At 43.3% G+C, this 133,939-nt stretch overlaps 1 protein-coding gene across 2 annotated transcripts; it reads left to right on the top strand.

The window, feature by feature from the left end:
* Positions 1-31,326: 31,326 nt before the first annotated feature.
* On the top strand, positions 31,327-120,373 carry LOC311240986 (uncharacterized protein). 2 transcript variants are annotated; one of them, XM_084329625.1, is made up of 20 exons: positions 31,327-31,876; positions 33,400-33,532; positions 44,132-44,189; positions 49,151-49,195; positions 49,887-49,975; positions 50,990-51,083; positions 53,921-54,060; positions 55,452-55,624; positions 58,372-58,475; positions 59,328-59,483; positions 59,942-60,093; positions 61,995-62,127; positions 72,745-72,811; positions 73,124-73,166; positions 74,700-75,041; positions 87,623-87,748; positions 89,267-89,383; positions 98,309-101,392; positions 112,580-112,724; positions 114,763-120,373. In XM_084329625.1, the coding sequence occupies exons 1-20, from the start codon at positions 31,711-31,713 to the stop codon at positions 118,543-118,545; spliced, it is 9,150 nt and encodes a 3,049-aa protein (XP_084185751.1). In that variant the 5' UTR covers positions 31,327-31,710; the 3' UTR covers positions 118,546-120,373. The 2 variants fall into 2 exon arrangements, with proteins under 2 accessions (XP_084185751.1, XP_084185752.1); XM_084329626.1 differs by lacking the exons at positions 112,580-112,724; positions 114,763-120,373 and adding exons at positions 103,048-103,104; positions 105,720-105,747.
* The last annotated feature ends 13,566 nt before the right edge of the window (positions 120,374-133,939 follow it).

Raw genomic sequence — 133,939 nt, forward strand, 5'->3', positions numbered from 1 at the left:
GCGTGTAGGACAGACTCCATACTACATGTTGACAGGAAAGAAGCCTATAACCTTTCAAAAATGAGAACATTTGGGTCACCATGCTATGCTTACAAGCAAAACAAGAAAAAGTTGGATTCAAGGTGTGAAAAGAATATTTTTGTAGGCTATGATAAGAACAGCCCTGCTTATTTGGTGTTTTATCCTGACACAGGAAAAGTACTTAAAAATAGGTTGGTCAAATTCATCACCAAGAGTGTCATTGAGAATCAGACTCAAACAGAGCAGGAAACGGGTGATGAAGATTTCAGTATGAGGAGAGCTGTAAACCACCTACCAAAAACTGAAAAGGCAAATGTAATCACAAAAGAGTCACAGGAAAATGAGACTGAGATTTGTGATAACATTGAGACAGGTGAAGGCCAAAGTAGCCAGAGTACATCTTATCCACAAAGGGAAAGAAAACCTCCTCAATATTTCCAGAGTACATCTTATCCACAAAGGGAAAGAAAACCTCCTCAATATTTAAAGGATTATGAGTGTAAAGTCGAATCTGATGACCAAGAAGAACTAACCCTTGATTACTGTTATAGAGTTATTTGTGATGTGCCCCAAACATTGGAGGAGGCTATGTCATCACCAAATTCTCAATTAAGGGCTAAAGCTATGGAAGAGGAAATTGATTCACTGAGGGAAAATGACACATTTACCCTGACCACACTGCCAGAAGGTAAACATGCAGTGGGGGGCAGATGGGTTTACACAGTGAAAGAGAACCCAGTTGAAACATGCAAAGCCAGGTATGTAGCAAAAGGCTATAGTCAAGTGTCTGGTATTGATTATAAGGAAACCTTTTCTCCAACTGCAAATATGACCTCTATACGTAGTCTAATGCAAATTGCAGTAAAACATAATTTAGAGTTGCATCAAATGGATGTTAAAATGGCATATTTACATGCTCCTATAGACTGTGAGTTGTTTATGGAACAACCTGAAGGATTTTAGGTTAAGTCAGAGAAGGGGGAGAAACTGGTCTGTAAACTTAACAAATCACTGTATGGTCTGAAACAATCAGGACGGAATTGGAATAAAATGCTCCATGATTATCTAAGTGAAAATGGTTTTATTCAAAACCTGGCTGACCATTGTGTTTACAATAAACTAACATCTAAAGGTGAAAGGATTATTTTGATAATCTGGGTTAACGATCTTATCATTGCAGGAAGCAACAGTCAAAGGAGCCAAATTTAAGATGAAAGATCTTGGCAAACTTAAGAACTTTCTAGGCATTGATTTCACACAGACAGATGGTGAAATAAAGATGAACCAGAAAAGGTACATCATGAAAATATTGCAAAGGTTTGACATGTCTGACTGCAAGGCAAGATCGACTCCATGTGAGTATAAACAACAATTTGACAATGAAGGTGAATCTGTTGATCAAAAGAGGTATCGTGAAGTGGTAGGCAGCTTGATTTATGTAATGACATGTACTAGACCTGATCTAAGTTTTATTGTCAGTAAGTTGTCTCAACACTTATCCGAACCAAAAGAACAGCATATGGTAACAGCAAAACATGTGTTAAGATACTTGAAGGGAACTGTAGACCAGGAGTTGTGTTACAAGAGCAGTGATTCAAAACTAAAACTTGTTGCATATTGTGATGCTGATTGGGCAGCAGATCAAAATGACAGACGGAGCACAACTGGGTACTGTTTTAGTCTATGTCAGACAGGACCTGTTATTTCCTGGAAATCTAAGAAACAGCCTACAGTTGCTTTATCCACATGTGAAGCAGACTATATGGCTTTGGCAGCTGCTACACAGGAACGTTTTTATCTTGTGCAGTTATTAAAAGGAATGGATAGTGAAGATGATTATGCACCAGTGACAATCTTTGAGGACAACCAAGGGGCAATTGCACTTTCAAAGAATCCTGTGTGTCGCCAAAGGTGTAAACATGTTGACATTAAATATCATTTTGTTCAATCTGCAGTTAGTGATGGAAACATTATTATTGAATACTGTCCAACAACAGAAATGGTAGCTGATATATTAACCAAACCTGCAACAAAGGTCATGATTGAAAAGTTTGTGTACTTTATTTTTGGTGTTGAAGGTTAAAATGAAAAAAAGAAAATGTAAATGTTTGTCAAAGGTTTTGTCAGAATAAGAACAAGTGGGGGTGTTAAACAGTCGTGAACGATGCATCTATTGAATGCTCTTATGCTGACGTCATACCTGTCAGTCTGACAATTACACAGCTGGTTCTAATAAAGGGATCATTGCTGGCTCACTTGTGAGATTCAGTCAGTGGTATGTGAAACTACAATGAAGTGTGTGGCGTCGTTTATTCCTCCGTAGTATCCCAAGGCTGTCTAGACATTTGCTGAAAATGGCTGCTGCGCCAACAAATAGCATAAGAGACAGTGGAGAAGAATGAATTAAGACTGTTCAAGGACATTACAGAATTGGTTACATCTGGTACGGAGCTATGTTTATGAAAATAAACATGAGGATCTAAGGAAAGAGATCACGTTGCAGTGTCGTTTCTTATGTGACTACGTATGTACTAACAGGGGTTGATACAGTGTGTGACAGCTAATGAGATATCCAAGTAAAAAGACACAATGCGGAGACCAGTCACGGAACAGCAGGTGACGAGTGAGAGAAATGATTAAAGGCTAGAAACACTGTTATCTTTCAGTCTACCTTCTTCCCTTCTTCCCTTGTCCTTTGTGCGTCCTTGTCCTTAGTCCTTTCTCCTCCTTTCTTATCTGATTGTGTAAAAACAACAAGAAACACCCTTTATTCAGTGTGTAAAACATTTAGATTCTATTATTATTTATTTAAATTTGAATTTGTATCCTTTATAAACCTGTTTTGAAGTTAATTATTTTGTTTGGGGCGGGGTTATGGGAGGGGGAGCAGGGTGAAAATGTTTGCTGAGTATTGCTCTGTTGATATACCTGTGATTTGCAAACCAAAACCCAACACCCCATTGTATGTTTAAAAAAAAGAAAATCACACATGTGTAGGATTCAAATACTAGAGGTTCAAAAAGGAAAGGAAAAAGCCTCATTTCCACCATACTACCTGCATGGCTATGTAGCGGAGACTGAACAAAATCTTGCTAGCTGTTTAGTCATTTTCCTCTGTCTGCAATACTAATTGTCACAGTCCCTACCTGGCTCTCTCTCTCTCTCTCTCTCTCTCTCTCTCTCTCTCTCTTTTCTCGTCAAGTCAGATGCAGAATGCAGGTGTGATGCTGTCAGCGGAGCAGCTGATTGACATCTGTGGGCCAATTACGTCAGTATTAGTAATATAACCCCGCCCCAGATGTCATGAGGCTGCCAGATCGTACCTGGCTCTTCACCCTGTTCTCTGGCTCCCGACAAAGACGTGCTCTGACCCCTGCCTGCCTGCCTGACAAACTCTCCTTGCCTTTCCCGGAACGTATGAGGACCTGCACCCCTGCCTGGCTAACTACCCTGTACCCACTTTGACCCCTGCCTGGCTGACTACTGCGTTCCCGTGTATCGACCCCTGCCTGTCTGACTCTCCTGTCCCGCGCACGCCCCTGGACTGTACGAGTGCTCCCTCCATGTATCGACCCCTGCCTGAATACCCGACCATTCTATATTTATTAAATATACACAAAACTGGGTTATCTGTCTGCCGAGTCTCATTATCTGCACATTGGGTTCAATACGTCAAACCTAATACTGTAGCCACCAATAGCAGTTTTATGAACATGTCCAAAGCTTAATATTAAGATAACATAGTCACAAATTGTCTGTGACTTTGTAAACGATGAAGACAAATGACTGGATTCACAGGCAAGAAAGTAGACGCTTGGATACGGTTTGAAAGTCAATGGCTTCAGGTTCCCAGTTGATTTATTTCAGCAGTGTAAAGATTGGGGGTGATGATGAAGGTGAGAACACAGTATGCAGACAAGGAAGAAGGAACGGAGGCAGAGACGAAGGGTGATGCTTAGAGAAGGGATATTTATTAACTCACAACCAAACTACAAAACAAAAGGAAGGCACAGCCGGGCTGGCTCTGGGACAAACATGGACTGATAACGAAAAACAGCACCAAACATTGCTAACATAACATACTGAGGAACAAACTCACTTGACAGGACAACAAACTCACTTGACAGGACATAGGCACACAGGCACGATACGGGGACAACGCAGGGACAATGACGCCACAACAATCCAAACAAACCACAAGCAATAAATACTGTCACTAATTAACACTGATTAATAATGGAAAACAGCTGGGGGAAGAAGGCACTAGAACTAATACAATAAGCAACAATACTGGAACAAGGACTAGGCTAATACAAAACACAGAATCAGAATGCCAACACAGAGAAAACCTAAACAGACAACACTTGTAACATAGACACTAATTTCCACAACAGAATGTTATTAATATGACCAAGCAGGATCAATGTTGATACAGATATACAGTAGTTTCATAAAAAATGTATATTTAAAAAATATTAAAAAAAAATATTTTGCCACAAATATCGGTATCGGTATCGGCCGATTGTGTTAGTTGAACAATCGGTATCGGTATCGGTGGCAAATTTTCATATCGGTGCATCCCTATTTATTAGTATCCCCCTCAATCTTTCTATATCTCTCTCTGTCTGCCAGTCAAAGCGCTTATGGGCGGAGCCAAGCCCAAAACAGCTTGAAATCTTGAAGTGGAAAAATGCTGCTTTAGAGTACTTGATTAAAAATACAAAACAATGAATTTTTTGGAAAAAAAACATAACCGGAAGTTAGGAACCGGTTCCTATTAGAACCGGTTTTCGGTGCCCAACCCTAATTTTAGCATGGTGTTATTCACAGTAAAAAAAAATCTTTTAAATAAAGAATTGAATTGATATTCTCATTTGGTTCATTACAATTTACTCAAGCCTAGTAACAGACACAGTATTTCTGACACTGGGAATACATTCCCTGAGATCGATAGATGTCTCTAGAATCAGATACCAAGAACATGCAAATGGACCATTTAAAAAAAAGTTTGTAAATGTTTATTCTATGTTCTTATGGAATGAATGAGATCTAAAAATATATATATATTTTTTTTAAATAAATTTTGAGTTAATTTTAACGCGATAATTTGCTGTGTAATTAATTAATCTAATTAACGCGATAAACTGACTAATTGTAACACTGAGTTATTGTATTATTTTTTTCCTCATTTTAAATTCATTGTTTCACCAATGGTCATCTCTTGCTCTCCAAAGGTCTTTAGTTCAATGTATTTGGCAGTGATGTTTACCTGAGAGAATATATATATTTTTTAAGTATTGATTCAATAAAATAAAATAAAAACCACAAGACTTTGTTTAAAGGAATCAATAAGTGAAATGGGAGCGGGGGTATGTAAGGTGGAAGAATATATGGGGGTTGGAGCACATAAATCTAGTATGCAGCAAAAGTGTGACTACAGTAACAATCTGGAATTACATTTGACCCAATGTGTATGCTCTATGCCTGTCTCTAAATCTGAGAGTCGTGATTTAGTGTCTTCGCTCAACAGTAGTCATATGCAATTACTCAAAACAAAACAGGGTAGGCCTACGCCATAGGGATGTAACGATGCATCGATTAATCGAAATGCATCGATTCTAATGTGGCGATTCAGCATCGATCTGAAAATGTTAGATTCGATTATAATCGAAATAAAAAAGAAATATATATATATTTTTTTTTGTATGTTGTTTTATGTAGAGGTGTTAGTTGGCACTTAGGCTAACCGGTAGGCTACTGTCTGCTTCCATTCATGGCTTGGTCTTCCCTGCCCAGTGTTCCCTACCGGTTGACTGGAATTTCATCCTAGTATCACACACTGACCAGTGTAAACGCAGCTACCTTTTCATCCTGGCATCGTAAATGCAGCTACCGGTTTCCTAAACAGAGTATATTCATCTCTTTTTTCTTCATCTTCCAATCCCAGTCTTATTATTATTGAAATATACTATATTGTTGTGTCACGGTCATTGATGCAGCGGTAAAATAAGAGGTTAAAGGGGACATTAAAAATGTAAATGTTATTTCCATGGCCTAGGGACGTTCAATCAATGTTGATTGATAATATTTAAATATTGATTGATTTTGTCAACATGAGCTACTCTCATTAAGCCAAAAAGAAGAGAGAAATAAGACTCAAACGTATGATGTCATCAAATATAAAAGTCTGGCGTTGCTCCGTTGACAATAAATGGGAGAGTGATTTTGTGCACCCACAGAATGTTTGTTTTTATACCCAAATGTATGACAGTGTTCTCGATTCTATATATGAGAAACACCTGAACCTGCTTTCATTCAAACTTACCTGACGAAGAGCTCATGAGGGCTGGAAACGTTGTAGACTTTTAATGTAATAAAATAAGAAAAACATTGGGAGCAGTGTGTTCCCGGTTCTGAAACAGAACATCTGTATATACACAGAACAGTCCCCTGGGTGCCCTCAGTGTCATCTTTAACATTTAGTACTGTCTTAGACCATAGGAATAACATGTATATACTGTATACTGTACATATATTTATTCTTACCTTATATATATATACACATCTGTCTGCACATACCTGTATAATACCTTTTACATATCTGTAGATTCTATATCTGTACATGTCCCTTACCTACTCTCAGGGGCGTCGCACTCGCCATACCTTGGCAAATGTATTTTTTATTTTTTATAATTGCAATTTTTTATGTTGATTTAGAATTTGAATGTCAACATTATGAACGAAGCTTCGAACTATTCGGTACAGCCCTAGCATGTTTTGATATTGTCAATTATCTCACTTTTACTAGGTGACTTTTACTGTGACTAACTGAAATATGCCACAAAAAAAAGGAAAATGGACATACAGTAGGGACGTTTTTTTATCAAAGGGCAGCAGAGACAAGTGATACAGGGACACAGGTAAGGTCTTACAATGGCTTAGTGATTATAACAGTGCAGTTCAGCATTCAGTAACCCATACTTTTTGTGAATGTGTTTTTGATACTACATTCTCTTGAACACACACCTCAAAACCATACCTAAGGAAAATTGGCTCAATTGCAAGAAAAATAATAGACAGTTATGATATTACATTCTGCATAATTCGTATGCAAAATATTGTGGTTCCCTGCTTTAGTCTGTTAACACATTTCTATACTAAAAATGCTTGTGTAGTCCTGTGTCATACCTAAATGTCATATAACTGAATTGTATAGAAACAACTCACCAAAAGTGACTATTGCACAACTGATTTGACAAAAAAATCCACTTCAGCACCCCCCCCCCCCCCCCCCCCCCCCTCCCTCCTCGCCATACCTTGCCTTTTACTGAAACGACGCCACTGCCTACTCTTATTAGTTATGCTGCTGGCCAGTATGACTTACTACCACAACCTCTGTACATACATCTGATTAGCACTATTACTCAGTAGTAGCACTCATTTGTATACCCAGTTTAATCACCTGTTACAATTGCACTATTTTCATTGTACTGTACGTGTGCTGTATAATGACAATACATTTTAATCAAATCGAATCAAATCTATGAATTCTTAAATTGGGCATGGTTTCCCTTTAAATATATACCTCCAGCCAATGAGCACAGTAATGCCATTAATAGAAAAAGAGAAAAAAGGTATCCTAATAAATAATGCATGTAGCCTATTGTTTATTTTACGAGGACAGATGCAGCCACAATGACATATTGCAAGCAACTGCATGTTGTGTTGGATTATTGTATTTAGCTTTGTTAGCTCATTTTCAATCCCCGTCCTTGGAGCAGGCAAGCATGGATTACCAACCCAACGTACTGGGAAAATGTCACAAGGGCCCCGGATAACCAAAGGCCCTGAGAGTTGTGTGTAGATTAATTGCATCATCTAATTCAATTGGAATATGCCCATGCGTTGTTTGAGTTGAAAGGGGATACTGTTTAAAGTACATGGCCCTCGTTTTGTTAGACTTGCTTCATCAAAAAGTGAAGGTGGGTTTACCCTCCTCTACATCCCTGGTCACAGTACACCCAGTACCACTGGCTCAGAGCAGCATTATAAATGGTATTTGGTTGCCATCTAGTGGTCACCTTCCCTTTAGAACTGACTTGCTGTGGGGCTTGTGGAGTCAATAATTGATATAGGCCTAAGTGAATAATAAATATTTCACAAGGCAGTACAACACTTCAGTGAATAGAGGATTTATTGATAAATTGGGGAATGGGGAGGCCATGGGGAGAGGGAGAAGGTTTAGGAAGGAACCGGGTAGCCTGTTGATTTAGCCTTGAAGTCTTGGCGTGGCTGGCCCTGGAAGAGTAGAGGATGTGTTGCCCTGGAAGAGTAGACGCAGTGGTTCCCAAAGTCGGGGTCGCGACCCAAAGGTGGGCCGCGAGCAGCCACGGATGGGCCGCGAGATGATTTAAAAAAAAAAAAAAAAAAAAAATTATTTTTTTATTTTCTATTTTTTTATTTTAATTTTTTTTGTCAGGCCACTGAACTTAGAAGCAGGCCAGGGCAGTGTTTCTAGTTGTATTCTAAAATTCTATTCTATTGTATTCTAAAATGTGACTATATGGTTTTATATTAACTTAATAAATAAACAAAAACGAAAAATCTACTTATTTCAACGAACATTTCAAACTAAATAACAGATTATGCACATAAAACACTGAAAACAACCGAAGCAACAATAGTATTTTAATGAGGCTGTTATTATTATCATTATTATTTTGCAACAAGTTAGCCCTCTCATAAATAGCACATATAAATGAATAACTAACTTGAACTAACTTAATGGGATTGAAGTGATATTTGGCTTAAAAAATCGATCGCCTGACAAAAAAAAAAAGAAAAAAAAGCCAGACGATGTGCATTGGGCCACGGCTCTCTGACGCCCTATTTTCTGGGCCCCGGCCTGAAAAGTTTGGGAACCCCTGGAGTAGAGGATATGTTGCCCTGGGAGACTGGAGGATGTGTTGCCCTGGGAGACTGGAGGATGTGTTGCCCTGGGAGACTGTAAGATGTGTTGCCCTGGGAGACTGGAGGATGTGTTGCCCTGGGAGACTGTAAGATGTGTTGCCGTGTGAGACTGGAGGATATGTTAACCTGGGACACTGGAGGATGTGTTGCCCTGGGAGAGGGATGTGTTTCCCTGGGTGACGGGCCCCTGGGATTCCTCCGGGGAGCTGGAGATAGTGGAAAATAAAGAAGGTGGGGTACCCAGTCCCAGAGTGTAGACTAGTCGCTAAGAACCCTTCCTGGGATCAAATCCCATCAGAAGAACCTTCTCTCCTGTGTCTCACCTACTCTGTCTTCCTCGCAGCCTACTGTCTCAATAAAGAACCGTCTTTCCTTAACCTCTTAACAATCGCCCCCAATTTAAGATGCAAAAAGTTTTACCTTGACAGATGCAGCTGTAATTAGAATAGAATAGAATAGAAATAGAATAGAAATACTTTAATCATCCCGAGGGAAATTTGGCACTACAAATCGCTCACAGTAAACATTTAGGTAGACAAACAAATAAGAATAACAAAAGATTGCCTATAAAAAATAAAGAATAAAATAAGCCTAAGAATAAAATAATAATAATAATAATAATAATAATAATAATAATAATAATAATAATAATAATAATAATAATAATAATAATAATAATAATAATAATAATAATAATAATAATAATAATAATAATAATAATAATAATAATAATAATAATAATAATAATAATAATAATAATAATAATAATAATAATAATAATAATAATAATAATAATAATAATAATAATAATAATAATAATAATAATAATAATAATAATAATAATAATAATAATAATAATAATAATAATAATAATAATAATAATAATAATAATAATAATAATAATAATAATAATAATTAATAATTAATAATTAATAATAATAATAATAATAATAATAATAATAATAATAATAATAATAATAATAATAATAATAATAATAAAATAATAATAATAATAATAATAATAATAATAATAATAATAATAATAATAATAATAATAATAATAATAATAATAATAATAATAATAATAATAATAATAATAATAATAATAATAATAATAATAATAATAATAATAATAATAATAATAATAATAATAATAATAATAATAATAATAATAATAATAATAATAATAATAATAATAATAAATAATAATAATAATAATAATAATAATATAAAATAAGGTCCGGGATTCACATTTCCTATGTAATGTATGTACATTCTACTATAAATATACAGTAAAAAATACAGAGATCTACATTAAGTGTACTGTAAGTGTAATATTGACAATGTTGTTTTGAATGTAAAAGTCCAGGAAGATGGTAACTGTCACTCTGTGCTCAGTGATGCAGTGAGGCACAGTGATGCATTGTAAAGTCTGATGGCTGTCGGAATGAAGGACTTCCTGTGCCGTTCAGTGCTACATTTTGGGAGTGTTAGTCTAGACTAGCACTGAACATGCTCCTCCTGTCCGCCAAGTCTGTGTATAGTGGGTTGGAGGGGTTGTCCCTGATGGCATGGAGCTTAGCAAGGCTCCTCCTCTCCGCCACTAATGCCTTCTTCAGAAGCAATGCTAGTGCAACAACGTCCATTGTTATCTGACAGTTTTCCAGGTGTTGGATAGTTCATAGGCCCCTATCCCCATTCCACACCATGCCGATCAAGAAAATCTAAAATCAGCATCAATGTCAGACCATTATGAGGAGGAAAACCACGTCATGGACTAGGAGAGGGAGGGGGGGGGGGTGAAATTATCACATCTGAAAGCAGCAATGGATTAACAATAGAGATGTGGAAGTGAGCCCACGTGAACCGGGATAAGGGGGCCTACTAAATATCCTACAAAAAGTTACCATAACAACGGACTCTTGCCACTTCCGGCAAGACAGTCATATTTCAAACCTTTATTTAAACTCGAAAGGCAACTGAGGTTTCCCTCATTTACAGTCACGTCGAGTGTACATACAGAGTTAAGCAAAAAAGACATAAAATCACACAGAATATAAAATCATAACAATAAGACAAGTAAGGATAACAATCAATTAAAACATGTACAACTTGATTGACTGTTGGAGTTCATTCCATGAGCTAGGGGCATCATAGCTAAATGCAGATTTACCCTGTTCCGAGCAAACTCAAGGGTTCTATAGGTTCCAAAATTCCATTTCAATAATGATGTAGTATAAGGAAGTAGCCGACCAATAAGGGCCTTAAAAATGGATAAATACCAGCTGAGGCGGAGAGCCCGCGCCGCAAGACACCACCCACCCAGAGAGACCCAGAGCCAGCCGACGGCCTCTCGTGGCAATAGTATCCAGCTGCACAGCTGGAGCGCAACGCTGGCGGGGGAACTGCCCAGCGACGCGCACTCTCCTCCGGGCACCGCTGAGGCTCACCTACCTGCCATAAACGTGGAGCAGGCATGCCCCACTACGCCCAGAGGAAGCCTGAATGTGAAGCGCCGGTGGAGGTCAGAATAATCCTCTAGACTCTCCGGTGGTGACGACATTATCCTTTCTTTCTCCCGTAAATTAGTGAGAGAGGGAAAAACAAAAGACAATGCCAACACAGCTCCTATAACTAACTAACTACTTTAAGCACTCGAACACGGACTTCACGTGGTGAAAGTAGGGAAGGAGCTGGTAGTATGGCCATGGCCCCGCTTATGTGTGAGCAAATGTGGGCGTGGCCAGGCAGGTGTACGGAGCGTGCATGTGGTTGAACGTTTTCATGATAGCATATGATTAAAGGGACAGTTCCAATAGAGCAGAGCGCAAAGCTATAACGAAATATAACATTTCAGAAGGTTTTATAAGAAACATATAGGCCTAGTTTCTGCCTTCAGAAAGAAACATATAGTTATATAGCATTACTGGCAATCGCGTCTCGCTCTGCCAATGAGATAACCTCTTATCTCCTTGCACATAATGTGCTCACGAAACAAACAAATGCACTCACATGCACGTGACCAAGCCACGGCCCTACGTCTCCCTATATCAAGTCAAGTCAAGAGTTTTATTTGTCACGGCATACAAGTATACAATGAAATGCGGGTGGTCTTGCCCGCAACAATGTGCAATACAGTAGTACAACATATAATGGAATCCAATAAACAACATTGTGCAATAAACAGGTAACATAGTGGGACATCACGGTATTTGTACATAGTTATTTACAGAGCATGAAGGACATGCTAGGTCCCTTGGTAGTGCAATACACTGTTACTATACTATTTTTAAAGTGACCTTTCCTTTGTGGCCATAAGTGTGGGCGTGTGCAGCATGAGTGAGTGCTTTCTCATGTTAAAGTGGCTGCTAGTGTGCGAGCGTGCACAGCGTGCGTGTCGTGTGTGTGCTAATGTGTGCTTGTGTGTGGAGAGTTCAGTGTTCTGTGACCCTCAGTGTTCATTGTTCAAGGCTCTGATGGCCTGGGGGAAGAAGCTGAGCCGAAGCCTCTCTGTCCTAGTAGCTGGTGTTCGCAGGCGTCTGCCTGACCTCAGCAGCTGGAACAGGCTGTTATTGGGGTGGTGAGGGTCTTTCATTATTCTGCAGGCTCTGGATTTGCACCTCTTGTTGTATAGAACCTGCAGGGGAGGTAGTGCAATACCCGTGGTACGCTCGGCAGAGCGCACCACTCTCTGTAGGGCCTTCTTGTCCTGTGCCGTGCTGTTTCCATACCAGGCAGTGATGTTTCCAGTCAAGATGCTCTCTACAGCTCCGGAGTAGAAGGACTGGAGTATCTTCCCCGATACTCTGAACTTCCTTAACTGTCTCAGGTGGTAGAGGCGCTGCTTCGCCTTTTTTACGACTGTGTCTATGTGTGTTGACCATGTCAGATCCTCTGAGATGTGGACCCCCAGGTACTTGAAGCTGCTCACCCTGTCCACGGTGGCCCCGTTTATCCTCAGTGGTGTGTGTATAATCCACGATCAGCTCCTTGGTTTTACCAATGTTCAGGAGCAGGCTGTTGTCCTGGCACCAGCGTTCCAGTACCTCAACCTCCTCCCGGTAGGCCTTCTCGTCGTTGTCCGAGATCAGCCCCACCACCACCGTGTCGTCTGCAAACTTCACTATGGAGTTGGAGCTGAACTTGGCCACACAGTCGTGTGTGTATAGTGAGTACAGCAGGGGGCTCAGAACACAGCCCTGGGGGGACCCGATGCTCAGGGTGATGGTGTTGGAGGTCTGACCCCCCACCCTGACTGCCTGGGGTCTTTCACTCAGAAAGTCCAGTATCCAGGCGCTCAGAGCGGAGCTCAGACCCAGCTCGATCAGCTTGTCCACCAGTCTGGTGGGGACTATGGTGTTGAACGCTGAGCTGTAGTCAATGAACAACAGTCTCACATAGCCCCCCTTCTGACGGTCCAGGTGAGAGAGGGTGCTGTGCAGTACTTGGGAGACCGCATCGTCAGTGGACCTGTTTGGCCTGTATGCAAATTGCCATATCACTGGGGAGGGAGGCACAAATGTGATCCTTGACCAGCCTCTCGAAACATTTCATGGCCACAGAGGTGAGTGCCACCGGTCTGTAGTCATTGAGACCTGCTGGGGAGGGTTTCTTTGGTACCGGAATAATGGTAGACATCTTGAAGCAGGCAGGGACCACTGACTCCTTCAGGGATCGATTAAATATGGTGGTGAACACAGGGGCTAGCTGGTTAGTACAGGACTTAAGTATGCATCCTGTTATTCCATCTGGGCCAGCCGCCTTCCTGGTGTTCACCTGCATAAATGCTCTTCTCACACTGTGTACCGTCAATGAGAGAGCGTCCCCGCCCCCCCGCGGATGCCCCCCCCCCCCCCCCCCCCTCCACAACAGCCGGCGCACCAGTGACGTCACTAGCCATTGAGCTAGCAGCGCCACTGTTTGCACCAAACCGCGCGTAGAAGGTGTTGAGCTGGTCCGCAAGGGAGGCGTCGTCGCTCCCCATTGAGGGGGCGCTGACTTTGTAGTCAGTTATAGTCCTCAGTCCCTGCCATAAGCCTCTTGTGTCATTCTGTGCCATTCTTTGCCATTCACCAGCTTCTCGGCACATCCTCACAGGCCTTTTCCTCGTCTCGTGACAGCGGACCTTTTTTGGGTGTTTTTCCAACTATCCTAGAGCGCGCGGCTAATGCTAATGCTACAATGCTGGGACACCGTTCCCTTGTTCCCCGCGGTGGGCTGTCGCCACTCTTCCCTCCTCTTAACCGTTTCATTGCTGAAGGTCAATCGGTGTCTAATGTGGGGGGTTTTGCTGAGGCTTATTTACCCTTTATACGGGTGGATGGGCTGACGACAGGGCGCAAGGCAGGTGTGCCGTGGCTAGAGGGCCAGGTAGCATCGGTCCTTTGCCCTGGCATGGTTGAACGGTATCCCACCCGGAAGCTGACGCCAGAGGGCGAGTCGGCCCGGCAGGTGGCTGAGTGGGCTGATGAAGCTTATACCGCCGCAGGACGGAATTTAGCAGCGACCAGTAACATTGCTCAGTTGGCTGCTTTTCTGTCCACAATGGTGTCGGGTAGTGGGGCTTTAGGGCCAACCGACGCATGTTTTTGAGGTTATACAGCTTTTGACCCAGCCGTAAGCTATAACCGCAGGGAGGGTTAGGATGCTGTCAACGCTTGTTCACAGACATCTTTGGTTGGAGCAGTCTCCCCTTGAGGACTTTTTGGTCTGTCCGCAGGAGCGCGGGCGGTATTTGACCTAGGCCCCACACCGCCTCACACCGCGCAGCCAGAGTTGAGGGCGCGGCCTTGCCAGCGGCTGCGGCGAGGCCCCCGACCAGCGGCCATGTTTCCCCCGCCTGAGGTACCCTGGGCACAAAGACAACAGGTGATCACAAGGCCGACAGCCTTGGCGGCTGAGGGATCGGGTACATTAGATGAGCACGCCCTAAAAAAACGTCGCCGTCTAGCTGTGTCTAGCACGCTCTCTGGTCACTTCCCCCCCAACACCAGCCGGATACAGGCTCTGATTTGTTCCCTTTGGCTGGGGGCCGCTTGCCTTCAGTGAAGCGCAAGCGGCCCCACGTTTCGCTTCTCATGGGGACAGGGGCTGACACCCGGTTGCTAGCTAGGCATGGGTCTGCCTGTGAGAATGCTGTGCTGTCAAGTGGCTCCCATGCCACACGTTCTGCGTCTGTGTTTGGTGTGCCTGGTGTTGTGTCTGTCGACGGAGAAGGTTGTCAGCGGGGGAACTCGAGGCCCAGGAGGTTGCAGCGTGAGTTCCCCCAGCCCCGCCCTCGCCAGGCCGGGTATCACGTTAGTGCCTCCCCCGACCGGAAGACCGGCGGTGGTCAGTCAGGCATGCATGGTTTGGGTGGTAGTAATATCACTACAGGGCTACGGTGTGTAGGAACCCACCCTATCGGGCAGTGTGGGGACCACACGCCTTGCATGTCCAGCTGCAGAGCAGGCTATCCTCAGCAGTACATGCCGGGAAGATGTTCAGTGGGGGAGCTTATGTCACCAAGTGTGATGGCCGCTCTCCCCGTATCAGACCGGCCCTTTCTGTCGGGGTCCCCCCTCGGGTGCGATTGCCTCGTTGGTAGTGTCAGGGTGCGATATCCCGGCTCCATGAGACGCCCTGCTCGCGAGGTTGGCGAGTCCAGGGTTGGCAACGCACAGCGAGTGGGACCGGGCCTCCTATCTACGGTTCCTGGCGGACCAGCGCCAGTTGGCGGCGAGTGCGCTTTGGGATTATCATCACGTATGGCTACAACAGTGCCATATGGCGAGGTGGATAGACAGAACGCTGAGGCGGGGACTTGTGTTGCAGTTTGCACAACCCCACCCTCCGTTTTTGGGTTTGGTACAGACCCTATTGTCAGGGTCCGCAGCAGTGACAGCTCTGGCCGACGAGATCCAATCTCTGTTGGCGAAGCAGGCCATCGTCGTGGTCCCAAAGGAGGACGCGATGCGTGGCGTTTACTCCCGGTATTTTCTAGTGCCCAAGAAATCGGGAGGTGTGAGACCTATTCTGGATCTGTCTGCGTTCAATCGGCTGATTGTGGCGAGACGGTTCAGGATGTTGACCGTCAAACACCTGGTAGGTGCTGTCAGAGTGGGAGACTGGTTCACCTCCATAGACCTGAAGGATGCGTACTTTCACATCCCGATCTTCCCTCCTCACAGGAAATTCCTTCGCTTCCTTTTTCAGGGTGTAGCGTACGAATACCAGAGGCTGCCGTTCGGCTACTCTCTGGCCCCTCGCACATTCACCAAGTGCGTGGAGACCGCGCTGGAGCCTCTCCGTCGTCAGGGGATACGAATTCTATTCTACCTCGACGACATTCTGCTCCTCAGCCGATCGGAGGAGATCGCCAGGTCTCATACCAGGCTTGTGGTGGAATTCCTCACCAGTCTAGGTTTTCCTGTAAACTGGGAGAAGAGTATGCCTCTTACCAATCAACAGGTGGAGTACTTGGGCTTGGTGCTAAGCTCAAGGCCCATGAGGGCAACCCTCTCAGAGCGATGGCGAGAGGATATTCTCAACGCGCTCAGGAGGTTCCGTCCTGGCAGGACGGTTACGCCACTGTCCGTGATGTGCCTGCTCGGTATGATGGCATCTGCTCACTCTCTGGTCACTCTTGGCCTCCTCTTCATGAGGAGGATACAGAGGTGGTTTTCCAGTATGAAAATAGACCCGTGAGAGACAAGTGGAAGCGACTGAAGGTTCCCGTGTCAGTACTGGGGGATCTCGACCACTGGGGAGGCCTGGTACCCTCACCAGCGGGATCTCCATGGGCAGCAGGCTATCACACGTCACAGTCTTCACCGATGCCTCCCTCACAGGATGGGGGGGACGTGTCGGACCAACGCAGTAGGGGGCAGCTGGACGGACCATGCTGCCCGGTCTGCACTGCATATCAATGTGTTGGAATTGAGGCCGGTCCTTCTGGTCCTCAAGCAGTTCGGCCACCTGGTGGTGGGCGAGCATGTGTTGGTCAGGACGGACAACACGACGACAGCGTCTATATCAACAGACAGGGAGGAGTACACTCCATCCGTCTGCACCGGGCGGCGGTTGAGCTCTGGCTATGGGCATCTCTCAATCTGCGCAGCCTGAGGGCGCTCCACATCCCTGGCAAGGAGAATGTGGGTGCAGATGTGATGTCGCGGGCGGTCCTCATCCCGACGAGTGGGGACTACGTCCAGACATAGTCAGACAGGTCTGGGACCGATTCGGGGAAGCCATGGTGGATCTGTTTGCGAGCAGACAGTCCCACCAGTGCCCCTTGTGGTTCTCGGTCAGTCGGAAAGACAATCCTCCGCTGGGGGTGGATGTGGCCTCTGCTGCCCTGTTAGGGGGGGCCTCGGTGGAAGACATCTGTGCTGCGGCCTCCTGGTCCTCCCCGGGTCCCTTTGTTAAGTTTTACCTCGTGGACATGACTGGGGGTTCTGTCTCCCAGGCGGTTCTGAGGTCTGGGACCTCTCTTGCGTCCCACCATTTGGTGGGCTAGCAGGGGTGTGTGGGTGTGGGCCACGGGGTGCTGTGTCACACGTGATCCCGCCTGTGCTGTGCGTTTTCAGGGGTGCCTGGTTCTCCCTTTTTTCGCACTTTGGTGGAGTTGACTGCCTCCCCCCCTTCGTTAGGACGGGCGGGTGGACGGGACTCCCCTCCTCCATGGCTGGGGCTTACAGGCCCTCAGGGGGTACACTTGTCGGGCCACGCGTCCGCTCTGCCCCATATCTCATTGGCAGAGAGAGACGCGATTGCCAGTAATGCTTTATAACGAAAGGTTATTTTATAACCTAGTTATATGAATACTGGCTGAGCGTCTCGCTCCCTTGGATGGTTTTCCGTGTATGGAAATCGTTCTGAGGAAGGTGGAGCGTAACCATTTCCAGCATCATATAGGGAGACGCAGGGGCGTGGCTTGGTCACGTGCATGTGAGTGCATTTGTTTGTTTCGTGAGCACATTATGTGCAAGGAGATAAGAGGTTATCTCATTGGCAGAGCGAGACGCTCAGCCAGTATTCATATAACTAGGTTATAAAATAACCTTTAGTTTCTGCCTTCATAACATTACCATACTCATCTCATCTATGTGTTTGATACTGTTATGTGTATTACTGGTTGCCCAGACATAATGGCAGATTCTCTAAATTCCTTTTAAGAATCGTATAATATGGATTTACATTACATGTTACAAAAAAGATTGGTAGATCATGTAGAAAGATTTTCACATGTTGTTTTTTTGCTACTGCTGGCCACACCTCAGGCTCTGCCAAGGTCTGGAGAAATTTGCAGTATAACAATTTACTAAGCTCCAACCCACACAAAACAAAGAATGTAATGAAAATGCAGTACCAAGTGGGCCTCTTCTGGCTAGAGGGGGCTGTTTGACGACATTACAGATTCTACACCTCACAGATCACAGCCAAGGTTCTTCCAGGCGTTGGGATCTATAGGCTACTCCTGATTGGTGATCAGAGGGATCAGGTGTGCTGGTGAGAAGCAGATTGTTTTAGTGAGTACATTCTGCTGTCCTCCTCCTGAACCTCAGGAATCAATTCATTGAGCCCAATCATCATTGACATTCATGGAGATTAGCTTTAGGATATATGAATAGCCCTTTTGATTTTCATAATGATGCATTGTCAGGATTAGGAAGGTTCATTTTGAAATGTAGCCATAACAGGCTGCTTATTAAGACCTTGCCTGCTTAAAATTGTAACTGGAAGTGACCTACTGTAATCTACTGTAATGTAATAAGTGTCACTGTACCTTGTATAGTATATCTTAGCATAGGATTGTATAGCATAGATTATAGGAGTATATATAGTATAGGGATAGCAACATAACATAGTAAAGTTATATTGTATAGTATAGGATTATTTAAAGTCTATTTGTTGTATTGCACTGTATTGCACACGACTACGGTTGAGGAGCCAAGGAAAACAAGCATCTCACATTTTCGGAATGTATGTACATTTTAAAAGCTGTGACAATAAAGGAATCTGAATCTGAATCAGAATCTGAATCTGAATCTGAAGTGTGGTCAGATTAAATATATGTTCAAATTACATTGGAATGTAGCTATAGGCTAATCATCTCATATCATAGCTGTCAACATTGGGATTTGAAAAAACTGGAGATTTCGCCCCGCCCCGCCCCCCTCCCCCGCCCCCTCCCAATGTAGTCTCCTCCCCCTCGTATGTATATATTTTCTGTTAGGATGTTTGTTGACAGCTGCTCTCTGCTGAGCTGCCTCGTCGCTGCCATCTGCTGGTCAAAACCTGTATGTACCCAAGGACTGGGTGAACTACTAATTGCTACATTAAATTAATCAGATACCTGGTTGAAAGTGAAATGCTGTGTACATCCCTGCATTAAATGAATGGAAGTGTCAGTGTTTTTGTAGAGGAGATGGAACGCCTGCTCTTGTCGGCACTGCACAGCCGTGGAATCGCAAGGCCATAGATTTAGAATAGATAGAAAGGGCACATTGTGGTGTATCATAATTAATTTGTTGAATACAATAGGATTTTTATAACGTTGACACAAATTAAGGAATATTTACACTAAGTTCTCTTTACCTCTTATTTAATTCATTCATTAATTTAATTGTAGTTACTGTTTATATTGTACATATCCTGTGTGTTGTATATTGTGTCCTATGTTACTTTTGTGTTTATTGTCTCTTTCTATATACACCGTGGGAAGGGGGGCACGTAATTGAATTTTTCTGTATGTCTTGCACAAATTGGAAAATTACAAAGTTGACTTTGACTTTTAACATAGTGTCAGACACTAATTGTAATGTTAAAAACGGATACTGCAAAGAAATACAAGCTAGAAAAAGAATCTAAGATACTGAGATGGATAGCACACGACAACTGTTAGGGTTTGTAACCGACCCCAAGCGCAACGGCACAGAGAGAGTTGTTTCAGAGTTAGCCAAAAACAAGGGCGTGTTTATTCACAGAGTCACAAGATTGAATTAGGTGGAGAACAGAACAAACGGGGAATCTGGCATGTGAAGAATGTTTGCGGCTCTGCAGATTCTCTCAGAAGGTGATGGTGAGGAATTTGCCTGTGACGTCTGAGCCGCTCTGCAGATCCCCCCAGCATACACTCCAGGTGGAAGCGGAGAGAGAGAGAGAAATCCCAGTTAGCTCAGCGCACAATAGAAACAGAGAGGTGACTGATCCAAACAATATATCCAAGTGACTTGATCTTCGGTGTGATACACACAGTTAGCAGTGTCCAGAGAAAAAACAATAAGGTAATCCAACGTGTAAATCCAACAACAAAAAATAGGTGAGAACAGTATAACAAAAACGGGATCTCTTCGGTGTTTCACAAACACACAAAAACGATTGATCCAAAAAAGACTGTTTCCAAAAACTCACCAGAGCGCAACGCGTAAAGCGGGCAGATAAACGAGGCGTAGCTTCGTACGGGGAATCAGGTTCTCCAACAGGGATACTTCACGAGAGTCCTGGGGAGCAACAGACAGCGACGGGAAAGAAAGGCAGATGCAGGGAATATTCAAAACGATCCAACATCGATATTAGGGAGATCAGGGTATTTAAAGCCACGGGGCGCTAAATGACAAGCTGTGACAGCTGCGGGATGAAATTGATCATTGCTCCAGAAGCGTGTGGTGGGGAGAGCACCAATCACACGGCATCTTACAGGAAAGAAGCGTGAGGCGCGGAATGCAATTAATTAACAAAATACCTTAAAGGAACGGAGCGAGTGGGTGGGGAGCGGACAAAACCTCACAGTACCCCCCCCTCCACGGGAGCCACCCGGCGACCAGGCCGACCCGGCTCGCCCGGATGGGCACGATGGAAGTCGGTGATCAGGTCGGGATCCACGATGAGCTGGCGGGAGACCCAGCTCCGTTCCTCCGGGCCGTACCCCTCCCAATCCACCAGGTACTGGAACCCCCGACCCCACCGTCGAACGCCCATCAACCGGCGGACCTGCCACTGGGGGTGACCGTCCACCATCTTGGGAGGAGGTGGATCCGGAGCAGGAGGCATCAGGGGACTGAGAGAGACAGGCTTAACCCGGGACACATGGAAAACGGGGTGAATGTGCATGGACGCAGGAAGCTTAAGACGCACCTCCGCCGGACTGAGTACCTTCAGAACCTCGAAAGGTCCGACGAACCGGGGGTTAAGTTTCTTGGCCGAGGACCGAAGTGGGAGGTCCCTCGCGGAAAGCCACACCCTCTGCCCAGGGTGGTACGTCGGCGCAGGAACCCGGCGTGCCGGTCAGCCCCACGACAGGCGCGCTCTGATGACCGGAGCAGCGCGGTCCTGGCGATCTCCCGACGGCACCGGTCGAGGTGGTCCTGCACGGAGGGAACTGCCACCTCTGTCTCCTGTGCAGGGAAAAGAGGGGGTTGGTAGCCCAGGGATACCTCAAAGGGTGAGAGGCCGGTGGCGGAACTGACCATGGAGTTGATGGAGTACTCGACCCAGGGAAGGAAACGGCTCCAAGAAGCTGGTCTCTCGGCAGCCACACACCGAAGAGCAGACTCCACACTCTGGTTCATCCTCTCCGTTTGTCCGTTAGTCTGGGGATGATAACCAGAGGAAAGACTGACCGTTGCCCCCAATCCCTTGCAAAAAGCCCGCCATACCTGGGAAGTGAACTGGGGCCCCCGGTCCGAGACGACATCCTGGGGAAAACCATGGAGGCGAAACACGTGGTGTGTCAGGAGGTCCGCCGTCTCGGCCGCCGAGGGAAGTTTGGGAAGGGCCACGAGGTGAACCCCCTTGCTGAACCGATCCACCACGGTCAGAAGGCACGTGTTCCCCTGGGAGGAGGGAAGACCTGTGACGAAGTCCAGCGCCACATGTGACCAAGGACGGCTCGGAATGGGAAGCGGCTGTAATAGCCCGGAGGGTGCCTGGTGGGAGGCCTTGCTGCGGGCGCAGACTGCGCAGGCCAGTACGAAATCCTTGACGTCGTTCCTCATGGTGGGCCACCAGAATCGACGAGCCAGGAAGGAGAACGTGCGATGAACGCCCGGGTGGCAGGCGAACCGGCTGGTATGGCCCCACTGGAGGACCCGGGACCGGACCGAGTCGGGGACGAAGAGACGATGAACCGGTACATTGCCTGGAGCGCGATGGAAACGTAGGGCACGCCTTACCACCCCCTCGATGCCCAAGGTGACGACTCCTACCACCCTGGCCTCTGGGAGGATGGGAGTCGGGTCCTCAGTGGTTGGAGCCCCCTTGGAGTGTAACCGGGACAGGGAGTCGGCCTTCGTGTTGCGGGAACCAGGGCGAAACGTCAGCGAGAAGTCGAACCGACTGAGGAAGCTGGCCCATCTTGCCTGCCGGCCATTGAGGCGCTTGGAAGCACGGATGTACGTCAGGTTCTTGTGGTCCGTCCAAATGGTAAACGGCTCCTCGGCCCCCTCTAGCCAATGACGCCACTCCTCCAAGGCAGCCACAACCGCCAGCAGCTCCCGATTGCCGATGTCATAGTTCCTCTCGGCAGGGAGGAACCGACGCGAGTAGAAGGCGCATGGATGTACCTTCCTGTACGTTGCCGACCGCTGGGATAAGATAGCTCCCAGTCCAGTATCCGAGGCGTCCACCTCAACGATGAACTGTCTCTTGGGGTCTGGATGGAGCAAGGTCGGGGCGGAAGTGAACCTCTTCTTGAGGGAGCGGAACGCAGCACACGCCGCTGGGGACCAGTCGAATGGCAGGGCGGGAGAGGTCAGTCTGGTAAGCGGTTCCGCCACTTGACTGTAGTTCCGGATGAACCTTCGGTAGAAGTTGGCGAACCCGAGGAAGCTCTGTAACTCCTTCCGAGAGGTGGGTTCCGGCCATTCCTCCACGGCCTGGATCTTGCGAGGATCAGCTCGGGTCAAGCCTTTCTCCACGATGAAGCCCAGGTAATCGACGGAGTCGGAGTGGAATCGGCACTTCTCCGCTTTGACGAAGAGCCGATTGTGGAGGAGGCGCTCCAGCACACGGCGGACATGCTGGATGTGTTCCTCGAGGGTCTTGGAGAAGATGAGGATGTCGTCTAGGTATACTACCACAAACTCCTCCAGCATGTCACGAAGGACGTCGTTCATGAGCGCCTGGAATACCGCCGGAGCGTTGGTGAGGCCGAACGGCATCACCAGGTACTCGTAGTGGCCCCTGGGAGTCTTGAAGGCGGTCTTCCATTCATCGCCCTCACGGATACGGACTAGATGGTAGGCACTCCGGAGGTCCAGCTTGGTAAAGACGGTAGCCTGGGTGAGAGGCTCGAAGGTGGAGTTCATGAGAGGTAGAGGATACTTGTTCTTAATGGTGATCTCGTTGAGCTGGCGATAGTCGATGCAGGGTCGAAGGTCCTTTGAGTCCTTCTTCCCAACAAAGAAGAAACCGGCCGCCACAGGAGAGGAGGAAGGCCGAATGAGTCCTGCTTCCAAGGACTCAGAGATGTATTGATCCATCGCCGCCTTCTCCGGGACGGTCAGACTGTAGAGGCGGCTGCCGGGAAGGGGAGCCCCTGAGCGGAGGTCGATGGCACAGTCGTAAGGCCGGTGAGGCGGAAGGGCCTGAGCCCTGGACTTACTGAAAACCTCCATGAGGTTGTGGTACTCGGGGGGTATGGTCGAGAGGTCCGGAGGCGGCTCACCAACGGATCTCCGGGGCGGGGGACAGGACGCCGCCTGAAGACACTGGGCATGACAGGAGGAGCTCCAACCCTTGATGGTACCGGAGGACCAGGCGATGTGGGGCTCGTGCAGCGCGAGCCAGGGCCGGCCCAGGACTACTGGGACAAGAGGGGATCTGGTGATAAGGAACTGGAGTCTCTCAACGTGGTTACCAGCAATGGTGAGCAGGACAGGGCAGGTGCGTTGAGTGATGTCAGCCAGGCGGTGTTGGTCCAATGCGAATACCTCCAATGGCCTCACTAGGTCCTCAAGTGGAATGTTGGCCCGGGTAGCAAACTCGAAGTCTAGGAAACTCTCGTCTGCCCCCGAGTCAATGAGTGCCTCCACCGTGGCTTGTTGGTCCGCCCAGGCCAGGGTGACGCTCATCAGATGGCCAGGTGGTGCACGGCTCTGGGAACGAGAAAAACGGCTCACCAGGATCTCCCGGGCTCCCGGCGAGCCTGGTCTTTTGGCCGGGTGGGGCAGTTGGCGATACGGTGTCCCTCCCGACCGCAGTAGAGGCAAAGGCCAGACCTGAACCTCGCCTCCTGTTCAGCTTGGCTCAGATGAGAACGTCCCAGCTGCATGGGTTCCTCCTCGGGTACCGAACGGGAGGGAAAAAAACCACCAGTCGTGTTGGGAGCAGGGCGACCAGCAGTACCGTCACGAGTACGGGGGGTCCGGAGTACCTCTGGAGGCCCCTGTCGGGTTCTCTCACGTCTTCTCTCCTGGAGGCGTCCGTCGATGCGAATGGCGAGGCTGAACAGGTCCTCGAGGGACTCAGGTTCCTCACGGGTCGCGAGCTGGTCCCTGACTGCGTCGTTGAGCCCCCTCATGAAGGTAAGACGAAGTGCTTGCTCGTTCCAACCGCTCTCCGTAGCCGCCAGTCTGAACTCCAGCACGTAGTCGGTAACCCCGCCGCTGCCCTGCCGGAAGGTACCCAACCGGGCTCCAGGGACCTGACCACGGGCTGGATGGTGGAAAACCCTGCGGAGCTCAGCCACGAAGTCTGGGTAGGAGAAACAGAAGTCTGCCTCCATTGCCCAGGAGGCAGTGACCCACTGGGCTGCCCGGCCTGAGAGCAAGTTAGTCATGTAGGCCACTCGGGCTCCCTTTGAAGTGAAACGACTGGGTTGATGACGAAAAACCAACTCACATTGCATGATGAATGTGGCACAATCCTCGAAGTTACCGTCGAACAGCCGTGGTTCGGAGAGACGGGGCTCCCGAGGTGCGGGATCGGGAGGCGCGGGGCCTGTCAGGGCTGCGGGTGATGCTCCGGCCAAGGCTCCTGAAGGAAGTGGGGTTACAAGCAAGGTGTTAACGGTGTCACTCAGCGTGTGTAAGTGGAGGAGAATACTAGACTGCTGGCTAGCCAGAGCGCCCAGGGACCCCTGAATAGGCAGGACCTGCTCTCGGAGTTCCTGTACAGCAGCCGCAGCCCTGTCTAGCTGTTGGCTGTGTTCCTTGGTTAACTCTATCTGGACTGCTAATGCTGTTCTGACTCTCTCTGTGTCGGCTGGGGTCGTCATGGTTGGATCGTAATGTTAGGGTTTGTAACCGACCCCAAGCGCAACGGCACAGAGAGAGTTGTTTCAGAGTTAGCCAAAAACAAGGGCGTGTTTATTCACAGAGTCACAAGATTGAATTAGGTGGAGAACAGAACAAACGGGGAATCTGGCATGTGAAGAATGTTTGCGGCTCTGCAGATTCTCCCAGAAGGTGATGGTGAGGAATTTGCCTGTGACGTCTGAGCCGCTCTGCAGATCCCCCCAGCATACACTCCAGGTGGAAGCGGAGAGAGAGAGAGAAATCCCAGTTAGCTCAGCGCACAATAGAAACAGAGAGGTGACTGATCCAAACAATATATCCAAGTGACTTGATCTTCGGTGTGATACACACAGTTAGCAGTGTCCAGAGAAAAAACAATAAGGTAATCCAACGTGTAAATCCAACAACAAAAAATTGGTGAGAACAGTATAACAAAAACGGGATCTCTTCTGTGTTTCACAAACACACAAAAACGATTGATCCAAAAAAGACTGTTTCCAAAAACTCACCAGAGCGCAACGCGTAAAGCGGGCAGATAAACGAGGCGTAGCTTCGTACGGGGAATCAGGTTCTCCAACAGGGATACTTCACGAGAGTCCTGGGGAGCAACAGACAGCGACGGGAAAGAAAGGCAGATGCAGGGAATATTCAAAACGATCCAACATCGATATTAGGGAGATCAGGGTATTTAAAGCCACGGGGCGCTAAATGACAAGCTGTGACAGCTGCGGGATGAAATTGATCATTGCTACAGAAGCGTGTGGTGGGGAGAGCACCAATCACACAGCATCTTACAGGAAAGAAGCGTGAGGCGCGGAATGCAATTAATTAACAAAAAACCTTAAAGGAACGGAGCGAGTGGGTGGGGAGCGGACAAAACCTCACAACAACAAATTCAGACCAGGGATAGAAGACCATGGGTTCAAGAGGTGGGAACGGGGGGGTATAACAGCAATGTGCACGATGACAGAAGGAGGGGAGATGCAGACTCTACAAAAATTGAAAGAAAGATACGGACTAGAGAATAGGGACCACTTTAGATATTTACAGATTAGGGACTACTATAACAAGGAAATAAAGCAAGATAGAGACAAAGAACAGAATGGGGTAATTAAGATAATGGTAAAGTCATACGAAGGACGGAAGGGGAGGGTGATATCAGCACTATATCAGGCAATAATGGACAGTAAGGGAAATACAACATTGTATGTGAAAGAAAAGTGGGAAAGAGAGTTGGAAATAGAGATAACAGAGGAGGAATGGTATGACACATGTAAGACACAACAAACAACCACAGGATCAAGGATATGGAGGGAGTTTGGGTGGAAAAATATAATTAGATACTTTATAACACCAGAAATACAGGGCAATTACACACCAGCAAAGAAAACATGTTGGAGGGAGTGTGGACAGGAAGGGGCGAACCATACACACATATTCTGGGGATGTCAGAAGATAAGGCACTACTGGGAAGAGATAGGAGGGATAATAAATGAAATAATAGGATACGAAATACCCCAGGGAGGCCAAGTGTTGTATTTGGGGAATCTGTCACAGGAAGGAATCCAAGGGGAAGACAAATATTTGATTAAGATATTGATAGTGGCAGCCAAGAAAGCTTTAACTAAACTGTGGTACAAGGTAGAAGTGCCGACAAAGGATCAATGGATAGAGTTGGTAGAGGGGATACAGGAAATGGAGAGAATCACACATCTGCTGAGGCTGCAAGAAGAAAAATTTGAATGGAAATGGGGAAAATGGGAAGAATACAGGAGGGGAAGTAACGACATCACAGAGGTTTGAAAAGGATACAAGGAAATGAATAAAAATGTAAATAAATAATGCAAATGTAGAATGGACCGAAGGACCCATGTCACACTTTTTCTTTACTCATTTTTTGTCTATTTGTTTTAATTTATGTACTGTGTATTGTCTATGAATGTTGTCTATGTATGTTGTTGAAAAAATGAAAATAAAAATGTAAGTTTAAAAGAAAAAACGGATACTGCTGTAATATAAAGTGAAATTCTACTATGCCTCAATGTATCAACTTTAAACATACACTAAATGTTAATGTTAGAAATGTTAATTTCCATTATTTCCACCATGTGCAACATTTCCTAAGAACAGCAATGTCCATTCTATCAACTCCAAATCTGTGCTATGAGCTCAATTCTCCCGGTGCATGCAGAAGTAGAATTGCTGTCTTGTTTTGGATGAATGAGTAGAAATGAAAAACGGAAATCTTGTTTTATTAAAGTAGTTTTGACATGTGATATAGATAAAGATATTGTTTCATTGTGTATTGATTAACTTTACATTTGCGCTTCATTACTTTACAAAAGTTATACTGGCACATGGGTCTAATACAGCAATGGATTATGGGTAAATGCAACGTTAAAGCAGTTAAACCCTCAGCTCGGAACTAGGCAAAATCTGCATATGGCTCGCTGATAACAAACTATCATTACACATGGGCAAAACAGAGTCCATTCTCTTCGGTTCAAATAACAAACTCAGCAAGACCGACGGCTTCTCAGTTACAGTGGGTGACAATATTGTCACAAGGAAAGATGAAATTACCTACCTGGGTTCCATCCTAGAGGCAAATCTTTCCTGTGACAAAATGGCATCCAATGTAATAAAAAAAAGTCAACCAACTAACTAGATTCTTGTACCGGATCTCCTCTCTGGTAAACAAGAATACCCTGAAGACTCTGGCAGGAGCACTCATTCAAGGGTACTACGACTATGCTTGCACCTCATGGTACCAAAGCACCTCAAAGGCGCTAAAAACAAGATTACAAACATCACAAAACAAACTGGTCAGACTACTACTTGACCTTACCCCTAGAACCCACCTCACCCCTGCCCACTTTGACAACCTAGGATGGCTTAGAGTAGACGACAGAGTACAGCAACTTGCAATGGGCCTGGTCTACAAGATACGCTATATGACTAAGGTACCCATGTACATGTCAAAATACTTCCCAAAGGTCAGTGAATACCACGACCACAATTGATTGATTGATTGAAAAGTTTATTAACAGATTGCAGAATGGGTACAGTACAGTACAGCTCAATACATACAATTGTTAAAGGGGAACTCCAACATTTTGGGAAATTAGCTTATTTAACATCTTCCCTGGAGTTAGACAAGAAGATACATACCTTTTTTGTCTCTGTGCGTGCATTTTAGCTTTGGGAATAGACGCTCCGTTAGCATAGCTTAGCTTCATCACTGGAAGTGAGGCAGGACAGTAGCCTTACAGTGCCTTACAGTGTATTGCAAGGTCTGACATTGACCAAACTTGATATGCATGACCTTGGTGGGCTCTAGGTCAACTCCTGAAAAGGGGGTCAATGTCAGACTTTGCAATCAAAAGTTAGGGGGCTAATAACCCTTGCCATAATTTCAGTGCGCCCCCTAACTTTTGATTGCAAGGTCTGACATTGACCCCCTTTTCAGGAGTTGACCTAGAGCCCACCAAGGTCATGTATATCAAATTTGGTCAATGTCAGACCTTGCAATGTACATTGGAGGTGGAGGGGGGGGTAGGGTGGGGGGGACAGACACTGTACAATGGAATACTGACAAAGCCATACTTGGTAATTTACTGTACAACTGGGTTATGACATTTGTAGGGGCCAGTTTCGAAATGCAGTCTCCCGTAGGTGTTCTTTGAGAGTGATTTTGAAAGTGGGTAGTGATTCACATTCCTTTACAGCTTTGGGTAGGGCGTTCCACATTGATGTGGCATAATTGCGAAACGTGTTTAATCCCTTGTTTGAGCCGAATCTGGGTTTAACATGATTTGTGGAACTCCCTCTGGTGTTGTGATCGTGGTATTCACTGACCTTTGGGAAGTATTTTGACAACATGGGTACCTTGGTCGTGTAGTGTATCTTGTAGACCAGGCCCATTGCAAGTTGCTGTACTCTGTCGTCTACTCTAAGCCATCCTAGGTTGTCAAAGTGGGCAGGGGTGAGGTGGGTTCTAGGAGTCAGGTCAAGCAGTAGTCTGACTAGTTTGTTTTGAGATGTTTGTAATTTGGTTTTTAGTGCCTTTGAGGTGCTTTGGTACCATGAGGCACAAGCATAGTCGTAGTACCCTTGAATGAGTGCTCCTGCCAGAGTCTTCAGGGTATTCTTGTTTACCAGAGAGGAGATCCGGTACAAGAATCGAGTTCATTGGTTGACTTTTTTTTATTACATTGGATGCCATTTTGTCACAGGAAAGATTAGCCTCTAGGATGGAACCCAGGTAGGTAATTTCATCTTTCCTTGTGACAATATTGTCACCCACTGTAACTGAGAAGCCGTCGGTCTTGCTGAGTTTGTTATTTGAACCGAAGAGAATGGACTCTGTTTTGCCCATGTGTAATGATAGTTTGTTGTCGGCGAGCCATATGCAGATTTTGCCTAGTTCCGAGCTGAGGGTTTTTTCAACCTGTAACTTGTTCTTGTCAGAGACCAGCAGGGCTGAGTCGTCCGCAAACAGGAACAAGTTGCAGTCACAAGCTGATGACATGTCATTTGCATAAATTAGGAACAGTAGCGGTCCTAGTATTGGACCGCTCCTCTGTAGTACAACACCAGAGGAAGCTCAACAAATCATGTTAAACCCAGATTCGGCTCAAACAAGGGACTAAACACGTTTAGCAATTATGCCACATCAATGTGGAACGTCCTACCCAAAGCTGTAAAGGAATGTGAATCCCTACCCACATTCAAAACCGCTCTTAAAGAGCACCTACGGGAGGCTGCAATTCTAAACTGGCCACCTTAAATGTCCAAACCCCCCACTCCCTCCTAATAGACAGTCTCCTCCCCACCGCATGTATATATTCTCTCCCCGCCTTATGTATATTTCTCTCCCACCCACCCACCCCCTCCAAATGTACAGTCTCCTCCCCACCGTATGTATATTTCTCTCCCACCCACCCACCCCCTCCTAATGTACAGTCCCCTCCCCATCATATGTATATACTCTGTCAGGATCTATGGGTAACAGTACTGTATATTTGAATACCGTTTATGTCACAAATGTATCAGTACTAAATACCTGTATGTCCCTATGCCATAAATGTCATGTATGTTCTGTATGTCATAAATGTCAATATGAATTGAAAATGGGGGACCCTGATGTAAACAAGACAAACGTCTTTCTCTGGTCTGCATCCCCTTAACAATTGTGTGTATTGAGCCGTACTGTATTGTACCCATTCTGCAATCTGTTAAATAAAGTTTTCATTCATTCATTGCCAATGTAAGACTGACTTTACATTAAACGAATGACAATAATTATAGTATAAAGTAGGGTATTATTTGGACTATACATTATACACTGAGAAACCATGGCTGAGAGTGAGCTCTCCAGGAACAACCCCACTTTGCCCAACAGTTTTTTCTGCAACTCTCTTCTGGTCTGACTTCCTGTGCTAACATTCTAATCTACACTCCTGCCACCTGTCGTCACGGAGGGGAATTGCAGCCATTTTGTATAAATAAATAAAAAACGTGGAAAATACGGGAAAATATTTTAACAGGAGGACGGCGGGAGAGAAGGTTGAAACGGAGGGTTGACATGTATGTCTCATGGCATGTCTGTAAATGTATTTGTTCCCCCTTCAGAGAATTCGTGGCAATTAATCACACATTTTCTCAAGTTTTCTTACTAATATGAGGTCCGACGTTCCACTCTACTGATTAAAGTTGCTTACTCTTGAGTAGTACGTTCATTGATAAAGAAACATAAATTACGTGCGTACATAACATACCGTAGCGGCGTAGCCTACTCTATCGACCGTATACATAAACCGTTATTCCCATACCCTGTGAATTAAAGGGGTAAGAAATCAACGACACACAATGCTGGTGGTATGTCAGCATTTCTACAGCCCCTTGACAATTTGTCATTTGACGATGAATGAATGTATTTATTGATTTATGTATTGAAATAATAATTGTAGTTGGCGCTACCGGTAAGTAAAGTAAGTAAGTAAGTGATGAGTAGGCTGACAGACACGAGGGGGCAAACAGGCGCACCTGCTGCTGCGCACAAGCTGTGACGTCACACAGCGTGGAGTCATATGATGACGAGCGGTGGAAACAGCTGGTGGCTTCTGTCAACGATGTCAGGCTGCGAGCAAAATGGAGAGGAATAAAAGTTAAAACTGGAATTGGAATTGACTGAACTTACATTTGATTTGAAATTCTGCTGCTGGTTTGTTGGAGTATACAAGGCGCTGGCGAATGTCATCTTGTGCCAGCTACTTTGTTTGATAGCGTTAGCTAGATAGCTAGTTAGCTTGTTAAACCTATAGGGTTTTTACTGTAGCCAGTTGCTAACTCAATAGCCATCCGCTACTGTAGTTTAGCTGGTTTGCCTGCTGTCTCAGTTAAGTTAGCGCACGATAACTTGCTACGATTTTAATGTCATCGATTGCAAATTAGCTATTTATTTTCTGGCAGTGTAACGTTGTGAGTAGCTTTCGCCAACATGGGGTGTGTGCATTATAAATTCTCCTCTAAACTCAATTACGACACGGTGACTTTTGATGGCCTAAACATCACCCTGAGTGATCTGAAGAGACAGATCATGGGGAAGGAGAAACTCCGAGCCGGGGACTGTGACCTGCAGATCACCAACGCACAGACCAAAGAAGGTAATTCGATGTGTTATTTTGGGTATATTTTCAATCGGGTATCATCAATGAATGTCGGGATGACTTTTACATTTTGACAACACGTGGACTAGCCCTGACAGCTGTCTGGTCCAGTGCTTGCGTCACCTCTTTTCGGCGATGATGACAGCAGCTCGTCTAGAAAAGTCATGGCCTGACAATGTGGACCTACTGACGGGACATAAATCCCTTTACGTTATAGCCTACAGTACGACCACAATGATTTGAAGGAGTAACATTAGTATTATGCCTGGCAGAGTTTTCCCGAAGATACAATCTAGCCCCGTCATTGCAGGGTGGAAGTGTGGAGAGAGATGTGGTCTAAAAATAGTGGAGTAGAATGATGGTAGAATCATGTCCATAAAGCTAAGTATATGCAGTATGTTTTTTTTTACACAAACACACTGTTATAGCCTACACTACAAAATGGATGGCATTATAGAATGTTATGATTAATAATACTGTAGAAAATAATACGTAATCACTACTAGGCATATATGAAATATAAGAATCGGGAGACGATATCTAACTAAACGCAAATGTTTTATTCGTAATTTGGGTTCCTTCTACAAGCTTATGAATATAAGAACAGAAGAAATAGTAAGATGAAGGAGCAAGTGAGTTGTTTTTGGCCTTTTTATCTTTCTCACAGACGACCTTTACTACATATCTGGTATCAGTCTTAATGGAATCATGTTTCCATACATGGCAATGTAGTACCTATATGTCATAATTCCTTGGTATGGGAACTTTGAGACGTTGGTCCTCGGAGGCTCCCTATCCTGTCTCAGTTTACATTATGTATATCTATCACATGTACTGTCCAGAAATGATGTATATTAGGGATATACCGATACTGGTATCTATCAGTCTGATATCAGGCTAAAATATAATATCGCCATCTGAAAATCTCACAGATATGAAAATCCCATACCAAGAAACACGTCTTAACATGTTAACATGCCAGAAATCAAAGCAAACTGACTTGATTTGCTGCATTTGACACGTTTACGCTCTATTGGAGAGAAATGTATTATATCTCAATAATTTGTCCAATGGCCCCAGAATGACAGTCCAAGTCTATACTATTCATTAAAAGTAATGTATCGTAATGGATCGGTACTCTGTATCGGCCTATACCTATACCCAAAGCCCAGGTATCGGGAATGAAAAAGTCGGCCAGATGTGTATTAATATGATATGTGGAATAATAAGACCAGGTAAAGTCAGCTGTTGGCATAAACCATTTGAAAAACAGCTTCCCCTTTACCACTGGGAGCCACATCGTCATATCTATTCTTTGTTTTGGTGACGAGACCCAGCAAACTTGTTCGTCATCGCAATGACATGGCATGGAGGAATCTTCCAGTGACGGCTGTGATGGAACTTTTCACCGCACAGGTTCAACATCCTTCAAATAAGCTCAGAGACCCACCCAGGCATGTGTAGTCTGTGTGTGGCGAGACATCACAGATCAGTGTACTAATCCATCTCATCTTCTCCAGAATACACAGAGGGCGACGCCCTGATTGCGAGGAACTCCTCTGTCATCATCAGGAGGATCCCCATGGCTGGGGGCAAATCCTCGGGCAGCAAGACCTATCGCATGAAGACCTCATCAGCAGCGCCTCAATTTAGGTATTTCATTCATCAGGCAGCAGATGCATCAGTAGAGCTGAATTCACCACAAGACAGAATTATTTATGATCTATTGGACATTTCATTCCAAATTTGTGTCTTTCCCAAAAGTAGAAACAAGTTATGATACCGTGCAACCATTTTGGGCCGTTATGACCGAGCCTGTCAAACAAAAGTAAGGGAAATTGTATACAATCAAGATTATACCATGTAGCCTCATCAATAAGAAAATGCTTGAGGCATCAGCTGTGCCCTACTTTGCTTCACTTTACAAAATCACTTGGTGGCCATTTTGTTCTCATGTCATGCTCAGTGGTGTTTCTTTCCACCCAGGAACCCAACCTGAGCATGACATAAGAAGAAAATGGCCGCCGTGTGCATATGGTCAATGGTTCTTTTTAAGACGAAAGATTAGAGCTTTGGTTCCGTCCATGAATTCTAGGAAAGAGCTTTTCTCTCTCGTAATTATATTCAACTGTATATCAGAACATGTAATTTTCACAAGTGAATTCTGCTATAATAATAATATCTTAGATTTATTTATACAGCGCCTGTCAGACCCAAGGCGCTTAAGAGGAGGGGGCAGCTAGTGGAAGGGGATCAGGGGGACAATGTAACAACAAAGTAAAAAAGAAAAGGAAAAGAAAAGAAGGAAATCAGTAATTTATAAATTTGGTGAAGAGGTGGGTTTTGAGTTGGGATTTGAAAGAGTGCAGCGATGTAGCACTACGGATGTTTGGAGGGAGGGCGTTCCAGAGGGTGGGTGCGGCAACAGAGAAGGCTCTGGGACCAACAGTCCGCAGGTTGGTGATGGAGAGGAGACCGGAGTCAGAGTACCGCAGCCTCCGGGGCGGGATGGAGGAGGTCAGCTAGGTACCGGGGGGCAAGGGAGTGAAGGATTTGTAGGTGGTGAGGAGGATCTTGAAATTGATGCAGGACTTGACTGGAAGCCAGTGGAGGTGGATGACTGGGTGGGGGTGGTGGTGCCAGGACTTGGTGCGGGTGAGAACCCTAGCTGCAGAATTCTGCACTTATTGTAGCCTGTTCAGGGCATTGCTGGGTAGCCCTACCTACAAGAACAGAGTTCAAGATTCAAGATTCAAGATTGTTTATTGTCATATGCACAGTTAAACAGACAGTTTGCCATACAATGAAAATCTTACTTTGCTAGTCCGCCCTTCACACAATACTTAACTTAAACATATTTAAATACAAGCGAGTGCTAGAAAATAAGGTAAATAGATAAATATATATATACATGGCACAGTGAGTTACATTGCACGTTCCGATCAGTATGAATGGAGGTGACAGTGGGTCACAGCAGCAGTTAAAAAGTGTCTTTAGTGATTCATAGTTCGGGGGGGAAGGGTGACAGTGTGTTCTTCATAGCAGTAATCAGGTCGCCTATTCTTTAATTGGAGCCGAAGAGTGCTGCAGAGTGCTTCCGCGTTTTCCCTGATTGGCTGCGACACGCCCCGCGGCAGCGCGGCAGAGCTTGCGGCATTATGTAGCCGTAATCCACAATGTTTTTCCATCGAGTCTTAGCTCAACTGGTACGCCGCCGTGCTGTGGAGCCTGCGGTGCGGTTTGTCACAAGTTCGAATCACTTCAATTTTTTTTTTTTTTTTTACGTTTATCATCTCTCGCTATAAACGTGCATTCTTCCGCTGGTTAAGTAGGCATTCTTTAGGAGTTGGTTAAGGTTAGGGTTAAGTTAAGGTTAGGCATTATTTCGGAGTTGGTTAAGGTTAGGGTTAAGTTAAGGTTAGGGAGGGTTAAGGTTAGGCATTCTTTTGGAGTTGGTTAGGGTTAAATTAAGGTTAGGCATTATTTCGGAGTTGGTTAGGGTTAAGTTAAGGTTAGGGAGGGTTAAGGTTAGGCATTCTTTTGGAGTTGGTTAAGGTTAGGGTTAAGTTAAGGTTAGGCATTATTTCGGAGTTGGTTAAGGTTAGGGTTTGTCACAGAGAATGCCTGTCTGTCTTTCTTGACGTGGAGGATGCAGCCTATTTCCGCACTGCCGCTCTCTCGCGCTGCCGCGGTCACATGGGCGTCATGGCCAATCAGAGAAGAATGCGGAAGCGCTCTTGCACTCTTCGGCTGGGATTAATATAGACTCAATCAGGTCAGTGCCGAGAAGGTGTGTGGGGGGGGGGGGGCTAGGCATTCAAGAGCCTGATGGCCTGTGGGTAGAAACTGTTTGTCAGGCCCAGTCCACACGATCACGGGTATTTTCTTTTGTCCACACGACTGGTTTAAACCCTGCACAGAGTGACGTCATATACATGTAGTACAATGCCAAAGCAGTAGGTGGCGATGTAGTTCAAACATGAAGGCCATTTCAACCAACCAGAAGGGTTTAAGGTTAATACCGGAAACTGACCTGAAGCCTGGAACACAAACATCCCTCCTTGCTCACAGCCATTTAGCCAACGTAGCATTTATTTTTCAGCAAGAAATCAAAGTGCAATAAACAAATGGATACATTCACTGTGTTCTGCCTCTCATTTGTTGATGAAACAAAACCAACATCAACACAATTTACCACCAAGAGCGGATAGTTTAGTCTCACAAAAAGATCTCCGGTGTTGTTAGCTACATGCTAATGTGAATGGCATTCTCCATGTATATAGTTACTCCTATTATTTACACTTTACCTAAAATCCATAAGGATATGATTAACCCTCCTGGTAGACCTATTGTTTCCGGTATTGGCTCTGCCACAGAAAAAATCTGTTCATTGAAGCGCATATTAAGGATTTGGCCTCTTCTCAGCGTAGTTACTTGAAGGATACTACTACTTTTTTGAACAGGCTCTCGTCCTGCAACATTAGTCCTACAGACTTACTAGTTACCATAGATGTAGTCAGCCTTTACCCCAGCATTCCACATGCAGATGCGCTGGACGCGCTGAGTTTTTATTTAAACTCGAGGGAAGTATTACTCCCCCCTACAGAAGCGCTGGTTAGTTTAACCGATCTAGTTCCAACTAGAAATTATTTTAGATTCCAAGATAAATACTATTTACAAAACAGAGGCCTCAGCATGGGCTCTCCAGCCGCTGTGAACCTAGCCAATCTTTATATGTCCAAATATGAAGTGGATCATATCTTTAATAATAACCCGTTTGAGAAAAGTGTCAAATCGTATATGCGCTATATTGACGATCTGTTTTTTATTAGGTCTGGTTCATCATCCAAACTTTTTGCCTTCCTTGAGTACCTGAACTCCTGTAGAAGAACGATAAAGTTTACATTAAAGTTTGATATGTATAATTTACCCTTCCTCGATGTTCTGATCAAGAAAGCCCCAGATATGGCATCTCATTACACAGAGGTTTTTAAAAAGGAGACAGATCGTAACTCGTTCTTGCATTATTCTAGTTATCACACCCCAGCCTTGAAGAACAGTCTTCCTTATAGCCAAATACTTCGCTATAAGAGAATATGTGATACTGACGATACATTTATTGCACAAGCAGAGGTACTCCGTGGCAGTTTCCACGAGAGAGGATATTGTGCTGATTTGACACTAAAAGCCTTTAATAAAACCAAGCATATCGACGGGGCCACGTTGTTTACCCCCAGAAAGAAAGAAGATAAACCTGACAAAGTATCTTTCGTGTCTACTTACAGCCCTATTACGAGAGACACGCGGAGTATTGTCAATAAACATTGGCATATTCTGCAGTCCGACCCTCTCATAGGGACAGCGTTTCAGCATTCGCCTAACTATTTTTACAAGAGACAAGCGAATTTATCTAATCTCCTAGTCAAAACTGATTTGCCCTTAAAGAAACCTTCTCATTTTATGTCTAACATCCCAGATGGAAATTTTCCCTGCCAATCCTGTGTTCAGTGCCAGGGTATGATTAAAGATAAATTTTTCGCACATCCAAAAACGGGGAAAAATATCCCAGTCAAAGGACGGATTACGTGTAATTCGTCCAATCTGGTGTATTTGCTAAAATGTCCTTGTAATTTTTCCTATGTGGGCAAAACAACGAGAGCCTTTAAATCAAGAATAAGTGAACACAAATGTGATGTGAGGAATTTAGATGTCAAGTCATCGGTAGCTCGACATTTCTCTAAGTGTAAGCATACCGTCAACGACCTCAAATATATGGGACTAGAGTTAGTACTCAGGCCAGCGCGAGGTGGAGACAGACACAAGCTGCTGCTGCAACGTGAATGTTATTATATCCACCTGTTCAATTGTATCGAACCTAAAGGAATGAATGAAGAAAACGTCTTAACCTGTTTCCTTTAACCTCCTTACACTCACATTGTTATTTCTGGTCTGATTAAAGATGTTTGTTGCCAAACTAGAGGCATGATTCACAAAGATGCCCAATGGATAATTTGAAATTAATTAATTCAATTAAGTAAAGTGGCTCAATTAGCCCTATAAATTAAAGGGCATGCTATATGTTATCAAGTTTCTGGTAATTTTGTTTTGTTTTGTTTTGTATTGTATTGTTTATAAATATTTATTGATGATAGATATAGATATATCTATACATGTGTATAAATTATGATTGGACTCTATTTGATAGGTCATTCATTTAGTCATATTGCATAGGCACACCTGCGTTGTGATGTCATTTACCTGCCAGGTGTATTTAACCATCACCTTGAATGCATTTCCAGTGCTAGCCATACCACTGATGAAGGACATTGTCCGAAACATGTCTGCTTTTGATTCAGGCTGCCAATAAAAAACATTGAACCTGTGAGTGCTGGTCCGGCTACCCTGCTTTGATATACTGAACTTTATGGGATTACAGCACCCAGTGTGAGAACTTGTGAGCGCGGTCTAACTTGACTACCATGTATATAGTTAGCATCGAGGCTATTAACGTTAACGCTAGTAGAAATGGATAAACTTTATTTAACAGATTGCAGAATGGGTACAATACGGCTCAATACAAACAATTGTTAAGGGGATGCAGTCTGGACTGGGTTCCTTATAACAATAACTTGACAACACGTGAGCTTTAGTTTAGCCGCAGCTACAGGTTTACTCTGGTCAGGTCAGGAATGCGACAACAGACATCAGTCGATCACAACACTTCAACACAGACGATACATTTCGAACAAAAGTTTGTTATAATCATTTTCATATAATGCTACTTGGGACAGCTCTGCTGTAAACACTGGAAATAACCTCGGTTTCTATGCCCACACGCAACCACTGCAACCGGGGATGCGTGCAAAACTTCACCCTGGACTCCGGTTTTCAAAGACCGCGGTTGCAGTGTAGCAAAACCCCGTTTGTCTGTAGCCAAACAGTGCAACTGCGCACATACAATCACGGTTACATTAAACCCAGCGTTCGTGTAGACAGACCCTCAGTCTCGTAGTTCTGGCTTTCAGAGTTTGCGTAGTCGAGACGGGAGGTGACGAAGGCGTGAATAAGAGTGCTACAGAGTCGGGGAGAGATGGTCGGAGTCTGGAAATGTTCCTGAGATGGAAAAAAGCTGATTTTAGTTATTGATTTTATATGGGAATGAAAGGAGAGGGTCCAGTATGACACCCAGGTTGCGGACTTCTGCGGAAGGGTGGATTGAGCAGCCATCCACTTCTAGGAGGAGAGCTCCAACCTTCCGGAGCAGTGACTGCTTGGCCACAACCATGAGCTCTGTCTTCTTGCTATTTAGCTTCAGGAAATTGGATGACATCCAGGCCTTGATGTCAAGGAGGCAGTTGACGAGGTGCTGTGGGGGGAGAGGAGTGGAGGGTGAGGTGCTGATGTAGAGCTGAGTGTCATCAGCGTAGGAGTGGAAATTGAGACCATGTTTCCGGATGATGTGACCAAGGGGGAGCATGTAGATAGTGAAGAGGAGTGGACCAAGAACGGAACCCTGAGGCACACCTTGGTTGACTGGGGCAGGGGTGGAGGTGGAGTTACAGATGGAGATGGACTGTTTTATGTCTGTGAGGTAGGACTCGAACCAGGTGAGAGCAATCCCAGTGACACCCAGTTGGTCAGAGAGGCGGTTGAGGAGAATGGAGTGGGAGACCGTGTCAAAAGCTGCAGACGGATGAGGCTGATGTGACTGGAATTGGTGGCAATAAGGAGGTCGTTGGTGACCTAAATTTGGCTAGTGTTCGTCTTTTAGCCAATGTACTTGTTGGTTGCTTTGACTATGCAATCTGTTCGTGGTTCAGTGGTCTGACGAAAGTTCTGAAGGATAAACACCAGGTCTCCCAGAACAAACTCATCAGACTCACATTAGGGCTTTCCTCATGTGGGCAGAGTACACTTTCAGCACTCCCCTGGAAGCTAGATTTGTGCAACTCCAGCTCAACATCGTATAGAGTAGTAGAATCAACCACACACATCTAGTGTTGTGCACATCCCTCTGTATTACAAAGCTCCTAATCAACATTTGTTAGAAACTGCTACCAAATATTTTCTACTTTAATATGCACAGTTTATTTACAGTACACACACACTTGGAAGAACCTTGAAAGTGGAACCATCACTAACAGGATAAACGAAGCATGTCTCTTGTTCTTATACAGTAGGCACATTTCAACTATTTCTAACTACTGTTTAGCACAGGTCTGCCCTCACCCTGCCCTGTATTTTGTGGATTTAAAGGTCCAATATTTTTGTCCTTTTGAACAAGTTAATAATATATTCATCTTTGAGGTCCCCTAAACATGTCTTAGGAGGAAAAGTATGCATTCTAGCAATGATGCACATACCATCAAACAAAATCCAGATCAAACTAAACGTTGCAGATCAAATGTAACTCGAGATCCAGCAATATCAAAGTTACCGTTAATGTTTTTCAATAACGTAAGTTCAACTTTAGGTAGAAAAGAGTGTTTATGAGCGAGCCGCCATCTTGTACACACACATATTCCCTCTTCACACGTACATACACACACATTATTAACTATGTTAACTATTTCAATAGGGAGGGTTCTTGTCACAGCTGAACTGCAGAAATGGCACTATGTACATATTTCAGTTTCACAGCTTTAACATCCCCTTGAGAATATAATTGAGTGCTGAGAAAATCATAGCCTAAATTGTAATTATTTATCCCTTTTCAAAAGCATTTATGATAGACAAAAGCACCAGGTGTTAATGAACCAGGAGGACAAAAAGCCTTTCTGTCATCAGGTTTGATGTTATAAAATACGTAATTATTCTGACTTAAATTTGGTTTTCATAATTAATTACACATTACCACACATTACAAGTAGTGCAGGGAACTAATGACCAAGGAGGAATTGTGGGTGTAACAAACCTCTGTTGACTTTCTCCATATTTTTCATGACAGAATAAGTAAGGGGAGTTGCACAACCTGAAATCATCCATTTTAGTCTGGTGTTGTGAAACTATGGGTGTACTGACCTAGTTTGAATCCTCTCAGTATACACTTCCAGTTATTCAAATGAACAGGTTAACAGATGCTCAGCCACCTGCACATGTAGTTCAATGCTCACCAGTGAAGAACGCATGCCTGATGCTCACCCTCGTTCCAGGTTAACTTTGCGTGCTTTTTGAATATAGCCTGCAGGGCTTATTAGATTTGTTTTTATGCTGAATGAGTTGCTTCCTGAAAAATACAAAATGGTCCTTCTGTATTATTGCATGTGTGGAAAACAAATTTTTTATAGATTTGTCAAATTTGAAAAACAATGACATTTTAATTTTCACATGCGTCTGTCCGTTTTCAATGCAGCCGTGATTACAAAAAAACAACGAGGCAATACATTATCTAACACTACAAAAATTGTAAAAACAATTCAATAGGTACAATACAACAAGACAAAGTAAACAAATAAATAAGTTCACAGAATACAGCATATAAATCCATTAAAAACAGTTTGGAGCTTATTTCAAGTGTTTGGGGCATTAAAGAGAAATGCTGACCTCCCCAAGTTCTGAGTGGGCCTGAGGGACCTTAAGCAGGTCATTGGAGCAGGTTACATAGGGACCAGAGTTCCATTCCAACATTGATGTAATATAAGGAGGGAGCATTCCAGCAATGCATGGCCTTAAAAACAAACGCACACAATGGTGGATCGCCAGTAATAAATCTAAGGGCAGAATGATAGACTGTGTCAAGGCGCTTGAGAGTAGATGGAGCAGCATTTCTATAAATATTAGCACCATATCATCATATCATATCACACAGAGGAAAATTGTTTCAACAAACCTTTTTCTGCTGCACACAGGGAACATGATTTATTTCTCCAAATAAAATTTGGAGACCAGATCATCTGTATGATATTTAAATGAGAATTTCTCATCAAGCCAGATGCTGAGGTATTTATAGTCAGAAACCCTCTAAATTTTAGAACCACTCACAGTGGATATAGACACTATCATAATCTATGATTCTGGCCCTAGAAAACTATATGAATTTAGTCTTGCTTGCATTTAGGACCAGCCTAAGATTAACAAGAGCATCCTGGAGAGAGTTAAAGGCAAGCTGCAGATTCTCATTGGCATGCTGAACAGAATTGGCTGTATAATATATAACCGTGTCGTCCGCATAAAGATGGACATGACAAATCATTGAGAAACATTATTAGTAGACACTAAAAAGCACAGGGCCTAAAACTGAACCCTGCAGGACCCCCAGTGAAACTGGAAGGAACTCAGACTGCGTGCTCCCAGACTTCACAGACTGACCTTGATCAAACAAATAATTAATCAAAACAAATGTCACAAGCCACATTATCAAAACGAATATTATGCAATCTTTGCTATTTAAAGTAAGGCATGATCAATGGCAAAGGCTTTACATAAATCAACAAAAAGGGAAGCACAGGAAACACTGATTTATATGGGTCCAGACCAGTGGTGGCTGGTGAACATTATTCTAGTTGGGGTGGTGCCATATTCAATCAGTTTCAATAACTACAGTATATAACCAGACCTGCAAACTGATAAGAGGTGAAAAGGTGTACAGGTTTACAAACCTGTAGGGGTTTGTGGGCATTGTCCCCCAGAAGAAAATATTTGTGATTTTAACATGTAAACGAAGCACTCAGAAAAAGAAAAAAATGGAAAAGACAACCCGTACAATTACATTTTCATAATATCATAACGCAGAGGCTGAGACTCACTTTTTTTGCTGCCGGTAGAACTGGAAGAGCCGTCGCGTGTCACGCTAACCCTTCGAGAAGCTTTTTAGTCTGGGCTTGAACTTTCCATACATGTGTCCATAAATCCATTTAGTTATATCCTGTCTGAATGTATCTTGTGATTATCAATTTCTGACGACAACAACTATTAACGTTAATTATTTCCTGGTTGACGTGATTCGGGACGTGATGTCTGCGCCAAGCTTTTTAATTTGTATTTTCTCCACCAAATTTCTCCTTTCAAATGGCTTTTGGAGAAGAGATATTAGGGCTGGGCGATATGGAAAAAAATCATATCGCGATCTATCGATAATTATCGAATTGTTATAAGTATTTTTTTTTTTTTTTTTTAAACAACAGATGTATGTTTATTTTGCAGCAATTCTTTGTCATTGCCGCCATCTTTAGTGTTACATCCCCTCACACTCCAGTTCTCAGGCTGCAGCTGGTTTAAAAGCTAAAGTAAACCAGCTTCTCTGCTGGCTGTGGCTCCAGGGGAGTTGAACAGTTTATTTTCTATCTTTTGCCGCTTTTTTGGTGGACAAACCACCGCACATGTGCACCGTGACTCGTGACTGGAGTCTAGTTCTGCTAGCACACAGCCTACTGTGTACAGACGGTTTCAAACTATTTTAAATTAGAAAGCAAACAAAATAAATGGACGAGAGAAATAAATCTCAATTTGGACAGTATTGTCATTTGGACAAGCAAAGCCATTACTTTAAGTTGCAGGCAAGAAAGACAAGCCTGTCCACTGTCTCTGGTTTTAAAAATAATAATAAAAAAAAAAAAAAAAAACGATTTTTCGATATTTTTTTTTTGATATTCGATATCGATTATTAAAATATATCGCGATATTTATCGTTATCGTTATATCGCCCAGCCCTAAGAGATATTATTGAATTTGGGGGCAGCTGTAATCCTGTCTTGAGTCCCTGCGTTCATCATTGTCATCATCACGTCAGTCTGCACCCCCTAACACACCAATGACTCTGCTTGGGGCGCTAAATGAATCGCCCTTTAGGCATCATATTTGAAGACGCTGATTGGCACAATTTTGTTGCTAGGTGCATTTATGTTGCCATGTGCATTTTTTATTTTTAAAATGTTTATTATATTTTTACCGGTCGAAATCTACTAATAGAAAAATCCTCTGATGGTAATTTAGCAGTGTGTGTGCTCTGATGTTAATTCAGCAGTGTGTGTGCTCCGATGTTAATTCAGCAGTGTGTGTGCTCCGATGTTAATTCAGCAGTGTGTGTGCTCAGATGTTAATTGACAGTGTTGTGCTCGGATGTTAATTGGCAGTGTTGTGCTCAGATGTTAATTCAGCAGTGTGTGTGCTCCGATGTTAATTGACAGTGTTGTGCTCATGTTAATTCAGCAGTGTGTGCTCGGATGTTAATTGGAAGTGTGTGTGTGTGTGTGACAGATGTTAATTGACAGTGTGTGTGCCCAGATGTTAACAATTATCTTCTCTTTATTTCAGTGACCGTTCAACTTCAGACCACCACCACCACCATCATGACTTCGGACCCTCCAAAGAAGTATGTAACTAAACCCAACCCCACATTACTTCCTCTCCTAGAGAGAGCACTATTGTCCACACACACACACACACACACACACACACACACACACTGCTCTTAAACGTCTGCTGCTCAGTTGCTTTTTTAATTGTTTTTGCTCAAAATGCCAAAAGTAGCAAGACAGCATCTCGTTATAGCCCAAATGTAACATGTAGCTTATAATGTGTTTATTATACATAAACGAAATAATTGCTGGAGTTTGCATTGTTGTATTCCACAGTGAAAGTCTTCCTCGAGCTAAGATGAACCATAACACAAATGCAACATTGTATAATATAATAATGTGTCACAAAACAATAATGAGGGATACTGACTGTCTGCTGTTGTTTTTTAAACTGTGTTTTTAAAGGTGTGTGGTTTGTATGGAGCTTATGCCAAATCTTGGACTATATTTCATCGAATCAAAGGAAAACGTGTATATTTACACTTGTCTATGATTCACTAGAATAAGAGTAAATAGCTTTGAACGTATTTCAATAGGCATATGACTAATTCACTTCCATATACTTAAAAAAACACAAGAACTGCAGGTCAGGTTGTTCTGCCTGTGCAGTTTAAATGAAACAAAAAAGGGGATGAGCTCACTGGTTATCTCACTGTTATCTTGACAAATGTACTTACTGCGCTTGCAGAAAAATTACCTCGTTTCAAGAATTGAACTTGTTTCAGGATGAATACTTTTTTTTAAGACATTTTCTCCAAACAAGAAAAAAAAGTATGCACTGATACCGATACCAGACTGATGCCAAGAAACATGTCTAACATGCCAGAAATCAAAGCAAATTGACTTGATCTACTGCATTTTTTACACATTAACTCTCCCTAATGGAGAAAAATCTATTCCATCTTTTTTGTCCAATGACAAAGTGTATCGATATGGGGACAGGAAAAGTCAGACCGGGGCAAAGACGGGGCATCCCTACTTGAAACAAGAAACTTGTTATAAGATCATCTTACTTGTGAATGAGGTGAATATGAACTCACTGTCCAGAACTAAGTTCACAACCTGCAGTGTATGGTGTTAAAAAATGTGATGTTACAAGTGTTTTTGTTAAAACAAAAATGTTATTGTTGTATTTTTGTTTTCATGTTCCTCCTAATAAAAGTTCAAAGTTTAATTCCCCCATATATTTAAATGTTCACATGTGTGTCTGCAGTGTTATGTAACCACTAAAGAGATAATGCCACTTTATAAGCTCATTCAAAGTGTGAGTGAGTGATTATTAGGTGGGGCAAATTTCACACCCAAACAACTCAATGGGTGAAGCATAAAAACAAAGGGATTTAAACCACTATCGTGCTGCAACATTTGATGCAGACAAGCCATTGAGAACAGATAACGCAACTGTCATCTTACCAAGAACAGACGGCACACGGTAGAGCTCCAAACAATCCCCTCCCTTTGACCACAAGGCATGACGGTGCTTTCTAATTGGCCTACTTGCCACATAAAATACCCTCAGACTGTATGCAACATCTGAAGTGTTTTGTTGCCTGTGGTTATACTGTAGATCTAGACTGTTTTTAATTTCCTCTTCACTGGCAATGCATCATATCGGCAGACATAATGGACTGCATGGTACTGGGATCTGTGCTACAGGATCAAACTAAAACCCTAATATTTAATTGACATTACTATTTTTTTTTTTTTTTTTTTTTTTTGGAATTCCTTTTAAAAGAAATCTAACTTAATATTAGCTTTTTATATTAAAATAACCAAATTCACTATTACATTACATATAATAAATAGTTATTATAGTTAACATACAGTATAGGTATATTGCCCAGACGTATTACCAGGTATAGGAACAGCATACACGCACACCATATGCAATTAAAACACCAAGTTGTATACAGTGTTATGTTTAAGAATAAATCAAATAGATGGACACACATTCATTTAGATAGGAATGTATACATTGGCCCCCTCCTTTTTTCAAACCATTTGCACGCCTCACCTCACTGAGTGTCTGCATTCACATTCATCTTCTGAATAATATCTAATATCCCAGTTAAGGTCACAGACTTATTTTTACATACAAAAAATATAGATTTTTGACAAACCATACCTCTCCATTTCCCTGCTGTCATCTGAGGATCTCATCCTGTTTAGCAATATGCCTGTACACATATTGCTAACTATATTGTATAAACATGTACAGACATAATTATGTTTATTAGGGGTGTAACGGTACACGTATTCATACCGAATCGTCTCAGTACAGGACCTTCAGTTCAGTATGCGCTGTGTACCGAACGAATACAACGAATACGTTACGTTAATTTAAAACTCATTCAGGATGGAACACCCATCTAGAACTCTAGTCCTGTCTTCATGGCATTCAAATGCTGAGGTCTGACTTCCATGTTGCTGTTCTGTGCTCTTATTTTGTAGGTACACTTCACTGATTGTGCCTCTGGCCTCTCTGTTGGAGCTTGTTCTATGTGCCAAATTAAATAAATGTGTGCCTCACTCATATGATGTCTTGACTTGTTATGTTGCCCACGCTTTTTGTCTTGTTTTTACCAATAAAATATTTTCTGTTATGTATGGAGCCATGTGTTTAACTTTTGAGAGAATTTATAACAATTTGCAAATGAATTGACCTCTCACGCGTTGTCGTCATTTTGACAAACCCCGGCTCCTTTTTTCTGTCCGCCTACGGCGAGAATGAGCTGTGTTTTTCTTTCCAGTTTACCATTAATTTTGTCCGGTAAAGTAACGTTTTACAGGAGGATTATATATTTAGCTAACTAGCCTACAGTTTTAAGAGCCACATTGCTAACACTAAATGACAAGATGCCATTGACTTGATCTGCGATGCTAACGTTGACCAGGCTTTTTTTGGCTAGCGAGAAAGCAACCGAAATACGTCACATGTGAGAAGTCTATTTGATTCCTACTCCCCTGATCCACTTGAAGACTGAAGAGTGGAACAGAGACGAGAAGAACTGAATTGACAGGATGTCCTGACAGACGTTGGTGAATGAAAATTTCACATAGGACTACTCTGCATTTTTATGGTCATCTTGTTGAAGAAAAGCATGTCATTATGTGTAAAAAATTACGTATTTTTGTACATGCCCTATTTTTCTTCTGTATAGAATCAGGACATGCTAAATCGATTTTCCTCTATAAAATAAATCGGTAATGGATAACTCGAGATTCCTCTCCAATAATCCAACATTTTGAAGATTACAATACTTTGAAACTGTTTTCGATACCAAAAATTATTGTACTACCTATAGAATTAAGTGTTTCTATTCAGCCCTAACAGTGCAGTGCAGGACGGGTGGATAAAAAACGATCGCAGGGTTCTCTTAATAACCTCTTAAATGGAGTGTAACCTTAGCTGGCGAGCATGGAGTTGTCCAATGCTCACAAAACTAACGACGTCTGCCAACGAGGCAAACGTCGTGCGACTCTCCCTAGTATCGGCTGCCAGGAAAGACAATCGCTTCTGCATTGTGATTCAGTGTAAGCCTGGACCATCGCTTCTGCATTGTGATTCAGTGTAAGCCTGGTTGACATTTATCAGTCTCCCCTTGTCGGCCATTATGGTTGTGCCCAACCTCACCAACCCAGTCCCAACCCAGTTGATATTTGAGTTTGTATGTCTAGTCCCTGCTGTATGTCTTAAAGGAGCAATAGGCGGCTGTTGATTTTGGGCAGAACTTAAAAACATTTTCAAACCTTTAAACCCGAATTTGACAATGCCCTTCCCAATCAGAATGCCTCCCTTGGTAACTAGCAGGCAGCTATGTGTTGGCAGCAAGCCTTTGTGTACATGAGCAACTGTTATGCGCATAACAAGCATACGTGTTTTGATAGACGGCCCCCTCATTCCAATCATCTGTTCGTTTGATTTGATGTTGTTGTTTTAGCTCCTGCCCCTTACTGGAATAATGTTCTTGAATTATTTCTTTGAATACTATTAATTACTGTTGAGATATAATAAGAAATGTTGTTAAAATGTTGCCAAAAATCATCAGCTGCCTATTGATCCTTTAAGGATCCACATAAGGAAGTATAATCCACACACTGGAAGCTCCTCATTAATAAAATGTATTTCCATTTCCTGATGTATTTCAATGACACTGAAGTGCTATTTTGAGCACACTTCCCGCCAGTACGCAGTGTGGTCGCCTTGTCCAGTGTGCAGACTCTGCTTCATCGTCTCTTATGCTCCTTTTTGTTCCAGCACAGGTTTTGAATTGTGCATCATTTGTTAACTTGTAAGGATCCACTTCTTTCAGATTAGCTCACTTACTAGTGGATGAAGTAGATATTCGTCTAGCATCTATTTTGAGACGAGGTGTCGTTAATTGACCCCAGGGGGAGGATTCCTCTTGTCACAACGGCAGCAACTAAGAACACATTAACCAGGCAGTTGGGCACACGTGACAAACCCTGTCGCAGACAAAGAATGCACAGCTGCAAGTCGACGAATCACCTCACATGGCACCTCCACTGTGGCCCAGCTGGTTTTGAATAGAGCCAGATCATGTAACACACGGTCTTACCATGGGCATAGGGATTTAGAATTGGCACCCTTTGACTCGAAGCACATTTTACTAAATCCTACCAGTATGCATGTGTTGTGGAGTAGCTCATCTAATGACTCGTATCACTCAAATGCACTTTTTCAACACCGAACTGGTGACTTTGGTCATTGTCTGTGCCACAAACGACATGGGGAAATCACCACACAAACATTTCCCAAATCACAATGTTTTAAATCAACTTATAATTTATATATAGAAAACCAACAGCAAAATGTCTAAATCTAAAGACGTGTGTGTGCTTGACGGTGCTTGTTCTGCTCTAACCTTAGGGGCGGTGTATTATGCATAGTGTAAATCACTGGTGCGGTCTTGTTGTTGCAGCAGTGAAGTGATGATGTCTTTAATTCAAACAGATGGATATTCAAGATGCCTCCAGATCCCTCACCAAGCTCTCTAAGGTATACTCCCTCCTCCGTGTTGTCTACGGGAATATCCACTCCTCTCTTGTGTGGCTCGTTATTTGTGTGTTGTGTTAACCCTCTTGAGGCCCGATGGTCTGTTTTTAACAACCTAGTCAACTCTGTCACTCATGCTGCGCTGTGTGTGGATTGCCTTTTGTTATTGCCATCTGAAAATATACCTGACGATTTTTTATTTGTACGAATGCTTTGTTCAAACTGGATTGTAGTTGGAGGGATTTGTCAGCCTTTCGTCCCCAATTTGTTGGTCGTACCCAAATAATATCGGCTGGTTACGTGAGTCTGTAAAGTTGAGAACCAGATAAATTGAGCTGTAAATATAAAAATCAATAAATAACAAATTGTCAACCAGATTGTAAGGGGTGTGAAAAGGCTTATCATAACGAATGAAGCTGGATCTAACCAGTGTACTTTAGCATAAAATAACCTCTGGTACATACCCGTGTGTGTCTCTCTGTCTCTCTCTCCGTCTCTGTCTGTGTTCAATCAAAGATCAGGGACGGTGGAATTTAAACCATTGTTCATGGTAAACTCAAGTCTAGAGAAGAAAGACTTCTGCGTCACTAAATTAACGGGAGCACATCACTCTGCAGACGTTCCTACTCATTGTAAACTCAAACCTATGACATTACCCACGACCCATCTAACGTGCGTGTGTGTGCGCGTGCAGACGGCTAACCTGGCAGAGGCAGACGCGTCTGAAGAGGATAAGATCCGAGCTATGATCCACCAGTCCAACCATGACTACAACCCGTTAAAGTGAGTTGAACTGCTGAACCACCACTAACTTACAACCTGCTGTACATTACTAACCTACAACCTGCTGTACACCACTAACCTACAACCTGCTGTACACCATTAACCTACAAACCGCTGTACACCACTAACTTACAACCTGCTGTACACCACTAACTTACAACCTGCTGTACACCACTAACCTACAACCTGCTGTACACCACTAACTTACAACCTGCTGTACACCACTAACCTACAACCTGCTGTACACCACTAACCTACAACCTGCTGTACACCACTAACTTACAACCTGCTGTACACCACTAACCTACAACCTGCTGTACACCACTAACCTACAACCTGCTGTACACCACTAACTTACAACCTGCTGTACACCACTAACTTACAACCTGCTGTACACCACTAACCTACAACCTGCTGTACACCACTAACCTACAACCTGCTGTACACCACTAACACTGCTTTTCATCTGTGATGTAACTAGGGATGTCCGATATTATCGGCCTACCGATATTGGCATTAAAATGTAATATCAGAAAATATCGGTATCGGTTTTCAAAAAAGAAATTTAATAAATTTTTTATTTTACATTTATTTAACCTTTATTTACCCAGGCAAGCAAGTAAGAACAAATTCTTATTTTATTTATTGTGAAAAGTATGCGATACCGCGTATATCGGTATCTGTTGATATCGGTATCGGAAATTAAGAGTTGGACAATATCGGTATATCGGTATCGGTAAAAAAGCCAATATCGAACATCCCTAGATGTAACCCAACTATCACCATGACCCTGATGGCTGGGCTGGAGTATAACATGTATTTTATCTCAACCATTTAAAAAAGTATATGCGTTTTCTCTCTGTCTGTCTCTGTCTTTATCTATCTCTCTCTCGTTATCTATCTGTCATTCTGTCTCTATCTCTCTCTGCCTCTATTGTTTCTCTCATCTCTCTCTGCCTCTGTCTCTCTCTCTTTCTCTCCTCTCTGCCTCTCTCGCTCTCGCTCGCTCTGTAGTTACCTGATGAAGCAGGGTCCTCCCCCTGCTAACTACACCTGTTTCCGCTGTGGGAAGAATGGCCATCACATCAGAAACTGTCCCACCAACAGGGTGAGTTCTACTCTGATCAAGGAAATTATGTAATTATCCCTTGTGCTACTGAACTACAGAGTGCATGCATAGGAACCAGACTAGGGCTCTCAAAACATATTTCAATATTCAAATTTCATTAGGATTTGAAAATATGAATTTGATGACCTGAAAACACATCACTGGTTATTGTTCCTTTTTTGTGATTTTGGAAAAGCACAGCCCAATGCCTAATAATGGTTTCCTATTGGTACTATGCGTAATTACAAATACATCAGACAATGAACTTGTTATTTGTAAGCATTTAACGCCTTGTTTGATGTGGTAATAACTGACAGTCACAGAAGGAGTGGGGTTGCGATTGTGAGAATCAAGTCAAGTGTTCCTTTATTAATCCCCTTGAGGAAATGCAGGTATCGTAGCAGCATGGGGGAGGGGAGGTACAGGCATAAGAGGTCATAATAGCAATAGTAATGAACATAGAACATAGTGATAGAACATAGTAGTAATAGTGATAATAGTAGTGGGATGGCAGGATTCATTCAGTCAGTAATAATAGTGATGATAACATAGTAGTACTGTCAATGTCATTGCATTCATCATGTGAGTACCTCCACTATAGTTCTGTTGAGTTAGGCCCATGACATATTTTTTGGTTAAATTCCTAGTGTTTGGCTGTTGAAGCAGTGAACGTGATTATGAATACACCAGTCACTGTTGCAAGTGGATATAAATGATTGTTTCCTGCCTTCTATAGTACTTCCTCCTCTAATATACAGTACAGCTGTTTGACTATTGAGAGACATGGTAATGTTTATTTATTTATTTATATATATATATATATATATATATATATATATATGTATATGTGCTGTATTCAGTGGAGGAGCTAATGAATTAGCTTACAACCTGCTGTACACCACTAACTTACAACCTGCTTTACACCACTAACTTACAACCTGCTGTACACCACTAACCTACAACCTGCTGTACACCACTAACTTACAACCTGCTGTACACCACTAACCTACAACCTGCTGTACACCACTAACTTACAACCTGCTTTACACCACTAACTTACAACCTGCTGTACACCACTAACTTACAACCTGCTATACACCACTAACCTACAACCTGCTGTACACCACTAACTTACAACCTGCTTTACACCACTAACTTACAACCTGCTGTACACCACTAACTTACAACCTGCTGTACACCACTAACTTACAACATGCTGTACACCACTAACCTACAACCTGCTGTACACCACTAACTTACAACCTGCTGTACACCACTAACCTACAACCTGCTGTACACCACTAACTTACAACCTGCTTTACACCACTAACTTACAACCTGCTGTACACCACTAACTTACAACCTGCTATACACCACTAACCTACAACCTGCTGTACACCACTAACTTACAACCTGCTTTACACCACTAACTTACAACCTGCTGTACACCACTAACTTACAACCTGCTGTACACCACTAACTTACAACATGCTGTACACCACTAACTTACAACCTGCTGTACACCACTAACTTACAACCTGCTTTACACCACTAACTTACAACCTGCTGTACACCACTAACTTACAACCTGCTGTACACCACTAACCTACAACCTGCTGTACACCACTAACCTACAACCTGCTGTACACCACTAACTTACAACCTGCTTTACACCACTAACTTACAACCTGCTGTACACCACTAACTTACAACCTGCTATACACCACTAACCTACAACCTGCTGTACACCACTAACTTACAACCTGCTTTACACCACTAACTTACAACCTGCTGTACACCACTAACTTACAACCTGCTGTACACCACTAACTTACAACCTGCTGTACACCACTAACTTACAACATGCTGTACACCACTAACTTACAACCTGCTGTACACCACTAACTTACAACCTGCTTTACACCACTAACTTACAACCTGCTGTACACCACTAACTTACAACCTGCTTTACACCACTAACTTACAACCTGCTTTACACCACTAACTTACAACCTGCTGTACACCACTAACTTACAACCTGCTTTACACCACTAACTTACAACCTGCTGTACACCACTAACTTACAACCTGCTGTACACCACTAACTTACAACCTGCTGTACACCACTAACTTACAACCTGCTGTACACCACTTGAGTAATGTGCCAGTGTGTGTTTATGTTATGCCAGTGAGTGTGTTTCTGTTATGCTAGTGAGTGTGTTTCTGTTATGCCAGTGAGTGTGTTTCTGTTATGCTAGTGAGTGTGTTTCAGTTGCGCTAGTGAGTGTGTTTCTATTGTGCTAGCGAGTGTTTCTGTTATGCCAGTGAGTGTGTTTCTGTTAGGCTAGTGAGCGTGTTTCAGTTGCGCTAGTGAGTGTGTTTCTATTGTGCTAGTGAGTGTTTCTGTTAGTGAGTGTTTGTGTTGCGCTAGCGAGTGTGTTTCTGTTGCGTTAGTGAGTGTTTATTTTGTGCTAGTGAGTGTTTCTGTTGCACTAGTGAGTGTTTCTGTTGCGCTAGTGAGTGTGTTTCAGTTGTGCTAGTGAGTGTGTTTCAGTTGTGCTAGTGAGTGTTTCTCTTGCGCTAGTGAGTGTGTTTCAGTTGCGCCAGTGAGTGTGTTTCTCTTGCGCTAGTGAGTGTTTCTTTTGCGCTAGTGAGTGTTTATTTTGTGCTAGTGAATGTTTCTTTTGTGCTAGTGAGTGTTTCTTTTGTGCTAGTGAATGTGTTTCTGTAGCTAGCACTAGTATGTGTGTATTGTGTGCCACTTTGTGTGTCTATGCTTATTGTCGGGTGGCGATGCGTTACGTTACCATGTCTGTGTCGTATGTTTGTGCCACCAGGATAGGGCCTACGAGGCTCTACCTCGGATAAAGAAGTGTTCTGGCATCCCTAAGACCTTCTTAGTGGAGGTGAATGACCCCAGCACCAAAGGAGCCATGCTCACTAACAGTGGGACCTATGCCATCCCTACCATAGACGCGTAAGTATGAGAGTGATGAGTAGAGGACGTTCAATCCCTCCTACGTGAGCTTGCAGCACTGCCTGGCCTGCATGCACTGTTGTTGCTATTCTTCCTTGGCTCGGGTAGCTGACCGCAATGTAGCCCCGTCGGAAAACTTCAAGAAAAGTGAATGAAAGTGTTGCATAGTGTGGGACATGTGGACCAGAGTTGTCCTGCCATGGCACCATGTCCACAAGGCTGACTCGTCCAACACATTTAATCATCTGTTTATGCAACAGGTGAGGACCTACCTGTAGCTAATCAAATTAGCCTTGCACAATCATAAGATATTCCTTTATTGATCCCCTTGGGGAAATTCAGGCGTCATAGCAGCTTGGAGGGGAGGTATGGGCAGAGTAATAGTAAAAAGACGTAAATATAGGCAGTAAAATTAGATCTGAATATAAAAATATGAGAGAAATAAACAGTGTAAACAAAGGTGCAGATGAGGGTCTGTATGCCCTATCGGTTATAATATACGTTACAATAAATAATAGGCAATAAAGAATTTGATTAAGAATATATATACTATGAGTAATAGTATATTACAGTATACACAAGGTGCAGTATACACAAGGTACCCTAACTGGCATGATATACGTCAAACGCTGTAGTCCGTGCAGATTTTGGTGGTTAAGAGTCGGACACACTTAGTAGTCAGACATTCCAAATAGGTCTAGAGTTCTGCAGCCGTTAGTTCTCCAGCTGCTGGCACAAAGGAGTTAGTGGAGGGTGTGTGTGTGGGGGGGGGGGGGGGGGGGGGGGCTGGTATGCGTCTGGCTGAATGTGCTCTTCATTGGTTCCATGGAGGTGTGCCTTATAGGGCTGTCACATTCTTTTTGAATTTCGAAATTAATTTCAATTTATATAAAAACACGATTCGAACTTGAAGGGAGAAATTCAAAAAGAAAAAAAGATTATAATAATATTATATATATTTAAAAAAAAAATAAAAAAAAATTCAGGTCATATAGGTGAGACTGTGCTGAAAAGAATGATGCCAAACATCCCATGGTAAAAAAGAAAAGTAGCCAACATTTTGAAAATATCTTGGACTTTATTTAGGTTTATGTTTTTTTCTTTTCTTTTTACACTGAAATTCGAATTCGAACTTGTCTACAATTCTGCAACGAATTTCGAATTTGATTAAAATATTTTTAAGTGACAGCCCTAGTGCCTTAAGTGAGTAATCTATTCTAGCCTTTGTTAATGTCGGTACACATCAATCATTCACTTATTTGTTCAGACCAGCTGTGAGAGAGTGAACTTGTGCACATCCCTCCCAGTGCTGAACGTCTCATCCTCCTCTTCTTATTATGACTTGAATGTGACGATGTGATGCTTCTGTGTTGTCCGCCGCGGCCCCGCAGTGAGGCCTATGCCGTGGTGAAGAAGGAGAAGCCTCCGTTCGTGGGTCAGGACCAGCCCGTGGTGGAGGTGATGGCCGAGTTCATTCCTCCTGAGCTGCGGTGTCCCATCTGCGAGGACCTGCTGAGCGACGCCGTGGTCATCCCCTGCTGCGGGAACAGCTACTGTGACGACTGTGAGCTTTTACACACCACGCGCACACATTCATTCATAAAGTAGAGCTGCCACAGTGTTTCTTTTCCTTACAGCACAAATTAGTGAGGCAATTCAAACCGTTGTGGTAACCACCATACAAACAAATCCTAGACCCACATACCTTTTTATCCTTGAAGAATAGCCCGGAATGATGTCTTTTCTACAGTGTGGAAATGCTATTTTTCACCCCTCCGTTTCCAACGCAAAAACACACGCATTAACTCACCTGATGGCAGGTTGCAGGGATCTCTGCATGGTCCTGATTGCAGAGAAAATACTCGTATCTTGCATCGTATAACGTTGGGTTTTGCTCATTCACTTCTAATCAGCTGGTGTGAATAAACATAACCATCCTCTGCACTGGTCATAAGTCAAAATAATAAGTCAAAATCCTCGCACTGGAGTTGCTGCAGTAGCTGCAGCCTTTTCTTCGCCGTTTCCACAGCTCTCCGTTTTTACTTTCTCTTTCTCTCGGTTGCACCTTCTCCGATCAGAGCGCTAACGGCGCAACTGTGAGTGGAGACTTTTGAAACACATGGCATGAAGAAAATAGGCCACACAATTATACTTATTATTTACAAAATGTTGCATTTATTTTTCAGATCACATAACGCAACGATTGGAGCATAAACGATAGGCCTATAATAAATGGGGGAAAAGCAGAGGTGATGCGGTGACCAGCTTGACTGACTCACGCGGTGGGCGTGATGTTATTGCCTCACCGTGGCAGTTCTGAAGCAGGGTGGCGTGATACAGAAGCAGGGTGGAGCACAGGGGTGGTCACCACCAGCCGCGTGAGAGCCATGTTGTCATGGTGCTGTAGCTACAGGGATAGCTCTATTGACGAGCTTTGTACGCATTATATTACAACTGCAGAAATACTGTATAAAGAAGTCTCGGTAATGGGAAATCGGTTCTTCTGTGGTTTTCTGGGAAAGCCTGACGAGCGCCCTCTGCTGCCACTACTGGTCGCCAATAAAACATGTTACTATCACTGTTAACTGGTGTGTTGGATCAAAGTGCTGATCTTATTGGCGACCAGTGGTGGCAGCATCAAGCGTTGGTTTGAAAAGAGTCTTCAGAGAGAAAAGGGGTAATTTTATACTGTGTTTCGGCACCAATTTTGGACTTGAAATGAAACAATCAAGATGTGCTTTAAGCATCATTTTTGTATTTCCATCCAACATTAACATCAGGTGAACAGTGTAGGAATTACAACAGTTTCTACATGTGCCCCGCCCCTTTTTTTTACGGGCCAAAAGTAATGGGACAATCATAAATCAAATTGTAATTTTTAATACTTGGTTGCAAATCTTTTGCCGTCAATGACAGCCTGAAGTCTGGAACCCACAGACATTGCCAGACCCTGGGTTTCGTCCCTAGTGATGCTCTGCCAGACCTCTACTGCAACAGTCTTTAGTTCCTGCTTGTTTTTGTGGCATTTTCCCTTCAGTTTTGCCTTCTGCAAGTGCAATGCCTGCTTGATTGGATTCAGGTCAGCTGATTGACTTGGCCATTGGACAGCATTCCACTTCTGTAGAGGCCAGAACCGTACAGGCTTTTTAAGATGTTTTATTTTTGCAAACTCTAATCTGGTCTTCCTGTTTTTGAGGCTCACCAATGATTTACATCTTGTGGTGAACCCTCTGTATTCACTCTGGTGAAGTCTTCTTTTGATTGTTGACTTTGACACAGATATGCCTACTTCCTGGAGAGTGATCTGACCTACTGTTGTGTTCTTCACCAGGGAAAGAATTGTTCCATCATCCACCACAGTTGTTTTCCTGGGTCTTCCGTGACTTTAGGTGTTGCTGTTGAACAGTTGATTTGGCCACACCTAATGTGTTTGCTATCTCGCTGATGGGTTTGTTTAGATTTTTCAGCATAATGATGGCTTGCATCACTGATAGTGACAGCTCTTTGGACCTCATATTGAAAGTTGACGGCAACAGATTCCAAATGTAAATACCACACTTGAAATTAACTCTAGAACCTTTATCCGTTTCTTGTAAATGAAATAATGAGGGAAGAACACAAACATGGCCATGGAACAGCTGAGCAGCCAATTGTCCAATTACTTTTGGTCCCTTAAAAAGGGGGAGGCACATATAAGAATTGTTGTAATTCCTACAGCATTCACCTGGTTTGGATGTGAATACTCTCAAATTAAAGCTGAAAGTCTGCACTTAAAGCACAGCATTGTTTCATTTCAAATCAATGGTGATTTAATATTTTGAGCTTATCAAATTCTAATGTTTCAGTATCCTAACTGTCTTGTTGTACAAGGTTGTATAGTTTTAATTGTAGATACAGAGGCTTGGCTCCATATTATGTGGGGGGAGAAAAACTATGGCATGCATAATGTGCTGCCTTGCATGGCCTCTGGTACTATGAAGCCGCAAGCTCCATTCATTTGAATACTCTCCTCAAAGCATTTCTATGTAGTTTTAACTAGGTTGTGTTGTTTAAATCTGCACGTAGAGAGAACAAAATATCCTTTAACTGATCGTAATGTAGCTTCCCTGTTACACACGTACATACTCACACACACACATACGTACATGCACAGACACACACACGCACGCAAGTTGAACAATGCTTGAATGATGGTCATGAATGATGAATGTGATTTCACTTTCTCCACTCTCTCTGCCCAAGATGTCCTCTCTACCTCTCTGTCACACACGCATCTCTCCTTCTCACCTCTCTCTTTCTCTCTCTCCTTAGGTATCCGTACCTCCTTGTTAGAGTCTGAGGACCATGTCTGTCCAGCCTGTGACGAATCATCTGTATCCCCTGACCACCTGGTAGCCAATAAGTTCCTCCGACAGGTGAGAGAGGGTGGGAGGATGTTCCGACGGGTCAGAGAGGGTGGGAGGATGTTCCGACAGGTCAGAGAGGTTGGGGGGGATGCTCTGACAGGTCAGAGAGGGTGGGGGGGGATGTTCTGACAGGTCAGAGAGGGTGGGGGGGATGTTCTGACAGGTGAGGGAGGGTGGGGGGGATGTTCTAACAGGTCAGAGAGGGTGGGGGGATGTTCTGACAGGTGAGAGAGGGTGGGGGGGGGGGTGTTCTGAAGGGTCACAGTGGGAGAGGCGATGTTCTGACTGGTGAGAGAGGGTGGGGGGGGGGGGGGGGGGGGGATGTTCTGATGGGTCAGAGTGGGAGGGGGGATGTTCTGACGGGTGAGAGGGTGGGGGGATGTTCTGACAGGTGAGAGAAGGTGGGAGGATGGATGGATTACTTTTTGGACAAGTGGTTGGGTTAGGGGAGATGGTGTGATGGATTGATTGGTGGGTCAATGAAAGGATGGATGATGAGTGATATGATATGATATTAGCATTTATAATGCGCCCCCCCAGCCAATTTTTACATTGGTCCAGGGCGCAGCCCGGGGGGGGGGAATTAATACGAATAAATGGACAGGACAAAGAAACAGGGAACTAGGCAGACGGACAGACAGCATAAGAACACCTCTGACACACAACACAACAGCAAAGTTGTGAAGGAATAAAAGGTTAATACAAAAAAAGAGTGAAGGAATAAAAGGGCTGGGTGGATGGAAAAAGGAAGGGATAGATAGATAGATAGATACTGTAGATGGATGAGGGATAGATGGATAGAATATATATCTATATATATTCACTAAATCCACTTTGTCTCTCTCTGTCTTTCCTAATAAGGCTGTGAACAGCTTTAAGAATGAGAGCAGTTACGCTAAAAGCCTGAGGAACGCAGCAGGCGGCTCCCTGTCCCAAGCTACAACCCCAACCCCTCCACCAACCCCTACCGCACAGACACGCCCCCAGAGGCCCTTCCAGCCAAGCCGCAGCCAGCAGGTTGGTGGCGCTCAAAAGCTGTTAATGATGTGTTCGAACATGGGCCTAGACTTTAATAACGGCATAGAGGAGAGTCTTGTGCCGGTATAAGTGAAGCCATTAAAGAATAATTATTGTCGTATTTTTCCCCATGTGATATTGAAATGGTTTCTTTAGGCCAGGGAGTGGCCTTACAATGCAGGTAAAATTGGATTGCATGGTTTAGTTATCTGATAATACTAGCCATTCAAATTGTCGCCAGATTTAACCCCCGCTAATCCTAAATGGCTGGAAATCACTGGGTCGCCTGCGATATGTCGCGCTTCAAATATGTAAATATGGATGCCCAAAAAGTATAAGCTGTGTCTATGACTCGTTCATTTGTGTATAATATTTCCCACTTCTATTGATTCGGGGGGATTCTGATTTCCATGCAGGACGTTTGCCTCAGGTAACATTCAGTTCTATTCTATCTTCAGGACCCTCTCATGCCCCGCCCACCTCCCTCAGACACTCCGCCATTGGCTCAGCTGGCTGGGACTCCTCCTACTGTGACAGCCCCTTCCTCCTCCTATAGCACGCCTGTCACCTCCCCTCGGGCCCCGACAAACCAACTGGAGTCACCCACTGAGTATGTGAACATGTACACATACACACATGCACGCATACACACACCTCTAATATCTTAAGTCTGGGTTCAATTCCCGCTTGGGGACCAGGTTTCCTCGTTGCTAGGTACCCAGGTGGGGTATCTCCCAGGCCTTTCTGTGTGGAGTTTGCATGTTCTCCCCGTGCTCACAAGGGTTTCCCCCCCGATAAGAGAAACCCAATGGAAAAACATGCACAAAAACAGATCGCTAACGCTGTCGCATCCCTGACGAAGACGGGCAAGAGCACTTGGATTGGTCCCCGGGGCGCTGTACCTCGCCGACGCCCTATTTGCTCCCGGCTGCTCCTGAGGGGGGGGGGGGGGGGATTCGTCAAGTGCAGAGACTCAATCGCATCGGCGACACAAAGAATTGCATGTGTCTGTGTTAGGGCTGGGCGATAAAACGATATCAATAATTATCGCGATATATTTTAATAATCGATATCGATCGATAATTAAAAAATATCAATATTATTTATTATTATTTTTTTGTATTGTGACCTGCAACAGGGCAGCTTTAAAACCAGAGACAGTGGACAGACTTGTCTTTCTTGCCTAACCCAAATGACAATACTGACCAAATTGAGATTTATTGTCCATTTATTTTGTTTGCTTTCTAATTTAAAATACAGTTTGAAACCGTCTGTACACAGTAGGCTATGTGTGCTAGTGCTAGCAGAGCTAGTCTCCAGTCGTGAGTCACGGTGCACATGTGGGGTGGTTTGTCCACCAAAAAAGCGCCAAAAGATAGAAAAGAAACTGGCAGAGCCAGAACTGTTCACCTCCCCTGGAGCCACAACCAGCAGAGAAGCCTGTTTACTTTCGCTTTCAAACCAGCTGCAGCCTGAGAACTGGAGTGTGAGGGGCTGTAAAGATGGCGCCAACAACAAAGAATTGCTTCAAAATAAACATACATTTGTTGTTAAAAAAAATATATATATATATTTTAATACTGATAACAATATCGATATGATAACATTATCATATTGTTATCATGGTAACATTTTTGGCATGTGTGTGTCGTTTGCATGCCAAATAAACACTTCTCTAAAGTCCTGCATTATTACACACATGCACACGTACACCCACCTCTAATATATTAATACATAGTTGCATGGGCTTTCTTGGATAACTCCAAAAGGTCCTGGGGATCTGAATTTGAAGTCTGATTTCTTCAAAACCTGAGAGCTCAGCTACTGTAGTTCACTGTTTTTCCATTTGGGCCAATATCACAGTTGATGCACAATGTTACTCTTTCATCGCATTTGTTTGTTGTGGCACCTCAAGCTAAAACAACACAACTTACAGCCTGCGACTCTTCACATCTATGACACTATGTGTCCTCGTTTCCATGTTGAAGTTCCAAGTTCTTTTCACATCTCTGGTAGAGAAGGCACAATTTTACAGATTTGTTGATAATCAACTAATCACTTAGTGGACTAATAGTCATGGAATTTGTTGACTAATAGTCAGTCGAGACCTGCTTATCAGGGGAATTGAAATGGGCAAACTATACTATACCAGCAAACATAACCCACGATGGGGTGCTACGCAAACGATAGCGATGGAAGAAAAAGTTGTCACCTACATCAAATTAGCCTCCCATACTCTTAGTCTCGGTAAGACGAGGTACATGAGGGTATCTGGACAACAGCTTTGCTGTTTTCCTTTCGGGAAGCAACGGTTGTGATTGGAGGATCAATAAAAGAGGGCGTGGCTTGAGAGATCAATTAAAGAGGGAATATTTGAGTGTGCTGTATTTCCTTCCCATCGGTACCAGCAACTCATAACGACTGCGTGTTTATTCATTCTTTCTACTTTGAAGTGGCTTAATGTTGATGTACTCTCCATGTGACGTTGTCCTCTATTGGTTGTTTCTCTAGCGAGGCAGAGAGTGAGACGACTGTCATTACTGCTGCTGCTGTTACTACTGTTACTGCTACTACTGCTGCTGGTCCCTCTGTTGCCGTCACAGCTACTGATCCTCCAGCTGCTCCCTCACAACCCCCCCCTACGGTGAGAACACACGCACACACTGGTACACTCGGAGGTTGTCCACACCAAAGGCCCCCACATAGTCGGCGTACTGTGAGTGGACCGGACTCTGCGCGGCATGTCCGCAGTCGTTTGAGGTTTCATAGTTGAGCGTACCACCGCCTACCAATTTTCTGCCAGTTTACTACATTTCCCCACAATCCTTGCACGCTATTACACTTTCTGTCATGGCGTCGTCCACCGATGTCAAAATAAATAGTCTAGGTTATCTCCGTTTCCAAGATTTTGAAATAAAACTGGCAGTTTTACACACTTAATTTAGAAAAGCCATTCAAACTTCTCAAGTTTCTTCAGATGATGAAATAACTAACGGTAGCGATAGTAAAACTAAATTTAGCATCATCTACCTGCCAACGTTTTTACCGGACCAATCCTACCCATTTAACCATGATCCTGCCCTACTCTCTTGGCACGGAGTGAGTGTTCAGAGTAAAATGCAGATCGGTGTCACATTAAATGCAGGTTGATGTCAACCAAAACGCCAAGCAACCTTTTGTGTGACACTAAGTGAGCGACGCGGACGTCCGCTTTGAGTCCGCTTCGAGTACGTGCGGACTTCTGCAGAGTCCGTTCTGCGTACGTTCCGCCCAACTATGTGGCCTTAACACAATGGCGCCCGACCACGGAGATCTCCGTGTTTCGATTCCACCCGTTGTGGACAGAAGCACGGATATATCCGTGGCAAGTTGTTATTGCTTTTATTCCATTTTAATAACCTATTCAAGGTCGCCGAGCGGCACTGCAGATTTACCCTACTCTTTGAATTCGCCAACGTGCAATACCGGCCAGATCCTCTTAGGGGCGCTATCGCGATAATAGAGTGTTCCCTGTGGCAGAAGTTGTCTTTTTTTTTTTTGGATCTCTAATGTAGTTTTCTACTCATCTGAAGCGATAGCTATTGTCTGTTGCACGGGATACGTTTTGAATTGCGGATTTCACTATGCAATAAGGGGATTTATCATCAGCCAATGGACATATCGATCTACCAGATGGCGATCGATAACGGGGAAATGCTCAGGGGGGATCCAACCGGCTCATGGTAAGATCTTTTTCACGTAAATTACAGCCCGATCGAGCCTTGTTATGATACGATACGATCGGCCTATGTGGCTACTTAGACGAACATTGGTAATCAATAATAAGAAACGACGCCCCCCCCCCCCCCCCCTTTCATGCATACATGCTTGAGGATCGTGCCGATCATATGCAGTTTGAGTTTTAACTGTAGCATCTGTATAACGGAAATGCCATTGGATATAACGCTAGTAACTATTAGCCCTTTATCTCGCCTCCCAGGAAATATACTAGACCAAATGCCGTATAACGTTATATTCACGGCGCTATGAAATGAGAACGTATTGATGAGAATTATTTCTTTAATCCATTTTGAAGGGACAGTTTATGGTCCCAATTGTAGAGCAATACTATAAAGTATAGATTTAGCTCTACAAACAGCCCCATGTCTGTTTACATTTGCCGGTCCTCTAGAGCAGGGGTTCCCAAACTTTTCAGACCGGGACCCAGAAAATAAGGCGTCAGAGAGCCGCGGCCCAATGCACATCGTCAGGCTTTTTTAAATTTTTTTTTGCCAGGCGACCGATTTTTTAAGCCAAATATCACTTCAATCCTATTAAGTTAGTTCAAGTTAGTTATTCATTTATATGTGCTATTTATGAGAGGGCTAACTTGTTGCAAAATAATAATGATTATAATAATAATAGCCTCATTAAAATACTATTATTGCTTCGGTTGTTTTCAGCGTTTTATGTGCATAATCTGTTATTTAGTTTGAAATGTTCGTTGAAATAAGTAGATTTTTTGTTTATTTATTAAGTTAATATAAAACCATATAGTCACATTTTAGAATACAATAGAATAGAATTTTAGAATACAACTAGAAACACTGTCCTGGCCTGCTTCTAAGTTCAGTGGCCTGACAAAAAAAAAAAAAAAAAAATTTCTTTTTGTTTTTAATCATCTCGCGGCCCTCCCGTGGCTGCTCGCGGCCCACCTTTGGGTTGCGACCCCGACTTTGGGAACCACTGCTCTAGAGATTTATTAGACGCATCCCAATGGCCCTGAATGTGTTAATATGTTTTGCAGAATGTAACTTGTGCTTCGTTTGCACTTAGCGTCCACACATCTCTGGCGTTTTTTAAGCCCCAAAGACTAAATCCGGGGGTTGCGTGGCGATGTGGACAGGCGGAGGTGCAGACACCCACTTTCACTACCGACACCATGTGCAGCGCACCGAGAATATTGTTGCATCTTCTGACGTGACAATGACGTCTCATTTCACCACAAAGCAACACCCACTAGCTGTGGGGTTTACAGTGATGTGCTCATTGTCGTCAAGTATCCTTTTTTTTTGATCCACTTTTTCTCCCATTTTCTATATTTTCTCCCATCCCAATTTCGTATCATCCAATTCAACCCTCCCCTGTCACGAACGCTGTTTCTTGCCTCCCACAAGCCGGCTGCAATGTGGACTAAGTCATACATAGCACAAGTCCCCTCCGGTACTTGAGGTAACAGCAGTCGCATCTTTTCACCTGCGCAGCTCAATCTCTCAGTGTCGAGGAGTAACGCGTGGGAGGCTCACGCTGCCCCCGACACTTCCTGATTCTACTGCACAGGCGCACCAACCGACTTGTAGGAGTCGCTTGTTCACAACGTTCGATCCCCACCCTTCAGTTTTCCCTCCCCGTAATACGGCCAATGTGTATTACTGCGGACGACCAGCTAAACTGAAAACAATGTGGAGAGCTGGATTCGAACACGCGAATCCTAGCGCCTCCACACTGGTGGCGAGTGCCTTGCCCACTACACCACCTAGCCGCCCTGTCGTCAAGTATCCTTATTAATCATCAACACTACTCCGAGAATGACAATAAAAAGTGTGCATATCACTTTGTTAATTTGTCCGAAACAGCCCACAAAACGGCCATGGAGCCATCAGCCTCCTTCTGCTTCATAACGTTATTCCCAGGGTCTTTCTTGGGCAGTATTGCATGTCCTTTGAAAATCCATGACCAGTCCTTTGTCCTTTGATAATCACCAGCCTGTTGATTCTTCTGACTTTGGCCTCAAGTTTCAAGTTTCTTTAATAGTTGTCATACAGAAGTACAGAATACTTTCATACAAAATGCTTCTTACTGTTACGCTCCAGAGACTGTGCTAGACAAGATAGTAAGCACAGTCTCGACGGAGCGCACAGACAGGCGGCCGGACGTAGCGGCGCCATCTTTAGGTCGGACTGATTTGAAAAGCTTGACAAATTCAGAAATTCACCAGTTTTCCACTGTGTTGCCGGCTACTTCATGCAGTTAGCAGTAGGCTAGTTCATGCGCTAAACTGAACTGTGTTCAGGCTTCACTGTGTCCTGATGGACGTTTCTCAAGAAGTCTGCTTCCTGTTTGCATTTGCGCACGTGCATGCCCAGTGTACGTGACTAGTCATGTGATGTGCGTTTTCAGGCGAGCTAGTATCGATGGAGAACGGTGCAAAAACGCTTGTGTCGACTGATATCATTTTAAAAACGTGTTTAAAAAATGAAAAATGAAAGGTATTAACACTTTCTGCGCCAACAACAAGTTTACTAGTTATTGGCCACCAGCGGTTGAGCGCCAACAATGAGTAAACTCGTTATTTGATCCGTTTTTATTTTTTTCGATTTTAATATTCTATTCAATGTCACGGACCTGTATGTTGCTGTTAAAAGGCATACTGGGACCCCGAGGGTGCAGTACCAGCCAGACCCGGCTAGGTGGCAGTATCGAGAGTGCAGTAAACTCTGTTCCAGACCATGTGTTACGTTTAAATCCCTCCGGGCACTAAAGTTAGACGGAGCCAAGTAAATCGCTTCATCCAACCACTTCGAAACGCATCTGGCACACTCGCTCCATAAGTTGTGCCAAATTATGTCCGGGACCAGATGGACACCAATACTGGAAATCGCGATCAGACAATTGGAATATTCTTTTTGGAATACCCACGACCAAAGGTAAGTAATATCTGACATAAATTTCAGCTTGATCCAACAATGTTTTCATATCCATCCAGCTGATCAGCGTCTGTAGTGTTCAACACGAATGCCGTTACAGGCCATCAAAGCGTAAAAAAACTACCCTGCCCCCTTTCATGCATTCATGATGAAACATAATACCTATATTATATACATTTGATTTGGAAATAGTAGCGTGTCCAGGCAAGAAACGCCAACGCTTATAGTAGAATACACGTAGCGCCCTATAACTCTTTTCAGGAATGATCCCGGATCACTCCTAAACTATACTTATATTCACCACGGGATAATGCGCAAACGTATGCATGAACGTTTTTTCTCTTTTTTGCATGTTTGACGGAAGAAAGTCACTGTCAAATGACTATAGTATTGTCTCCATAACTATAATATAGAATATAGATATAGCTCTACAAACTAGGGATGCACCGATTCGGTATCGGCTGCCGATATCAGTAAAATAGCTGGATCGGGTATCGGTAAAAAAAATATATATCGTACTTTTTTTATTTAATTTTAAATATTTTTTATAATAAATCAAATACGAAATAACCATTCAGTACATTTATATCTGTGTTAGTTTCACTAAGTTAGGAAAGTAATGTTTTAAGTCAAGCCTGATGTTGCCTTGCACAAAAGAATGATCCCAGTCTCTTCCACACAGTGACAGTGAGGCATACAGTTTATTAATTGAATGAATGAAGTTTATTTTCTGTCTTTGTTTATAACAAATCAAAAACACACTTGTGATCCTTTACAATTCTTAAAAACAAAATATATTTTAATATAAAAAAAAAATGGATTAAATTAGTTTTTAAACTTTTGGGGGGGGGGGGGGATTGGACAATCTGGTCGATACCCAAACCCAGGTATCGGTATCGTGACTGAAAAAGTCTGATCGGTGCATCCCTACTAGTGGTCTGCAAGGGCCTTGAAATAAAGCCAGAGCCCTGCCCGAGCCCGTGAACTTCAGGCCCTGCCCGAAAATAAGCCCGACTGTAAATAATATTTTAAGCCCTAGCTCGCATGAAAACCCGAAAAAAATTATTATTATTATTATTATTAAAATATATATTTTTTTGTATTTGTTTTAAATATTCGAAACACGGTTTTATATGAACGTAATTAAATAAACAAAACTAAGAAGCATTTACATAGCCTGTTTCGCAATGCCGTCTCTCCCAGTGCTCGCTTATATAGACTGACTCACACATCAGCCTCGTAAAACGTATTGAAGGCTATAGAATCTTCTTTGACACACACACACACACACACACACACACACACCACACAATAGCCTACTCAGTCAAACAAACAAACAGAAAACAGAAATCAGATTTCGAGCAGAGCAACGTAATGAAAATCACAACAAAACAGGTAGCGAGTCTCGACCCAGCAAATAATAATCATCACTCACCACGACGTCAGCAACGCGTTGAACACCGTTAACAAAACCGGCTACATACATCCCAAGAACAAATTAAAACGTTCGCCAACTGGCTATATTCCAACACAACCAATCGAGTTGAACTTGTCCCCTGAGTTCTCCCTGCGCGCTGCAGTAATTACATCCAAATGTTTCTCTGGCGCAAAAGAGAAAGCGAATCTTAAAACGAAGGTTATCCTATAACCCTAGTTATATGAAAGAAAAAAAAAACGCAATAAAAAAATAAAAAAAATAAAAAACGGCGGTGCCCGGGCCCGGCCGAGCCCGAATAATTTATTAAAAAAAAAGCCCTACCCAGCCCGAACCCGCCGGGCCGGGCCGGGCCCCGTCGGGCCTGGGCAAGGTTGCAGTGCACTAATCCCTACTACAAACAAGGTGACACACTCCTATCTTTAAAGCATGGCATAGCTACAACAGGACCAGGCTAATCCCTGGCGCTGAATGAGTTAATGTGGACAAAGTCTTGCAGTCTGTCATGTATCTATCCTGCATTATTACTGCAGTGACCACTGCAGCTTGTTCTTTTGCAGATGTTGTCATAAACAAAACCCATTTGTTTTTCTGTTTGTAAATGGACTGCATATATACTGTGCATATATAAGGACTGCATTCATATAATTTATATATATGGACTGCATTTATATAGCGCTTTTATCCATGCCTCACATTCATCCATTCACTCACACACGGCAGAGGCGACCATGCAAGGTGTCAACCTGCTCATTGGGAGCAGTTAGGGGTTCAGTGTCTCGCTCAAGGACACTTCGACGCGCTGCCGGTAGGATCCGGAAACCTTCCCATTACCAGACTACTGCTCTGCCTCCTGAGCCACTGTCGCCCACTAGCCACTGTTTGTTGTATGAAATGTCAGTGGTTGCTATAATATAAACAGAGTGACTGCTGAAAGGAGACATCATCTGAATTCCAAACATTCCCTCCAGTCTGCACCAAGAAGGTGCCGGCATGCATTTGTCACGGTGCCACAGGCGCCGCCTGCTGGAAAGAAAGGCTTCTACAATGTCTACATAAACAGTTTATTGATAGGATACTACAGTTTCTGCATGACTTTTTTTTTTTTTTTTTTAAACTTAAATTTGTATTAACACTTATAGACAAACAGCACTTACAGAAAAAAGAAACTAACAACACAATAAAAACAAACAAAAAAAAAACAGTGCACATAAATGGTTACATGGGTATCATGGTTAGTTGTCTGGTTCCACTACAGTTGTTTTCCAGGTACTTAATACAAAGGCTGATTGTGTACCTCCCTTAAACGGGTATAAAAATATAATTCCTACTCAAAAATATTAAATACTGACTAAGGCATGCATGTGTGATATGGGTCCAGAGACCCTCCTTGAGCTTCTTTCTTCCCTTATCCTTCGTCCTTTTTTTTTTTTTTTTTTTTTTTTTTACTTTCTCTTTGCCTTTTGATTCACCCATACACAAACCACATCATCCCTGAATATTAATATAACACTGTTAAACAGACATAAATAGTAAAGTACAAAAACATAAAACAATTGTAATACCCCAAAAAAAAATATATATATATTATAAAATACTAACTAAAGCAAAAGTGTGTGACATGGGTTCAGAGACCCTCCTTGAACTTCTTTCCTCCTTTACCCTTCACCCTCTTGTGTTGCATTTGGTTCTTCCTCTGTGATGTCGTTTACGTTCCCTTTATAATCCTCCCACTTTACCCATCTTTCCCCAAATTTCTCTTCCTGTAGCCTCAGCATCAGTGATGCCACAGATTACTTGTAAAAGTAATCTGATTACTGATTACTGATTACTCCTTTAAAAAGTTATCCAAGTTACTTTACTGATTACTTGATTATCAGAGTAACTTAGTTACTTTGAAAGTAACTAGGTTACGAAGTCGTTGTCGTTCCCCCAACAGTTTTTTTTTAAACGCTTTATTGAAAGTGCATAAATTGTTTTTAACTTGTTTCTCTGCACATAACGTAAATTACTAGTGCTTCAGCTTCTGTACCATCAAGTATGGTAAAGCAACAGTCTATGATGCTCACAGCATTAGAGCAGCCAGCCAGTGGTTTTACAAAACCAGTGTATCACATCTAACAAATGCAGGCTGAACTATTCAATTATATCAACTGTAACTATTAAATTGTTTTTATAAATGTCTCTCTATAAACATACAATCAGTCTCTCTTTAACATGTAAATTAACTGTAAATCTGGCAAATAAGAGCTTTTGCTCTGCCACCATCAAATATACATTAATCAAAAGGGAAAGAAACAATCTCTCTCTTTTGCTGTTTGGCTGGCCTCCGAGTCCTCCTGTACCTAGTCGAAGCGTCGGCTAGTGTTGTGATTCCAGATGCTTTCAATGCAATTGGATGTGCTGTTTTTAGCGGTAGACAGTATTTTGTTTCCTCCGCATATGAATGTTTTTTTTCACCCGGCTTAGCTGACACAAACGTGAAGTAGTGACTGAGGCTACGTTTAGACGAGCGTTTTGGGGTGGAATTCTCCGTGCTGCAGACGAGGCTGTAACGACGGAGCCCTGCTGTCACACGATTGGCGCATATGTCACATGACGTGCTGTGAAGACCCGCCCTACTCTGCCTCTGATTCGCAGACTGTGGATGGGGAATGTGATTGGACCAAAGCAGAGTCACTCACAGACAGAGGGTCCAGTCACGCCGTGGGACACATTGTGTATTTAACCCTTTCACTGCCACACAACGTCACTCCCAAATAATAAAAACAGCTCAAAATGTATTTTTGACTGTCGAAAACAAAATAAAATACTGCATTCCGCCTGCATTATGAATTTATGATGAGATAGTAACGAAATAGTAACGCACAGACACTTGGACAAGTAACTGCAATCAGATTACTGGCTTTTAAAGATTAACGCGTTAGATTACTATTTTCGGGGAAAAGTAATCAGATTACAATAACGCGTTACTTAGTAACGCGTTACTGGCATCACTGCTCAGCATGTGCGTTATCCTCTCCATATCCTGTATCTCCTCTACTATTCCTACCCATTGTGCTATTGTCGGTGGGTCTTCCTTGTACCACAGTCTCGTTATTGCTTTTCTGGCCGATATCAACATTATCTTTATTAAATATTTGTCCCCCCCCCTGTATTCCCTCGTGTGTCAGGTCCCCTAAGTACAGCACCAGTCCCGTTTGTGGCAATCCGTATCCTAATATTCTGATCATTGCCTCCCCTATCTCCTCCCAATACCCCTTCAGCTTCTGACATCCCCAGAATATGTGCGTGTGATTTGCCCCCTCCTTCCCACACATCCTCCAGCATGCTCTTTGTGTTGGTGCATATTTTCCCTTCGGCTCTGGGGTTATAAAGAATCTGATTATGTTTTTCCATCCAAACTCTTTCCATATCCTCGATCCTGTTGTTGAATGTTGCACCTCGCATATGTTCCCCCATTCCTTCCCTGTTATTTCTATCTCTAGCTCTCTCTCCCATTTCTCCCTTATGTAATCGGTCGTGTGTCCCTTGCTGTTCATTATAGCCCGGTATATTGCTGATATAACTCTTCCTTGCCCCCCTTCGTATGCCCATACTATCATCTTTATTATTCCATTCTGTTCTTCGTCTTTGGCCCCCCTTATTTCTTTGTTGTAGTAGTCTCTAACCCAGACCTGGGCATTGTACGGCCATGATTCTGACCGGCCCGCGAAAGATTTTTTTTTAATATTTTTTTTTTTTTTTTTTTTTCATGTCAACGTTCACACGCACAATATATGCTTAGGAGACATGCTCAGAAGATGTTGGTTCTCTTTGGATCCACCTACATATGTGAACAGACATTCTCAGTCATGATGTTTACCAAGTCCAGGTACAGATCCTCTCTCACTGATGAACATCTGGCAGCTGTGCTTCGCATCTCCACCTCAGACATGCAATCTGACTTTGATGGACTTGTTAAAGCTCAACAGAGACTAGATTTCTCACACTGAATGAAAAAAAAGAACTGAAGAACACTAAAATGTGGAAATATAACAAGTGAAATGGGACACTTGATATTTTTTTTCTTTTTTTTGCACAGTTCTGAAAACATTAAATGTTTAATATAGGCATGTAAAGTAAAAAAGGCTACAAAACTGGTACACTTTTCTTTACACAGTTCAGTGCCATGTCTTGTTTATTTTTGCTATAAGATGATGTGATGTCTTTAGAAAGCTAAGAAAATCCTTGTTTCAATAGTATATGAAACTCAAAATGCCCTTTGTTATTAATGTTTCACATTTTGTTTATCATTTTGGAAATAAATTCTATTTGAATAAATTATATTTTTGAAAGCTAACCTCACTTTTTAATTGCCAAATAATAACATACACTCTTACCAGGGGTCAAAACAATGCCATTTACTGCTTTTTATATAGAAATAAAATGTATATTATGCATAATTGAGTTTGGAATTTTGGCCCGGCCCCCCAACATATTTTCATTTGCTCATTCGGCCCCCTGGGGAAAATAATTGCCCACCCCTGCTCTAACCTGTAGATATCTGAAGTGGTCCCTGTTTTCTAGTCCAAATTTCTCCTTTAATTTTTGTAGTGTCTGCATTTCCCCCTTCTCTATCATTTTGCATATCGCTGTTGCCCCCCCCCCCCCCTCTCCCACCTTCTGAATCCATGGTCTGTCTAACCTCCCTGGTTTGAATCTCTTGTCATGTGCTACCCATCTCAGAACCCCTGTCTGTTTCTCCAATTTGTGTGTTTTTACTACTCTGTTCCATATGGTCAAGGTGCATTTGGTGATTGGATCTAACAGTCCCTCCTTTTCTTTGAATAGTTCCCTATCTCCCACCAGAGCTTGTATCTTGTATCCCTCCCCTTCTTTTTCAATGTCTTTCCATCTTGCCTCATATCTGTCGTTACACCAGCACGTCACTGCTCTCAGTTGTGCTGCATAATAATAATCTTGTAGGCTGGGTACTGCCATCCCTCTTCCTTTGGTAGTTGTAGTGTTTTATATCTGACCCGTGGTCTTCTCCCCGCCCATATGAACCTCGATATCAGTCTGTCCCACTCCCTGAATTTGCACGACTTCTTTTTATAACTTTCTGTTTAACATGAGGGTTTGTTTGTATTGTGTCCAGGCTTACCGTGCTCCAGATTTGGGCCAACCTCAGTCAAGCAGCTTTCCCCTACAACACCAGCCCTCAGGTGAGCGGCTGACCTTCTAACTGTGTAGCTCTGAAACCCAACAATCGCTGAGTGCCCAGAGATGGTGTAACGGAGGCTGCTGCCTCTGGGGACCCATGTACCCTCTGCTTGTCTGGGTCCAAATCTCACCAAACCTTCTCTTACTTGTCTGTCACAGTAAAGATCAAATACTGAGGAGAGTGCAAGCAGTCATTCAATTAATTAGTTAATTATGATTTACGTGACACTTCCTATTGCGTTATCTGATTATTAGTTGGATGAACAAGTTACACTGGACAGAAACTGACATGCGTTTTCTCTCTGAATCCACAGGTCCAGGGCACACTCACTCCGAACAACCAGCCAACTGGGAGAGGTGTGTGTGTGTGTGTGTGTGTGTGTGTGTGTGTGTGTTACAACATTCCAAATACGTTGGGGGTGAAGATTACAAAGAAGTGCTTTTTCTTGAGATTGAGAGGTTCTGCATTTGTAACTTCAACCGTTATATGGAGCTAGCCTTACTCGACAAACTGTATCAAATCGTGACTAATAATCTATAGGCTTTTAGTTTTGATATTTTATAGCCTCAGACATAAATAGGTAGCCAGACTGTGTATCTCTGCTGTAATAGGTAACCAGACAGTGTCTCTATCTCTGCTACAATAGGTAGCCAGACAGTGCGTCTATCTCTGCTGTAATAGGTAACCTCATTCTCGAAACGGACATATGTAAAACTTACCAAGGATTCCCTTCGTAACTCGGTTTACGTACTTATTCGGCATTCTCGAACGTCTTGGTATTGTAAATTCTTTGGAGTGGGACAAGTCATTGGGGATTGCCGATACTATAGACATCCGTGGAATTAAATAATTATAACGATAATTAATATGACTATTTGTATAATTAATCATTCAGTTTTGCCATAGTCCTGACTCAATGAGGCATCGTGAGCATTACACAAACACACTGCAAACTAAATAAATAAGAACTAAACCGATAGCTGCGGATATAGCTACTGTACTCTAGTGGAATATACTGTATTAATATGCCATATACTGTCTTCTTCTCTATGATATTTATTGTTAGTTTGATGTATTCCTTCCATTGCTAAACAAAATAAATGCGTTGGTGAGGCAGCCTCAGCGCACGAGCACACACACGTACTGTATATATATGTGCGAAATGAATCGTTCCAGCAGTAAGCCTCTATTTTTCTAATGACGTAGTCTAGTAGTACGTCTAATGACGTCGTCTAGTAGTACGTCCTACTGTAGAACATCTCATTGTAATGTCAATACTGAAAGACTGCGCGATTGGCTCTTGACAAAGCATGCAGTCATCCAGTATTGACATTACAATGAGATGTCATGCTAAATATGTCACTGCCAATATCACTTCGATATGACAGACATCCGTGGAATTAAATAATTATAATGATAATAAATACGACTATTTGTATAAATACGACACTATTTGTATCATTAACAATTATGTTTTACATTTATAGCCATGAGGAGTGAACAAGCGACTCCTACAAGTCGGTTGGTGCGCCTGCGCAGTAGAATCAGGAAGTGTCGGGGGCAGCGTGAGCCTCCCACGCGTTACTCCTCGACACTGAGAGATCGAGCTGCGCAGGTGAAAAGATGCGACTGCTGTTACCTCAAGTACCGGAGGGGACTTGTGCTATGTATGACTTAGTCCACATTGCAGCCGGCTTGTGGGAGGCAAGAAACAGCGTTCGTGACAGGGGAGGGTTGAATTGGATGATACGAAATTGGGATGGGAGAAAATATAGAAAAATGGGAGAAAAAGTGGATCAAAAAAAAAAAATTGGTGTTTGTGTGTTTCAAAACAGCCAGACTTCCTCTCCTTCTCTCTAATGTCATTTTCTCTTCCTTTATCTCCTCAGCTCCTCTTCCTCCACAGGACACAAGAGGCTAGGCCAGAGCCGCACTGATAACCACCCTGCCGCCTCCTCCCACTCCTCCTCCTCTGTTCCACCTCCGCCTCTCTTCCCCCCTCCACCCCTCTTCTCCTCACCCCACTTCCCTCCCTTTGCCCTGGGACAGCCGCTCCCACCTGGCTTCCCCATCCCCCCTCCTGGATACCCTCCCTGGGTGCCACCAAACCTGGGGGCTCCCCCACCCGGTGCCCCCATCCCCTCCCTGGCTTCTTCCTCTTCCTCCTACTCCATCCCGCCCCTCATCTCGAAGGAGGACCTGTACAGACACCAGAGAAGGATGAAGGAGAGGTGAGTGGGCTTTTTATTGTTGTGATTAGGGGTGGGCGATGATACCGGTAGACGTTTTTGCTAAGGTATGAATGTATTCATTTGTCGTTTCTACCGGCTTAGTACACAGAGAACTGAGAACCATTAGCTTCGACTAGAAATATTGAGGTGTAGCCATGTTGTACAATATTAATATTATGGCTTGTATGTTTGTAAACGGCGAACAGGTCTATATGCAGGTAGGGTATAGGCAGTGGAATTCACAATTCAAAGTTTTTATGGTATGGGGGGGCTGTCACTGTGGTACAGCATTCAGGGAGATGACTGCTAAGGGAAAGAAGCTGTTCCTGAGTCTGCTTGACTTGGAGGTTCCTGTAGCGCCTCCCAGAAGGGAGGAGGGCAAACAGTCCGTGATTAGGATGAGAGGTGTCCTTGACAATGCTGCGTGCCTTCGTCGGACACCGTTTGTGATGAATAGACTCAATTGCAGGGAGTGATGTGCCGGTGGTGAGTATGCTTTCAATGGTGCACTGGTAAAAGTGAGGAGACAGTTGGGCTTTCCTCAGTCTCTTCAGGAAGAAGAGGCGCTGGTGAGTCTTCTTGACCAGTGCTGAGGTGTTGAGGGTACAAGAGAGGTCCTTGGAGATGTGGAATCACAAGAATTTGAAACTGGAGACATGCTCTGCCTCTGTCCCGTTGATATGGACGGGGCGTGCATAGGGCTGGGCGATATGGCCTCTAAAGCAGGGGTTCCAAAAGTCGGGGTCGCGGCCCACAGGAGGGTCGCGAGCCGCCGCGGGGGGGTCGCCAGATGATTAAAAAAATAATAATAATAATAATAATAATAATAATAATAATAATACATTTTTTGCAGTCAGGCCACTGAACTTAGAAGCAGGCCAGGACAGTGTTTTTAGTTGCAGCAGCGCAATAGTTAGAGATAACCTAGGTAGGGAACAACCAGGAGATCACTGCAACTCACACAAGTTGGAGAACTATCTCTCTCTCTCTCTCTCTCTCTCTCTCTCTCTCTCTTGCTCTCTTGCTCTCTTGCTCTCACACACACACAAAAGGAGCCGCATGTGATTGGTGGAGGCGGGACTCTTACAAAAAACTGTTGTTGCTAATCATTGACACATGCTAGCCTGTAATAATCCCCCCCAGAAAAATCTACTTTGCATTTGATATATTGCAAATATATGCCATCACACACACTGGCATTTAAAGGGTTAGAATTATAAAATTTATATGTGGTGTTATGATCAGGGCTGAGGTTGAATAAAAGATTGTATTTTCAATCTGACATTACAAAAAAACTGAAAAGCCATCAAAATCAGTGTTGTTGCTAATCATACATATGCTAGCCTGTTTTTTTAACGGTAATTTGTGATGCCATCACAAACACTGGCATTTAAAAAAATGCTTGCACCAGAATGCAGGAAATTAAGTCTTTGTAACAAGAAATGTCCTGGTGGGGGACCCCCAGACCCCCTGCTTAAAAAGTGGCCTGACTGGGGCTATATTTTGCACTATATTTCCTGGCCTGAATAATTTCCCCATTCCGGCCCTGGTTAAAAGCCTCCAATGCTTATTAGTGTGTGTGCGTTTGAACGTGTGCATGTTTCAACCATACATTTCCATTTATATAAAAAATATATATATATTTACCTCCTATAATAGTGGGGGTCGCGGCTCTCTGACCCCGTTATTTTTGGGTCGCGGCCTGAAAAGTTTGGGAACCCCTGCTCTAAAGGATATCGTGATATTGTTTGGCTATATCACGATACACGATGATCGCGATATTTTGACATTTCCTCTAAAGCTTTTTTTTTTTTTTACATTAATATTGGGTTAAAAAATAGCAGTGTTAAAATAATTGTGGGTTAATGCGTTAATAAAGCTTTAACTTTGACAGCCTTAGTTATTACACATTCTTACACATACATGTATGTTGAACATCTGAGGTAACAAAGGAAAAAAGCCAAAAGCACTTACTCCTCAGACATTCTTTGACAATTTTACAGCCCAAAATACAAAAAAGATCCAGGCGGAATAGGTAACAAAGGGTTGAAGAAATATTGTCTGAACTGTCGGATGCAAACTGGCTGTGTGACATAACCGAGCATCTCGCTCAATTGAATAAGAAGCTGTAGGGACGCAAACAAGTCCCACCCAAAACTTGACCAATATAGTTGTGAACTGAGACAACCCTTATTTTGTTATTTTTTAGTACAGTTACAGTTGTGTGTTCATGCAGACGCATAATAGCAATTTCATTACGAATTGAAAATGGGGGACCCTGATGTAAACAAGTCGAAAGTCTTTCTCTGGTCTGCATCCCCTTAACAATTGTGTGTATTGAGCTGTACTGTACTGTACCCATTCTGCAATCTGTTAATTAAAGTTAATTAAACTATCTTCCATTAGTTGGATGTATGGCCTCTGCAAGGTTGTGTGCAGCCATTTGTTTTTGTAACATCTGCTACATCTGTCCCACGTGTTCTTTGCAGCTCACAGTTGTTAGTTCTGCCCCTCTTGACTGTGACAAAAAGGTTTTGAACAAACTTAATGTCATAGCTTGTATTTGTTATTTACTTGAATGGTTTGATCATTGATTGGTGGAGTAATATGGGGTTCTGATAAACTAAAATTATTTGTTAAAATAACATAAGCTAACATATATTTTTACATTTATGCAAATGAATATGCAATATGTATAACTTGAATAAGTAATAAATACAGAAACACCATGTTTAACAATATGTAAATGTGTAGCTACATTTATTTTACATTACATTAACATTTATACGGTCTTTGGCCCTTTGAGGGCAACCATAATGCTGATGTGGCCCTCTGTGAAAATGAGTTTGACACCCCTGCTCTAAAGCACTTAAAATCCTTGATTTAACCCTTTGATGCATACAGTCATGCCAATATGATGATTATAATAGTCCCTGCAACATGTTTGCATTAAACCATGAAGATGCTTATTTACTAAGAGTAGTCTACTGACACACTAATACTTTTTTTATTTTTATTAAAAATTAAATCTGCTGTAAGACAATTTATATAAAAACTCTTGGGTGCAGGGCGGTTACGTGGTGCAGTGGGCAAGGCGCTCACCACGAATACTGGAGACACTGGGTTCGCCTGTTCGAGCCCAGCGCTCCACATTGCTTTCAGTTTAGCTGGTCGTCCGTACTAATACACATTGGCAGTATTAGGGGGTGGGAAACTGATGGGTGGGGATCGGCGTTGTGGACAGCGACTCCTCCAGGTCGGTTGGTGCGCCTGCGCAGTAGAATCAGGAAGCGATGGGGGCGGCGCCCCTCCAAAGCGCAGACCCCTGACGCTGAAAGATCGCGCCGCGCAGGTGAAAAGATGCGACTGCTGTTACCTCGAGTATCGGAGGGGACTCGTGCTATGTATGGCTTAGTCCACATTGCAGCCGGCTTGTGGGAGGCAAGAAACAGCGTTCGAGACAGGGGAGGGTTGAATTGGATGATACGAAATTGGGATGGGAGAAAAATAGAAAATGGGAGAAAAAGTGGATAAAAAAAAACTCTTGGCTGCCTAAGACTTTTGCACAGTACTGTTTTCTATCCACTTTAGCTAAAAACACACACACACTTTGTGAGACAATAATAATCACACACAAAGGGATAATGGCTTATAGCAGATTTAATGATTTTATAATATTTCAGATAATGAAATTAAATGTTTATCATCAACTATCCAGTTAGTATTTATGACTCATCGTTGTCATCTGCAAACTTGATAATGGTGTTGGTGCCATGTACATGAGTGTAATTGTGGGTGAAGAGGGGGTAGAGAAGAGGGCTCAGCACACAGCCTTGCGGGACGCCGGTGTTCAGGGTGAGGGTGGAGGAGGTGAGATTGTCTATCCTAACAAACTGAGGTCCGTTAGTTAGGAAGTCAAGTATCCAGTTGCAGACATAGGGGTTAATGTCAATGTCCTTGGTTTCCACGAGGTCACCAAGTTTGGAGATTGTGTTTGGAGGGGATGATGGTGTTGAACGCTGAGCTGAAGGCAATGAACAGCATTCTCACATGGGTGTTGCTCATCCGGGTGGGAGAGGGTGGAATGTAGCGGTGAGAAGATGGCGTCCTCTGTTCTCATGGTAGGAAAATTGGTGTTTGTCCAGTGAGGGTGAAAGGCCAGGACCAGCCTCTCGGAGCACTTCATGATAATTGGGGTGAGTGCAACAGGGCGGAAGTCATTCAGGCTCGTGGCAGAGTAGTGTTCCGGCACCGGCACGATGAATGTGGTTTTAAAGCACACTGGGACAACTGCCTGGACTAGTGACACGTTGAAGATGTCAGAGTGACCCCGGGCAGCTGCTCAGCGCAGTCTCTGAGAACACAGCCGAGGACGCCATCAGGGCCAACTGCCTTACAGCCGAGGACGCCATCAGGGCCAACTGCCTTACAGCCGAGGACGCCATCAGGGCCAACTGCCTTACAGCCGAGGACGCCATCAGGGCCAACTGCCTTACAGCCGAGGACGCCATCAGGGCCAACTGCCTTACAGCCGAGGACGCCATCAGGGCCAACTGCCTTACAGCCGAGGACGCCATCAGGGCCAACTGCCTTACAGCCGAGGACGCCATCAGGGCCAACTGCCTTACAACCGAGGACGCCATCAGGGCCAACTGCCTTACAGCCGAGGACGCCATCAGGGCCAACTGCCTTACAGCCGAGGACGCCATCAGGGCCAACTGCCTTACAGCCGAGGACGCCATCAGGGCCAACTGCCTTACAGCCGAGGACGCCATCAGGGCCAACTGCCTTACAGCCGAGGACGCCATCAGGGCCAACTGCCTTACAGCCGAGGACGCCATCAGGGCCAACTGTTCAACAGAATGTAGTATCAAAAACACATTCACAAAAAGTATGGGTTACTGAATGCTGAACTGCACTGTTATAATCACTAAGCCATTGTAAGACCTTACCTGTGTCCCTGTAGCACTTGTCTCTGCTGCCCTTTGATTAAAAAACGTCCCTATGTCCGTTTTCCTTTTTTTTGGGCATATTTCAGTTAGTCACAGTAAAAGTCACCTAGTAAAAGTGAGATAATTGACAATATCAAAACATGCTAGGGCTGTACCGAATAGTTCGAAGCTTCGTTCATAATGTTGACGTTCGAATTCTAAATCAACATAAAAAATTGTAATTAAAAAAATAAAATAAAAACGTTTATTTTTATTTGCAAGGTATGGCGAGTGCCATACCTTGCCATACCAGAATGACGCCCCTGGTGGGGGCCACAGGAAGACACGATGTATAGGGGTGTTGTGACATTTTGGGGACATATGGAAAGATGGGGGATGGTTTATTGGGGTTAGTGAGGGGTGGGGGTAGGAAGGATGGTAGGGAGATATCAAAGGGAGGGGGAGAGAGGTTTCATCAAAGAGGGGGAGAGTTTTATCTCTCACAATAATTCACCCTTTCTTGTCTTCTAATGTTAACTCATTCAGCACCGGAGCTATATGCCTGATATAGGTCTAGATGGCCACCGCTTTAATCAATGGGAGGAGTGGGAGATTTGCGAGTGCTTAAAATATATCTTAAATTATGGCTATGGGTCTAATACACGTCGATTATCAGTGAGTTGCTTGCAGTCAACATGTACAAAACTGATTGTTTTTTCATCTGTACATTTCCGTTTTATACCGTTTTGAATACGAGTATAGTTTTGGTGATTTCTAGTAATTCCAGAGAAAGACGCGACAATAGCCCTTTAGTGAAATACACAAAACACGATGTCATTTTTCGGCTGATTATCGAATCTTCCTGAAATCAACACTAGATCATCATTATTATCCTTCCTCGTGCAAGCATGCCATGTGGTTTAGACCGGCACGCCGCTCCCCCCCCCTCCTCCCACCCAACGGAAAACAGCCACACACACACAGAGACAGCGTCGATTGGGGTAGAAATAAATATCAGATCAACGATCAAATTTATATATAGTGTTCTTACCTTGTATCTGATGTAATGCAAAAGAAAGAATCCAATTATCTGATTGCCATTCCAGTTATCCACAGTGATCCTGTCTCCGACGTTGTTGGGCATTGCACAATAATGGGCGGGCGGGGTCAGTTGTCCTGACCATCCCTACAAGCGTGTGTTTTGCCGGAGTGTTTAGGACCTACCCCGTTCCTAATGGAGTGCAATAATGGCCAAAGGCGTTAGAGGGCGGTATAAGACCGTCTGCCAGCTCAGACACACTCGGAACAGTATGCACAAGGTGCCCCACTGAATTATGAATGGCAATACCGATTAAAATAAATACTGTGAGAAAAATGTAGATCTACGTTTCCGGTTGGGCGACGGAAACGTAATTCTACGTTAACGGCACCGGATGTGTTAAAGTAAAATATTAAAACACACAATTTACAATATGGCCCTTGATGACTCGATTAACATGTTTCTTTCTAATTTCAGAGTTGTGATTGTCATTAAAATAAAAAATGTCATGTGAAGTAAATGTATCATTGAGTGACCTTCCCAACTCTGATTTGGCCTAGAATCTTAAAAAAAAACTCCCCTTTTTCTATGCCTTTCCTTCAACCTTTCATCAGTTGGCAAAAACAACCCATAACAGCGTGACCTAAGCCTAAGGGATAAAAAACCAACTAATTACTTTCATAACACACCCTACTTTGTGTATTTAAGTCAATCTATGCAGTGCATAACCGTTAAAGTATGGTGCAAGAGGACTTGGACATGGTATACGTCAATAATAATACTTGGGACAACATTCCTGACTAATCAATTTACAAGTTCCACCTGAGTTTGCAAACAAAAATCCAGAACCCTGTTCTGTAATGTCATCAATCTGACAGATGCTAATTCACCATTGATGAATGCTAATCCATCAGCAGTTGTGTTGGCTAGATCTTCAACCAATGTAGCCAAATCTGTGATTTGATCTAGGGCAGACATTCCATAATTAGGGATCAGTGCTCTGTGTCTCATAGCTGGTATCAAATACCCTGGCGCACAAGTTCCCTTCCACCCAGCCGGGAGAGAGGGATATGCCTTTGAGACACAAATCCAGTATGTGGCTGGTGGTGCTGGTATTTCTGTCCATTGTCGGGAGATGAGAAACCTCACAATGTTCCAGCACTCCTACCTCCTCTCCTTTGCCCATCTGACATTGCTCGACCGATCTGATGAATCCATGCACAGCCAGATGCCAGCAAACAGTCAATTTCGGCAGCTGACCACAGTGACCCTTTGCTAGTCATGTTTCTTCTCGATCGAATAGTTATGACGTTGTGTCAGCAGCAAGCCACGTCCGTGTTTTGGTACAAGCTCGCAAAACCACGCCCCCCGCTCCCACTGGCCCGCATCCGAAACCACCTATTCCAACCGTCCCAGGTTCAGCGGGGGGTAAAATGAATCGGCGCCGCTTCGCTCCCAAAAGGGGTGTGTCCGTCTGAGTGAGAACACTCTCCCCCCCGTCCCCGGGGGCGCTGATTCCCAATAGGTGAGTGAGAAGGGCCCCTGAGTTACACAACCTGTAAAATGCACTGGGGCTATAGAGACTGGTATTGCATTTGTGTTATGTCCTTGTCGAATTGTCATTTTAGATTTTGTACATCCATTCACTGTTTCTGTGGGCCGGTCTAGAGAAGATCTGTGATGGTCTGTCAATGGAAGTGCCATTAATGGTAATCCTTCTGATCCACACACATAACAGTCAGTTTGGTTAGCAATGTGTGCCACTGTTTGGCTCAGTTTCAAGTATAAGTTGTTACAGTGACTATTCACATATCTCTTGATGTGCTCAGATATTTCCCCATTGTGCCCTCTGACCTCAGTGGTCAGATCGAGACTCGTTCTGTGTCGCCCGTAGGATGAACGCTGCAGGCGATGAAGAGACTGGTCCAGGTGGATGTTGAACATCTGTTTGGTTCTGGCCTCATGGTTGGTCTGCTTTCTTGCAGCGGGGAGCGTGGATCCATGCTGCAGTGCTCTCCCCTCACACTTGCTGTGTCAGTCACCAACTATATCTGAAAAGGACTTATTTCATCTAAGCACATAAAGTTTAGTAATAGTTGATAGCAATTTCATCTGCTAACAATAGTTGAACCGGAGACAATGGAGGTGCAAATAATCGAATGTGTATTGGTACCCCAAGCTTCTTTCTAACTGGACAACATCCTCATGGGAAGGGTGAGCTCCTCACTACTTGCCCACATTATGTTGATTGTAAACCACACATATGTTGCTAAATGTATGTATGCGCTTAGTCTAAAATAAATAACTAAGACTTTTCCCTCTGTGTTTCCAAACCCTGTCTGGCATTTCAGAACATCTTATTAGTCTTATTAATTAAAGTAAAACCTAGTAGAAAAACTAAACTAAATATGTAAAAACATTGCTTTAGATCCACACAAAACAGGTATGCGTTGAAGTCTTCTATGTCGCCAGCATTGATTGATTGATTGAAAACTTTATTAACAGATTGCAGAATGGGTACAGTACAGCTCGATAAACAACTGCTAAGAGGAGGAAGACCAGAAAGACTTTTGTCTTGTTTACATAAGGATCCTCCATTTTCAATCCATCAAGACATTTATGACATACAAACATACTGTACTGTGTAAGAAAGAGAACATCATAAAAAAAAATAGTAGTCCGAAGGGCAAGAAACTGTACAGTACATTAGAGGGGGTTGGGTGGGGGGATGAGATTTTGACAATTACCGGGGCCAGTTTCTAATTGCAGCCACCCGTAGGTGCTCTTTGAGAGTGGTTTTGAAAGAGGGTAAGGATTCACATTCCTTTACGGCTGTGGTTAGGGCGTTCCACATTATTGTGGCATAATTGCGAAACATGTTTAGTCCCTTGTTTGAGCCAAATCTGGGTTGAACGTGATTTGTGGAACTCCCTCTGGTGTTGTGGTCGTGAACTTCACTGACCTTTGGGAAGTATTTCGACAGGTACATGGGTATCTTTTGTGGTGTATATCTTGTAGACCAGGCCCATTGCAAGTTGCTGTACTCTGTCGTCTACTCTAAGCCATCCTAGGTTGTCAAAGTGGGCAGGGGTGAGGTGGGTTCTAGGAGTAAGGTCAAGCAGTAGTCTGACCAGTTTGTTTTGAGATGTTTGTAATTTTGTTTTTAGCGCCTTTGAGGTGCTTTGGTACCATGAGGTGCAAGCATAGTCGTAGTACCCCTGAATGAGTGCTCCTGCCAGAGTCTTCAGGGTATTCTTGTTTACCAGAGAGGAGATCCGGTACAAGAATCGAGTTTGTTGGTTGACTTTTTTTATTACATTGGATGCCATTTTGTCACAGGAGAGATTAGCCTCTAGGATGGAACCCAGGTAGGTAATTTCATCTTTCCTTGTGACAATATTGTCACCCACTGTAACTGAGAAGCCGTCGGTTTTGCTGAGTTTGTTATTTGAACCGAAGAGAATGGACTCTGTTTTGCCCATGTGTAATGATAGTTTGTTATCAGCGAGCCATATGCATATTTTGCCTAGTTCCGAGCTGAGGGTTTTTTCAACCTGTAACTTGTTTTTGTCGGAGACCAGCAGGGCTGAGTCGTCCGCAAATAGGAACAAGTTGCAGTCACAAGCTGACGACATGTCATTTGCATAAATTAGGAACAGTAGCTGTCCTAATATGCTTCCTTGTGGAACACCACAGCTCACTGAGGGGGGGGGGGGGGTAGGGTACCGTTTACCTCTACCATCTGTTCCCTCCCCTCAAGGTAGGATTGCATCCAGCTAAACACCTAAAGCTTATATTGAAGTGCTCCTCGCTTACTATCACACTAAAACAAAAGGCACTATTGCACTACATTCCTGAGCACAAAGAACAAAAGTATAGCTTACTTCGCCCGTTGCATTCACTCATTACACCAAAAAAAGACAGTTGCTCCTAAATTCCCACTCTTAAATCAAAAACAATACAGTCCTACCCAAACAATACTTCCATTAACTGTGTATTGTTACTGTGTACTGCCTCCTCATAACGTTCATTTCACATAAATTTGGTCTGTGCTGATCCTAACCATAACTAAAGCTATAATGCTATATTAAGTGACCGGTTTCTTTGTCTAGTTATCTTTCACTGTTCCTACATACTAGGGCTGAGCCCAAACGTTCGAACCTTTGTTCGTTACGTTGGCATTCGAATTCTAAATCAACATTAGAATTTTTTGTTTTTTATTAAAAAAAACAAAAAAAAATGTATTCATTCTGTTTAAACCAATGGGGGTTTTCTTCACAGTTGCAGATAAAGATTAGTCTACACTAATATTATAGTCAAATAAACTGATTAGTTATATTCATTAGAAAGTTGATTTAGTTGGGCTGGGGCTTCTCCCTGGGCTGGGGCTGGAAAGTTGATTTAATAAAAGAAAAAATACTAATTTAATCACTTTATTCAAATTGAGGATTTAGTTTGATGTATAAAAATAAAATGTATAAATCTTATTTTGATTTTTTTTATTTTTTTATTAAAAACGAAGGTTCGAACGTCCGTTCGAAAAACCCTGACTAAGTTCGAATCCCAAAAACGGGCTTCGGGGACAGCCTTACCATACATATTATTTATATTATTCAAATGGAACTCAAACATGTTCCGTTGTGATGTCACAGTATGATGTCATAATCAAACATTCTAGAACATTTGTGATGTCACAGTATGATGTCATAATCAAACATTGTAGAACATTTGTGATGTCACAGTATGATGTCATAATCAAACATTCTAGAACATTTGTGTATCTATTAAACAATTCTCTCAGAAGATCTCATTTCACATTTTGGAACAGTACTGAACAGATAGACTAAACAACATAGACTGAAGCCTGCATTTGTCAACCAAGGTGCCTTGCCTACCGTTTAGCCGTGGAAAGGTGAGTGTCCACAATTTTAAGTTCAAATCCCAAAAACAGCCTTCGGGGACAGCCTTACTCTACATACACACATACACTTATACCCAAAACATACTCTATACTGTTGCCAAAAGATACTAATCTGAGATAGAGTATTAACATTTAAACACTGTTTATTAGCCAAAAGAAAATCACGTCTCCGTGAACCCGGAAACAGGAACCGGAAATACTGTCACTAAAATGTCCGTAAAGCCACAACCTTAACCAACAATACCGCTCGTACACTTCCCCTTAGCAACCCGCATTGCTAACATAAACAATTGAGCCGTAACAATGTGCACACGAGACTCCCAGACGAGGAACAAAACGGAGACAACTACATGTAACAAACGACGTAAAAATAATAGTCTAGATATATTGATCCGTCATTGAACCAAAAGTATTTTTAGTCGTCTCAGCACAAGTCCTGTATAACCTACAAACGGACACAATTACAGGCACGCACACACATTTATACACCGGAAAAACAGTACTATGTCGAAAGCGATGTTTTCACGTATCTCCGATATCAGAACCAATCACACACAGACATACGAGACAAAACACTATTTTAGTAAGTCCCCGTAAACCTGTATAAATAAATAAATAAAAGCATGTCGTCTTATCGTCCTCCATGTGACAAAAATGCCACACTTAATCTTCATTTTAGTCACTCTCGACAAAGCATACGCAAGCCTCTATAAACAATTCTGCCCTCAATGCAGAACCGGGACAGTTTACACATGCGATACCCGTACAGTAACAATGCTCAGATCAAATATATGTACAATAAACTCACCATCCAGCCATAACTCAATATACGACATATGATTTACATCACCTGACGCAGAGAAAGGAGGGAAGGCTATAATCCTTACCTTACCTTACATAGGCCGACCGTTCAAAATGTCTCCCTTCTCTGGAGACGGATGGAAAAAATCAGCCGCCGGTTCCGACAATCCCGCCGGACGTGACTCCAAATTGTGTTGGAGATAGCCGAAGCTAATAACTTACTCAGTCAAAAGAGACCTGATTAATACATTTTATTAACCCAATCAAAGTATCAATACAAAATAGTCAGCGTTAGGCTGGATGACTCAACGAGGCATTTAGCTAGGACACCACCGGAAGGGGTGGGGGCCACAGGAAGACACGACGTATAGGGGTGTCGTGACATTTTGGGGACATATGGAAAGATGGGTGTTAGTGAGGGGTGGGGTTAGGAAGGAAGGATGGTTGAGGGAGAGATCAACGAGAGGGGGACAGAGGTTTCATCAAAGAGAGGGGGAGAGAGAGTTTTATCTCCCACGTGCATTAGTCTTGCTCAGTGAGGTACACGCATCGTTGGGGGAGAGAATGAGGGGTTGGAGGTTAGCAGGGAGAGCAGCCTTGATGGGCGCCTCCTGGTTGTCCCTGTCAAAAGGGCCATACAGGTTATTGAACTCATCAGGGAGGGGTCAGTGGTTGGGGGATAGTTGTTGGTGGGTTTATAGTCCGTGATGGCCTGGATACAGATTATTGAGCTCATCAGGGAGAGGTCAGTGGTTGGGGGATAGTTGTTAGTGGGTTTGTAGTCCGTGATGCCCTGCCACATGCGTTGGGGGTCAGAGTTGTTGAAGACGGTAGGTTTGCTACTATCCCTCAAGTTGCACTATAACACTCCTCTTTCCCCATCCTCCAGCCCTCCCAGTCGAGTGTCTAGCAGGAGCAGACCGAAGTCCAAGCTGGATGAGATGACCAACGATTTTGCCAAGGAACTGCTGGAGTACAGGCAGATCCAGAAGGAGAGGAGAAGCTCATATTCCAGGTTAGTGATCTAATCTCACTGGAGGTTCACATATGTATCACCTACCAGTAGGAGAAGATGACCATATACATCACTATGACTTATGAGCCAGTCTGGTCTCGGATCAGCAAGATGTTTGATAAATACCGGCCTTGCTGTGTTGATGTCAATGTATCTGATTTATTTTCCACTTTCGCTCTCTCTCTCTCGCTTGCTCGCTCTCTCTTTCTCTCTCATCTGTCTGTATCTCTCTCTCTCTCCATCTGTATCTATGTCTCTCTCTCCCTCTGTCTCTCTCCCTCTATATATCCATCTGTATCGCTCTCTCTCTCTGTATCTGTCTCTCTCCCTCTGTATCTCTCACTCTATCTCTTTCTCCCTCTGTCTCTTTCTCCCTCTGTCTCTTTCTCCCTCTGTCTCTTTCTCCCTCTATCTCTCTCTCTGTGTATCTCCTTCTCTATCTCTCTATCTCTGTATCTCTCCCTCTGTCTCTCTCCCTCTGTCTCTCCCTCTATATATCCATCTGTATCGCTCTCTCTCTCTCTGTATCTGTCTCTCTCTCCCTCTGTCTCTCTCTGTATCTCTCACTCTATCTCTTTCTCCCTCTGTCTCTTTCTCCCTCTGTCTTTCTCTCCCTCTGTCTCTCTCTGTGTATCCTTCTGTATCTCTCTCTCTCTCCCTCTGTATCTCTCTCCCTCTGTATCTCTCTCCCTCTGTATCGCTCTCTCTCTCCCTCTGTATCGCTCTCTCTCCCTCTGTATCTCTCTTTCTACCTCTGTATCTCTCTCTACCTCTGTATCTCTCTCTCTCCCTCTGTATCTCTCTCTCTCCCTCTGTATCTCTCTCCCTCTGTATCTCTCTCTCTCTCCCTCTGTATCTCTCTCTCCCTCTGTATCTCTCTCTCTCCCTCTGTATCTCTCTCTCCCTCTGTATCTCTCTCCCTCTGTATCTCTCTCTCTCCCTCTGTATCTCTCTCTCTCCCTCTGTATCTCCCCTCTGTATCTCTCTCCCTCTGTATCTCTCTCTCTCCCTCTGTATCTCTCTCCCTCTGTATCTCTCTCCCTCCCTCTGTATCTCTCTCTCTCCCTCTGTATCTCTCTCTCTCCCTCTGTATCTCTCTCTCTCCCTCTGTATCTCTCTCTCCCTCTATCTCTCTCTCTCCCTCTGTATCTCTCTCTCCCTCTGTATCTCTCTCTCCCTCTGTATCTCTCTCTCTCCCTCTCTCTCTCTCTCTCCCTCTGTATCTCTCTCTCTCCCTCTGTATCTCTCTCTCTCTCTCTCCCTCTGTATCTCTCTCTCTCTCCCTCTGTATCTCTCTCTCTCCCTCTCTCTCTCTCTCTCTCTCTCTCTCTCCCTCTGTATCTCTCTCTCTCCCTCTGTATCTCTCTCTCTCTCTCTACCTCTGTATCTCTCTCTCTCTCTCTCTCCCTCTGTATCTCTCTCTCTCCCTCTCTCTCTCTCTCTCTCTCTCTCTCTCTCTCTCTCTCTCTCTCTCTCTCTCTCTCTCTCTCTCTCTCTCCCTCTGTATCTCTCTCTCAGGTTGCCATACCAAGGATCCTCCTCCAGTGGCTCCTCCTCCAGTTCTAACTCCAGATCTAGTTCTAGTTCAAGCTCACAGTGTTCCGACTCCAACTCCATCAGTTCATCCAGATCCAGGTCTTGTGTTCTTTCTCTTTTTTCTACTATATGCTCCATACCAAAACGCACAATTAGAGGGAAGTACATTTTACAAATAAACCTTCTAAAGTGAAATTTCACTGCAAAGCAACATTAAACTAATTTACCATATTGAGGCATAACTGATTAATTCCCTCTATGTGGCTGGCCAAAGTGATCCCTGCTCAGAAACATAGGCCTCATAAGGTGGTAGAGCCAGATATCATAATGTCTTTTGAAGGGATGGGTCTAGGGATGCTCGATATTGGCTTTTTTACCTATACCGATATTGTCCAACTCTTAATTTCCGATACCAATATCAACCGATACCGATATATGCAGGGTTCCCCCCCCCCCCCAAAAATGGAATAATTTCAGGTAATTAACATTAAATATCTCTATTTGTGGAATTAACACAACATTATGCATACTTTTGACAATAAATAAAATCAGAATTTGTTCTTACTTGCTTGCCTGGGTAAATAAAGGTTATAGAAATGTAAAAAAAAAAAAAAATTGAAAACCGATACCGATATTTTCCCATATCACATTTTAATGCCGATATCGGCCGATAATATCGGACATCCCTAGGTGGGTCATTAGAATGTATCGATACCTCCATCGTCTCTCAATCAGCTTTCCACTCTCTCGCCAGGTGACAAAGTAAGAAGTAAATCCTTCTTGTGTGTTTGGTAGGAGTGGCAGCCTTTGACTGGTGATGTCTGATGCCCAACCTTTTTTTTTTACCATGTAGTCCTTCATAAAGCTGGTTTTCTCTAGCCTGATGATATGTATAGAGCTGTCCGAGCTCATTTTACTCTCCAGTAAAGCAACCTTTCTACAAAGACCCAGAGAGTGATTCCCCATTAAAACTCCAGTGAACCCTGTGCTGGGTTAACCTCTTAACCTCTTTAACACTTTCAGTGCCAAAAACGAGTTAACCTCTTCCACCCGGAGCCCATTTTTTGAAAATCTGCCTAAAATACATAATAATAAAGTAAATAATAATAATAATAACTTTATTTGTATAGCACTTTTCATACAGAAGTTGCAGTTCAAAGTGCTTCACAACAGTAGAAAATACAGGCATAAGCGAGCATGAAAAAGATAGAGGTAAATCAGTGTTTCACATTAGGATCTAGCATCCCAATAGGTTCTCTGTTTACAGTTTCATTCAGTAATATAAAAATAGTCAAAAAATTATAAAATAGAACGGACATACAACAGGGTATTTAACATACAACAGAGCAGTGCATCAGTAAGAAGTAAAAAGTGATAAAAAATTAAAATTGTGGGGTGGCTAGGTGGTGCAGTGGGCAAGGCGCTCACTACCAATGCAGGAGATGCTGGGTTCGAGCCCAGCTCTCCGCATTGCTATCAGCTTGGCTGGTCGTTCATACTAATACAATTGGCAGTATTGGGGGGTGGGAAGCTGATGGGTGGGGATCGGACGTTGTGGACAGCGACTCCTACAGGTCGGTTGGTGCGCTTGCGCAGCAGAATCAGGAAGCGACGGGGGCGGCATGCCCTCCAAACGCAGACCCCCGACGCTGAGAGATCGCGCTGTGCAGGTGAAAAGATGCGACTGCTGCTTCCTCGAGTACCGGAGGGGACACGTGATGTAAGGCTTAGTCCACATTGCAGCCGGCTTGTGGGAGGCATGGCCTAACAGCGTTCGAGACAGGGGAGGGTAGAATTGGATGATACGAAATTGGGATGGGAAAAAAGTAGAAAATGGGAGAAAAAGTAAAAAAATTATTATAAAATGGAGCAGACAACAGGGTATTTAACATATAAAATAGTTAAATTTTGGATTACAACAGAGCAGTGTTCTTCATTATAGTAATATTCAATATTCAAGGGGCTTTCACAATTATTACATTTGGTAGTAATAATGGCACAGTCTTAAATTCATATCAGCAGGGGTGAGGGGGGTGGGGGCGAGTGCAACGCGCGTAGGAGGAATGCTATGTTCTGTTCTTATCTCCAGCACACTTGAGAGTGGGGGGGGGGTGAGGACGACCTCGACAGTCTGGGGAGTGGAGACGTGAGTTGTCTCGGCAGAGAGGAGGGAGGAGATAGCGAGATACAATTTGCATAGTCGACACATGAGTTTGATAGGAATTTTAATTTAAATGCCTGAGCAAAGGACTAGGTTTTAAGCTGTCTTTTGAAGATGTCTAGTGAGTTTGCTTCTCTGATGTTTTGGGGTAGATTAATCCATAGTTTTGGGGCATAGTTGATAAAGGCTGCATTACCGATCCTTTTTTGACTGTTTCTGGGAGCCTCTAGTAGTCCAGCAGTTGATGATCGCAGTGTTCTTGCTGGCCTGTAATTTATTAGTGTTGGTGATGTAGCTAGGTCCCTGTCCATTTAGAGCTTTCTATGTAAGGAGAAGGACCTTAAAGTAAATTCTAAATGTTACAGGAAGCCAGTGTAAAGCAGATAAGACTGGGCTAATGTGCTCTCTCCTTTTGGTTCTAGTTAGCAGTCGGGCTGCAGAGTTTTGGATAAGCTGAAGCCTCCCTGTAGTTTTCTTAGGGAGACCTGTGAAAAGTGCATTACAGTAGTCTAACCGGCTAGATGAATGCATGAATTAGCTTCTCAGCATCGTTTTGATTAATAAATGGTCGTACTTTTGCTATATTTCTGAGATGGAAGAACGATGTTTTTGTCACTTTGTTAATATGAGAATTGAAGTTCAGTTCTGAATCTATGATAACCCCAAGACTAGTGACCTCAGATTTGATCCAAGGGGTTAGTCCTCCCAGGTTCTTTATTAACGTTTCTTTTTTAGTTTTGGGGCCGATAATTAGAATTTCAGTTATGTTCTCGTTTAGTTTCAGGAAGTTCTTACTCATCCATTTATTTATTGCCAGTAAGCAGTCTGTAATGGAGTTAATCGCTGTATCATTTGGTTCAGCAGATATGTACAATTGTGTATCATCCGCATAGCTATGGAAACCTACATTATGTTCTCTGATGATATCACCCAGCGGTAACATGTAAAGGGAGAAGAGTAAAGGACCTAAGCAACTCCCTTGTGCAACTCCATAGTTGTCATATATATCTCAGACATGTGGTCTCCTAGTTTAACATAGAATTTCCTCCCTCTGATGTATGTTTTAAACCAGCTTAGTACATGGTCTGAGAAACCGACAAGGTTTTCAAGACTATCAATTAGAATATCGTGATCAATTGTATCAAATGCTGCACTGAGATCTAACAGGATAAGGATGGAGATCTTACTCTCGTCAGAGTTTAGCCTGGGGTCACTGATTATTTTGGTGAGGGCAGTTTCAGTGCTATGGTATTTTCTGAATCCCGATTGAAATTCTTCTAAGATGTTGTTTTCTTCAAGAAAGGAATTAATTTGAACTGAAAATATCTTTTCGAGTACTTTACTAATGAATGGTAGGTTTGATATTGGATGATAATTTGCCATTACATTACTATCCAAGTTAGTTTTTTTTGTAGTGGCTTTACAACTGCTGTTTTTTTTTTTTTTGATCCACTTTTTCTCCCATTTTTCTATATTTTCTCCCATCCCAATTTCGTATCATCCAATTCAACCCTCCCCTGTCACGAACGCTGTTTCTTGCCTCCCACAAGCCGGCTGCAATGTGGACTAAGTCATACATAGCACAAGTCCCCTCCGGTACTTGAGGTAACAGCAGTCGCATCTTTTCACCTGCGCAGCTCGATCTCTCAGTGTCGAGGAGTAACGCGTGGGAGGCTCACGCTGCCCCCGACACTTCCTGATTCTACTGCGCAGGCGCACCAACCGACTTGTAGGAGTCGCTTGTTCACAACGTTCGATCCCCACCCTTCAGTTTTCCTAGCGTCTCCACACTGGTGGCGAGTGCCTTGCCCACTACACCACCTAGCCGCTACAACTGCTGTTTTAAAGGCATCTGGGAAAGTACCGGTTCTAAGGGAGGTGTTTATGATATCTAGCACAGGGCTTGAGATACTATTAAATACCCGTTTGAAGAAGGCTGTTTGTATAGGGTCGATGTCTGAGGTGGATGAGTTGCATTCTGAGACAGTTTTGGAGAGTACGTCTAATGTGATGGATGTGAATCTTCTCATGGTTACATTGCACGGTTTGCTGTAAATCAATTTTATTTCCATCATGAGTAATGCTGGCCCTGATCAAGGTTATTTTGTTATTAAAGAATAGTGCAAGTTCTTCACACTTAACCGTTGATGACTGAGGAGGTGTAGGGGCAGTGTTTAGTAGTAGATTAATAGTGGAAAAAAGGATTCTAGAGTTTCCAGCGTTTTCTGTAATGATTTTAGAGAAGTAGTCTTTCCTTGCTAAGCGGATGGTTTTGTTGTAGGCAGTTAAAGCATCTTTGTATATATCACAGTAGATGGTGGTTTTTGTTTTTCTCCATTTTCGCTCTGCCGCACGGCATTTCCTTTTTTCTTTGTTGACCGCATTATAGTTCAACCAGGGCAAGGCTCTGGTTTTCTTCTTTTTAGTTTTTAGTGGGGCGACAGAGTTTAATACAGATGACGGTGCATCATTGAGATTTTCTACCATTTTATTTAAAGAGCTGTCATGATTATGTGGTTCATGTAGTCTGATAAGATTAATGAACTTTGATTCAGCCTTGTCATTTAGGAGCCTTTTTTGAACTGATTTATTTTTTTGTTTTAGAAAGGAGTTATTTGTGTATCAAAGAATATACAGTGATGGTCGGAGAGAGGTAATTCAGTTATTGAGAAATGTTTTATGCTTAGCCCAGTTGTTGTTATAACTAGGTCTAGTGCATTTCCAAGCCTGTGAGTTGCATTTGTTATATGCTGTGTTAGATCAAAGCTATCCAGCAGATTTCTGAGTTCTATGGTTCGGGAGTCTGTTTTCTTATTAAAGTGGATGTTCAGGTCTCCATTTAGGATCACCTTATCGTATCCGGTAACACATAATGAAATCAGTTCAGAGAATTCCTGTATAAATATTGGTGAGTGTCTAGGTGGGCGATATATTGTGACAATAATGGTTGATTCTGTTTTAAGTTCAATGGCAAGGTACTCCATCGACATGAACTCACCTAGTTCTATGATTCTAAACAAGAGCTTTGAGGAGAAAATTACAGCAACACCTCCTCCTCCTCTGTTTTTTCTCTGTATTTGATGAAAACTATAGTCTGGTGGGCATGCCTCTATCATTATTGATGTAGCTGTGTCATTATTGAGCCATGTCTCCACTAAGCAGATGCAGTCTAAGTTATTTTCTTTAATCAGATCATTTACTAAAAATGTTTTGTTATTCAGCGATCTGACATTTAGGAGGGCTAATTTTATTTGTTGGGCTTCTTGAGAAGGGATCTGCTTTGGTTTGATCTTGATGGCCTTGAGGTTTGATCTTGATGGCCTTGAGGTTAATAGCAGGTGTGCGCATTGATTGTGTATAGTTTTTACCATGCCATTGGCTGGTTATGATTACCAGTATGTTTTGAGAGATGGCATGGTGGTTGTACTATACTGTACTGTATTCTAGTGCAGGATGGGTTGATTTGATTAGCTCTTTCGGGGACATTTGATCAGACGAGATGGAATATTGCTCCACTTCTACAAGGCCCATTTGCATAATTATTTTTCACATATCGTTAGCCTCATAGCATAATTGCCTAACAAATTTTTTGACCAAATTGATATTTCTGCCTAACTCTACTCCTCACACTGCTGCACCACCCTGGCTTAGTGGCTGTGTCCTCAGCCAATCAGAACCTTGTTATTTTAAACATTTCTTTCTGCCTAACTCACTCGTGTGACTTGTGTGAAAATGAGTTTTTTCTTCTTTTCCGAAAGTCTTGAAAAATGACTTAGGCAATTATGCTATGAGGCTAACGATATTGAACGATAGATACTCTATGTCAAATGGGCCATAGTATTGTATCCATAGCTATAATATAGAATATAGTTATAGCTCTACAAACAAGGTGACCGTTCCCTATCTATCTAGTGGTGGCCTCGCTACAGACGGCTGCGGCTAATAGCTGGCACCCAAAGTGTTAACAGGCGGGCAGAAAAGTGGCAATTTTTTTACTTGAACTTGAGGACTGCATACCTTTTTGGCAAAGACTTTCGTGCGTTCCGACACGGGCACGTTGGGATGTATACGTCTCGGTGCACGTTATGTTGTAGCCATATTTTCAGAAGATTTGCCTAAAAACACATACCTAGATAAATGGATTTAAATAAAAAAGATTGCTCCCCTTCTACAAGGTTCATTAACATCTACTTGGTATCTAGGGACATCTATGGACCTCAGGGAATGTATTCCCAGTGTCAGAATTATTCTGCTTCTGAAATGGATTATATATTGCTGTTAGAACAGTTAGATGCTCTGGCCGTACACATAGAATGCATATTTAGAGATCATCTAGATCTATTTTCAGAGCCAGATGAGTGGTTGCTTAACCGTTTCAGTGTATTGTAATCTAGTGTGTAACCTGACACTGCAACTCTGAGTGAGTCTTGCCGATGTGCATCACTGAGACGAGAGCAAAGTTCCATGACGCAAGACGTGGAAAAATGTGGGTGATTTTGCGCAAGCTCCCGCACGCGCGCCCCTGCACGGATCGACGCAAGATTTCTCCCGGTGGTAGATCTCGACTTCTCAATGCACTTCCATCAGTGAAAAGGTCTGGGAAAAGGTTGGGCCGCAACGTGGGAAAATTGTGCTGATTTTGCACGAGCTCACACGCCCATATTCCGATCCGCGCAATAATATATATATTTTTTTTATCTACTTTTTCTTCCATTTTCTATTTTTCTCCCATCCCAATTTCGTATCGTCCAATTCTACCCTCCCCTGTCTCGAACGCTGTTAGGCCATGCCTCCCACAAGCCGGCTGTAATGTGGACGAAGCCATACATTGCACGTGTCCCCTCCGGTACTCGAGGTAGAAGCCGTCGCATCTTTTCACCTGCACAGCGTGATCTTTCAGCGTCGGGGGTCTGCGTTTGGAGGGCACGCCGCCCCTGTCGCTTCCTGATTCTACTGTGCAGGCGCACCAACCGACCTGTAGGAGTCGCTGTCCACAACGTCCGATCCCCACCCATCAGCTTCCCACCCCCTAATACTGCCAAATGTATTGGTATGAACGACCAGCCAAGCTGATAGCAATGTGGAGAGCTGGGCTCGAACCCAACGTCTCCTGCATTGGTGGTGAGCGCCTTTCCCACTGCACCACCTAACCGCCCGCGCAATAATATTCAATATCAATATAGATCTCGTCGTGGGACCCAAGTTCCCAATGCATTGTCCCGTGGGATTATGCCCCCCCGCGGCGATATTAATTGAGGGGTGGATTTGCAGTGATGGAGAAATGAATCGTTCCAGCAAAGCATTTTACAGTACGTGTGTGCGCTCGTCGTGCGCTGAGCCGTTTATTTATATGAATTTATTCATGGAGCATTTATTTATCCACTCTGGTTGGATGGTGTATTGTACTTGTGCTGTACAATAACAATACATTTGAATCTAATCTCTTTTTGAGATCGGTCACAAATCCCTTCCTGTTTAATGGATCAGATGCCGAAACTCTGCGGTTTTGCACACGCCTCATTCGCCTTATAAGGAGCATGCGGGGCGTGTGTGTATGCAAATGAATTGAGTGAGAACGCACATTTGAGTTTAAGAATGAGTGGGATTCATCATTCAACAGACCTGGGTAAGAACAGATTTGGACGTTAAGAACGGGTTGATGAATGTGGCGGCTTTTCTTATTTTTTCTCTTAACAGACGGTTAAGAAAAAATATATAAGAAAAATAATAAGAGTATTGGTGAATGAGGCCCATTGTGTCTGTTACTAGGCTTGAGTCAATTGTAATGAGCCAAAGGAGAATATAAAAAAGAAAAAGAGAAAAATTCATCTTTGATGGTGAATAACACCATGCTAACATTCAGCACCTTCTATCAAGTGTACAAAAAATCGAATGAAATGAATAAACGGCAGATGATTTACAGGGGTTTTGTAGATACAGTACTGAATTTTGCCATCCGGACACATGAAATATGAATATAGAATATCAGGCCTATAAATGAACTTATTATGGCCAAGTCACACATCTATGGATCGGGCCAAATCTCCTTTTTCCAATGGCAGAGTTCAATCTGGATTTAGTACCACCAGGCACCCCTGACAGGGCAGCAAAAACCATGAATGAAATCTACTGTAAGTACAGTAACTTTATTTTAATGCAAAATGATCCGCCATTTTTCATCTGATTGAGCCGCGTTTTTTTCTAGACGTTCACAGAAGGGTAAAGAAAATATTTTATGGAAATAACGTTCAGGTTTGTTATGTGAGACACAATCATGAAAAATAACAATGAAAAATTATTTCACGTCAGACTGCTCCAAGTTTGACAGGGGCTGGCGTGAGCTGGATAGTGTAGTTTTCTAAATTCGAAAGCTCATCAAAAGCCCTGGGTCTCTTCTTTCAAAAGACTACACTCACTTTTGGCTGCGCCATTCCCTTGGGTCAATATGCGCCAGTTTCCGACTGAATGCGCTGAGATTTCTATAAACTCATATTTCACTAATAACACTTAAAATCATTGGTAAACAAACGTAGTGCTGAAAATATACACTTTGACTGCTGTTTTGACACGGTTAGCGTCTTTACTCTTGGCTAAATTTGAAAAAGAATTGTATTGATCGATTTATGGCGTGATAAGAATCTTGGCCCTGTACCGGGACTGTCGGGCTTAAGGGGTTAAAGTAATATGAGACATTCCAAGGCTTCACAAGGTATTAAATATACCAGGGAAATGTGTATAATATAACCTGTAACCTCCTACATTTGAATGTAATTGCTTTAAGAATCTCTATGTATATCTAAAATTGATGGACAAATAGATTCTGGATTGGGTTTTAAAAAAAGTCCTATTTTAATTTTGTTTAGGTCTAGGTCCTACTCCCCGTACCCCCGCCACAGACGGCCCCCGACCCGGCCCCCCTATTCCCGTTACTATGGTTACAGACGGTCACGTTCCCCCCCATCGTCCTCCTCATCTTACCGTGGAGGTTACTGCTCCAGGTCCAGATCGCCCACTCATCACCGGAACAACAACAACAACAACCGCCAACAACCACCTACTGGGAAGAGACCGGCGCCCGGGAGTCACTGCGAGCCGCACGGTGGAGAACGGAGACACCGTTACCGGGAGAATGTGGAAGTGAAAGGGCCGATGGCCGGCTACCCGCACGCTCAGGGTGGGCATCAAACCGGGGCGGGGGCGCAGGAAGGCGAACGCTACAAACAGTGGGAGAGTGAATACAAAGAGTGGTACGAGAAGTACGTGGGCAGTTACGCAGCCAATGTCCAGCGTATCCCTCCACTCATCCCCACCCTTCCCCCTCCTCAGAGAGACAAAGCCCCCACCTACTCCCGCTACCAGCCCCCTTCCAGACGAACCACCAATCACAGTCCTTCCCCGCCCCCTAAGGAGAGGCACCGGTCAATAACCTATCAGCAGAGGTGTGCCGAGGATTACCACAGGCCCCGGCGAGCCAGTAAGGAGCCATGGTTACCAGGAAGTAGTACAGATCACAAGCAGCCAGTCACCACAAGAGACTCTCTGACTGTTACCAAGACATCCAGAACAACCTCTGACCTCAGTTCCCAGAGACACAGGCAGGATAAGGGGAATAGGAAAGAGAAGCAGAGGGGAGAGGGAGCAGGAGGCGTAGAGGAGTCATCTTCTCCCAATGCCTTGGACTCATCGGGTAACACCCATAAGGGGGAGAGAAGCAACGCCATTGGTCCAGACGTTCATGAATACAGCACCCCAGTACGTGATGAGCCAATGGACAGCGATGCCTTAGACCCACCAGTCCAGCCCCTCCTTGAACGGAATGGGCCTTGGGATAAAGAGTGGGACAAGGAAGGAAACAGGGAAAGAGATTACAGAGAAGAGGGACGAAGGGACAGAAGAAGACATGCAGGCTCCAGGGAAGGCAGAGGCCACAGACCCTCCTCTGGTCTCAGCAAATCCCCTGACTCGAGGCACGAGAGGAAGAGGAGGAGGAAAGAGGAGGAGAGGGGAAAAAGAGAGAAAGAAAGGAGGCACACTGACCAGACTCACCATAACAAGTCCTTGAAAATGGAACACGCGGAGAGCGAGGAAGCCAAAAGCGAATCCCAGAAACCCCTCTGCAAAGAGGAGCCACAGGAGGAGAAGAGGGCGGAGCCACAGGAGGAGAAGAGGGCGGAGCCACAGGAGGAGAAGAGGGCGAGAGGCAGCTCCTGGCCCCTGGCGGCAAAAGCGGTCTGGGAGGGAGGGCTGACCATGAAAACTCCCCGAAAGATAAGTATCAACATCAACCTGGGTGGGAGTAGGAAAGAGGAGGAGGAGAAAACCAATACATGGGAGTCGGTGGGAGAGTCGAGGAGGATGGAGGGAGAGGAGGAGAACACAAAGACTTGTGAAAGAGAGGAGGCAAAGGAGAAGATCGGAGGACGAGAGTTTGATGGAAATAAGAGGGAAGCAAGAGAACAGGAGGTACCGCTGGAAGAAACAACCAAAGCAGAAGAGGGGGAGGGTGGAGAAAAGCTGGGGAGAGCCAGTGGAGAGGAGGAGGAATATGGCGGACACAAGGATTCAAAAGGAAGAGCGAGTGTAGCAGTAGGAGATCGAGTCAGAGAGGAGAAAGAGGAAGATGAAGAGGAGAGCTTTGATTTGTGGAGCAGTAGTGCCTTTGGAGGAGAGCAAGATGGAGAGAATATGAACAATATAAAAGTAGAGGAGGGTAAAAAGAAGAGCAGGACCAGTAAAGGAGAGCAGGAGATGAGGGAGAACAGGAGGATGGGCAGCCGAGGAGAGGAGGCTGGAGAGAGAAGGGAAAGAAGACCAGAGATGGCAGACCCAATGAGACCATCCAGAGTAGAAGAGGAGGAAGGAGTAGAAAAGAGAAGGAAAGAGAGTAGAGGAGAGGATATGGAATTTTCCAAGCAAAGAAGAAAGGAGGTGGAGGGAGGGAAGAGGAAGATTAGTAGAGACGACATGGCTCACTCTGTAAGGAAAACCAGAGAGGAGGAGGGGGAAGGAGGGGGGAGAAGGAAAGAAAACAGAGGAGTAGAGATGGCAGACCAAAATATACGAACCAGAGAAGAGGAAGGAGAGAAGAGAAAGAAAGAAAACAGAGGAGTAGAGATGGCAGACCAAAAGAGACAAACCAGAGAAGAGGAAGGAGAGAAGAGAAGGAAAGAAAACAGAGTAGAGATGGCAGACCAAAAGAGACAAACCAGAGAAGAGGAGGAAGGAGAGAAGAGAAGGAAAGAAAACGGAGGTGTAGAGATGGCAGACCAAAATAGACAAACTAGAGAAGAGGAGGAAGGAGAGAAGAGAAGGAGAGAAAACAGAGTAGAGATGGCAGACCAAAAGAGACAAACTAGAGAAGAGGAGGAAGGAGAGAAGAGAAAGAAAGAAAACAGAGGAGTAGAGATGACAGACCAAAATAGACAAACTAGAGAAGAGGAGGAAGGAGAGAATAGAAAGAAAGAAAACAGAGGAGTAGAGATGGCAGACCAAAAGAGACAAACTAGAGAAGAGGAGGAAGGAGAGAAGAGAAGGAAAGAAAACAGAGGAGTAGAGATGGCAGACCAAAAGAGACAAACCAGAGAAGAGGAGGAAGGAGAGAAGAGAAGGAAAGAAAACAGAGGAGTAGAGATGGCAGACCAAAAGAAACAAACCAGAGAAGAGGAGGAAGGAGAGAAGAGAAGGAAAGAAAACAGAGTAGAGATGGCAGACCAAAAGAGACAAACCAGAGAAGAGGAGGAAGGAGAGAAGAGGAGGAGGCCCAGTGGAGAAGAGATGGAATTATCCAAGCGAAGAAGGAAGGAGGTGGAGGGAGAGAAGAGGAGGAAGGCGAGTGGAGGAGGACAAGAAGAGGAGGTGATGAGGGCCAGAGCAGAGAGGAGCAGGACCAAGAACCGCCACAGAGTCCTGGTCCCTGACGGATCCACTAACATAGTGGACTACACCAGGTCAGTATAACACAGGCTGGATACTACACTAGCTTCATATCACACTTGGCTTATGCATAGTTTATCAATGAACTTTCATTCACGTTAATTTCCACAAGGTATTAGAATGAATCTTTCTGCATTGTCCCTGCTATACCCTCTTCACACTGCTGCTAACTCGGGTTAAAATGACGTAGTATCAGACCCGGGATGGAATGAAATCATGATGCATTCCCACAGGCGGTTTTGATCCACGTACTACAGTCCTTGTCCCTCTGATTGTGATTGTACTAGACCTAGACACTTGGCTAATAACAATTAGCTACTGTTAACTGATTGCTAACTTAATGGCCCATCTGAAAATATTAATATCTGAAAATAAATGCTATATTACAGAGTTGTCTTACTATACTTTTCTTGTCGGTCTTAAACTTATAACTTATACTGTTATTATCAGGACTAGAAACATATGATTGAGCCATCTAGTTAGCCACTAGCATGCTAGTGAAATACACCCACTGTAGTTGGCAAAGCCAAGATACATAATTAAATCAAATGTATTTGTATAGCCCGAGATCACATGGAATTGCCCCCATGGGCTGTACAAGTCAGGAAGAAACATCACAATAGATCCAGAACAAAAAACACCATAAAATCCATATATGCGACACCTCAGACTTTCTCCAATGAAGATGAGGAACGAAAACCTAGCAATAGGAAAAAAGGCACCACAGGCGGCATGGAGGAGAGACGCCTCAGATGGGCAGTTCAAAGGGGATCCCCCAACAGGATGTCTGTGATAATATAGTGTTGCTATGGATGATAGATGGATGGAGAAAATAACAGGCGAATAATTGGTATGTATGTATTAAGGCTGTTAATCGATACAAATATTTAATGTGATTAATCGCATGATTGTCCATAGTTAACGGAACGTAAACCAATCTCGGTCACTCTCTTTGTCTGGGAACGCCCAAAACCAAATTCGGTCACGCCCCATTTTGCGTGGCATTCTGGATCTTTACTCGCAGCCCCAACCAGATTTTGACGTCGAAAGGTAGGTGATATGAAATCATACTTATTTTAGAGTATATATCAAATTTCATGAGTATTCATCTATATTTAGTCATCTAAAGACTATTAGATATGAACGTTTGTACCAGTACGAAGTTATAATTGTTAGAATGTGTTCTGGGCGACGATGTTTTCCAAGTAAAAGTAGCATCTTAATCGCTAACCATTAACTCCCACTCGCCCCAAGATAAAGTCGGATAGTTTGGTTATGTTGCTAGCATATATAGCCAGTGTTTTGTCAGACGAAAATGTGTAAATACATTGTAATCTTAAGAAGAGATCTAAGTTTGTCTGACGTGATGAACGAAGGGGCGCGAAAATAATCTAAAAAGAAAGTTGTCGTGAGGAAAATAATGAACTGATTTTGAGTGCTTTTTAACGTGTATCTGCTCTGTCCCTCGTTGTTTGTTTGTGGGATAGGGGACTAACTTACTGATTCAGTTTATGAGTAACAAGTTAGGGGCATCCATATAGAGATAACTTGGATAATATGCAGACGTTTTACACATTGTGTTCTCTCTCTCTCTCTCTCTCTCTCTCTCTCTCTCTCTCTCTCTCTCTCTCTCCCTCTGTGTGTATATAAAAAAACATCTGAAGTATAGACAGACAGAGTGACAGAAATAAGTCCAGAGACAGTCAGGGACAGCACAGCAGACAAGGTAGGTTTGTATGTGCTTGTTTGTTTGTTTCTCTACAGGTGAATGGAGGCGCGCGTGTGTGTGTGTGTGTGTGTGTGTGTGTGTGTGTGGCTGCCATGCTGAACTGGGTGAAGGTAAGGTTGTGTGTGTTTTATGAATCCAAATTACACAGATATGTTACAAACAAGGAACTACGCCTAATTTCAGAATTCATACATGTTATTCCTCTGGTCTAAGACGGTACACAAATATTAGTGCAAATGAAACTACTCTCTAAAAGAAATTGTAAATAGTAAACTAACTGAGGAAGAAAAACTCGTATTGTACCTGCCCCTACACACATACAGTACACTGATAGACTGTTCATAGCGCAATATTTATTTACCAAACCAAACAAAATTGACTTTTGAGTGGTGCTCCCCTTATTGTGTCTGCAGCAGGGTTTCCGTTGTCCGGTAATTACCGGTTTTTGACCCGCAAAATCTGTTGAAGTCCGACATATTTAATCTCTCCGGTCATAATGTCCGGTGAAAATAATTCCCTCTAAGCACAATTTGAATTGTATTAAAATAGTTACATTTGTTTCATTGTTGCTTCACCAAGCAGGTCTAATAATGACAACGATGTGTGTTCTATTATGATATGTGTGTAGTAGATAACGACTATTGGTGAAGCGATGTCGAGATTCATTTGGGTTAGGCAGCGGGAGCTAGATTTGCGAGAAGCATGCAACTGCAGAGCCGCAGAGCTGACAGTTGTGCTCGCACAGTGCAATACTCCAATTCAGCCATTGGCAATTCAGCTGTTGGGTGGGTGACGCTGCTGAGCGGTCCCCAGACCGGGATGATAGCGCCGCTGGCTCTGCGGCTCTGCAGTTGCATACTACTGGTATGTTCTTCATTGGGACTGGGAGGCGGAGATATAATAGTCATCACGCAACGTTTATATTTCACGATAATGTTGCCGTCTCTGCCAAATTTCTCGGTTATTCGCTTGATATAATTAATACAAATGTCCAATATAACGGAATTCGTTAGCTCATAAAAATTTGATTATAACACACTGCTGTTTATTAATGTCGGGCCGACTGCCCACAGACACCTATTTGATTTAAAGTCAGCAGCAGCACGGAGTCTCTGGACTTATTTTATTTGGAATATAATGACTGTATACGCAAAAGTAGCTTAGTTTTAAGTTAAAATATTATAAATCTACATGCCTTGAGGACGTCATTCTTTATATAGCCTGCCTATCAATTGTTTTTAAGCTCAATAAACTCTGACCGGAATTTCTCCCATTTGACCGATAAACTCTGACCGGAATTTCTCCCATTTCACCAATATTTTCTAACTGAAACCCTGCTCTGCAGCCTCCTGTATTCCTGGACGCGTGAATTCTTTACCCAAGGCAGTTGTCCTTCCGCGTTCGGTTTGCGCGCCCTGATTGGCCTCTCGGCGCCCAATCGCGTTAGCCCTACTATTGCCGCACGGAGGAATACTATCCTCGAGTTTATACAAATGGAAGTATTCATTTCGCCGTAACTAATCATTAAAAATATATATACCGTTAACTGGAATATGTTGTTTCTTTACACATATGTTGGATTATGTAATTGGTTTGTCATGACAAACCAATAAAAGATCGCGAATTAACCGGTGGTTATCCTATTATATTAACATAGCTACAACAACACACAGTAACGTTAATATAATTACATGCATCATTGTTTACAATGAACGGTGGGGTTCTGTGTTTGTTGGTGTCTGTACATTGTTGGTGAACAATTAACTTTAGGTTAGTTTTAACGTTAGCTAGCAGCAGGGATGGACGCCTTTGTGCAAATGCAGGCAGCTACAGGCACTCGAGGTGGAAGAGCTGCTGAATTTAATCGGCAGGAGAGGGAGAGCTCATCAAAGCCGGATATATCCCTGTGGCTGTGGTTGTAGGCACGAAAATGCAGCTCGAACTACCTGTTATATTAAATTAATTGATTGCTGTTTAACTTGTCCGTGTCCAGTCCTTTTGATTAGCCCCACCATTCATTGTAAACAATGATGCATGTAATTATATTAACGTTACTGTGTGTTGTTGTAGCTATGTTAATATAATAGGATAACCACCGGTTAATTCGCGATTTCTTTTATTGGTTTGTCATGACAAACCAATTACATAATCCAACATATGTGTAAAGAAACAACATATTCTAGTTAACGGTATATTCTTTTAATGATTCGTTACGGCGAAATCAATACTTCCATTTGTATAAATTAGGTTAACTCGAGGATAGTATTCCTCTGTAGGGCTAACGCGATTGGGCGCTGAGAGGCCAATCAGGGCGCGCAAACCGAACGCGGAAGGACAACTGCCTTGGGTAAAGTATTCACGCTTCCTGGACCGTCAGAAGCATCGACTTCCTCCTCCTCCCACGCCAGACCCACGACACCCATCTGTACGTTACTTATGTTTTTGAGTTTTTTTTTTATTTGGTCAAAAATTTGCTGATTTTATACGAATTGCTGTGGGGCAATTTGAACTGTGGTCCATGTGTGAAAAGTACTATAGATAGTTATTCATATTTATTATTGTTATATTGTATTCAAGCAGTGTCATAATAATACATTTCTTTTTAACTGCAGGTCACACCACCAAGAGGCAGAAGCTGGGGATCTGGCAGTGTGGCCGGTGTAAAACGGCGAACCCCCCTGTAGACTCTGAGGGTTTGGTGTCGTGGGTCCAGTGTGACAACTGTCACAAATTGTTCCACACCATCTGTGTACAGTGGGAGGACGACGACGACGATGCCAGCTTCTGGTGTTACTGGTGTTTGGATGAATGAGTGTATGAATGAAAAAATTCATATGTATGTATGGTGTGCTGTAAATAGTTGATATTGTATAGTTTATATTGTTTTAAGTTATACGTTTATTATATTGTTGTATACATTGTATAAAAAATTGCTGGCTGTTGTGCTAAATTTGTCATATTTTTCAAAAAACATGTACTCACAAATGTTAATGTGACAAGTGATTGTGATTAGTATTTGTTTGTTAGACAATATAAATGACAGTACTGTTGTTGTACTTAATTCAGTGTTAGCAGTGATGAAGCTAAAATCTGTCTTATTGTTGTATCACTGTTCTGTCCTGTTTTGCACTTACTTATTTATTTATCATTATTATTATGATCCTATTTCTGAAAAAATCAATCATGCACTGTAATGTCAAAGCACGTTCCATTTTGTACCTGTACAAAATGGTGAATAAAGAAATCTGAATCTGAATTTATAATTTTTTTATATTTTCCATTTTAACAAAAATAACTAATTAGAAAAACATACATTTGGGTTTTGAACTGAATGACCTGTGGGGGCCTATCTACAAATCAACTTAACGTTATACACTACCTTTCTGTTGACAGTAGATGGCAGCATTGATTTAAAAGGATAAACTGGTTAAAACAAAATGACTACAGATTCCAAGACCTTATCGCCTAGTTCACAGGTCAGCACCGGAGTAAAGCTCAGGAAAACGTGATCTGAACACAGCAGCGTTAAACTATTAATGCGACCGGAGTACAGTGACCGAGAATGGTCACCTAATTATCTTAACAAAAGTGCATCATTAGCATTATGTTTGTTGTCTAAAGGGGAACATAATGGTACAATTTAAGATTTTAATGTTATCCGCATATAAAGGACAAATAAAACATTGTTAATTTGTAAGAAACTTCAATGAAAACGGCGCAGGGTAAGTTATATTCGCTATTGTTATGAAAATGTGATAGAATCCTTATTTGGTCACTGTGACGTTAACTCGCGATTAATCGCATATTTTTTATCTGTTCTAAATCTACCTTAAACTCATCTTTTTCAAGTTTTAATACTCTTATCAACATGAGAGTCGACAAATGCTTGCTTTATGCAAATAATGCATGTTTATTTATTGCCACAATGAGAAATACTGTCCAGAATCTTCAAGTAACTAAGATGTGCAAACTGCATTGTAAAAAAATAAAAGCCCAACAAAAAAATAGCAGATGGGCATACCAATTTACTAAATGTAACATTACATAGTAATGATTACTAACACAGTAATGTGTTGAACATTACACTTGAATTATTCATCCCCATTTTTTTGTTTAAGCAGCCATTTAACACAAAAGGATGACCCTCATGCATTGCAAATTTGCATAAAATTCAAAACGAACAAAATAACTTAAAATAAAATAATAATTTAAAACTGAATAAAGTGTGCATGAAATAATAGGGGAAAGAAAAAGTTAGGAACTCGCGTCTCACACAGACACACTCCCAGATCTTTCTCTTTTGTCCCTTTCTCATCTCTCACCCTCCCTCTCTCTCGCTTTCTCACACTTTTAGGCCCCGTTTAGACGGAAACGCTAGCAGGTGAATCCGCAAAAATATTTTTACGGATGTGCCTTTCGTTTATACGGAAATGGCGTTTTTACGGGGTGAAACCGCAAAAAAGTGAGACTACCTTCCAGGGTGGAATTCCTAGAAACGCAAAACCTTTGCGCTCTCATCTAAACTATTAAACCGTATAAATCTGTTAAAACGATGACGAAAGGGTTGTCACGGCTCTGGTCGCGCGTACTGCTTACGTCACAGGTAGCAGGTATGCGCCAGTAGCCGAGACGTAAACAAAGCAAGTATGTCTGACTATATCAACGGAGATCACCTGAAGGCTACATTGGCAGTACTTTTAACCCTTTCACTGCCACACGACAGAAGGTTAACCCTTTACTATCACACAACCGGCTGTCGTGTGGCAGTGAAAGGGTTAAATACACAAGAATCTGTCCCGTGGCGTGAGTGGACCCACTGTCTCTGAGTGACTCTGGTTTGGTCCAATCACATTCCCCATCCACAGTCTGCGAATCAGAGGCAGAGTAGGGCTGGTCTTCACAGCACGTCATGTGACATATGCGCCAATCGTGTGACAGCGAGGCTCCGTCGTTACAGCGTCGTCTGCACGGAGAATTCCACCCCAAAACGCTCGTCTAAACGTAAAATTAAAAGTGAAACCGCAAAACGACTTTTGCGGTTTCTGTTCACAAAACGCTCGTCTAAACGTAGCCTTAGTCAGAAACAAATCTCAATGAGAGTATACACCTGAGTGAAGTGTAGTTAAAAAAAAGATTTTTTTAAAAGGAGTACATAAAAATATAAACGTTAATCTTGCGATAAAAAAATGGTGGCGTTAAAATAATTTTGCGTTAACACATTCAGCGCCGGAGCTATATGGCGAATATAGGTCTAGATGGCCACCGCTTTAATCAATGGGAGGATGGGGATATTTGCGAGTGCTTAAAATATATCTTAAATTATGGCTATGGGTCTAATACACCCGCCGCTTATCAATGAGTTGCTTGCAGTCAACATGTACGAAACGGATTGTTTTTTCATCAGTACATTTCAGTTTTATACCTTTTTGAATGAGTATAGTTTTGGTGATTTCTAGTCATTCCAGAGAAAGACGCGATAATAGCCCTTTAGTGGAATACACAAAACACGTAATTTTTCGGCTGATTTATGATAGTTTTCAAATAAACGCTAGATTATCGATAGTATGTGTCCTCATGCACAATACAGAAGCGGGCTGAAAAATCGCTTATCCGTGCATTGGTCGGTGCCAACGGCACGCGCACACACACACACGCACATATACATTGTGATCGCTGTGAAAGAAACATCTGATTAACCCAAGATTGGTAACATAGAGTCCTTACCTCACATCTGATGTCCTGCAAAAAGATTAATCCAATTCCTGATCGCCATTCCAAATATTGATCGCGTTTATTGATCCAACGTTATATATCCAAAACACATAATCCACGCAGCTCAGAGTGTCCCCAGTCCATCTGTTATAACGATACTGCATGCCCGAGAAGGAAAACCTGGACCGGACTATTTTTTTTTATGCACAGTCCCAGCCAATCCAATCCAATGATGTGCATTACCATCCGGGAGACGATAGGTGGTGGTATTTGCCCTTTTGCGAGCTCGGACCCATTCCCAACGATAACATCAGGTTGGATGGATGAAAATGAATGGATATTGCTAATAAAAGAAATAACAATTAAAACCCGACTATACTTGTGATTGGTGCTCAAGCGTCGGCGAGTTAACCCGACTATACTCGGGTCTGGCGTTCAATGTGTTAATAACGCGTTAACTTTGACAGCCTTAGTATGTATAATTATATAACATAAGAAACATACCATTGCTTGTTTTTCTTAGCTCTATTTATTTTCATTTTAAAATGTTCTTATGCACTTTAGATACTATTGCTACCATGCATGTAATACATGAAGATAAGATGAAGGCTAAAAGTCGAGGCTCGGAGGTCGAATGAATGAATGAATGAATGAATGAATGAATGAATGAATGAAAACTTTATTTAACAGATTGCAGAATGGGTACAATACAGTACGGCTCAATACATACAATTGTTAAGGGGATGCAGACCTGAGAAAGACGTTTGTCTTGTTTCCATCAGGGTCCCCCATTTTCAATTCATATAGACATTTATGACATACATAACATACATGACATTTATGGCATAGGGACATATAGGTATTTAGTACTGATACATTTGTGACATAGGCGGTATTCAAATATACAGTACTGTTACCCCTAGATCCTGACAGAGTATATACATATGATGGGGAGGGGACTGTACATTAGGAGGGGGTGGGTGGGTGGGAGGGGAATATACATACGGCGGGGAGGGAATATATACATGCGGTGGGGAGGAGACTGTCTATTAGGAGGTGGTGGGGGTTTTGGGCATTTACGGTGGCCAGTTTCGAATTGCAGCCTCCCGTAGGTGCTCTTTAAGGGCGGTTTTGAATGTGGGCAGGGATTCACATTCCTTTACAGCTTTGGGTAGGGCGTTCCACATTGTTGTGGCATAATTGCGAAACGTGTTTAGTCCCTTGTTTGAGCCGAATCTGGGTTTAACATGATTTGTTGAGCTTCCTCTGGTGTAGTGGTTGTGGTATTCACTGACCTTTGGGAAGTATTTTGACATGTACATGGGCACCCCGGTCGTATAGTGTATCTTGTAGACCAGGCCCATTGCAAGTTGCTGTACTCTGTCGTCTACTCTAAGCCATCCTAGGTTGGCAAAGTGGGCAGGGGTGAGGTGGGTTCTGGGGTTCAGGTCAAGTAGTAGTCTGACCAGTTTGTTTTGTGATGTTTGTAATTTTGTTTTAAGCGCCTTTGAGGTGCTTTGGTACCATGAGGTGCACGCATAGTCATAGTACCCTTGAATGAGTGCTCCTGCCAGAGTCCTCAGGGTATTCTTGTTTACCAGAGAGGAGATCCGGTACAAGAATCTAGTTCGTTGGTTGACTTTTTTTATTACATTGGATGCCATTTTGTCACAGGAAAGATTTGCCTCTAGGATGGAACCCAGGTAGGTAATTTCGTCTTTCCTTGTGACAATATTGTCACCCACTGTAACTGAGAAGCCGTCGGTCTTGCTGAGTTTGTTATTTGAACCGAAGAGAATGGACTCTGTTTTGCCCATGTGTAATGATAGTTTGTTATCAGCGAGCCATATGCAGATTTTGCCTAGTTCCGTGCTGAGGGTTTTTTCAACCTGCAATTTGTTCTTGTCAGAGACCAGCAGGGCTGAGTCGTCCGCAAACAGGAACAAGTTGCAGTCACAGGCTGACGACATGTCATTTGCATAAATTAGGAAGAGTAGCGGTCCTAGTATGCTTCCTTGTGGAACACCACAGCTCACTGTGAGGGGGGGGGGATAGAGTACCGTTTACCTCTACCATCTGTTCTCTCCCCTCCAGGTAGGATTGCATCCAGCTCACTGATAGGCTATCAAAACCAATTGCTTTTAGCTTGTCCATTAGAATGGAGTGATTGACAGTGTCGAAGGCCTTTTGTAGGTCCAGCATGACCATGCCGCAGTATTTGCCAGCGTCCACCTCTTGTTTGATGTGGTCGTTCAAATAGAGGAGGCATGTGTCAGTGGAGTGGGACGTTCTGAAGCCAGATTGGAATTCGTAGATTAGGTTTTTTTCCGCCAGGTACTTTTCGACCTGTTCGTAGACTATTTTCTCCATGACTTTCGAGATGGAGGTAAGAATAGAAACAGGGCGGTAGTTGCCTGGGTCTAATTTGCTGCCCTTTTTGTGTAGAGGGGTCACTCTCGCAATTTTGAAGTCCTTGGGGACGTGCCCCTGTTTTATAGAGAGGTTTATTATGTGTGTGATGACTGGGGTGATGGCGGCTGCTGCGTCTCTGAGGAATTTGGAGGGGATGTTGTCATGGCCAGTGGCCTTGTTAGGTTGGAGGGCGCTCAATTTTTTGAGTACCTCATCGGTTGTTACCATTTCAAGTTTGAAGTCGTCTTTGTGGACCCCTAGGTTTTTGTAGTATGCTACTATGTGTTCTACCCCATAATGCCCTGAGTGGGAGGGTAGTTTGTTTACCAGTGTTGTGGCTATGTTTGTGAAGAAGATGTTTAAGTAATTGGCTACATCCAGCTTGTCTGTGATGAGCGTGTTGTCCGTCTTTATGTTTATGTTTGAGAATCTGGTTTTAAGTTTTTTACTGCAGCCTAGTTGATTATTGAGTAATTTCCAAAGTTCGCGGGGTCAGCGTCATATTCCCCAGGGGGCTCGGATCCAGTTGAAGTAGAACGGGCATGGTTAGATGGCGGTCAACTGAGGGCGACGTAGAGCAGGTCCATCGCGCCTGTGGTAGTCGGATCTCAGATCTCAGTCAGATTTGAGGAAGAATAGCCGCTGCAGTCGATGCTGTTTGCCACATCAAGGACTGCTCCGGGAAGATCACACCACCTTGACCATCACACCACCTTGACGGGCCCAACTGGGCGCCACCAGGCACATAGCATGCTAGTCGCTAACTAGCTAACGTTACCACTCTGTTCCAATGCTGTGTTGTATCAAATGGAACATTAAATAAATCACTGTAGCATTGTCCAGCTAACACAGTTAACATTAGCTTGCTAACTACAGTCAAGCATGCTAGCGACTAACTAGATAGCCACTTGGCTTCAATCATATGCTTATGGTACTGACCTGCTGATAATTACATTATAACAATTTGAGACCTGCAAGAGACGTGTAGTAAGACGAGCCTTTATTTTCAGATATTAATATTTTCAGATGTGCCATAATAAGTGTCTAGGTCTAGTATAATCACAATCAAAAGAGGGTCTATGACCATAGTACATGGGTTAAAGCGGTGCTTGGTGTTCGTCAGACTGCAAGGCCTTCTGAGTATGCAGGCCCCACAGGGGCATCTAGTCTCACAGGGGCATTGCACACCGCTGGTGGTGTGAGATGGATACCAGTCTTTATTGTGGCAATTCGCCGATTTCACACTGGAACGATTCTGGATCAGCTCTGGCTTTTCTCCTAGGTTGTGAAGTGGGACGCAGACCCAGGTTAGTTTAATAACCATAATTTTTATGTGTGTGTAATACAGCACCAGCTCCACCGGGGGCAGTCCTGTGCGTCGGGGGTGTTTAAGTGGCGAAGAGCGCCACAAGAGGAAGACGGTGGTGAAAACCCTGGAGGAATACAACCAGGACAGCTCCACCCCTGCTGAGGACGAGATAGTCATGATACAGGTATGTAAGAGGCTCAGGCGTAGTCTAGAACTACAGGGCTCATACACCGTGCAGATGGACAGTCCACAGGGCTTTTGCCTTCCAGACGTAACAGCTCTTTGATGCGCGCAAATACAAAATATGCATGGACAGAAGGCTACGGTCACTTTAGTCAGCATGGACCCCAGCGCAGTCCGAGGCACCCCTCTGTATGATGAAATACTGCATATATATATATATATATATATATTAGGGATGTCCGATATTATCGGCCTACCGATATTGGCATTAAAATGTGATATCGGAAAATATCGGGATCAGTTTTCAAAAAAAAATAACTTTTTTTTTAATTATTTTTTAACATTTATTTAACTTTTATTTACCCAGGCAAGCAAGTAAGAACAGATTCTGATTTTATTTATTGTCAAAAGTATGCATAATGTTGTGTTAATTCCACGACAAGAGATATGTAATGTTAATTACCTGAAATTATTCAATTTGGGGGGGGGGGGTGAACCTTGCATATATCGGTATCGGTTGATATCGGAAATTAAGAGTTGGACAATATCGGTATATCGGTATCGGTAAAAAAGCCAATATCGAGCATCCCTAATATATATATAATATATATATCCATATCTATCTGAATATACCTGCATATAATCCTTCTATATACCTACTTATACACCTGCATATAACCCACATAACTATATGAGAGCATGTACAATAATGTACTGTACAATAATTTATACTGTATATATTTATTCTTACCGTATATATATATATATCCACATCTGTCTACATACCTGCCTATAATCCTTTTTACATATCTGTACATTTGTACATTTGTTACTATATCTATATCTGTACATATCCCGTACCTACTCCTACTAGTTATGCTGCTGGCCAGTATGACTACTACCATACTGTCTTTATACCTGTATCACTATACATATTAATATTACAACGACTCTATACATACATCTGATTAGCATTTTACTCAGTAGTACTAATTTATATATTTTATACCCAGTTTATCACCTGTACATTATATATTACTATTGCACTTTACTGTTACATTTGCACTCTGGTTGGATGCCAAACTTCTTTTTGTTGTACTGTACTTGTGCTGAATGTTATTTATTTAAATTTTCTTTTGGCGTTTTATCGCTTTATTACTACTGGGCAGTCCAGTAGGGAGAGACAGAGGAGAAACGGGAGACAGAGTGGGGGGGAAGACATTCGGGAAATAACGACGGATTCGGGAATCGAACCCGGGTCGCCCGTGTCGCGGCTGAGCGCGCTATGTGGTTCGCCACTGGGGCGCCCGTGCTGAATGTTGACCAAAAAAAAGTATCTAATCTAATTAGTCAATAATTTCTTGAGGGTGTAAAAGCAATCATTTTATTCCGATGTTTTTCTTTTTTTAATGATTACTCTATCTATAGCACCTTTTAAGGGCCAAGTTCACTTTTTGACTAGTACAGGTCATAATTTCACATGAATTCATAATTTATTTAGAACAATATAAAATAATATATATAATAATAATAATAATGACAATGAAAAAAATAATAATACATAATTTGCTGTGAAAGAAAAATTTTATAAGATTAAATAATAAACAAGACGGTATCCTTGTCCGAAAAGGAATGGGAAGAAACGAGATGCTCATCAGGTCTTACCCCTCATAACGAAAAGTTTTTCCACTTCTACAAACAATCACTTGACGATCAGTCAATCAGTCAAGTTAATATACATTAGTTATTACTTTACATTACTGAATAATAAGTTATTCTATAATCAATAGGCTACTGTCCATCCAGTGTCTTTAGAAGGCAAAAGGTATATGCTGACTAGACTCTGTAAAAACTGAAACAAACGACCACAAGTCATTCATTTTGACATCTTCATTCATGAGATGTTCATAATGTTGGTATACCGGTATGTACATTTTGAGTTTATTGCCCAGTCCTGCACAAATATAACATGCAGAAATGTGAATATTATTCAAAGATGAATAGATATAGATTAATTCTCACTGTCTGTGTATCCTTAGGTCCCTCGTTCCAAATGGGAAAAGGAGGAGTCTGAGGAAGAGGATGAAGAAGAGAAAGAAGTCAGAGTTCAAACGGTCACCCCACCTCCAGCCCCTCTGCCACCCATCTCCATGACAACGGAGGTACCGGCCTATAGGGAGAGGGACGGAGAGAGAGATCGGAAGAGACAGAACGAGGCAGAGACGGAGCGAGAGAGGGAGGAAGATGGAGAAGGGAGCAGAGAGACGGAGAGAGAAAAGAACTGGGAGAAAAAGAGAGAGAGAAATCCTCTATCTCTGCCCAGTACAACTCTGCCGCCCTCTAGTGGGAAGGACAGATCAGAGAGCAGATGCTTTGATGACTGCACCTTGCTTGCTGAGAGGGAGAGAGTGAGGGAGAACAAGAGGGAGAGAGACAGAGAACAAGAGAGGGAGAGAGCGAGGGAGAAAGAGAGGGAGAGAGACAGAGAACAAGAGAGGGAGAGAGTGAGGGAGAAAGAGAGGGAGAGAGACAGAGAACAAGAGAGGGAGAGAGTGAGGGACAAAGAGAGGGAGAGAGACGGAGAACAAGAGAGGGAGAGGTTCAGAGAGCGACAGGGCAGCAGAGAGAGGGGGAGGGAGAGAGAAAGAGAGAGGGAGCGTAACTGCATGGCCTCAGACAGGAGAGTGGCGGATAGACAGAGAGAGCCTCACTCTTCCTCATCTTCCTCATCCTCGTCCTCCTCTTCCTCTTGCCCTCCTGAACGAGAGAGGGAGGGAGAATGGACCTCCGAGCGATACCGGAGAGACGGGGAGGGAGTTAGGTCTCCGGAGCGAGAGAGGAGAGACAAGGAGAGAGAGAGTACTTTGGAACGAGAAAGGAGCGATAGGGAGAGAGAGAGTACTTTCGAACGAGAGAGGAGAGACAAGGAGAGAGAGAGTACTTTAGAACGAGAGAGGAGAGACAAGGAGAGAGAGAGTACTTTAGAACGAGAGAGGAGAGACAAGGAGAGAGAGAGTACTTTGGAACGAGAGAGGAGAGACAAGGAGAGAGAGAGTACTTTGGAACGAGAGAAGAGAGACAAGGAGAGAACGAGTACATTAGAACGAGAGAGGAGAGACAAGGAGAGAGAGAGTACTTTGGAACGAGAGAGGAGAGACAAGGAGAGAGAGAGTACTTTGGCACAAGAGAGGAGAGACAAGGAGAGAGAGAGTACTTTGGAACAAGAGAGGAGAGACGAGGAGAGAGAGAGTACTTTAGAACGAGAGAGGAGAGACAGGGAGAGAGAGAGTACTTTAGAACGAGAGAGGAGAGACAAGGAGAGAGAGAGTACTTTGGAACGAGAGAGGAGAGACAAGGAGAGAGAGAGTACTTTGGAACAAGAGAGGAGAGACGAGGAGAGAGAGAGTACTTTAGAACGAGAGAGGAGAGACAGGGAGAGAGAGAGTACTTTAGAACGAGAGAGGAGAGACGAGGAGAGAGAGAGTACTTTGGAACGAGAGAGGAGAGACAAGGAGAGAGAGAGTACTTTGGAACAAGAGAGGAGAGACGAGGAGAGAGAGAGTACTTTAGAACGAGAGAGGAGAGACGGGGAGAGAGAGAGTACTTTCGAACGAGAGAGGAGAGACAAGGAGAGAGAGAGTACTTTGGAACGGGAGAGGAGAGACAAGGAGAGAGAGAGTACTTTAGAACGAGAGAGGAGAGATGAGGAGAGAGAGAGTACTTTGGAGCGAGAGAGGAGAGGCAAGGAGAGAGAGAGTACTTTAGAACGAGAGAGGAGAGACAGGAAGAGAGAGAGTACTTTGGAGCGAGAGAGGAGAGGCAAGGAGAGAGAGAGTACTTTGGAACGAGAGAGGAGAGACAAGGAGAGGGAGAGTACTTTGGAGCGAGAGAGGAGAGACAAGGAGAGAGAGAGTACTTTGGAACGAGAGAGGAGAGACAAGGAGAGAGAGAGTACTTTAGAACGAGAGAGGAGAGACAAGGAGAGAGAGAGTACTTTAGAACGAGAGAGGAGAGACAGGGAGAGAGAGGGTACTTTAGAACAAGAGATGAGAGACAAGGAGAGAGAGAGTACTTTGGAACGAGAGAGGAGAGACAAGGAGAGAGAGAGTACTTTAGAACGAGAGAGGAGAGACGGGGAGAGAGAGAGTACTTTGGAACAAGAGAGGAGAGACAAGGAGAGAGAGTGTACTTTTGAACGAGAGAGGAGAGACAAGGAGAGAGAGAGTACTTTGGAACAAGAGAGGAGAGACAAGGAGAGAGAGTGTACTTTTGAACGAGAGAGGAGAGACGGGGAGAGAGAGAGTACTTTGGAACAAGAGAGGAGAGACAAGGAGAGAGAGTGTACTTTTGAACGAGAGAGGAGAGATGGGGAGAGAGAGAAAACCTCAGAGCGAGAGCGGGAGAGAGAGAGGACTTCCGAGCGAGAAAGAGAGCGAGGGATTGACCAGGGCAATCAGAGGAGCTCGTTTTACTCCTCCTCCTCCTCCTCACACTCTTCCCATCCTGCCCTTACCTCCTCTCGTCCCCCTGAGCGAGAGCCCTTCAGCAGCAGTGGGGAACACAACTCCACTCAACATCAACTGGACAAAACTCACAAACACAAAGTCCAGGATTTGAAACGGAAGGAAAGACTAGTGGATAAGGGACTAGATAGTCAGAAAGACCACCACCACCATCATCATCCCCCCAAGCGCCACCAAGAGCACAGGGGCCACCACAGACACTTGGATAGGCCTTCAGAGACCCACCACCCTGCCCACATCTCCCCACCTTCCCCCTCCAGCATCCTGGGCAGTGAGATGGGCAAACTCTTTGAATATCCCATGGGGCCCCAGGGAGGGTCCAAGTTCGCAGAGGCCAGAGAGAAGAACCTCGACTGGCATTCAATATGGGGTGGTCTCCCCTTCCCGGTTTCCAGGTCCATAGAGGAGAACCAGGCAAGGGGTGGGGGGGCTGAGCGAGATGAGCCCAGGGTAGAGGTGTCATCGGTGGAGAGGGATGATGAGCAGAGCCCCCAGGGATCCAGGGAGATGGAGCTTAGTAGCAGCACCGGGAGTGACTCGGACAGAGCCGGGGCTCCAGGCAGAGAGGGGGAAACGGGGAAACGGTGGGATAAGGGAAAGGAGAGGACGGTGGATGGTGGAAAGAGGCAGAGAGAGATGGAGGGAGATAGAGGAAGGGAAGAGGAGAGAGAAAGACCTCCGTCTGACGCTATAAGAGCACGCAGCGCGATGGCCTTCCTGCCCGACTACAGTGAGAGTGAAGAAGAGGAGGAAGAACTGGGGAGAGGAGATGGAGAGGATGGGGGGAGAGAAACCGAGGGAGAGATGGACAGAGGGAGAGAGCTGGAGGAGGGAGAGAGAGAAGCAATGGGAGAGATGGACAGAGGGAGAGAGCTGGAGGAGGGAGAGAGAGAAGCAATGGGAGAGATGGACAGAGGGAGAGAGCTGGAGGAGGGAGAGAGAGAAGCAGAGGGAGAGATGGACAGAGAGAGAGAGTTGGAGGAGGGAGAGAGGCGCAGCAGTCGCAGCAATAGCGTCAGCTCGGCAGGTCGCCAGGAGGAAAGCAAGAAAGAGGAGAAGAAAAAAGAGGAGGAGGAGGAGGAGGAGAAGAAGAAACACAAAAAGCACAAGAAACATAAAAAGCTAAGGAAACAGTCGAGCCTGGAGTTGGAGGAGGGAGAACTGACTAATCCCAAACGCAAACACAAGAAGAAGAAGTCAAAGAAGAAGAAAGAGGAGAGTGGTGGGGAGGGGCAGGATGGGTGGAAGGAGGATGAGGAGGAGGCCAAAGACGACCAAACCTGGAGAGTAATTATATGAGGCACAGCACTTTTCAGGAAGAGCACACCTGCAGAGTAATGTGCCTATCTCAAACCCTGTCCTCTTTTCTTTATCCTCTAATCACAAACCCTGTCCTCTTTTCTTTATCCTCCAATCACAACTGTCGTGATTGGAGGATCAAGAAAAGGGGGCGGGGTTTGAGATAGGTACATTATATGAAACACAGCGCTTTGAGGAAAAGCATGCCATTATATTTCAGTCCACTTGTCATTTCTGACCAGTCGAGTCCAGATGAAATCAACTTACCACGTGAAGCTGATTCAGCTGACTGATGGACTTGATGTCAGTCAATGGAGTAATGCCATTGTCTCCCTAGGAAAACGGACCATGGAATGCAATTGGTCGGCAAATAGTAGGCAAGTGCTGCTATTGTATCAAATGATATGAAGCAAGTTTAATTGGCTTTGAAGCTGCTGCCTTGGCTGAGAAAGGACTCCGTTAATAGAGGTCAGATAGACCCGCCCACCTCTCTGGTTCCACAAGGATCATTGAGATGTTGGTTTAACTATTCAACATAAAACCGAAGATTTCCATCAAACCCAAGGCAGAGTTTTTTCTATGCTTGTTGAAACCCAGAAATGGCTTTTTTTAAATAGCTAATTAAGACGTGGTTTAAAACCTTAATAACCTGTGGTACTAAATATCAAAGCAGTCTTTGAGAATCATGGGTTTTGTCGACTGCAATAGTCAAATTATCATGAGCATGACCTTGTTTTTTTCCCCTGAATCCCCCAGGAAAAGATGTTTGGAACCAGAGTATTGCATTCAGAACTAGTGAAAAGAATACTGAAACTGTTCTCCCATGTTTATGATAAGTTCTAGACATTTCACTTCTGTGAACTACTTTAGGTGAGCCTGATTTGACTGGACCGGTCTTCGCGTTGAACCTGGAAACACAACGTGAGCGTTATGAGTCTTCTCTTTCTCCTCTCCTCTCTGCTGCAGGTCAGGTGCTCTTTTGCCCTAGACTGTTTGCTTGGTGGGGGATGCCCATCAAAAAGACTTGATAAATTCACACAGAGATGTAAGAGAGAGAAAGATGGGTAGAATATGGAGGAATACTACTGATGTTTACAACCAGATAACCTTAGTTTACTGCTGATAGTTATGAGAAAGAAGCTTTTATTTGACCATGCTGCTAAGCTAGGCTACCTTAATTCTAGTGCTTGGGGGAAGTGCCGTTTACTTGATCTTTTTGTCCAAAAAAAGCTCCTGGTGTCTTTGTACGACCTTGAAGCCACCTTTCATATCGAATATGCATCTGCAAGTGAAATAGAAAGTGGAATAGATACTTTTTAGGGAAAGCACTTTATAGATGTGATGATGAATGTGAACTCTGTGGGAAGGAGCAGGATCTCACACGCACACGCACACACAGAGATTCAAATAGCACACGCACACACCTGACACACACACACACACACACTAAAATACCAGGATCTCACACACACAAACTCGCACTCAAACACACACGTCAAATGGATGGTCCTTGTTAACAATTTAGTGGAGAAAGTTACGTCAGAGCAGAACTCTAATGAACGTATTGAACCATCCTACACTGTTCTAACTTGAGTGAGTGAAAGATGATGAAGTGGCTATTGTTGCTAAATGAACCAGGAAGCCTTTCACTTGCGTTTAGGGCCACATGGAGGTTCTCCACCAAAAGAAAAAGGAAAAAAAAGCTTGATTTAATATGAAAGAGGCACTGTGAATATGATTTTCTTTAACCCTCTGTATTGTATTTTTGAGTTTTATTTTGTAAATGTTTAATTTAATTGAAATGGACCTGCTGAATTAATGCCTAGTTTATCAGAGGAAAAAAATTGTCTTGTTTTGAAGATAATAAATATTTTTCTTTTTTCAGCAACATTTTATTTTGTGTATTTTTTTGTATCCCCCTCCTGTTTTAATTGGATAAATGATGATGTATCAGTAGCTTTTTCTCAGTGCAATTACATGCTGTTGTTCATCCTGGATACCCGCAGCTTTGGCTAGTTGGCCACAAAACTACTGCAAAGTCTAATGCTCCAGTCCACCAGGTTTCATTGAATGGGGGATGTTAAGATGCTCAACGCTTTAACATATATATATATTACTATTAATATTGCCAGTTAATTGCTTCAAAAGGTTCACATTGTGCATTTCCACCATTTCCTCAGGAGGTTACACCTAAAACACAACAGCAGACTTTGATCATTTTCATTTGCCTGCCCATCAGCTTTCTCCGCTGCTCTGATTAAATAGTTTACACATAGAGCGCACAAATAGCCAATGTAACGTAGAATGTTGCTGATACCAGTCACAAGTGTAACTGTAAACAGGTACATGCTATCCTTTGCTATAAACACAGAATGAAATGTTTGGCTTTAAGGGAAATGCAGATATATTATGACTAGGGCTGTCAGTTTATCGTGTTAATTAGATTAATTAATTACACAGCAAATTATTGCGTTATGAAAATTAACTCAAAATTTATTTAAAAAAAGAAAAAAAGTTTTACATTTAAATATTATTTTATCTCATTCATTCCATAATAATTTAGAATACACATGTACAGACTTTTTTTTTTATATAGTCCATTTGCATGTTCTTGGCATCTGATTCTAGGGACATCTATGGATCGGATCTCAGGGAATGTATTTCCCAGTGTCAGAAATACTGTCTGTTACTAGGCTTGAGTAAATTGTAATGAACCAAATGAGAATATCAATAAAAAAATTATTTATCTTTGACTGAATAACAAAATGCTAAAATTGACCAGACCTGAAAGATCTAAGCAAATTAATAAATGGAAGATGATTAAACAAGGTTTTGTAGATACAGTATTGAATTCTGCCATCCGGACACATGCCAATTGAAATATGATTATAGAATATCTGGCCTAAGATGGTTATGCGATTCAAATGCAATTAATTAATTACAAATCCTGTAATTAATTAGACAAAATTTTTTAATCGCCTGACCGCACTAATTATGACATTTCTTTCTTGATAAAATTAACAGAAACATATGCAAGATGCACGTGTGTGCATGCAGGTTAGGTTAACGGAGGATCCATGTTGTGCAGTGCACTGACCACAAGCCTGTCATCGATAGCCTGTCACATGAGCTCACATTAAGCAAGAGGATTTGCAAAGGTCCTCAAATCACCTATCCATGATGATTTGTCATAGGCTTAGGAAAGAGACTGGTTGGGAAGCTTAAAAAACGAGATGTGCTTGCTGTCCCACGTTGAGTAGACTATTTGCATGGGACTAGTAGCCTGTTACGAGTCTTACGACCATCTGAGATCATTCATTTTAATCCCATGTAAATCTGTTGCTATGTTTTATCATTTGTAAGGTAGCCTACATACTTTAATCCACATTCATTCAATGTGAATGCATATCACATTCATTTCAGACACAAAACTGGCTTTGCAGTAGCCTATATATATATAAATTATTTAGCAGTGAACTCGTTATTAATTCTGAGGCTATTTTGATCAGTCACCAGAAATATGAGAATTTGCGCATCATAACGGATCAAATACAGAAGCATATCAAGACAAGTTTAATATCAGGACACCCCTGTAAAAAATATATCCTGTTGGAAATGTGCTTTTGTAAAAGTGATTGGGGAGTCATTCTCAATTCCAGTAGGTCCCCATGTAACTAATTCCTGTAGGAATAATAGCCTGTTCTGGTGACTCCATATCGCTCAACCACAATGCGCCCACTCAAAAGAAATGTGGGTCACTCGCATGGCATTTTTATTGGCTGCCATTATCAGCAATGATGTCTCCTTCATTTAAAAATACACACCTAAATTACATTATTAAATGATGTACTTGGTGGAGTTGGTGGCTTTGTTATTATTTTTAATGCTGCCTCTGTTAGAAGCCTTAATTTGATACAAAACTGACACTTTAAGGACCAGACACGAGTATATATGTGTTTCGTGCCATGCGTTGTGGACCAGAGCCACGTATATACTCGTGGCAAGTTGTTATTGTTTTATTCCATATTTATAATGCTATTAACGTCCGCGATCGAGATCCATGACCTACCCACATATTTGATTTTCGAAACATGCAATACCGGCCAGATCCGCTTAGGGGCGCCATCGCTCCACTGCAATATCATTGAGGTGATTTAAAAAAAATATATATATTTTACAGTCTGTGGGCGGATCATATGAGCCTCGATTCCAAACGAAGACCCTCCATCTTTGATCACGTTACCAAACGCATTTTTCAGCCTGGAATAATGGGATTTATGATTAGCCAATGGACATATCGATCTACCAGAATCCGATGACTAATGAAGAAATGCTGCCGGCGATCACATGGCCTGACGGTAGGATACTATTACCCCGGGCGGCTACGTGGCGTAGTGGGCAAGGCGCTCGCCACTAAATCTGGAGACACTGGGCTTGCCTGTTCAAGCCCAGCGCTCCACATTTGCTTTCAGTTTAGCTGGTCGTCCGTACTAATACACATTGGCCGTATTAGGGGGTGGGAAACTGATTGGTGGGGATCGGGCGTTGTGGACAGCGACTCCTACAGGTCGGTTGGTGCGCCTGCGCAGTAGAATCAGGAAGTGTCGTGGGCAGCGTGAGCCTCCCACTCGTTACTCCTCGCCACTGAGAGATCGAGCTGCGCAGGTGAAAAGATGCGACTGCTGTTACCTCAAGTACCGGAGGGGACTTGTGCTATGTATGACTTAGTCCACATTGCAGCCGGCTTGTGGGAGGCAAGAAACAGTGTTCGTGACAGGGGAGGGTTGAATTGGATGTTACGAAATTGGGATGGGAGAAAATATAAAAAAATGGGAGAAAAAGTGGATCCAAAAAAAAAAGGATACCATTACCCCAAATTACAGCTGGATTGGACATTGTTTTCAAACCTAACGTGATAGACCACTGACATTGGCTACCTGAACGCGCACTCTATTGCTAATCAATAATACTAATCTGCGTTTCCCGCCGCCCCCATTTCATCCATAGATGCTCTGTAATAGTCTGGATGCTACGCAGTTTGTTTTATTTCATTCGTATATATACAGCAGAAATGGCGTTTGATATAACGGCGCCAACGTTTAGCCTATTATCTAGCTTCCTGAAAAAAAGAAGAGACGAAAAGCGCGATAAACCTTATATTCACGACGCTATAAAATGACAACCAACCGATGGATTTTTATTTTCTTTAAGCCATTATGAAGGCACGGTTTATGCACTCAAGTGACAATGAGAATGGACAGATAGCAATACTATAAATGATATATATAGCTCTTAGAAAGTACATTGGTTTGTAAACAATCCTCTGTCCTCTGAGGCATAAATCGCTGCAAGAGTGCGGACGCCAAAGTGACCCAACAAACTGAGCCAAATAGTAACATTAATGGCTGATAATTTCATAGATACCCACGATTAAACAGAAGATGATCATAAGAATCAACATTGAGAGCTGAAAATGTAATTCCCATTGGGTGTTGTTGGACCTGGACATTAGATAATAATAATAATAATAATAATAATAATAATAATAATAATAATAATAATAATAATAATAATAATAATAATAATAATAATAATAATAATAATAATAATAATAATAATAATAATAAAGAACTTTGGATAGCACCTTTCATACAAGAATTGCAGCTCAAAGTGCTTCACAGCAGTAAATAAAGACGAGACATAAAATGAGCATAAAATTGGCAGATCAAGAGCAATGCATAAAGTGCAGACAAAGTATAAAACAAGCATAAAATAGATAGCAGCTAAATAGACAAAGTCAAAGTAAGGCATGGAACATTAGGATCTAACATGTTAATAGGCCTCTTTGTTTACGGTTTGATTATCACTGATACACATCATTTAGATGTTTAGAGCTGTCAGAGCCATAGGTCTTTCTCATATACTCTGCCTTTTCCCCCATTCTAAGGTACTTTGAGTTTCATTACAAAGTTCACACGGCAGGATCAACTCAATGGTGTCTGACAGTTCTATGGCCATGTTTAAATATAGACCGTAATAAAAGAATAAAATAGAATAACAGACTAAAATAGTGCAGTGCAATAAAATAGTTCTCATCTACAGTGCAGCAATTACAAAGTGCTTCAGCACCAAAAGGTTTACCCAAAAAAGTTTGAGAACCACTCAATTCTATAACATAATGTTATCTGTGTTAACAAGCTTTCTCATTATGTGGGAACACCACACCAATATGTGTATGTTTATGTAAATTGCTGCCTTTATATAGCGCTTTTATCCAATTTGTTCCTCACATTTTTTACCCATTCACTCACACATTCACACACCGAAGGCAGAGGCAACCATGCAAGGTGCCGACCTGCTCATCGGGAGCAGTTAGGGGTTAAGTGTCTTGCTTAAGGACACTTCGATATGCTGCCCAGGAGGAGCGGGAATCGAACCGGGAACCTCCGGATTACCAGGCGACTGCTCTACCTCCTGAGCCACTGTCACCCTTGTGTGTGTGTGCCCTGGCTAGTGAGTGTGAGAGTGAGTGGATGTGTGACAGTAAGGTCAAGCAAGTAGGAATTTGTTGTGTTGTTTCACCCAGGTGTATTTTGACTAATGGAGGCCTTGCATGGAATGTTTGTGTAGTTTGTAGAACTTTCGTCGAACATGGCTGCCTGTAACCACTGGTAACCACTTTCAAAAGAAAGCGCCTAATTTCTGTGTAGGTAAAAAGACTAGAAAAGCATGATATTACTGTTCCACTAAGACTTGTTTACATGATCCAATTTATAAAATATTTGTTGCAAATATTTCTCATATATCATCACATACCGGTAACAACCTTTTTTTTCATAGCAATCTTTGTACATGGAGGACAATTGGGATGTTCTAAAACATTTGGTGAAAGGCTTTTTTTTCACTACTTTCACAACACTTGAATTCAAGCAGTCCCAGATAATAATAATAATAAACTATTTGTATAGCACCTTTCATACAGAAACTGCAGCTAGAAAAAAAGACAGGCATAAAATTAGCACAAAGTGCAGATATATAAAATCAGTTTTTCACATTAGGATCTAACATCCCAACAGGCTACCTTGTTTATGGTTTGATTCAGTTTTAAATAGACAATAATAAAAAGAGTAAGATAAAGTAAAATAGTAGAGTAGAATAGATAAAATATGTTTTTTACAGTGCAATAAAATTGTTCTGTTTTATACACACTTTGACTCTTCGAACCTCCCACTCAGGGCAAACCTCCCTCTCAGGGCGCAGTTCCCTCTCTCGGTGCAGTTCTAGGTCTGGGTCCTACACAGATCATATACCCACTCAGCTCAGCACAAACACGCTGTTTCCCTTTTCAAGCTCCACCCAACTGGGATGGAAAGGGCCTTTCAGAGAACAGTTCCTAAAGTAGGGTCCAGGGATCTCCAGCAGTCCTTAAGAGAAAATAAAGAATAGTTCTTCTCATGTGGATGTCAGAACAAGGGATGGAAAGGAAATAAAACTATTTTCTCATAACTACGTAGGAGCAGTGGGCAGCCACAGTCCAGCGCCCAGGGACCAACTCCAGTTCTAAACACCAGTGCCTTGTCAAGTTACCTATGTCTTTCTTAATTACTGTGCATGTCTTTATAAGAGAATATATTTTCTATTCTGGTCATATGTTTCACTCTCTTCTCTCCACTTACACTATATTGTAGATGGCTATGCAAACTATCAATACAAATCTTTCTTGGTACAATCACATCAATTGGAGGTATGTGGACTAATCAAGTAGTTGTTGGTGGGGATTATATGATCGGTTGTGTCTGTCTGTGTGTCCGGCAGCATATCTCGGCAAATAAAATGCAGAGGTGGATGAAACGTTGCACATAGACTCAGGCTGACAGCAGGCCAGGGATTTGCTGGTTCCTGGTTGCTTCTTATCACAGCTGGGCATGCTTTCTATGCTTCCTAAGGGAGCGTATCTATGTTCCCCGGGTCCTATGTTCTCCGCTCCCGATTGATTGATTGATTGATTGATTGATTGATTGATTGATTGCAGAATGGGTAAAATACAGTACAGCTCAATAGAGACAATTGTTAAGGGGATGCAGACCAGAGAATGACTTTCGTCTTGTTTACATCAGGGTCCCCCATTTTCAATTCATCATAACATATGATAATAATAATAATGCAGGACCTGTTCAGAGGTCTTTAATTGGCATGCAATTATCCTCAATGTTTTAGCGGTTAGTACACACGGTTAGCACACACACACACCGGAACACACACACATGCATTGACTTTGTCGGATCGCCGATGCGATTAGTCTCTGCTCTTAACCCATCCCGTCGTCCTTCCCCCCAAGGGCAGCCGGGAGCAGACAGGCGAGGCCCGCACCCGGGGACCAATCCAAGTGCTTCTGCCCGTCTTCGTCAAGGACGCCACAGCGTTAGCGATCTGTTGTTGTGCATGTTTTTCCATTGGGTTTATCTTATCGGGGGGGGGGGGGGGGTAACTGTACATTGGATTATCGACTAAACCTTACTTGGTCCCAAGAAGAGGGTCTTGTGTATTATTGGGTTTAATAGGACATTTATTGTACATTGGAGGGGATTGCGTTAGGACATTTACATGGGCCAGTTTTGAATTGCAGTCTCTCGTAGGTGCTCTTTGAGAGTGGTTTTGAAAGTGGGTAGTGATTCACATTCCTTTACAGCTGTGGGTAGGGCGTTCCACATTGATGTGGCATAATTGCGAAACGTGTTTAGTCCCTTGTTTGAGCCGAATCTGGGTTTAACATGATTTGTGGAGCTCCCTCTGGTGTTGTGATCGTGGTATTCACTGACCTTTGGGAAGTATTTTGACATGTACAAGGGTACCTTAGTCGTGTAGTGTATCTTGTAGACCTGGCCCATTGCAAGTTGCTGTACTCTGTCGTCTACTCTAAGCCATCCTAGGTTGTCAAAGTGGGCAGGGGTGAGGTGGGTTCTAGGAGTAAGGTCAAGCAGTAGTCTGACCAGTTTGTTTTGAGATGTTTGTAATTTTGTTTTTAGCGCCTTTGAGGTGCTTTGGTACCATGAGGTGCAAGCATAGTCGTAGTACCCTTGAATGAGTGCTCCTGCCAGAGTCTTCAGGGTATTCTTGTTTACCAGAGAGGAGATCCGGTACAAGAATCGAGTTCGTTGGTTGACTTTTTTTATTAGATTGGATGCCATTTTGTCACAGGAAAGATTTGCCTCTAGGATGGATACCGTTTACCTCTACCATCTGTTCTCTCCCCTCCAGGTAGGATTGCATCCAGCTCACTGATAGACTATCAAAACCAATTGCTTTTAGCTTGTCAATCAGAATGGTGTGATTGACAGTGTCGAAGGCCTTTTGTAGGTCCAGCATGACCATGCCGCAGTATTTGCCCACGTCCACCTCTTGTTTGATGTGGTAGTTTAAATAGAGAAGGCATGTGTCAGTGGAGTGGGATGTTCTGAAGCCAGATTGGAATTCGTAGATTAGATTTTTTTCCGCAAGGTACTTCGACCTGTTCGTATACTATTTTTTCCATGACTTTCGAGATGGAGGTAAGGATAGAAACAGGGCGGTAGTTGCCTGGGTCTAATTTGCTGCCCTTTTTGTGCAGGGGTGTTACTCTCGCAATTTTTAAGTCTTTGGGTACGTGTCCCTGTTTTATGGAGAGGTTTATTATGTGTGTGATGACTGGGGTGATGGCGGCTGCTCAGTACCTCAGAGGTACCTCAGCTGTTGTTACCATTTCTAGTTTGAAATCGTCTTTGCGGACCCCTAGGTTTTTGTAGTAGGCTATGATGTGTTCTACCCCAAAATGCCCTGAGTGGGAGGGTAGTTTGTTTACCAGTGTTGTGGCTATGTTTGTGAAGAAAATGTTTAAGTAATTGGCTACATCCAGCTTGTCTGTGATGAGCGAGTTGTCCGTCTTTATGTTTATGTTTGAAAATCTGGTTTTGAGTTTTTTACTGCAGCCTAGTTGATTATTGAGTAATTTCCAAAGTTCACATGGTTTGTTTTTGTTTTCCTCAGTTTTGTCATTGATGAAATTCTTTTTTGTAGTTTTGATCATGGAGTTTATGTCATTTCTTAGTCTGTTTCTTTCCAGTTTGAGTTCAGTCATGTGGGCTTGGAGTTCACTGCTCGTGCTTTTGGTAAGCTTTGACTGACTTTTACGAAACTCAGAGCATTTTTTGTCTCTGGTTTTCATAGCGGCCAATATTTCGGAGTGCATCCACGGCTCAGCGCGGTTTTTTACCCTGGTGGTTCTTAGAGGGGCCATGTCGTTTAGTATTGTTGAAAATTTGGTTTTGAAACCAAGCCATGTTTCTTCAACTAGTGTTCCATTGAGCTCATCTGACCAGTCCAGGCCTCCAGTTCAAGGTTAAAGGCCTCGCTAGAGTAGGTTTTGAGGTCTCTAGATGTGACTGTTTTGTGGCAGCCAGCCTTTTGTTTTCGCTTTTTGTGGGTACAGAATATCATATAATGATCACTTAACCCGCATGCATGCTATAACCCCTTTATTGGAGATCTTGGACATATCAGAGGTCAGGATGAGGTCAATGGTAGTCTGAGTTGATTCACATACACGTGTGGGTTGGGACCTATTATCTCTATTATCATCGTCTAGAACGGGTCGTACCGAAACATATTATCTCTATTATCATCGTTTAGAACGGGCCGTACCGAAACATATTATCTCTATTATCATCGTCTAGAACGGGCCGTACCGAAACATATTATCTCTATTATCATCGTCTAGAACGGGCCGTACCGAAACATATTATCTCTATTATCATCGTCTAGAACGGGCCGTACCGAAACATTGTTGGGTGATCAGCTGGCTGAGGCCGTGCAGATCACAAAACCTATTGAAGGATTTGAAGACGGTGCATCTTTTTGTTGCATATCCGTGTTCCAATCCCCAATAAGAATCTTTTCTGCATCCTCAGTTCCAGCTAAGCACACATCCAGCATATCATAAAAGCCATTTTGTTTTGGCGGTCTGTAAATTGTGCTGACTAGAACAGATTTAGCCCTTTCAAATAGAATTTCCACCCATACAGTTTCAATAGCCTCATGATCTAGGTCAGTACGGGTAATGAATTTGGTGTCCTTATGAATGTACATGCAGACACCACCTCCATACTTGTTCCTATCATTTCGGACTATTGAATAATTCTCCACCTCTATTTCAGGGTCTGCTATTGATGAATCCAGTTTAGTTTCAGAAAAACATAGAATGTTTACCTTACCACTATTAAACAGTTGTCTTATTTCTGCTAGCTTATGTCTGTTTACGTTATGTTTTTGTTTGATGTGCTGTCGATGTCGTCGGGTTCAAGGTAGCATTCTTCTGTCTTTAGGTCTGTGGGGAGGGGGGGGGGGCTCTGTGTTGTCCGGGGGGGAGTGGGGGATCCTTTGCTCAGGGTTGCTGTCCCGCGACGTGGGGGGGTCTGTGTTGTTATTATTTGGTCCGTGTGTGGGGGTGGGGGTGATTCTTTATCCTGTCCTGGTTCATCTGCTAGCGTCTGTGTTGATTCCGTCTCGATGCCCGGGTGGCGAAATTCCGTGGGGGGGGCAGGGGGCTGTGTTGATTCCATCACGCCGGCTACCTGTGGTGATTCTGTCTCGCTGACCAGGTGGCTTTCTGTGGGGGAAGGGCAGGGTCCTTTGGCTCCGATAAAAAGGGTCCTATGTTCCTACAGAAAACATGCACCATCTACACCATCACACGCAATCAATAGCCTACGCAATAAATAGCTACCACCTAGCCAACAATATTATTCTCTTTCTTCCAGAAACATTCTCAATTCCATTTCTCTTGTTCCTGTGCCGGCGAAATTCTACCGTTCGTTGCGGCGACTACTAACACACAAATTTAAGCATTGATTTTGACAGTAGGTTAGGCTGCCTCCGCGGCCCACTCGATGGCGCTCACTGGCCCACTCATAGACCCTTTTTTCGGGAGCGGTGAACATAGAACCCGGGGAACATAGGGATGACCCCCTTCCTAACATCCTTCCTATCCTTCCTAACATGCATCCTATGCTTCCTATGTGTCTTAACATCCTTGCTATGCTTCATATCACCCTTCCTATGCTTTTAATATCCTTCCTATGCTTCCTAGCATGCTTCCTATGCTTTCTATTACCGTCTAGCGTTAGCATGCTAATGCTAATAACTATAATTGGAGAGTGGTCAGTGTGTTTGTTAGCGTTAGCATGTGTAGCAGCCTGAATATTCTACAAAGTATTCAGAAGTGCTAACTAACTGTTACTTTCCCTGTGTGTGTATAACGTGTGATAAACAGTGTTCCTTTGGATAGCTCGCCCAGTCTAATAACGAGGTGAGGTGCTACTCTTCTCCGGCTTCAGTATGGATCACTAACAATAACATTGAAGCACCTTTTCCCTTTCTGGAGTGGTCCTAGAGTGGGATCAGTGGCGGTTGCCAGCAGGGGGCGAAGTGGCAGTGGTGGCAGGTGGAGCGGAGGAGAGAGGAAAGCAACGAGGAAGAGGGAGTTACCTGGGGGCAAGAGGACCAGGAAGCTCTCTTCGGCAGTGGACTTGACCGTGAACAGTCGCAGTCACAGTGGGCGTGTGCTCTGGAAGAGCCCCGTTGCAGAAGTTATGAGGAGAGCCCTGTTGGAACGAGCAACGGGTGATAAGAAGTACTTGCTAGTTGACGGGTTATCCTAGAAGTGCCAGCGATAGTGTGTGAGTAAGCGATACAGAACGAAGGACTAACGTCTAGAGTTAACGGGACTAACGTCTATAGTTAACGGGTTATAGTAGTAAGTGTGCGGTGTATTAGCATGCTGCTAACGGCTCCGTCTGACTCCAGTAGACTACCGGGCGCGCGGCGCTGAAGACCGGTGGTATAGTCAGCCACGTTGCGTTAGTAGTACAACCGATATAGCAGGAGGGTGCATCCAGACCCGAAGTTTAGCTGTGTTTAGGGTAGCAACAGTATTAGCAGTTCGCGTGACAGCAGCAAGCAACAGCCAGCAGTGGACGTTCCCCAGACGTTACAGAGGACGCCTCTTCCCACCAGCAGAGGTCGCCATCACAGCACGCTCCTCCAGCTAACCACTGCCCATGCTGTTCGCCCAGGCCGCTGGCTGTGCTCCTGGTGGATATTTGCACTCTACTGAGAGCACCTTTCTAGTTCTAATATATTGGGCCTAATGAACATCTCTGTGTTGGTCCTTGACATGACCTTTGGTGCATTGAAGCCCCTGTCCTTAAGGTCATCTCCTTTGGTGCACTGAAGCCTCTCTAAAAGAGTAAGTCAACATTTATTCATATAGCACATTTTAATAGAGTAAGAAAGTGCTTCACAAACTAAGATCATAACATAACCAGTGATGCCAGTAACTAGTTACTAAGTAACTAGTTACTCTAATCTGATTACTTTTTCAGTAAATAGTAATCTAACTTACTTACTTTTTACAAGCCAGTAATCTGATTATAGTTACTTTTCCAAGTGGCTGTGCATTACTATTTAGTTACTATCTCATAATGCTGATAAGAGAGCCAGGGGTACAGTCAGCTAGACCGGAGATGGGACGTGCGCTCGCGCACGCACACACACAGCCACACACACATGTTTACGTTTATAGCTGATTTTAGAATGGCTTCAGCATGAAATTAATCAACTATCCAGTTCGTTTTTATAGTGTAATTTGGCTACTTGAGAGAGAGTGAGAGAGTGAGAGTGAGAGTGAGAGAGAGAGATTCATGTTACGCGTGACTTGCGGAGTACTGAGTCCGTTGTCTCAGAATGGATTTGTAGAGAGAGAGAGAGAGGAGAGAGAGATGAGAGGAGAGAGAGGAGAGAGAGAGAGAGAGAGAGAGAGATGAGAGAGAGAGAGAGAGAGAGAGAGAAGAGAGAGAGAGAGAGATGAGAGAGGAGAGAGAGAGAGAAGAGAGAGAGAGAGAGAGAGAGAGAGAGAGAGAGAGAGAGAGAGAGAAAAAACTGTTGTCATTCTTATGTTGTGGCAGCAGCAGGGGGACAACGATGACTTCGTAACCTAGTTACTTTCAAAGTAAGATATCAAGTAATCATAAAGTAACTAGATTACTTTTTAAAAGGAGTAATCAGTAATCAGATCATTTTTACAAGTAATCTGTGGCATCACTGACATAACCTCAGAGATCAAAGAGCAACTGCATGATTGATAACCAATACATACTACAAAGTTAGCAAAACACAGGCACCCTATAGCAGATTAAGAAAACCTGTGTGTAAAGGTAGGTTATTAGGAGCCTCTTAACTTAACATGGTGACTGAATCAGATATGTAGTCTTCACCACCCCTCTTTTTTTTACCCTGGCTTTTGTCTCTTCACCCTTGCTTTCTCCAGCCCCCCCCCCCTCCATAATGTCAGTCTGCCAGTCTTATGAGGGTTGCATATGAATGCTCCTCCTCCCCACCCTCTGCCCTCGTCTTCTCACCATCTTGCCAGGTAAGGATGCCCACGCTATACACAACTCTTCTCTCTCTCTTTCTGTTTATTTTTTCAGTTTTGTTGCTTCCATAGTAGGCCTACTTGTAAATGTGTTTACAATTAAATGGATTGTTACATGCAAAAACACAACATTTACCATGCACAGATGCACTCACAGTCACATTTCGCACATCAACTGGATTGAATACACATCCACACACATGCATGATGTCATACACACACACACATCAGAAGATGGGGCAGACAGCCTTAGGGTGGGGGTGGGGGGGTTGCCTGTTTGTGTGGGAGGTGGGCATGTGTTAAAATAAATACAAAGGACAGTGCACAACATGCCTGCTGTCTGCCCATGACAGTGTGTGTTTGTCAATGTTGGTGTTTGAAGTGTATCCAAGCCTTTGCTTGCTTCATTAACTCTACAAGGAATATATGGCAGATATCCCAGTCTCTCTCTATCTCTCTCTCTCTGGTCTCTCTCTCTCTGGTCTCTCTCTCTCTGGTCTCTGTCTCTCTCTCTCTCTCTCTCTCTCTGTCTCTCTGTCTCTCTCTCTGTCTCTCTCTCTCTCTCTCTCTCTCTCTCTCTCTCTCTCTCTCTCTCTCTCTCTCTCTGTCTCTCTCTCTCTGTCTCTCTCTCTCTGTCTCTCTCTCTCTCTCTCTCTCTCTCACTCTCTCTCTCTCTCTCTCTCTCTCTCTTCTCTCTCTCGTCTCTCTCTCTCTCTCTCTCTCTCTCTCTGTATCTATCTCTCTCTCTTCATCTCTGTTCCCTTTCTCTCCCCCTGTCCTTCCCTTCAGTCTTTGTAGCTGTTGTGGCTGTAGTCAGTGTTGTAAACTATATGTTTAGGCTGCGATTGAACAGAGGACTGGGGGAGGGAGGGGGGGGGGGGGGGGGGGTATGGAGCCCAATCATGTCTTCTATCCAACCTTAGGATGGAG

Source organism: Notolepis coatsorum (assembly GCF_963971535.1).
Source record: "Notolepis coatsorum genome assembly, chromosome: 14".
NCBI classification, from domain to species: Eukaryota; Metazoa; Chordata; class Actinopteri; order Aulopiformes; family Paralepididae; genus Notolepis; species Notolepis coatsorum.

Excerpts from the sequence above, each read along its gene's own strand:
- LOC311240986 (XM_084329625.1), top strand. The coding sequence starts at position 31,711 with ATGGGGTGTGTGCATTATAAATTCTCCTCTAAACTCAATTACGACACG. Across the intron at positions 33,533-44,131 it reads TCAGCAGCGCCTCAATTTAG|TGACCGTTCAACTTCAGACC; the intron begins GTATTTCATTCA and ends TCTTTATTTCAG. Across the intron at positions 49,196-49,886 it reads CCCTCACCAAGCTCTCTAAG|ACGGCTAACCTGGCAGAGGC; the intron begins GTATACTCCCTC and ends GTGCGCGTGCAG.